The sequence below is a fragment of the Lissotriton vulgaris genome, chromosome 10, assembly GCF_964263255.1.
Source record: "Lissotriton vulgaris chromosome 10, aLisVul1.2, whole genome shotgun sequence".
In the NCBI taxonomy this organism is placed as follows: Eukaryota; Metazoa; Chordata; class Amphibia; order Caudata; family Salamandridae; genus Lissotriton; species Lissotriton vulgaris.
The window spans coordinates 79,051,504-79,195,682 of NC_141698.1; the positions used below are offsets into that span (position 1 = coordinate 79,051,504).

Here is a 144,179-nt window from a genome sequence, read left to right on the forward strand (position 1 = left end):
GTTCCACATTAAAGTGCTATTTTGAGCATTTGCCTGTAATCTTTGGAGGTGAATGGGTGTTCAGAATAAGTTTCTCCTCCACGGTTTCTTCATGTGCTTCAATTCTGGTATGAAATCACCAACAAAAGGAGGGATGTGGTGTGTGCAGAATATTTGGAGAAGCTTGTAACCCAGTCTTGCCTCTTCTTTATCTCACCCTTCTTAACATTATCAAGTCAAGTAAAATGTAATTGTTTTAGTTAATTAAAGCATCACAATGTTTACAAAGGTAAAATACATTATATTTACTGACAGCTTCTAAAATGAATCTAAAATATTTCCCATCGTGCAGTCATTTCATTGATAATTTCTGTGCATCTGATTCCTTACAGTATATATTCAATGGTGCACGTACGAGTACTTAAGAGAAAGAAACATTCCCACTCCCACAATACCGACAATAAAACAATTCTTTAAAATTTAAGGTAGCCAACCAGCTATAGTGTTATTAACTTTGTTGTATAATAGGATGTGTTGTGATACTAGTGAATATTACATGATCTGCTTGATGCTTGTGACTGAGCACGAAGGTGCCCATACGCTTCTCCCAGTGCACATCACCTGCGTGTCTTCTGTAATCAATGTCTCCTCCAAAGTATATACCTGCCTATCTTCTAACATCAATGGTCATCCGGCCTTGATCATTACAGCCAACTTGAAGTGCTTGCATTTGTCAGTCTCAGTCCCCACGCTCATGCACTAGAAAAAAAAGTTTGCATTCTTCTAAGTGATACAATTATTAAGGCAACTATGGAATTGTCACTCTACTGTAGACTATCAAGAAAATACTAGTACATTACTAGGTGCATCAGTGTAAACTATTTCCTTGTGCGTAATTCAATTAACTGTGTGATATGTGTAGGGAATGAGTTCTATTAAGTAAGGTAATAATGTTTGGGACACCTATAATCACTACAGTTTGTAAAGTGTTGTACATGTATTTATTATTGATCATAAAGATGATGCGCAGCAATTTTAGCACAGCTTGGTGCAAACATGTGCCTTTTGGTTGCCTCATCCTGACATGAGACAGCAGGATGACAAAGTTCTCCAGCATTTTAAGGATCCGCACTAGGCTGTCAGCATTCCTTGCTTACTTGAAATAAACATGAATCCTGTGTTGTTTTGTGAAGAGTGGGCAAAGTGGCTTTCAATGTTTCCTGATTTGAAATTAACGTTATCCTGTTCTTAAAGAAGAACAGCTAAACCTTAGAGGAGATATGCCAGCACAGATTATGATGGGGGTGTATCTTTGAGGGTGTAAATTTAAATATCTTTCATGCAGTCAAAGGAACATTTCAGAGAATAAAGGTATTATGGCCCACATGCATCAAGCATTTTTGGAGTCGCAAACGGTGCGATTCCTTAAAATCGGCCGTTTGCGATTCCAAAAATGCTTTTTGGAATGCATCAAGCATTTTTAGAAATCGCAACATTTTTGCGATTTCTACAAATGCGATTGCTTTTAAGAAATCGCAAATTTGCGATTTCTTAAAAGCAATGCATGAATACTTTTTAAATTGCGAATTCGCAATTAGAGGGATAAATTTACCGAGTAGTTGAACTACTCGGTAAATTTGCAAAAAAAGAAAATAACGCTGAAAATGCTTTTTTTAAACATTCATGTTACGGACACACATGTCCTTAGGACATGTGTGTGTGCAACATGATGCGAAAACAGCATTTCATGGGTGCAGGGGGGGTTCATTTGAACCCCCCTCACCACCCTTGAAATGCAATCAGGATTTGCGATTTTTAAATTGCGAATTCGCAATTCCCATTCATTCCTATGGGCCTTTTGGCCCATAGGAATGAATGGGAATTGCGAATTCGCAATTTGAAAATCGCATTTTTTATGCGATTCGGTAAAAATAGCGATTTCTACCGAATTGCATAAAAATTAAAAAAATAATCATGCATAGCCTTTTGCGATTTCTAAATTGCGAATCGCTATTTATCGCAATTTAGAAATCGCAAAAGACGACATTGATGCATGTGGGCCTATCTGTGTTAGGCAGTCTTAAAAAGTGTCTGACAGACAGTATATTTTCCTCCATAAGCTGCCCTTCATCAACCAATAATTGTGGTTACAATTTCAATTGTCAGCTCAGCTGCTGCTTGGGAAGATAATGACCTTTAGTTTGATTTCTATTTCACAGCTGCACTGAAAACTAAAGTAAACCACTGTGTTAAGTAAAATATTGTATTAAGTAACCATTGTGTTATGAAAGGAGGTGAGCTGAGACCATCTCAGCTATTTTCCTGGCCTCAGAGACAATGAGGCATATATAATATCCATTATCTTTTTGATTGTCAGTTTTTCAAAAAGGAGAAAGGAACCATTAGGTTACATGTAAACACATCAAGATTGAAAACATCCATCTGCAAGGCACTGTCTTATCTGGAGATTGGGTGGTCAGATTTAACCTATAGGATTCTTATTTTCTGATCCCATTTTAGCAGGATTGCCAACCCTTTTAAAAGTTTCAATGGAAGCACCATCCGCTGCAGTTTGATGCCTTCATTTTGGCCTGTCTACCACCCTTTTGTGTTTCATCAACGTTCCCCACATGGTGGTTGCACAGCTGGAAATCATGCAAGTTCATCTCATAATTTATTTGGAGAAATCCTTTTAATGTATGAGTCATAAAAGTCTCACAGCATCTCGACTGAATGCACACTCTCCTCCATTACCTGGGTTTCCCTGTCAATTTCAAGAACCCCCTCCATACACGTACCGAGATTAATGGACTTCCTGGGGTTCATATTAAGCCTATTAAAGCTACCCCTGACGGGACACTCCCATCGGGGGTAGCCGTGCGCTCTATAAGATGCATAATAATAATAATAATAATAATAATAAAGCTACAAACCTACCTATCAACAAGGTGTCTCTTCTCAGGTGGGAACTAAACTTTGTCAGTGCACCCCGTATCCTCCCACAGACCCCATCAGACTACTGGCAACCTCCAGTCAAAGTACATTTGTCTGGCTAAAACTTCTCTCTTGAACCCTTCAACATTGGACGATTTATGTCCTTTGTCAGGGTTTCTCATATTCAGACCATATCTCCCTAGCAACCGATTCCTATGCAAAGCTGCATTGGTGGCTTCTCAGCATGGAAGATTGTAATGGCAAATCTAGCTTTGGGTCATGCCCAGATATGGGTATCAATTCAGATGCCAGCATGTCTGGACGGGGTGCCATTGTTGAGGCTCTGTCCACTGAGTCCTATGGTCTTTATGCAAGAGAAAGCTGCACATCAATGCCTTAAAGCTCCTCATGGGTAGTTTCTCCATCAAATGGCTTGCCAAGCAAAACTCTAACTGTTGTACTCACCTGCAAATGGACAATCTGTCTGCAGTGAGATACATTACAAATCTCTGGGACGAGCAGTCAAAATCTCTTGCGGATCTTTGCTCTGGAAACACTGTTTCTGAATCAATTCCTCAGTAATAGCGAAGTATCTCCAAGGACTCTCCATCTTCATTTAGGATTGGTTTTCCAGTTTTATTCTAGACTCCATGCTGAAGGTGACTGGATGCTAGACCTTAGTATCTTTCACTGTCTCAAGCTCCTATAGGGACATAACTCTGTTTCCCGGCTGAACCATCAGTTTCCTATTTTTGTGAACTGGCACTAAGACCCAGAAGCATGGAAGAAGGAAGCGTTTCTTCAGAGCTAAACTAATTTCCGTCCTCATCGTTCTTCACCCCATGCGCTCCACTTCACGATACACTCGTGGTTATGATCACCCGCCATTGGCCCTGTCACACTTGCTATCCTTTCCTTCTGGATTTGGTCATAGGTTTTTCCTTTCTTCTAACACTTTTCAACACTCTTCTATTAGACCCAGAAGGTCTTCCACACAACTTCATTGAGCACTGTCAGCAATACCTCTAAGCCTGGAGAATCTTTGGAGCTTCTCACTCTGCCAGAGTTCAATGCAGATTTGGTTGTTGAGTGCTTTTCTCTAGGATGTGCCTATAATGTAGCCTGGAACACATTGTTCCATTGATTCTTAGGACAAAATATGGATCTCCTTACTTCCCGTCCTTCTTTCCTTGCTTTCTCTCAGCTCTTTTAGATAAATATCTATATTACAGGACTCTTAACATCTATTGTTCAGCTAGCATTGCATGCATCCTTCTTGTCAACTCTATCTCCCTACATAGAGACACCTCGTCTTTTGCCTCCTGAAGTGCATCGTTCTCAAGAGGACTCCCGTACCTGGATACTTTTCCATCTGAGATGTTTCTTTGTCCTCTCCCTCTTATGTTCTAAATTTCCAAACGTATCACTCTTTCTAAGGGAGTTCTCCTACACACGTGTGCCCTTATCGTGCCTTACCTCTTAGATGAAAGTATTTTTAGGGACCTTTCTCGCTCTGGTCTCCCTTTTTTTACCTGATGGAATAATGTATTGTATTTCAGCCTGTACTAAAACAATCTCTAGCTCTGTCCGCTGCAAATATTCCCCATATTTTCTTGCACTGTGCGTGGAATCTTAGATTCAGGGTTACATTTACTGTTCCTTTTACTAGCTTTTTCTCTCTTTTAGGAGCCCTCCTCATATTATTCTGCCGTACTACTTTGGCCCGTTGGGTCAAGCTAACTAGATCTACCACAGGCATAGATAATTACACCTTTGGCGCCCATTCAGCTCATTAAGTTATGGCATCAGAAGCTTTCTTAGCTGCTTCCATACTGGAGGACATTTTTAATCCTGTGTTTAAGTCTCAGGCAGTGGCCGTTGTGACCTTGGGGCATATTATCAAGGGGGTTTATCTCCGCTTTTTGGCTTTAAAAGCCAAGAAAGCGGAGATAAAATTATCTCCCTATTACCTAGCTGTTGCTAACACCAGTTAGCGACAGCTAGTAGGAGATAGCGACCATCTTGGGCCCCACTTTGCATGTCAGTGAAATTTATCACTAATGACATGCAAAGTGGGTGTGCCAAGATGTTAGCGACTGGAAACAGTCGCTAACATCGCTATCTCCTATTACCAACTTTTGGAGATATTCGCGCTAAGCGCGAATATCTCCAAAAGCTAACACCTGCCCTGAGCAGTTCTTAGCCATGTTATCCAATGTTAGGTGGATAACATGGCTAAGAGCATTAGCTCGGTAATGCATGAATATTGCCGACTTTTCAGCGATATTCATGCATTGCGGCCGATTTTTATCGCATTTGCAATAAACCTTGGTAATACCAAGGTTTATCTGCGATAAAAATCGCCGCAGCTCAGCAATAAATTTTTGTCTCTAACCAAGCAATAGCGATAATTATCGCTATTGCTTGGTAATATGCCCCCTTGTACCTTAAGCCAGCTGAACATTTTACTTATCAAGTCCTGTCCATTATTTAAACTTGCATAATTACCCACATCATCATCCTGGGATAAAGTGGACATTTTTCTACTTTCACTGTAGAAGAATTAAAGATTTTATAAACAATGATGCATATATAATATACTCCGCACCCTTCCCTGAGATGTGTCTCTTTTCTTTGGTAATGCACTATAAGCCTTGTGCTTGAAAGTTGCTTTGGCTTCTTAAACTTGATTATTAGCAATGAATGCTTAATTGTTTCTAAGTAAGGGAATATAGATTTACTATTCCTAACTCCACACATACGTACTTTGAATATTTATGTACCATGTAGGAACATATATGTGTAGTTAAGTGTAGAAAATCTAGACTTACTTACTTAGCAGTATTTTTGTTTATCTTCCATCTTCTGTCCTGCTGATATTGTGGGTTCGATATTCAGGAGGCATACCGGATCCACCCATGTCTTGTTTCCCCTTCCTTTACTAGAACAGGATTTAAATGAGGCTGAACAAAAACAAACAAAACTATGAAAAATATGATAACAGATAACAACTTGATACCAGCTTTCATAGATATGATATATGACATTGCATCTACAGCTACCATGCTCCTGGTCGGAGGAAAGATTAGTAGACTTTCAAATAAGCCAAAGACACACTAGCCTGTTAGTTCTAGCAGCTCTCCTCACTCCTTAACTCAGACACTTAGATCTTCTAAAGAAAATGTGCCAAATGCCTATCCCGTGCAGTATCTTTTCTTGTTTCTACTATTCATCTGTGCTTTGTCCCATGCATAAACACCACTGTGGTATTGTAAATTGTTTTATACTATAATTGTCATCTTTCAATGTATTACCTATTGTAGCATTGTTGATTTGATCTACTTGGGTTGATGATGTTATGGCTTGAAGAGAAGCATTGAATACAGATGATCGGAGACCTTCTGGCACTGCACAGCTGTGGGTGCAATTTCTTTTGATGTTAATAAAGAACACATTTCTATTTTGATCTTCTCCTGGATTTATCAGCGTCTCTACTTGGATTTCACAGCCACCTTATGCATGAACCATGAGAATTACTAGTCAGGATTAAACGCTAATCCGTGTTTTTTGTTGTAATTGTAGTGAAATGTTACAACTGGGTGTTGTGCCACTTTATCTGGGAAGTGATGGTCAATCAATCGGTCTTGTATAGCATGACTTGTCACCCCTGAGGGTCTCAAGGTGCTGGGGTTCTGAGAGCCTTGGTTGGAAAGCCATGTCTTGAGCTTCTTCTGGAATTCTTTCAGTAAAGGGGCGGCTAGCAGGTTCAGTGGGAGGTTGTTCCAGGACCTGGCGGCTAGGTAGAAGGAATGACCTCCGCAGCAGCACAGACGGATGCGGGGAACATGAGCCAAGGCAGGGGAGGTAGAGATGGTATGTATGCAGATTTACCCCTTCTTTATTAACAAGTCACTCAAACTCCTAGCTCCCACTTTGATTAACAGATAGAAGCACTTCCCCATTCATATAAGGCATGCACCAAACAAGAATGCTACACATCACTTTATATTTTGGGTCACTCCTCAGGCATTTAGTTAACAATCCGAGAACTCTGTCCAATGCCTGCTCAGGATGTACTCTCTACTCTACAGCACGTTGTTTATCCGCATCGCTGCGGCGGCTTTTTCCGCTGTGTGTAGCAATTTTTAAAAAGCCGCGTTACATGACAAGCTCAGCTCGTCATCCGCACATGACCACCGTGGCTGATGACGAGCTCAGCTCGTCATCAGCAGTGAAGGGGTTATTTAAATGTAATCATGTTTCACTGGCAATTAGCGCCGGGAAACCCTTACGGGTAGCTGTCGCGCTCTATAAGATTAATAATAAAATAAAATAAATAAAATAATAGCAGTTTAGATAAAACAGTTGTGGCTGTTGGACTAGAAACTGCTAATTTCAGGGCATTGTCTGGATTCAAAACTCAATCAAGATCCAATGTATTCTCAATGACGACCTGACTTCTACCAAATTCCTGGTTGTTACATCGCTTGATATCTCAGAGTCTTGCCCTTCACAGACATGCCTGGGAACTTCAAACATAATTAAGAGTTTACTTTCACACAGTGTCTGAAGATGTTTTAGAAAAGAGGACATTCCACACTTTCTGCTACATGTCCCCACTAACCTCATTCATATGATTATTTTGTCAACATTTGTACACCTTCTGTCGGACGTTGTCCTTTTATGTCCCACTCCCAAACAACCTAACACAGCCATTTCACCTTGATCTGGGATAAGAAAAGACCTAAGAGGGCACATCGATACGTGCTGCTACCCGTGGCTTGTAGAATTGGGAGCATTACCTGCCAGGAAGGTATATACTGCCTTGTTGCCTTGGTTAAACAAAGCTAGCGATCCAATGTGGACTTGTGAAAGTCATCTTTCTTCGATAATTATCTGCAACCAGATTGCAAAGATGTTCTGTTAAAATGTAACAGTCCATTTTTTCATTAAATATGTTAGGCCTCATTTGTGAGAAGTGTTGCATCGCTGCGTGGAAGCAGCAATGCAACACTTCTCAGCACGCCCTCCTTGCGATATGATGGATGCATTTTATTTTACTGTATGACTCATCATGTCGCAATGAATAACAGATATGTCAGTACGATTGATGCACCTGTCAGCGCAAAAGTGGCGCATTGCTGCGGTGTGGCTGAAAACAGATGCAACTCCAGGAACGTGTCCTTTCACATGGGGCAAGCCCCATGTGAAAGGTCCTGCTTCACCCCAATACCAAGGTTTATCTGCGATAAAAATCGCCGCAGCTCGGCGATAATTTTTTCACGCTAACCAAGCAATAGCGATAATATGCCCCGTCATTTCCATTAGCTGGGGAAGACAGTTACTAGGAGGCGAAGAGGACTCATACGTTTAATCACTTATGGGGGAAATTCTCATGCAGGACAATTAAAACTGGATGCCTTCCAAATCTATGTTTGACTGATAATAGCACTTTTTGAGTCAGACTTTTTGTTTTTTAATTCATATCCGTTATCAAGTTATCAAGACTTTTTTGGATATTAACATAAGGTCATAATCTGATTTGAAATGGTGCAAACCTGCTGATCATATGTATTTTGCGGGGAAAATAAGCATTCAGATGTCAATGCAAGCAGGAAGGTCTTCTGTTCATCTAAAGATCAGGGCAGTTTCTCTTCTGCAGTTGTCAAACAGAGTATTCTAGAGGTGGAACACCTGTTTATCCTGTATTGTGATTCCTAATACAATCTTAACAAAATGACTGGATCTCACTCTCCATTTACTGGAAAAGCAAGGCACATCCCACTCAAGGGCTTTGCCTTGCATCCTCCAACTCTTCCCAGGGATGCAACCTCCATGCATAAAGAATTGACTTCAGAACATATTTTGGTCACTGTCACGTCCATTGCTCCCATCTTAATGCTGGTGGCTGAGATTGTGTTCATTGTTATGTCCACCATAACCTCATACACTTTGGAGTTTGGTTCATATAGGTGATCGAGGCCTCGGAAAACTGTTATTGTGTGCCACAGATAAATAATTTGGAAAAAAGGGGGACCCCTACTTCTAATGCCTTCACTACTAGTAGGGAATAAATTGAACTATTTTTGGAAGAGCAAACAGTAGTGAGCTTAATAGTTAAGCCAAAAAACCCAAGGAAACCAGTCAACTAATTAAATGAATATTGTGACATGTAAACAGAATTGATAGAAACAAAACTTGCTGTTTGTATTCAAAATAGTTTTTGTGATTTATTTAAATATTTTCTTCATTTTTGTTGAGATTTTCTTTTATAAAAATACATATAATCAATTAAAAAGTCAATGACATACATTTTGTGATTCCAGAAAGATATATAAACATACTAAAAAAGAAGGAGAAAGGGGGGGAAACAGAAACAACACAAATGACTATGATGATAAGTCGGGCTAGTGGAGTAAGCAAAGCGGTGGATGGAGACAGATAAATGACATGAGATTCCAGGAATTTGGAAGTTAGTGATGTAGGTGGATCGTCAGGCCTGTGCATAGTTATTTCACCCAGGGTGTGTGGTGTAGAGGTGCCTCTGCAGTGGTAACAAAAGGCTGAGAGGAAGGAAGGATATGTAGCAGGGTAGTAAGTGACCAAGCCCCCATCTGCACAACCTCCCAGCAAATAAACAGTCACTGGTTGACTGCAGCAATCCTTGCCCTCTGTGTACATTGGAAACTTCAGAATGTTAGAACCCTCATGTGGAGTACAGACTAAGAAAAATGGAGGAACCAGCCAAGCCAGAAGTTGTCAGTAGCTCACACTTGTGCCTGTGGGATTGGAGCACCGCGGAGTAGCATACCGCAAGGCCAATTGTCCCATCTGACAAGAGAACAGAGGAAAGGTGAACCAGGAGTGGATCATGTCCTACACAGGTATGATCCTGCCATAATAAGCCCCACATGTACAAATTCACCTTTGCAGTAAATTCTAAGGGACCAGGACCAGGCACTGCATCTTGCCAAGCTGACTCCCAGAGCCCAGGGCACCGCCGCTCAGCAGGGCGCCATTGAGGTCAGTTGTACCAGTCTTGAGGTGCAGCTTCTGTGATAAGAAGTAGTAAGTGAGATTAGACATCTGGGTAGGGATCTGCATTACTTGTAGAAACAGCAAAAACAAGGAGTAATTAATCATTTCTCCTCATTGCAACAGTTTAAGGCCACGTTTTTTCTGGTCATATTTTTGACACTGCCCTTCAAAATGCAATGGGTGTTGGGTGCAGAACGCCAACTGCAGCACACATTGCTCGCCCCTTTCACACTAAGTGCTGCATGAATAGAGGCATTATTTACAAGGAGAAGGGGTTATGGGCACCAGAATGTAAAAATAAAATGTGACGATCTGGTGGCTATAATCCCTTGTGAATATGCCCCTTGGTTCGCAACACATACTAAAGGAGATTGAGTCAAATAACTGGAGGTGAAAGATGCCTGAATATGTGGTCTTAGATAACATGAAAAAAGACAAAATGAGCAGAATACAAATGAAAAGAATATTTATATCACACAAGTATCACCAGAGCCACTGAACACATTTTGACACTGTCCAGGATTAAAGATTCTGAGCAAGGGGATTGTCTTGTGCTTTGAGGTGTGTTGGTGGGTCGAAAAGGTAGCTCAGTGGGCTGTGTCTACAGGCAGCTTTGGAGGGATATAAAATGATGGGTGATAATAACATGCTGTAATTTGACCTGCCATTTCCAAATGGTTAACATGTCTTTACATCGCAGAAGAATTTGCAAAGCAGATATATGCAAAAGCAGACATGTAATAGATCCAGTTTACCAGAAACCAGGGCATACTGCAGTGAAAGAAACACATCCAAGAGACACGCTGACGCTAAATGGAGAGGGGCAAGAATCCACCTGCAGGGCAAGAGATATGGTGAGTCAACGACTGACAAAGGTTGGAAGGTTTTAGGAATAGAAATCTAACATATAAAGGCATATGTACAAGGGAATATCGCCACCAGATCGCCACTTCTACCGACGTTCCTGTGGCACAATGCCCTGCTCCAGATTTGCAAAGTGGCGTTAAGCCACTTTTTGTGGCTTAACGCCTCCTTGTAAGTACGCCCCGTTTAGGGGCGTGTGGGCGTTCCACCGCAACACCCATTGCTATTGACAATGCTTCACATTTGTAAGGATTTATAAATCTAAGGCAGCGCCAAAAACTAACGCAATGCAAGAGCAGGCGTTAGAATGGTGATGCGAGGAGAAATACTTTCATTTCTCCTCGTTTTTGCTTTTTCTTAGTGTGCTGCATTGTGCAGCACACATAGAAAGAGCAAGACGCCATTACTGATTGTTTGAGTGCACATAAACAATCATTCCCTGCAACGCAGGCACCCTTGCACTATGGGGCAGCTAAATTTAACACCAGCACTAGGGAAAACACAGGGGTGCATTGTATTGTTGTAAATAAAGTGCATCTTTGCGTTTTCTAAATGTTGGAGCGCGGAGCTGCCAAATTTGGTGCGGCTCCGTGCTCCAATATTTCCTTGTACATATGCCCCAATGTTTATGTATTTATTTCAGTTAATGCTCCATCTATGAACGTTGAACCAACTCAGTGTGCTCCCTCCACTTCCTAATGGCCACAGGTAGCAACCTGAAATACTTTTCAATTTGTATCCTGCATATATTGCATTTTGTTAGAATTGGGGGTCTATAGTTGGCAGAGGTAGCTCCAAGTAGGGACCCTTACTTCTAGTCAAGGTAAGGGGACACACACTGTTGATAACCCCTGCTCACCCCCTTGGTAGCTTGGCACGAGCAGATAGGCTTATCCCCAAGGCAATGCATAAAGTACTTGCGCCAACACCCACAATGGTACTGTGAAACACCACAAATGGACACCACAGAGATGATTATCAAAAATAGATCCTTTATATAAAAATTAGGCAAGACCAAATATCAAATGCAAGGCTAACATATACACGGATCTCTTGTAGCTAAACAAAACGATGTCTTGTAGTGCTTTCTTAATTCATAGTTCAATTGTCATCCAAAAAGCACAATCCCAGCAAGGGGGTCCTCAATTAAAAATAATCCAGGCACTCTTGGTATCCCTGTACTGCAGTGAGTATGGCAATGCTGCGTGTGATTCAAAACGGGACTCCAACCTTTACATAAGCCCCCACTGCCCCCTCGCGCTTCAAATCACCTGCTACTGCCGCCAACCTCAGCAAGGCAACCAGCGTCCTACACAGCCCACCGGCAGTGCCCTCCGTCAGCACTGTGGTAGGCACTAACACTCGCAATGGACCGGAGCCAGTTACCTGCGAGGCGAGTGCTCGGCAGTCCAGGAGTTCAGCGAGGCTTCCCGGTGAGGCAGACTCCTTCTTCTTTCCGCTCCCCGGCCTCCGGCGCAGTTCTCCGCTCTTTGGGGAAGCCCACGAGCCAGGACCAATGTCAGCGAGGCACCACAATGACGCTGCGGGAGTCCAGGGTGGCTGGAACCAACTCCAGCGTGGCCCTTCGATGACGAGGAGGGAATCCCTGATAGCTGGGGCCAATCCCAGCGCGGCACAGCGGTGTAGCTTAACGGCAGCTCTTCTCTCCACGGCGAACCCGGCCTAGAGCAGTTTAGCTCGAGATGCGGCGGTGAAGAAAGAAAAGGGGGATTGTACAGCACGCTTGGCAAACGGGGGCCAGTGGTAAAAAGATACCGGCCCTCAGTGCATACTTCTCCTCACAGGTGATTTCCTTGTGTGCCGACTGCACACTGAAAAATAGACCACCCACGGGCACCGACTGTGCACCCCAACACGCACTCAGCTCACCAGTAAAAGTTGTTTCTGGGAATATTGGTATCCCTGTGTTCCCAACAGGAGGCCAGCTCTTCTCAGACCCTTAGAGACTCTAGTCAGACACTACACACAGCAAAGTCTTGGTTTCAAGCAGGTGGGGGGAATCACAGCACACAGCAAAGTCCCCTTCTCCTCTCCTCAGTTGAATCAGCAAAACAGCAGGCCAGCCCCAGAGCATACAGCAAGAGCAATCTTTCTTCTTAGTTTCTCCAGCTGTTCTTCTTCCAGTAGAGGTTCCTCTTGATTGTCGAAGTCTGATTTTCAAGGGGTCTCAGTCCTGCTTTTATTCCCCTAAAGTCTTTATTATTCATGTGTTGGGGGTTCTAGATCCAGTTCAAACCAGTCCTGGGGGCACTCTGCCAGTGCAAAACGTATTCCTTTGAGAAAGGGGGCCAGGGTCCTCAGACGTCCAGCAGGAGGTGGAGCCAGTCCTTTGTGGAGGCAGGCACAGCCCTACTCAGCTACAGGGATCTCCCCACTCACCTCTCTAAATGCAGATGGGCCTATTCAGCCTAGGGCTGACGCACCCAGACTCCTGGAGCCAAGACACTTCAACGGCCCCTGTCACTCCCCACAGCCAGACAGTCAATCCACAACCAGGCAGAGGCACACAGGAAGGTTTGAACAGAAAAATAGCAACTTTCTAAAAGTGCCATTCCCAAACGCAGGATTTAAAAACTATCTTCACTAAAAGATGTGTTATTAAATTCTGTATTCAAGGGTACCAGACTCCATGTCTCCATCTTGTTCCCATGGGAAGATAGGCTGGTAAAACACAGCCTTCCCCATTTTGTCCTACGGGCAAGCTGGCCTTTCAATAGTGAAAAACGAATTTGGCTGTATTTCACTATTAGGACATGTTACACACATCGGTACATGTCCTATCTTTCACATACACTGCACCCTACCCAGGGGGGTACCTTGGGCCTACTATAGGGGTGTCCTATGTGCACAGAAAGGGATGGGTAGGGCCTGGCAAGTGTGGGCACTTGCCAGCGCAACATGGCAGTTTAACAAACTGCGTGCAGGCACTGCAATAAAAGGGCTGAGACTTATTTTAGGGCTACTCATGTGGTTGGCACAATCAGTGCTGCAGGTCCACTAGTAGCGTTTGGATCACCAGCCCTGGCACACTCAGTGCACTCTAGTAGGGACCTTACAGGTAAAACAAATATGCCAATCATGGATAACCAATCTGTAGTATCTTAGGTTGTATTTAGCTATGCTTGTTCTCCTCTCTGTCTTAGAGTCCTAGGTTGCCAGTGTTCTATGTGGTTCAGCTGCGCTGAGTACTCCACTGGGGACAGTTGGTGATCTCTGTCTCTACCTGACTACGGATGGTTCTGTTCTCCGCTTGAGTTGTCAGCTTCTACAATAAACCTTCAGTTAAACCCTCCAAGTCTGTTGCGGTTTACTACACAATCACAGTAATAATTTACAGGGAGAGCATATGCACTTTAGCACTGATCAGCAGTGATAAAGTGCTCAGAGTCCCATTGCCAACAACCACAGGTCAGGAAAAGCAAGGGAGGAAGAAGCACAAAGTTTGGTTGATAACCCTGGAAAAAGGGCCATTTCCAACACATTTGCTATTTCATTCTAGCACAGTTTTTTGACTGATACATTGATGGATTGTTTCTCAGGGAGTACACTCTTGAGTGGCCACAGGTCTCCAATATTCTAGAAATTTTAAGAAGGAAGCAGATCGCTCTCCTAGTGCCCTGTCATGACTTTAAAGCATAAGCGGAACCTTATGCCTTACTGCATGAAGGAAGTTAAGGAGGTTCTGTGTTGATCTCCCAAGGTGGGGGTCTCTGTGTTCTACAGATTATTTATGGCTAGACAGGGATGACCACGTTTGGGCAGGAGCGGCCTGTGCAGGCTAGAGCTGTGGGGTCGGGTGGGGAGAGATTCGACAGACGATGACAAGTGAAAAATAAATAATTAATTTTCCCTCGTCTGCGTCTGTTGAAATCCCCCCGCCACCCAGCCCTACCGCTCTTACCTGCAGGGGCTGTGTAGCTAATAAAACTCCAGGGAATACGGAAGAGGCTCCTGTGTGTCGAGTCATTGCACGAGAAGGATACGGCTACTAGAGTTGATTTCCTTTATTTCTTTTGGTACTCCTAGAGCATGTCCTTCCTCTTGTCCGGCGGACCTCTACTGCCCTTGCCTCCCTCCCCGTGAGTCCTGCTCCTGGCTCCACCTCCTCAGGGATGACCATATGGCTACTGGTCATCTCATTCTCAGAGTCCTAATGCCCTACCCTACTCTATATGTCGATCTTAGTGACTTCATAACATGTTCCATTTTTAGATCACATTATGATTGACATACAGTATATATTGGCAATGTTCATTCTAGAAAGGTGCTAACATCGTGGGTATTCATGAAGTCAAACCAAGCAATGATTGGCAGGTTTATTGGTTACCTGTAGCAGTGGTATACAAGAGTGTCAAGAAGCCATGCCAGCAGGGGGTAGCATCAGAGGGGGGGGGGGGTGTTTGGAGTGTCACCCCCCCCTAATAAAGGTATTTTCTGATGCATAGTTGGGTACAGATGCGTTCAGTCGGGTATTGTGAGCTGCCAGCCTGATCTCACCAGGGATGTTTACAGACACAGACATAAATGCACACACTGTTTTGGAAGTCCTCAAAATATCAGTTACTTAAAAAATATTGGGGCATATTACCAACAACTAGCGATAATTATCGCTATGTTGGTTTAGCAGCGATATTTTTATCGCAGAGCTGCGGCGATTTTTATCGCTTAGGAACCTTGCTATTATCAAGGTTTATCTCCTAAGCGATAAAAATCGGCCGCAATGCATGAATATCGCTGAAAAGTCCGCGATATTCATGCACTACTGAGCTAATGCTCTTACCCATGTTATCCACCTACCATTGGATAACATGGCTAAGAACTGCTCAGGGGCAGGTGTTAGCTTTTGGAGATATTCGCGCTTAGCGCGAATATCTCCAAAAGTTGGTAATAGGAGATAGCGATGTTAGCGACTGTTTTCAGTCGCTAACATCTTGGCACGCCCACTTTGCATGTCATTAGTGATAAATATCACTGACATGCAAAGTGGGGCCCAAGATGGTCGCTATCTCCTACTAGCTGTCGCTAACTGGTGTTAGCGACAGCTAGGTGATAGGGAGATAATTTTATCTCTGCTTTCTTGGCTTTTAAAGCCAAAAAAGCGGAGATAAACCCCCTTGATAATATGCCCCGGAGTGTTTTCTCTCTTAGTTCTCCTACCAATCCGCATTCCTCTCCCTTTCCACTTCCTCTTAGTCCCCTCTGATGCACCATGTATGGAAACATTAAATGCCAGCCTGGCTGCCCGAAAATCTGAATCTCAAACTCTCATCCGTATTGACCAAGCTACGCCCCTGCATGCCAGCGGCGGTGGGTACTTTACAAAGCCCATATACCAGCACAACTAGAGGCGCCCCCTCCTTCCATCATAGGCCTAGAGACAATGGAGAGGCAGGAAGGATGGAGGCCAGACTGGGACAAAAAGCAGCTTCCGATGCTCGCAGATATCTTCGGAGAACAGAGAGGGTGTTGTGAAAAACCAGGCGAGCATTCCAAGAGCGTCAACTAATGGCGAGGGAGGGTCCGCACCGCAGTAATGCAAACCAGATTACAAAAACAAGGGCTCTTTGAGCGGGTCCCTTCCCCTCTGACCCTTCCTTCAGGCGTGGCACTCACACAGGGGGAAGTGTGGACTGAGGACACACAACTGCTCGCTGAGCCGGGAGCCGACGGTTTGTCTCCCACAGTGCTGGAGACCGGAGCGAGCCGCAGCAGGTAAGTTATTCTCACTCCTCTGTGGACAGCTTGAATTTTGCAGTTTGAGCTTTTTCTCTTTCTGCCACTTCCCGTTCTTATCTAAACTCTGCTAGTGGCCTGGGCTCCCTCCTTCATGGCAACGACCAGTTCTAGTGGGTTTTATTTGTATTTATTTATTTTATTTATGCGTTTTTATATAGCGCGGACTTTGCCCAAAGGCGTCAGTGCGCTTCACAATAGGCACAGTAATGATGCATGAGGAGAAAATTACAAGTGAGCAAATTACAAAAGCGAACGTTAAGTTACATAAGGCAAAAGTGACAATTGTGAGCAAACAAAATACATCAGGTAGCAAACGGTGCAATACGGGAGGAAAAAGTGACATGTGTGCAGGTTACAAGAGAAAACAAAGTACAATTAGAGGTATATTAGCAAAGAACAAGATGTTTTCAAACAATTGGAAAAGGTAAGGGAATGGCACTTTATTAGTGCAACAAATGTCTAGCGCCTTCTGCAGAGTTGGCACTTTGCAGCAGGTTTGCATTCTGATCCCTCCAATCCCCCCCTTCTCTCGGGAGCAGCGCTACAGACACACTATGTGCCGGTGTCTCACGTGAAGCGTGAACTGTTTCTCGCCTGGGTGTAAGGTTTTACTATTGTTATAGCGCTTCCTGCAAACGGATTCAGTTCTGAGCGCTTGACACATATGATTTCAGGGAGTGGACTTATTGATTTCTTACAGGAAAGGTCGGCTATAAAGGACGGACCACAGCCTCTACCAGAGCATTTTGGACCCTGTTGGAAATTCCATATGGCCAATTGGAAATGATTTTTAACGGTTCGGGTTACTGCGGATAACATCTTATTTGAATGCAGTTGCATCTTGGAATAGATTATTGGTGTGCCATGGTGCCTGTTTGTCTCGGTTGGCATCTTTCCCCCTGTTTTTTTTCTACTAACATACCTATAGAGCCTAAACATGAACCTATCTGCAGCAACTGGATCTAGTGCAGGGCCACTGGCATTGTGCGGCAGGAGAGGTCTAAATTAGGGGTTGAATAAATTATGCAGCAAGAAAAGGCAAATTATAATGAGGCACATTTTTAATAGTATTACTTCATAATTTTGCACTTTTTCACTTTTTAACAGTGTCTGGGCATTGGGCGCACCTCATTAGTACCTGTTTATGACCCAAATGTAGCAATAAACAACAGAGCTATGGCCAGTCAACCTTTGCAAAAGGCCTTCCACTGTGCGGCAAAGCATGCTGCTGTGATTTTAATAACTTTTGAACCCCTTGGACTGGAAACTATTTTTGTTGTTGTTAAACTCTGCAGATTATGCAGCAGATGATGAATTATGTGGCAAATCTATAATTATGTGGAAATCGTCATTGTCGCAAAATCGCATAATTCCAGTGGCCCTTGATCTAGTAGTAACGATTTGTACCTAGTCAGTTGGGTTTGCCCACACTGCCAGAGACCAACATGAATCCACACCTCTTTATATTATTGCAAGGGGCGTTTGCACTGGGCATATCAGCATTGTCGCACATTAACTGTTTGATTCCTTTGCTTTGTATGTATAAAAGTGTTTATATCAGTGGCAGCTCCAATGCTAAGGCGGGGAGCGTTGCCCACCAGTGCAAAGGAAAAAATAAAATGATAATAACGGAGCATTATCATCATTTTATTTTTTGTATCGGTGTTGCTGCCAGGTTAGGGCGTGAAGGGGCGGGGCTCCCCACTCGACAGGGAGAAGGAGTGGCTGATACTGCACTAAAGTGCAGATGATTGTTTGGCCGGCCATCTTGGTCCGGCCAAACAGTCATGCGCACTTTGCATGTACACAACCCAGGCCTCATTACAGCCTGCATGGAGAGCATGCCCAGGCTTCCACTCCCTCTCCGATTGCCTAACCATGGCGCTCAGACCAATCACGGCGCTCCAATCAGCAGTGTGGTCATTGGCTAGGAAAGTCTGGAAGCATGGGGGCTTCCTGTTCCTGCTGCAACGGCTACGGCGACCAGAAGGTACATTCTATTTTTTATTTATATCCTATCCCCCCACCTTCCCCTACCCGCCGTCACCATCACCTACCAGCTGCTACTGGTTCAAATTACAGTGCTTAAGCCTTATATGCTTCTGTACACATGTTAAAGTGTAATCAATAACTTCACAATGTGTCCATTTATCCCCCATTGGATTTAGCCACATTATCTCTGAAACAGAAATCGACAAAACCAATATGTGTGCTTATAGCTGAAAATGCAAGCCATACGTATTAAATTTGCCAATGCTTGTTACAATAATGACTCTTTGCACTTTAAAAATGAAGTCGGCCAAGAGACTTCCATGCAGCTCTGGACTTTGAGGTCCCTGAAAGGGTAAATGATCTTTGATGATTACAAGCGCCAACTTTGAATGTTTCAATTTGTTTGTTCCTGTCCCCTGGTAAAGTATTTATTGCACATTTGGTAGAAAGAACAGCAGCAGCTTGTACACCAGAAAAGGTTTGCATTTAACTAAGGTTCGGGCGGTGAGCATGGTCTTGTGATTAAAAATTCTTAAATTGTGAGAATTTTGTCTAAACTTGTAAACTTGTAAACTTGCAGATTTATAGAGCGCGATTTTTTGCCCGGAGGCGTCCAAGAGCTAGGACGACCAGTAACACCAGGCTGCCATTCTTGGGCTCTGTCATAGACCCATTTAAAGGGGAAAGGTGGTCTCAACATATTTGTGACGAACAAGGGGCGTCAGCCATCAAAGCTGCAGCACCGAATTTTGAGGCTGATCACCACATGTAATGTGACCTCAGCATCAACGTCATGATGCGGCAGCCATCTTACATGAGGGGGTTTCATTGACAAACTCATATTATTCAACAGCAACAGTAGCGTGGGACCTCTAGGTTCAGCAGAAACAGTCTGTTCTTCTCTTGGTGGTGGGGCCATGCCTGCCATCCATCCTTACCCTGCGGCCAAGGGAGTAATAGTATCAGTGCAGGTGGGGCAGAGGAGGGCCTCCAGCCGGCAGAGAGGACCCAGCCAGCAAACTGTGTTGTATTTTGAGGAGTATCCCTTCATGTAAGATGCCAGCAGGGTCAATATTTTTTAATTTTACTGCACTTATGTAGTGCATGGCTACCCAAATGCCTCCCAGCTCTGTCAGTTCGAAACATCTCTTCCAATACCGCAGGAAGGGCTATTCTATATTAGCCAAGTCTGACGTAGTTTGCGGAATGAGAGTTCCTGCGTGGATGATGCCAGGGGGAGGGAGTTCCACAGCTTAGCAACATTAAACTGAAAATATCATCCCCCCATGTCAATCTTCTGATAGAAGGGCATTTGGCAAGGAAGGCATTAGAGGAGCGAAGAGTTCACTCAGAAACATAGGGAGAAATCAGGGAAGGGGTATTCAGCAGCCGGTGTTAAGAAAGGCCTTGCAGGCAATGCACAGTGATTTAAACGTACGTTCCGCCAGGGCCAGCTTTAGCGCTGGTTGCGCCCAGTGCCACAATCAATTTTGGTGCCCCCAAATCCCATGACTGCCCCCTCAGATTCTCTCACTACCCTTGGTCAAAATTGCCCTTCATCTCCCCAATCATAAGTTATTGGAAAACACAGTGCCCCCCCTGAGGTCAGCGCCCCCTTCACAGGTCAGCGGCCAGTGCCGCTACACCAGTGGCATTGCCCTAAGGCCGGCACTGCGTTCGGCTACCGGGAGCCAATGCAGAGATTTCAAACTATGGCAGGTGGAGGGATGTTGAGCGACATTGTAACAAGTGCGAGCTGCTGCATACTATACATCTTGCAGTGTCCTTAGGGTCCTAAGAGAACCCCAAATAGAGGGATTCTCCATAGTCCAGGAGAGAGGGTATGACGGCCTAGACCACTAGCCTCCTGGGGAGTGGTGGAAGCAAAGAAAGGATTTTCTGAGCATCCTAAGGATGCCAAAGTACAATTCTGCACGCTTTGGTGCATGAGCCTCCAAATTTAAGGAAGAATCCAGCATATACTGAGGCTTTTTATGGCAGTTTTAGGAACAGGTGCGGGTCCTAGGCAGTTTGGCCAGCCCAGCTCCATCCAAGGGTTAGAGTTATTACCAAGAATCAGGAGCTCAGTTTTGTTTCCATTGAACTTTAAATAGGAGTTATTCATCCAGGAGGTGACCTTCTCCAGGCAGGGGCCTATTGTGGCAGAGGGAGATTTGTGGTTCTGTGTGAGAGGAAAGACCAATTGGGTGTCATCTGCATAGGTCACGATTGAAATCCTAAGGATTGCACGACAGCAGCCATTGGTCTCATATATAAGCTAACAAATGTAGGGCTCAATGAGGAACCCTAAGGAACACCATATTTTAGTGGGAAAGAGGTGGAAGTACAGCCACTCCCAAAAATCTGGAAGGATCTATTCTCCAAAAAGGATTTGAGCCATGCGAGGGCCAGGCCCGGAATTCCCACATTATTGGTTTGGTCAATGAGGACATGACGATTAATAGTATTGAATGCTGCGCTGAGAACGAGAAGTATGATAGCTACCATCACTCCTCGATACAGCCAATCTTTAGCATCCCCCCTCCATTGCCAGGAGGGCAGTCTCCGTGCCATGGTATGGGAGAAAACTGGTTTGGGTGTGATGAAGAACTCCATGGATTTCTAGGAAATCAACTAAAATGAGATTGACAGGCTTGTCCAGGAACTTACTCATAACTGGGAGAAAATAAATAGGTGTATAGTTTCCCAAATCCAGGGGGTCACAGTTGTTTTTTTCAGCAGAGCCTTCAATGTGGCCTGATTTCAGGTTGGAGGAACAATACCTGTACTTAGCAAAAGGTTTAGTAAGTCTAACAAGGTGGGAATATTTTCCTCAGCTGCCTCACCTAAAATGTGGGGAGGGATCCGCAGATGAGCCAGATTTAAATGTGGCTAAGATGTCCCAGGGTACACTAGACAAGGGCGAAATTTAATTTATAGCAATGTAATTCGTGTTATTCCAAGAATTTAGAGTTATCCTTGTTACATGAAATTCCCAAAATGATGCAGTTTTACCACTTTGTGTAATTATGCTCCGTCGTTGCACAATTTTGCAGCAGTAACACAAATGGCCAGAATACCTGTTGCTCATGAAACTATTTTGTTACCCCCAAAATGTTTGCGCCAAATTATGAATTTGCATTTTATCTAATTACTTGTAATTTGACATATTTTTCCAGAACCTTCACAATATTAATCAAAAGCAAATTACACACATTTTACACACCCCTATTCAGCCTCATTATGTAGTAGCAGTCTCAAATGCAGGGATTCCTCTCACAAAGTAATGTGATTCACTAAACTACACTATCATGTTAAGCGGTAGGCAGACAAAATATCGATATTTTAATATCGACCTACAATAATGTCGATGTTTTAATATCGAAGGGACAGAATATAGAAGGTAAGTAATATTGATTTTTTTAATATCGAAGGGACAAAATTTCGAAGGTAAGAAATATTGATTTTGTTAATATCGATGTAAGTAATATCGATGTTACTAATATCGATGTTAGTAATATCGATGTTACTGATATCGATTTTTATTTATAGTATTATGTATTTAATATGTTTTTTTTTAATGTAAGTCAAGTAAATTTTGTATTTTAGTACCGTAGCAGGGTTGTGGGTTTATAGGGGAATAGGGTGGGAAGTAATTTAATTATACTCAATAATTATTAATTTTTAGGAATTATAAATTAATTGCAATTAATTGGTAATTAATTTGTATTAATTGGTAAATAATTTGTATTAATTGATAATTATGTTCTGTAGCGGGTTATGGGTTTATAGGGGAATAGGGTGGGAAGTAATTTAAATGTAATTAAGTAATCATTTATTTTCATTAATTGTTTTTGCTAATTATATTATTGATAATCAATTATTGATTGGTAATTAATTATTATTAATTGGTATTTATTATTAAATTATTGTTACTTAATTCTTCATTGGTAATTATGTTTTAAATAATTATGTATTGGTATATGTAAATAGCTTAGATTTATTTTTGAAATAATTTAAAATATTTATTTATTTATAAGTATGTTAATTTTTTACTTCTACGCTATCCAACATTTCCTGTCTGTTTTTTAATTTGTTTTACATTTTTATTTAATTTTAATTTTTATTTTTATTTTATGCATATAGATTTATTTGTAATTTAAAATATTTTTAATTATTTATAAATTAATAAAATAATTATTAAAAGTTATTATTAAGTTAGTATATATTATGTATTATATGTATATGTTTAATTCATTTTTTATTAAATTATGTATATCAATTATTATTTTAAAATATTATAGCATATTTTTAACTATTTTTATTACATTTATAAGTATTATTTAATTTATTTTACATATTTTTTTCATTTAAAAAAATGAAATGTTTTAATTACAATATATTTGACATCGATATTTTTTTCCGAAATTTTGTACTTACCTCGTGGGAGATAGGATGTCGATATTGTTGACATCGATATTTTTGTTGCAATATTTTTGTATGTCGATATTTTGTATATCGACATTTTGTCAGGCATTCATGTTAAACGGATGGGACTGTGCTGCTGAGAAAGGTCTTTAGAGACTTCAACTCTTTGATGAAATTTGCCAACATTTACCTTTTGGTTACTATTGTTAGATTTTAACAAGGTGAGAATCACTCCAGTTGCATGCATGTCAGCAAAGCATTTACCAAAGTGCAGAAAAGAATCATTTCTTTCTGACATGGCTCTTCACTCAACCTCGCTAACTCTCTTACTTCTCGCTTCCAGGTCAATTGTGTTCTCCTAGCGCCGGGACACCTCCTAGCGAGGTAGCTGTTCGCGCTTTATAAAATGCTGTATTGTTATTATTATTATTATTATTTCTTAATAAAATAAAAGGCATAGTGTGTGTAGGGGAATTATGTGTGACGTTTTTACGATACAATTATGTACAATTGTTTCTAAGGCAGGGCCGTCTTTACTGCTGGTGGCGCCTGGTGCGAAAATCTTTTTTGGCGCCCCCACAACCTATGACCACCTCCTCAAATTCTCTCACTACCACCGGGCAAAAGTGCTCCTCATATCTCCAATTATAAGTTGTTGCTAAAATTAGCTACCCCCTCCCCCCCTGAGGTCAGCGCTACCCTCTGCAGGTTAGCACCCAGTGGTCGCCTTGCCTTACCCCGGCTGTGTTCTAAGGTCTAATGTTACAGTTGTAAAGTCCTTTTTAGTGAGACATTTTCAAAATTAACATCTAATCAAAAGTGCATCACACTGGTGAATTAGGTTCAAGTGTTATCCTTCTCTTAGCTTACCACCTCCACAATCCCTGGTTTCAATTCGCTTTATACATTTATGGTTGAGGGTTGTAGAAGCAAATATATTCAGACCTCCCAGAATGCATTATATTGTCCCAGTTTGATTTGAGATCACCCCAATGCCTTTTGGCCACTATGCAATGACTAACAACGATGTGGAGAATAATTGTAACTCACTGTGGCGGCTGGAGTCAGGACAGAGTTGGGGGGCGACAACGGACTACGGCAAAAAGAAAATTACAAATAGGAATTTACCTTCAGCCAGCCGCATCGCGCTCTTCTGCTCCTCTGCTGACAGGCTTCCAGAATCCACTGCGACCAATCCTAATGCTGCTTTCATGCAGCATGAGAGCAGCAGCAGGATAGGCCTGGGCACCTTGGATTTGCACTCCCAGTGAGACTGGGAGCCTGTGCCTGATGTCTTGAACCCGGCAACACAGCTCGGGCTGGAGACAGCTTCAGTGCGCATGTCGCTTTGGCCATCCTGAGACGGCCAGCCAAACACACACTGAAGGCAGTGCATACCACTCCCTCTCAGTGCCTGTCGCCCCCTGGCCCCACCCCAAGACTCAGCACACTTAGTTAGAAGAAAACTAAAATGATAATAAAACAGATTTAAACCCCATTTTATTATTGTTTTATTTTTCAAGGTTTTGCAGGTGCTGGTCTGGGGGCGATGCTCCTTCGCCATATTGGAGGAGCCGCCACTGCTAGCTGATGAGCAGGATGACTGAGGAGAAACATGAGTGCAGAAAAAACAACTAAGAGGATAGCGTTTGAGTATTAAGGCTGTAAACAGACATTGTTGATCTTGCACTAGTAAACAAAATAAATAAGTGTAAAATGAGGGCACAAATACATGACAAAATCAGTTCGCATAGCACATGCATATCAAGTGATCTGTGTCATATCTAAGTAACCGATACTTTTACAGGATACCTTTGCAAGCAACTACACCCGTCTGTGCTTTTCTGGTTCAATGGTACAATACCTGAATAACACAAGGGAGCTGTGTATTGTGTGATGGGCTACTGTGTAGCAGATCAGAGCCAGCCCCCTACAGAAAATTGGAGACAATGGCACGTGCCCATGATGTAGTAATGGAGGAATACTTTTTGATCTGCCTTCAAAAAAGAGAAATATGCTCAGTCGAAAATTGGCCCCATTTGTTGATTCCCATTGCTCTCTCTAGTGGGCGAAAACCATGAATGTTAGGGTTTTCAGTATTTCTCGTTCCCAGAAAAAAAGTTAAACCAAACCTCAGGTTGGGTGTCCTGTGTTTGATGTAAACCCCAAAGCCATCCTAAAATATGCAAAATCATTTATTTTAAATATCTTCACATTTTAAGGAATCTATCAGAAGAAATAGATACCTTAATTCTTTCGTTTTTTTCTTTCATTCATTCTTTCTTACATTCGTTTTTCTTTCTGTCTTTCGTTCATTTTTTCTTCTTTCTTTTTTCTTACATTCTTTCATTCCTTCTTTGTTTCTCTTTTTCATTCATTCCAACTTTCTTGCTTTCCTTTTTTCTACAATTCCTTCTTTCTAGCTTTCATTTTTTCTACCAATCCTTCTTTATTTCTTCCTTGGCTTCCATTTTTCTGACATTCATTCATGACTGTTTCCTTCTTTCTTGCCTTCTTTTTTCTTTCATTCTTTCTTTCCTTCATTCTCCGTTTCTTTCTCTTTTGCCTTCTTTCTTTCCCTCTTTCCTTCTTTGTTGCTTTCTGTGAGAAATGTGGGTGTTGGTTGACTAGTGTGTGAGTTCTGGTCCTGCAGCGTCAACAGTTCCTGTCAGGGTGAGGCCCAAGTCAAACCTATATTAAGCTGTGCTTACCCCTCCGGCAGCTTAGCATACGGCAGGCAGGCTTAATTCAGAGGCAACTGCACATCAGATTTGAAAATTTTAGTTTTTTTAATCAGTAAAACAATATTAAAACTTAAAAAATAAAATCAGTAGAAAAGGAGAAATGCAATTTGAAAGATTTTAGTGAAAATAGCGCTAAAAAGCACAAAGCGCCAACTGTGGATATCTGGTCATACTGAACCATGACAAAGTCACAAGTTCCGGTCAATTGTGATGTAGCACGGGCTGGCTTCAGAGACCTAGTTGGGTCCGCTGATCAAATTGGATCCGCTTCGAAGACAGTGGCAGCTGCTGACATTTTAAAGTGGTGAGACATGGATGTTCGTGATGAGTGCCCGGTGGTGAGCGACTGCAGCGAGTGATCCCGAATATCATAAGGGGTCTCCGGGGCTTTTCCCCTGGTACATTTAAAAAAAAGAGTGGGAAAATGGTGTATGTAATTTGCAACCCCATTGTGAATCGCAAACAGTGTCTCAGACACTGTTGTACTTTCGAAATTGCGACTCGCAAATTGCGACTCGAAATTTGCCAAAATTTGCGAGACGCATTTTCCAATGGTCGTACATCTGGCCCCAAGTCTCGAAGGGTAGACTGCCAATCATAATGTTGATTTGTAAGATAGGCACCAACTCAGTATAATTAACTTTGTATATATATAAAAAATTATATATGAGGAACAGAAATTACAGGAACATGACTAAGTGCCCAGCGATTTCTGAATCCAACCACTTACAATACACTGCGAGAGAAAAGGGATGGCTTATGTTAGTGTACTGCACTTTGAGGGCTTCATTTATGGAAAGTGTTGCATGGCTGTGGAAAAACTGCAATGCAACACTTTCATTGTGCCCTTCTTGCAACACCATGGATGCACCGTATTTACCCTAGGGCGCTCCATGATACAACGATTGACCAGACACTTCAGGAATCCTGACCTCTCTGGTGGCGCAGTAATGACGCATCACTGGAGTGTGTCGGTAACCTAATACAACCCCAGCAATGTGTCATTAAAGGCCCTGTGTCACTCCTTACACCTGCTTGAAGCAGGCGTAAGGTTTTGACGCAGTCAAGTCGTAGAAGTGGCGCAGTGAAATCTAATAAATTACACGGCACCATTTCTATGAAGCTTTTTTATAGGGAAGCACCCACCCTGCATACATTATACTGACGCAGGTATAATGTAGGGCAGGCATTTACAAAGTGACGCATCTGCCTAGATGTGTCGATTTGTAAATAGGGCGCATTGATTACGCCATTGCAGCGTCACTGAAAAGTGACGCAGCGTAAGGCCTTCATAAATAAGGCCCTGACTGTTTTTGTGTGAGCACGCATACGCAAATGAGTGTGGACACAAGCCTCCTTTGAGAAAAGGGAGACCTGTGTGTTAGGCCTTTGTAGCACACTTATATATAATAAAACGTGAATTTTACACCCCCGCCCACCGCTGCAGCTAAGGAACGCCTTTAGGCTGCATTTGATCCACACTGCGCATTTTGTAAATCCTATATGTTGCTTAGCTTTTTAGGGGCTAAAACTATTTAATGCGTGATTTTCTGCTAGGTGAGACTTAAAAACATTCTATCTTTTCGCTATGGGTGCATTTGTGAAATGTCTTCACACGCACACCTGCTTGAGAAATTGAAAATAATCCTACAGCAGTCAGCTAGAAATGTTCTTCAGAAAACGCAGAGGGCAGAGTGCTACACGTTGAGGCCTGCAGCGATTCGACTGCAGAGTAAGGCGCATATGCCCCTGTTAAGTCAAGACACACAATTTCACATGTGTATTTGAGTGCTTTTCCGATCCTGTAAAAACAGCAATTACCCAAAATGAAAGGACAGACTCCGCAGAGTTTGCCAGAGTAGTTTATGCATTAGGTGACAAAAAATTGCAATGGCCTGGGAGATCTTGGCCTGGTGGCCTCCGACTCCAACCCCTGTCACAGCTCATCACTTCCATTTGCGGTGATACGTGGCGGCAAAAGGGTCAGAGTTGATGATGGGAAGGGCAGCAGGAAAAACGGAGGATATCTTACCGAGGAAGCTTAGCATTAACTATTAGATGCCATGTGTGCAGCGTGGCTAGTGTAGGAAGAAAGGGAAGGCAAGGTGAACCAGAGATAACTTCAGACAAAACCAGGCCCGGACTGGCCGTAGCGGGCACTGGGCAATCCCCCGGTGGGCCGCACGGGTGGGGGCCGGTTTTGGGCCCCTGGGGGCCGATTTTATTACAGGGCCGTTTTTGCAGCATAACTTAGAGGCCGATTAGGATTGCGGTGATTCCGCATCCTCCGGGCCGGCGGAAGCCATCGCCAGCCCGGAGGATGCGGAATCACCGCAGCAGTGCCTCCAAACACCCCCCGCAGATTAGGATGGCTGGGGGGTCATCGGTGGACGCGAAAACCGTCTGCCGCTTTTCCGCCGAGGTCGCCTTCCCACCGTGGCGGAAAAGCTATAATATGGTGGCGGTGTCTATCAGACACCGCCAGCCAAATTAGGATGGGGCAAGAAACATGCTTTTCCACGGCGGATTTTCCGCCGCGGAAAAGCATGTGGTCTTTTGAGTTTGGGGGCCCGTTACGGGCCCCCAGGGTGTCAGGGGGTAGGGGGTGCACATGGGGGGTACCTATGGTACCCCCCTGCATTTACATGAACAAAGCAGCAGGCACCGCGTGGTGCCTGCTGCTTTGTGCATGTAAATGCAATACATGCATTTTTAACCTTGCGGCAAGTGCTGCTTCAAGCAGCACCCGCCACAAGGTTAAAGATACAGGATGTGACCGCCAGGGTGGCGGTCACATCCTAATTGCACCGGAGGGACCGCCGCTGCCCCTGCGGACGGTCCCTCCACCTCGGGGGTGGCGGACGGACGCAGGTCCGTCCACCATCCTAAAAGGCCCCAAAATCGGCCTAAAACCGGCCCGGCAAAGAGCTCGGCGGCCCCGCAGGAGGGGGAGGGGGGTCCGGCCCTGGACAAAACCCACCTATGTAACCTCTCCTTGGGCCTCGTGGCTGGACTGCAGTGACACAAACTAACCCAAGAACCTGGAAGAAAGCTGTTGGACTCCTTCCCTGAATCCCAGCCCACCTATCATTGGAAAATTGCTGGTTCTCTGTGGAAGAGGCAGAGGCCACTGACACACCCGCTCCTACATTGTTTTAGGCACCCTGCCCTGTCCCCAGCTATTGAGAATAGGGAGATTCCTCCCTTGGCCATGTTAATAACACCCAAAGTAAAACTCTATTCTTGTCAGTAATGCACATAGCGCACTCATCAGTGTGTTGTCACTGCCCTGATTTATGCCTCCAGGTTAAAGAAATCTTCGCTCAGCCAACGCATGCGGGTGAGACAAAGGCCATCCTCCCCAGCCCCCCCAAAAAACAAAACAGATTCACACATGTTTGTTCATTGAGCATCCAGAGTCAGCACAATTTATTGTGAGCTGCTCGTTGTTCTTTCTCACACTTTTGTTACCCCCCCAGTGTGACAGGGCAATGCCCATCTCGCCCCTTAACCCCACCCGTCCCTGGTCCAAGATGCATTACAAAGCCAAAGTTCCATCAATGAGGGCTTGTGATGCGAAGTCCCAGTGTTTCTATCATCTACAGCTCAGTCAAGCCCGCTTATGGCCCGGGTGCTGATGGAAAGGAGGGATCTCACAAATATACAAGACCCTGGTTACACACTCATCAGTCCAACTGGATGTCCTAAAGGGGCACTGGGAGGAGTGTGTGGATCCACTGGATGAGGCAGACTGACACGACGCCTGCATGGCCCCTTGCACCTTGGCATTGCAGCAAGACTACACCTCATCAATTTTAAATATTTGCACCAAGTTTATCTCTACAGCATGCTTATGCTGCCCGGAGTCCAGAGGGGACTTATATCATGTGGTATGTGCTTGCCCAGTTATACAGCAATACTGAACATGATTCCTCTCCACACTGTCTAGGTTGGTGGGGCAGCACATTGAGATTAACCCCAGGCTGGCACTACTCAGCATCCTTGAGTAACTTGGAGGACCCCATGGGACCAGGATATTGGGAGGGTGGGGACAATGTTGGCTAAAAGAGACATTGCTTAATGCTGAAGATCCTTTACCACACGCTACCATCGGCATGGAGGAAGTATTTCGACTGGTGCTCAAAGTTTGAGAAGACGATTTACACTGCACATGGTTACACCCGCAAATATGACAGAGGTTGGGGCAGACGGTGGGCCTATTGCTGTCTGGGAGGACATGGCTGAGTAGAGCTAATGTAACCACACCAGGTGTGGCACCTGGGGGTCTAATTTGGGAGGTGGGCCCATTGGGATTGCTTTGGGAAAGCTTTGCAATCTTTGTGATGGTTTGATGGGAGAAATGTTTGTGGTGTTGAACATCAATAAAAATGTTCTTTGAAAAAAAAGAAGGTTTGGACCTGTAAAAGTCTTATTATGCCTGGCAGTCATTAGAGTTTTAAAACTGCACACGTGGGCTGCACTGGCAGCCAGGGACTTGTTTAAAGTGCTAATTAAGGGGGAGTCACAACCAGTGATGCAGGCCCACTATAACCAATTTAATCTAAGGTCATGGGAACAGGTTTACTAGGGAATTAGAAGTAAATTAAATGTGCCAATTGGGTATAAGCCAATTCTACAATGTTTAAAGGAGAGAGGTTAGAAGTAAATTAAATGTGCCAATTGGGTATACGCCAATTCTACAATGTTTAAAGGAGAAAGCACAAGTACTTTAGTACTGGTTAGCAATGGTCAAGTATAAAGAGTCCTAAAGCCAGCAAAAACAAAGTCAGCAAACTGGAGGGTTTAAAGCAAACTTTTAAGGGAAAATCACACCAAGGGTACCAGGTATAATACTTTTATTCCTTCTTTCTTGCTTACATTTCTTCTTTCTTGCTTTCATTCCTTCTTCCCTTCCTTCTTTCTAGCTTTCTGTCTTGCTTTCCTTCTTTCTTGCTATCTTTCTCTCTTTCTTTTTCTTTCTCCCTTTCCTTACTTAATAATGTTGTTCCTAATTTCTTGCTTTCATTCCTTCTTTCTGTCTTTCTATCCTTCATTATTTCTTTATTCACTTATTTCTTTTGTTCTTTCTTGCCTTCCATTCTTTATTCCTTCTTTCGTTCTTGCATTCCTTCTTTCTTTCCTTCTTGCCTTCCTTCTTAGCTTCTTTCCTTCCTTTCTTCATTTCTTCCAAATGTATTTCTTTCTCAAAGGCAAGAGGATAGCAGCCAATGGAATAAAAACTGTTTGTTTTTTATAGATCTGTGTTAGCCAAGACCTTTTTAAGTTTACTAAAATGATGTGTATGACATAGTTAATTATATGGATTTCAGCCACACTTCATCCATTTGTCTGTGGGGCTGCCATTCACATTTTTCTCCCTCCCACTCGAGCATGCATCACGGGGCAACTTGTCACTACACTTCAGCCAATGGCTGACATCACAATGAGTTGATGCAAAAACCACAGTTGATGGACAGAATGCAGAACAATGTCATACATTAACCCCTGTACAGAGATCTGGGCCAAAATCCATCGTTTTTTGCACTCCACACCACCCCAGTTCAGACATGGCCATATGCAAATCAGTCTGACCCTGTGCCTCATGGGAACAGTCCAGCCCGAACTGCCAAGCCATGCCTTCCCTGGACCGGAAACAAGCTTCCGAGGACCGGTTTCTGACATTCCAGCCGTCTTCAGCCCGGCTTGCTTGAAACCAGTGGTGTGGAGAGCATGGGACTCACGTCTGAGCATACCCATCCCACTCGGGATGACAAATGCAAAAACCACAGTTGATGGGCAGAATGCAGAACAATGTCATACATTCACCCCAGTACAGAGATCTGGGCCTAAATCCATCGTTTTTTTGCACTCCACACCACCCCAGTTCAGACATGGCCATATGCAAATCAGTCTGACCCTGTGCCTCATGGGAACAGTCCAGCCCGAACTGCCAAGCCATGCCTTCCCTGGACCGGAAACAAGCTTCCAAGGACTGGTTTCTGGCATTCCAGCCGTTTTTCAGCCCGGCTTGCTTGAATCCAGTGGCGTGGAGAGCATGGGACTCACGTCTGAGCATACCCATCCCACTCGGGGTGACAAATGCAAAAACCACAGTTGATGGACAGAATGCAGAACAATGTCATACATTCACCCCAGTACAGAGATCTGGGCCTAAATCCATCGTTTTTTTTAACTGTGGTTTGTGCATTTATCACGTGGCTCACTGGTTAGGTGGAGAAGTGTGGCTCACTGGTTAGAGCAGGCAGACCCTGAAGCAGAGGTCAGACCCGGGACCAGGGTTCGATTCCCGACGCGGCAGGGTGTTGAGCTCAAATGTCCACGGACTCGATAATTCTCGCTTCGGTGCCTGACCTAATCATGGGTTCACACTCTGCAACTCTGGGCATTAAGCTTGCTTAATCTCCACAACGGCCCCCGCGGCGGGATGCCTGCCTTTCACCTTGGGGATGCCCTGTAGGGGCTATCTCACAGGGAAAAACCAGGACGGGTTCCCAAGGCAAGCGCGGAGATACCCCTTTGGGGGTCGATTCTGGCGCTATATAAGAAATGTAATAATAATAATAATAATCACTATGAGTTGAGGCATGCAGCTTTTTCATAAGCATCACCTCCACTTACAAGTAGTTTGTTTCAGTGCTAGAGAGTACTATGGTAATGTGTGCATTTTTTAGACTAAAAACATTTTTGCCAGTGGTTAATGTTTCTTTAAGATTGACAAATGCCAGTCAGCTTCCCAAAAATAAAGATTTCAAAAGCTGTAAAAAGCAAAACAAAAATTACCAAAAGTCTTGCGAACGGCTCCAGACCTATTGGCTTTGCCAATGCTTGTTTTGGATTGGAAAGGGCCCAGCAGCTCCCAGAACAATGAAGTTGGTAATGATGGCAACAAGCATTGAGAAAGCTAGAAGGCTGGCAGGCAACAACCGGCCTCTTTGGATTTGCCAGTGCTTGTTTCTAAAATATGGTACTACCCTTCAGCTTCCCTCATGCAATATTAATAGTGGTAAAGGTCTCAAGGGTGTTGTGTACCAGGCATTTGTAGTTTTTAAGTGGTTTGAGGTACACAATGACACTACATCAGATGTTATACTGGTGAAGTGCAACTCCCAAGCCCCCTCCTTACTGCCGAAGTCCATAGACCAGAACATCAACATCAGAATTGTTGATACTTTTGTGTAAGCAAGGTACAGGAAGTGACTTGGAGTCTTCTTCCTATGCCCCTTCCACCCTTCAATGGAACCAAATATTGGTATACACCAGGATAACAGGAAACAGTGAATATTCTCATTGCAACTCCTGTAATCTTGATGTCCGTTTCATTATTGTGTTCAGATAAAGGCTGAGAAGAGGACAACCTCCCTCCCAACTCATCTTGGCCTACAATGAAACTGATGAGCTTTTGTTAGGGCTTCCTTCTTGAAGCATCTTCAATTCATACTCCTTATTGGTGAGATAAACTAGGCAGAGGTAAAACAGAGTGAAGCTGGCAACCGGGCGTATCTCCCCTCCACCCACTTGCCAACAAGGATGTAAAGCAGGAGGTAGGGATTGGAAGAAGACAGAGCAGAGCTCTTCCACTGAGCTCCTTCTAATCTTCTGTTTTTGTTTCCTTTCTTGGATGGTGGGTTTGAATGAGGAGGTAGAGGGGAGGCTCAGTTCAGCTGAAAGCCTTCCACCCTCTATTATACTCCACAACCCTTCCTACATCAAAGGACATGATTGGGGTTTACTAAATGCTGTTTTGTCAGACCCTGCTGTGCTGCCCTGCTGTGCTGCCATCCGACCCCACAGCTGAATGTGAGAAGGGCTAATTAGCCCACCCAGAGTCCTACAGGTATGCGGATGATGCCATGACGACAACACATAAATATTTATTTACCCATAATATGCATCATACTCTGCACACAGGCACTGCAAGGGATCAAAGGTACCATATTTTGGTATGTATGAGAGATCAGGGGTGCTAGGACTCTTCTCCAGTCCCCTCATACCTGGAGGAAACTGTCCTCTATTGGGGAAGGAAAATATAATTTCTATTATTCTAATATTGACCACATTATTATTTGTTCTTACCCTTTTGCCGTTCACGCTGTGTATTTCACCCCTGTGTCACTGTGCCGTTCACTGTCACTAGCACGTTCAGTGCACACTTGTACTGTAGTGCTGTTACATCTACCTACAAATAATATTTTTCACCTTACTAATTCTGTTGTGGTCTTCCTTCTTTCGTTCCCGTCTTTTGTGATGTATACTATTATTCTAATTGCCCCGTTCGAACGACTTCAAGTTGAGACATTTGTTGTTTTGTTACAGACTTCACCCGGTCTCACCTGGGTTAACAGGTTTACTCCTGAAATTGTTTCTTAGCTTACAGATTGAGCCAAAGTAAGAGCGCACTTCAGATATGGGGGCCAATTAGGATGTCGTTTGGAAACTCTTCAGACCGAATTGGTTGCGGATTAGTTTCCGAACGACCAGGGATCTGCAAGTTCAACCAACCGATTATGATGCCTCCTAACATTGTACGGTCGGACTCGCGATTACTTCAGTGGGAGCCTATGATCCGAACGAGAACACAGGTTCCCATTGAGAAAATGGGTGGTTGGGGAAAACCATGCACCCTCTGACGGACACACCATAGTGCCTGCCACACTGTGCATGGTTTAACAGGGCGTCCCTTGCGTACTCCCACGGACCACAACCTGGGGACTCAGGGTGAAGGGGGCCTGCTATGGCCCTCCGAAGTCAGATTCTGAAAGCACTTTCATCTCTGGATGACCGAATCGGAATGACTGTCCGAATCGGTCATCGTAATCGCTTGTTCAGAAACAGTGTCCATAGTGCTGTACAAATTGGCTCTGAATGACTTGGGCTGTCCGAATGCCATTCCGAACCATTTCGGACAGCCCGAACGGTTTTTCTTGCATCGTAATTGGTCATCCAGAAAGGTGTCCGATTAGGTCAGAAACAACGGTTCCAGATTGAATTAGTCGGATCCGAATCCCATTCTGAGCCTTTCCAGACTGCATCGTAATCGACCCCTATGGTCTCTATTGCCCTGTGAGTGACAGGATTTCACCTGAAAACATGTGCACATCTGCCTGAAAATGAGTGTGCTTCGATACCAAGGCAGGTGTGCCAATCCTTTAGTTTTCCATGTTCTCCTTTTGTAGTACTCCTTCATTTCATTCCTTTCTCGTTTTCATTTCTTTGTTAATGTGCTGCAGCACACCCTGTAGTGCTACTGGGCTGCTTGCTTGATGTTTGCTTCATCTGCAATTCACGGCATTCTGGGCCCGATGTAGGTAAACTCCAATTTACCACTTCTTAAATACCGATTCATACCGATTCGGTATTTAAGAAGTGGTAAATTGGAGGGGGGGAGATGTGGGTATTTCAGAATCGGTAAATACCGAATCTGTAAGATTCGGTATTTACCGATTCTGTAAATACCGAATCGGTATCCCCCATTGATTCCTATGGGCCTTGAAGCCCATAGGAATCAATGTGCATTACCGAATCGGTATTTACCGATTCGGTAATTACCGATTTCTGCAAGGGTGCAGGGGGTGTCACTTTGACACCCTCTAGCACCCCCAATACTGGCTTGTGTGCCATGTGCCACACAGACATGCCCTAAGGGCATGTCTGTCTGTCACATGGCATAGGTGTGCATGCACACATGTGCATGCACACCTGGATTCGGTATTTTAACACCCAATTGGATTGGGTGTTAAAATACCGAATCTGAAGGGCCTGTGGGACTGAAAGTAGTCCCACCTACATCCCGATTTTTTTAAATCGGTAAACTTACCGATTCGGTATTTTTCCGATTCGGTAATTTTACCGAATCAGTAAAATACCGAATCGGAGAAAAAAAGGTCCCCTACATCTCAAAAGGCCAAATACCGGTCGGAAACGGCCGAATTCGGCCGTTTCCGACCGGAATTGGCCACCTACATCGGGCCCTAGATGTGGACTCTGTTTCTAAACCGACCAGCCACATTAGAATGCTGAATTTCCATAGTGTATTATTGTTTTCTAAATTACCAAACACATTGTTTCAGAACATGTGTCCTTGTTGGAACTTTAAAACAGGGATACACTAAGCATTTTAAAATTGCACGGTGGTCAGCCACCGCTATGCTTAATTTTATTTTTTGTTGCAAACCTACACTGGCCATGTTTAGTTGGCTAGTTAGCTTTCTTTCTACTTCTATTCTTTTAATTTATCTTGCGTATGCTTGTTGAGTTCCTTTATGTGTGCTCATGTGGATAGACGCGTAGGTGAAGGCGGGATTGAGTCAGTGGTTGGACGCATGGATACATGACTGTAAATGTGAGTAACTGAGTGCATGTATGACGATTTGAGTGCCTAAATTCACTAGTCACTGAAGAGTCGACCTATTGGCCTTCCAATGCTTGATAGGGAGATTGCAGTGAAAAATGCACCATGTTAATACCATTTACTGAAAATAGTTTTAAGGCGGGCAAACCTACAACACTTACCAGGCATTTCAGGATTAGTTGGCACACAATAAAATGACTGGAATATTTTATGAGTGCCCTTTAACAGTCTTTGGCTTTTTAGCAAATTAAAAAATATATATATATAATTTAAAAACATTGTTTGACTCCATTTTTTAACACAATATTATTGGCGAAGCTTCCTGAACCCTTCTTGCAACGAGGAGACTGGCTAAGTTTGCTTGCTTCAATTTAGAACAGATAATACTCTCCGAAAACATCAGCCACTAAATGTGAATGCTGTCATTATGGGCCATAGTACCATCAGTGATGTACATTGAATGATTAAACTAGGTCCTTAACCTAGCTCCTATAAGCAAGGGAACAAACGCTAGACTGTTTTCCTTAAATTCCTTCATAGCAATAAAGGTTGGTTGGTGTGAAAGAGACATTATTTTTCCATCCTCACGCAAGGAATTTTACATGGTCTTAGGTACCCATCTTATGTATTGGCTACACATTCCTGACTCCTCTCAGGCGGGGAGGGGGGTGGAGGGGGAGTGGTTGGGTGCGGGGTCTGAATCAACGCATAGTTGGCATGGCTACTTCACTATGGCTCCACCTCATGGTTGGATTGGTAAGGCGGGCTCTTGGACAATGGGCTGGTATCCATGATCTTGTTGTGGGACACTTTTTGGGCCAGTGGGGTGGCCGATATGGGATGTGTCTGTGCAGTTCAGGTGCCGCCACCAGCCCAGTGGGGGCTTGAGCGGCCTTTCATGGAGGCAAATGGGCCTCCAGTGCCTCCCTTTTACCAGAGGTGGCATTCCCAGTCTCTCACTGGGCTGGTCCATTAATGGAAGCAGATTGAGCAGACTGGGGCAGGGGTCTGAGCAGAAGTGGCCTCACTATTCAACTATGGTTCACCATTGTGAACTAATTCATAAACAAAGAGAACTGGCTACATTTGTATTTTCTATTTCATCTTAATGAAGTTAAGAATGTCCCTCCTCCTTCTTTTTATTACACTTATAACACTGAAGCAGTGTTTTGAAAAAGATGCAATCCGCAAAGGTGGGCTTCTTTTTTTTAAAGTGCCCAGGCCATTTGTTTATCCCAATCCAACCCTGCCCCACCTGCTTAGGACAGGTGATAGCACCACCACCTCTCTCTTGAGAGGCCGAACTAAGGGGAATATTAGCAAGAGTGTTATCGATGCTTTAGCTGCACTTTTTGCCGATTAGGTGGCGATTTTTTTGTCGCCCAATCACCAAGCTGTCGCTAACAGCAGTTAGCGACAGCTTCCAGGCGATAGCGACCGGTTTGGGGCCAGCTTTGCATGTCAGCAATATTTATCACTAATGAAGTGCAAAGTGGGTGTACCCAAACTGGTAGCGACTGAAAGCAGTCGCTAACACAGCTATCACCTATTAGCAATACCCACAACGCAATATAAAAACGCACGCTAAACCCGATTAGCGCCAGGATTTTACACCTGGTAAAAATCTGACTTAGCTATAATAGTCAATGGGAGGTGGATCCTATGGCTAAGTCCCCACTTGCCTATCAGCAAGATTTTCCTTAGCGATAGGATTTTTATCGCTGTAAATCTTGCGTTAAGCATGGGTTTCGCTGCTATTGCTGGATTTCTTATCGCCGTGGAGATAAACGTTGATAATACTGCATTATCTCCACAATAAAAACCAGCAATAGGAGGCGATAAAAAAAATCACGGTTTGCGATAATTTTTGCATGTTTTTGCTAATATGCCCCTAACTTTCGAATTCATGATGATGTTAGCTCCAAGAAACCCTTTGTGACACCAGTAGTGCTCTGCATGTGAATAAACTCAATTCACTGCCATACTGCCGTAAGATGTTGCGTTTGTCAGCGACCGCAGTACCTAACCTTCTAAGCAGAGTACTGTTACGGTACATTGCCACCCATTCATCACCGCAGCATGGTGTGCGAACAATACATTAAATATGCACTACTGTGTTTTGACCGCTGTATATTTGAGATAGTGGTCGCTCCGTTGGTCTTCAAAGCTTTAAATACCACGCACTGCTTTAAACGCCTTGTCTTCAATGCGACCACACACTGTGGTTCTTTGTCGGCTTCTTGGCTGCTTCCAGACTGTCATCTCTTCATGGCCATTGACAGTTCACAGACACAAAAGAAGCCTTGTGAGCCCAGTCTGATGGCGCCTAGCCCCAGCACAGAGGAGAATGTCAGGGTGCATGCACTCCGGGTCCAGGGATGGGGAGCACCATGGGGGGCAGCCAGTGGTGTCTGGGACAGCCTGTTCTGTTGTGATGAGGCTGCACTATGGAATGCAGGTCCATCCTGCATCCTTTGGGAAGGACTCACCCTAACAGAGCCCCCAGTGTCCCCTGCAAGGCAACCAGCTGGAACTTCTGGTGGTGACATGTTGAGTTAACTTGACATATTTTGCAGTTGCTCTGAAAGATTAATGGCGATGTCTAATGCATTATGGGTCGTGATCTCGGATAAAGGGCAGAGCACTTCAAGAGGTGTCAGCAGAGGCTGTGAGTAGAGTTGGCGGACAGTTCTATACATTCATATTTGAGAGCTGTTGCATACTTGTATTGGTTTTCGTCAATGTCACAGCTGGTGGATAGCACTAAGAAATTTAAATTGACGTTTTTGACAAGAATATAGAAATTATTTAGCACAGTTATCGAGCAGAAACAGGAAAAAACAAGGGTCAATGACGTGTTTGGAACAGATGAGGCAAAGACCGTGAAGATAATCTTTCTGTCCATAAGGTGTATAAAAATGTTTTGTTCAAAAGTTGCAAATTATGGGCATATTACCAAGCAATAGCGATAATTATCGCTATTGCTTGGTTAGAGACAAACATTTACCGCTGAGCTGCGGCGATTTTTACCGCAAATAAACCTTGGTATTACCAAGGTTTAACGCAAATGCGATAAAAATCACCGCAAAGCATGAATATCACTGAAAAGTCAGCGATATTCATGCATTACCGAGCTAATGCTCTTAGCCATGTTATCCACCTCCCATTGGATAACATGGCTAAGAACTGCTCAGGGCAGGTGTTAGCTTTTGGAGATATTTGCGCTTAGCGCGAATATCTCCAAAAGTTGGTAATAGGAGATAGCGATGTTAGCGACGGTTTCCAGTCGCTAACATCTTGGCACGCCCACTTTGCATGTCATTAGTGATAAATATCACTGACATGCAAAGTGGGGCCCAAGATGGTCGCTATCTCTTACTAGCTGTCGCTAACTGGTGTTAGCGACAGCTCGGTAATAGGGAGATAATTTTATCTCCGCTTTCTTGGCTTTTAAAGCCAAAAAAGCAGAGATAAACCCCCTTGATAATATGCCCCCACATTACACATTCAAAGGCAAATATAACTTCCTATTCCCAAACATCAGAATCGGAAAGTCACCTGTGTCCGTTTTCCAATAATGTATTCCTCAATCATAGTACCTGCAAGTGTGATGTCTAAGTATTCTCCCTTCCTTTCTGCGACCCTCCATACCCTCTACTTGAGCTTGCTTTTTGCACCCCCATTTTGACAGTTTCAGAGAACTAGAGCCTGTATCTCATTTACAACTCACACTGGTAAACAGGGTGAGTCCGACAAGATGCCAGGGGGCATATTTACAAGCCCCCATAGCCACAGGGGCATCACTTTTTGCGATGTTGTTGCGGCGATAAACCCTTTGCCTATTTACAAGACGGCGTTAACGTTAAGCCACTTAACTTGGACTAACGCTGCCTTGTATATAGGGCCCCCTTTTACGCTACACTTAGTGTGAAAGAGGCGTGCAATGGATGCTGTGGTGGATGTTCCACTTCAAAACATATTGATTTTGACACTGCCCCCTATTTACAAGGGTGACAAAATTAAGACCCGGGGAAACCTGGTCATAAAATGACGAAACGAGGAAAAATGCTTTATTTCTCCTCGTTTTTGCTGTTTCTATGTGTGCTGCATTGTGCAGCACACATAGGAACAGCAAATTGCCATTAATGATTATTTATGTGCCGTAAGCTGAAGCTTCCTGCTCATAAACAATTGTTTGCAAAATGACGATTTGCAAAAAATGACGATTCGCAACTTCTAGATGTGCTGCTTTAAGCAGCACACATATAAGTTGCAAATCGTCATTTAAGATTGTTTATGTGCAGGAAGGGACATGTTCCGGCACGTAAACAATCATTCTCTCAACACAGGCAATCTTGCACTATGGAGTTCCCTCTTCCTCCGTTTTAAATTTGCATTATATTCTAATCTTAATTTGTGAATGAGCACCTTGTCCCTAGGTCTGCTAGAAAGTGCTCGTTTCAGCTGGTATCAATGAATTAGTACAACAATGATTGAACCAGCCCCTGTTCGGCAAAAATGTCCTATGTGGAGGTGCAGTAAATATTTTATTAATAGTGTCATTGATTTTACAAAAATCACTTAATATCTTAACAGGTTCAACGCTATTTCCTAAACTATCGTTAATTTCATTGCCACATTCTAAAATAATATGTTCAAGTATTTTAGCTGAGTTTTCACCATTCCACCTCATTCTTGTCCCATTTGGTCTGCATGGGATGATATTATTAATAACTGTTTGTTCCGTTGATGTTTTATTTCCCCACACAAATAATGGCACGACAATGCAGGTATGATCACTCAATACCAACTCATTAATCCATGGGGTGGAACATAAGTGCACAATGTTAGCAGAGACTATTACGTGGTCGATAATACTGGATGTATTTCTTCCTATAAAAGTTGGTATATTTTCCCACATCCGTCCTGCGCGCATAACATGACCTCAAGATCAAATTTAACAGGGCAGTATTTAGGGAATCTCCATAGCTATTATGCGGAAAATGAATGCAAATATCTCCATTGTTACTACTGAACCCACAGACTTTGGTCTTTGCAAGGGTACAGGTTGGGGTGTTAAAATCTCCGACCCAAATGATAGCAACATTTTTGTTATCTACCATGGTCAAATTATCTACCTCTTTCTCTAGTTCGTTGACTATTTTATAACAAGTTAAATCAAATACGTTGTTATAAAAATTAATCAATAAAACATCCCGACCGTCTTTGTGGTATAACCACAATATCTGAGAATGATGCCCTACGTTAATGACCTTTTTAATTTTTTAGAGGCAGGGTATTTTTCAGAAGGGTTAGTAACCCACCCTTTGCTCGTCTGGACGTGGAGGGGACTGCGGGTATATTATAAGAGGCAAATCCTTCGATAAATACACAATCGATAATCCACGTTTCCTATAGGCAGATTATATCATGTTTGTTGACAAAGTCCATCCAACCCAGTGCATCCTTTTTATTTGCCAATCCCGCTATATTCCAGGTGGCAATGGAATACCCACAGGGTGGGGTTGATCTTATAGTTTCAGTAAGTTGGTTAATGGTAGGATTACTGTCCACTCCCGTTCCCTGGCTGGGGCTCTTTATCAGTGGTTCAATAACCTCGGACGGTGTCCCCCTATATGGGCATCTATCTTCTTGCTCGAGATGTTTAGTGCAGGCAGATTCGTGACAGTAAATGAGTCCTCAGGACTAGTGTAATTGGGCACAGACCTTTCCGAATTACATTAATAATCTACAGATGGTTCAACGGCTGTCAACCCGTTTCCTACAGATTTCCCAACGGGTAGACGGACGGTGCCCTGTCAGTCGTTGGTATCAAGTGAACTGAGAGCTAAAAATCTATTAGTCTTGGGTAACGCGAAATGGGGCTGGGGCTGGGACTGGGGCATCACAACTGGATTACTTCTGCACCCCTCCCATTCTCCCTCCTTATTGGGTGCGGGCCTTAAGTGTCTATAAAAGAACCCTAAAGGCAGGAGTGATACATTGGGATCACTATGTAAAAAGGGAGTCGCTCTACACAAAGAGGACCTGGCCCAGTTAGAACTCCTAAAATTAATGATAACACAGTCCCCCCGCAATGATTTCCTTAAAGGAACAATCCAATTGACTCTTCTCGTCAAGAGTATCTGTTCGACATGAGTCGCAGGAAACCCGCAGTTTTGTTCAAGCCACTACACTACTTTCTTTTTTTGAAGAATCATATGGTTCCATTTTACCAGGCTCTAGTTGGGGTACATTGACCAGAACTGCCACATAAGAGCTGCATTCAGGTGGAGGATTAACCAACATCTTGGTACTTTCATCCATTTCCGTACTCTCCCTTAACATGTTAGGAGTTCTAACTACCTCTTTTCGTGCATTCACTGCGGAATGTCTGGGGCCCATTGAAATATTATTTGCACCAGATTTCGAGACTGGGGGATTAGGACCTTCATCCTCAGATTCCTTATTATTCATACTGATGCTATTTAAGGTATTAGTTGAGGTTGCAGCAATATTTATACCTTGCTTAGAGGACTTATATTGACCCATCTGGGTCCCCTTTACAATTTTCTGCGGGTTTTTAATAATATGTCTGATCAGATTACTCAATTTATCAACCTCTCTGTTGAGTATATCAAGTTTATCGTATAGAGTCTTAATATTAAAAAGACTGCAAAACGAACGGTGGAGGTGCGGTGGCAGTACGGCAATGCCGCACCAGTGGTCCAGCTGCCATATTACGAGTACAGCAGTCGGAGCGCTTTGGGACCGCTGCAACTGATCCCGGGTGGTAGTGCAGAGGGCTGGGGAAGCAATATGCATGGCGGTGCTGCTGCAGTTCATCAGCATATTATCAGTTTCCCCACAGCCAGCCTTTTCATGGAGGTGAGCCTGCCATGAAAAGCCTGGCAGTGGGGAAACAAACGGGGCCCTACAGGAAACAAAGGGTGCCCCCTGCGAGCATGCACCCCTGTTCCTGCACTGCATGGACTGCTCAGTCCAGGTCATGCAGGAACGTGAATTGGCGATGCAGTTCCAGGGCTCACTTATGAGCCTTTAAACTGCACTACCGTGGGATCGCCATGCTGCCCACCCGCCAGACCACGGAATTACTCGTAATCTGGCAAGCGAGCAGCGGTCGACTTTGGCGGTCCTGGAGCAGGACGCTAGCATGGTGGCCTGCTCCAGGACTGCCAAAGATGTAATCAGGCCCTAAGTGTTGAATTGTGTCAGTAGAGTGTGGATGTCGTGGCTAACACATTTCACAATATACAAAGGCTACCTGTTCCACACACCCACCTGAACTAGTGCACCCACTCGTCTTTTTCTTCAATTATGATACAATTTTTCGGTTTCGCCTTCACATAGTGATTTTATCAACGACATTGTCTGCAAAGCACACATGCAATCAGTCTCTCATATTTGCAAAGCACATATATAGCTTGTCTTTATTAATTCAAAGCTGCCCTGATATATGAATGTGTGCCCCATTTTTCATCTTTGTGATTCGAAAATGGGGGACACTTTTATTTCTGTTTTTTGGTCTACTAGGCTGTTGATTTCTGTGACTTTACCAACAACATGTTGCATAGCTGTTCAACTGCTGTGCAAAACGTAAAAAAACATTGACACAGCCAATAGATTTCGCATAGGAGAAACCTATTGACTTTTGCAATGCTTGTTTCGAATTGCCATGATTTTGGTGGTCTGTGATATGAGGCAAAGAGTGACTATGGGGCTCTAATTGAGTCTGTTTTTTTTGTTGTGCCTAGAAACTATTATGCTTTGTAGTTTTCCTCTCCGAAATTAGATTCATCTTCACCACGGTTTTAAGAAAACCAGGTGTGGCCCGTCCTTAAGTCTGGCGGTGTCCTTCCCCCACCTTTTTGCAGGCATGAAGACTGTCTGTCAGGCTGAGCTTTGTTCATGTCAGGCAGCCAGATTCTGTACATGCACTACATGATCAGGTGCCTAGTTGCCTGAGCTGATTTTTTCTGTGCAGAGAATTTTACATCCCTGGTGATGTGACCTCATCAGACTGGCAAAATCAATTGGAGGTCCTGATAGACTTGGACCTGGGCACTTTAGTCTTAAGCCCTGTAGTGCCAGGGCAGAGTGTCCATCAGAGATGCATTACACAGAGTGGGGTGGGGTCAGCAACTCTCACTGACCCCATCCCACTCTTTGATGAGTACGAGACTGGCTGACCGAAGAGGCGGCAGTCAAAACCTTGGGGGGATTCCCTCCACCACCTGAGACTAACACTGCACCCGGTAAGTATTATTTTGTTTAATGTTTGGTGCATGTGTGTATGTATGAATGAATGTGTATTAGTGTATCTGTGTTATGAATGGGTGTGTATATGTGAATGGGCTTGTGTTTGTGTACGTGCTTGTGAATGTACGGGTGTGAGCGACTGTGCATGTAGGTGAGTGAGTGTAGATATGTGTGTGTGCTTGTGTGGCCCACTTGCCCGCGCCTGCTCAAATTACTGGCTGCGCCTGCCACAGAATAAAACGGGGGAGTCATAAAGAATGCATCGATAGCAATGTGGGAGCACAAATGTGTGTTGTTTCGATTGCTTTGTACATTATCTGGTGTTCACACGATTCTTGTTTCAAAGGAACTTGTCTCTGCTCCTTAAAGTCATACCAGTTTGTGAGATGAAACCTGTAGACCATTTCTTCATTTACAAACTGATTTGCATATAGCCATGTCTGAACTGGGGTGGCAGAGTGGACTAAAGAATGGTGATGGCTTAAACCCATATCTTTCGACTGGTTGTGAGTGTTTGATTAATTCAGATGCTCCGTCCATCACCACCCCCTTTTGTACCGCTTTTGGCCGCCATAAGTGTGGCAGGGTATGCTAAGACGTGAGTCCCTTGCTCACTTTGCCACTGGATTCAAGCAAGCCGGGCTGAAGACGGCTGGAATGCCAGAAACCGGTCCTCGGAAGCTTGTTTCCGGTCCAGGGAAGACATGGCTTGGCAGTTCGGGCTGGACTGTTCCCATGCGGCACAGGGTCAGACTGATTTGCATATAGCCATCTCTGAACTGGGGTGGCAGAGTGGGCTAAAGAACGGTGATTGATTAAACCCAGATCTTTTGACTGGGTGTGAGTGTTTGATTGATTCAGATACTCCGTCCATCACCACCCCCTTTTGTACTGCTTTTGGCCGCCATAAGTGTGGCACGGTATGCTCAGACGTGAGTCCCTTGCTCACTTTGCCACTGGATTCAAGCAAGCCGGGCTGAAGACGGCTGGAATGCCAGAAATCGGTCCTCGGAAGCTTGTTTCCGGTCCAGGGAGGACATGGCTTGGCAGTTCGGGCTGGACTATTCCCATGAGGCACAGGGTCAGACTGATTTGCATATAGCCATGTCTGAACTGGGGTGGCAGAGTGGGCTAAAGAACGGTGATGGATTAAACCCAGATCTTTTGACTGGGTGTGAGTGTTTGATTGATTCAGATGCTCCGTCCATCACCACCCCCTTTTGTACCGCTTTTGGCCGCCATAAGTGTGGCAGGGTATGCTCAGACGTGAGTCCCTTGCTCACTTTGCCACTGGATTCAAACAAGCCGGGCTAAAGACGGCTGGAATGCCAGAAAGCGGTCCTCGGAAGCTTGTTTCCGGTCCAGGGAAGGGGTCCCAGTTGAGAAGAGGTGTATCAAATTACAAACAATTAAATCCGATAGACAAAAATACATCTATAATGTTTTATTCACATTATAGGGTAAACCAATAGTTATCGTATCAAAAGTTACGGTTGTATTAGTGCCCCAGAGGGTAGGGAGGATGTGAAAATGTGAGGGTAGTGTAGGTAAGAAGTAGTGACAATAAAAACACGTATGTATCAACCGTTAGCACAAGTTCAATAGTAAATATAGAGCAAAAACGATCATAGTTCAGAACATTACTTCATAGCTGGGGGTCGCGTAACTAGTTAATTCCGATAACGAACGAGACTCCTCCATGCTAACTAGTTACGCGACCCCCAGCTATGAAGTAATGTTCTGAACTATGATCGTTTTTGCTCTATATTTACTATTGAACTTGTGCTAACGGTTGATACATACGTGTTTTTATTGTCACTACTTCCTACCTACACTACCCTCACGTTTTCACATCCTCCCTACCCTCTGGGGCACTAATACAACCGTAACTTTTGATACGATAACTATTGGTTTACCCTATATTGTGAATAAAACATTATAGATGTATTTTTGTCTATCGGATTTAATTGTTTGTAATTTGATACACCTCTTCTCAACTGGGACCCCTTTCCTCTTAGTGCTGATACTACCCAGGTCCCAGTGACTTATTTGGGTTAACCCTTCTTTTTGATATCCGGTCCAGGGAAGACATGGCTTGGCAGTTCGGGCTGGACTGTTCCCATGAGGCACAGGGTCAGACTGATTTGCATATAGCCATGTCTGAGCTGGGGTGGCAGAGTGGGCTAAAGACCGGTGATGGATTAAACCCAGATCTTTTGACTGGGTGTGAGTGTTTGATTGATTCAGATGCTCCGTCCATCACCACCCCCTTTTGTACCGCTTTTGGCCGCCATAAGTGTGGCAGGGTATGCTCAGACGTGAGTCCCTTGCTCACTTTGCCACTGGATTCAAGCAAGCCGGGCTGAAGACGGCTGGAATGCCAGAAACTGGTCCTCGGAAGCTTGTTTCCGGTCCAGGGAAGACATGGCTTGGCAGTTCGGGCTGGACTGTTCCCATGAGGCGCAGGGTCAGACTGATTTGCATATAGCCATGTCTGAACTGGGGTGGCAGAGTGGGCTAAAGAACGGTGATGGATTAAACCCAGACCTTTTGACTGGGTGTGAGTGTTTGATTGATTCAGATGCTCCGTCCATCACCACCCCCTTTTGTACCGGTACTGTCATTGCAGCACTGTCAAGGGCAACAGGTGGTGCAAGCTGCAGTGACCTTCCAAAGATGGCCCTGGCACACGTTGTTTTAAAAATCAAGCACTGTTGGTGTGTGGGTGTCCACACATATCCAAGGCTAATCATGCCATGGAATGTCCATTTCCCACCCCTTGGGTGGAATTTACGGGTGTGGATTTCTCTGCACCTTTAGAAGAGGAACCCAAACTTGTAAAAGCATTTGCCCGTTTCACAAATCCCCCTGAGAATTCCTGGCAGGAGTATTAATAATAAATTTGGTCCTAAACGTATATTCAAAATGAAATTTACCTTTGTGAATAGGGCCCAATGTGTTAACAATTAATGTTCATGAAGATGAGGCCTTTCTGCTATGTGTTTTAAGACTGAATCTGAACGTGCCCCTAAAGCATATATGTGATGCTTTGGTCCACCGCACAATTTTAGCAGCTATTCCTTGCAAGTGTGGTTTGGCAGTCAGGTGGGGATACTCTGGGTACTTCCCTATAAGGTAAGAAAAGGGCAGAAAGAGGGGATGTGCTTGTTCCTGGGGTGGCCAAAGTGATGATATGTGAATTTCTTTAGGTGCATCTCCTGGTGATAGAGATTGAATATTTTGATAAGTAATCCTCTAATATGTAACGACTACTTATTTTATTGTCTCCCCAAGGATGACTGAATTTGCATTTCCCATGGCTGCAGGAAATCAAGGAAAAAGGAGGAAAGTCAAAATTGTACAGAGCAAAGCTGGAACTGTTAAAAACTGCCCATTTAGCCCATTTAAAAAAGAGCCGGTAGTGTCACAGAGCTGCAATAAAACCATATTTATTCTGTGAAGGAAGTAACTTGACATAGTGCTTACCTGGAGCATCAAGCAACAGGAAAAGGGTATCTTCTTGTTGGCAGTATAGTGGTTGATGTAGTTTTCAGAAATAAAATACAGTCAAATAAAAAAGAAATTGAACAATTCCTATGGGGTAAACGTCCTGGAGAAGGGGACAAATTTGGGTCTATGGGGAAAACATCTCTGTAATTCCACATGCTAGGAAATTCATTACCAGCCTACAGAGTCTCTATAATCCTACAGGCCTTCTTGAAGCCTATATTATTTTCATATTCCTTGAAATCAGGTCTAGTCCTGAGAAATGACACCTATCATAAACTGACGGACAGGAATGACCTACTTAGGTCTGACAGTTTTTAAACATCCTCACTTTGCGACAAATTACCATAAGAAGAGGTTCTCAGATCTCTTCAAAACTGCATGAATATTTTAGACTTTACCAATCAAGCAGATGCGCAGACCTTAATGCAAGGACAATGCAATACACAGACTCCATTATAGGGAGAAAAAAAGGGCATGGGACAATAGTGATGCACTCCTAGAAATCCATAGAAAAAAGGCAAACAATTTTCAAGCCCCTTGCGCCACCAGTGAGCCACTTTTAATATGGGAAAAAGTGACATACCGGTGGCGCAAGTGTCTTGTAAATATGCCCCTTCATCTGCAGCATACTGCATCTTGTGCATTCACTAATTCAAAACAGGGCATAATCTTGGAGTGGTGTTGTTCATAGAGGATCATTGTTTTACCATTCCAAGATGGCCACCAAGTTTAACATCACTATACTGGTTAGCCTGAATTACTACAACAATGATATAATTCCCGGAATCCTACTTCAAGATGGCCGCAATGAGTGGCCATGTTGGCATGGTATTGGCATTGTGTATCATTGTTATACTGCTCATAGACATCCAATACCTTGCTTCTAAACATAGCAACCCAATTAGAACTTTAACACTACACTGTATTATGTACAATACCATTGCAAGATGGCCACACACTGCTAATGTTTAATTTTATTTTTTAATCGTAAGGAAATAACTGCAATGTTTAGGCAACAACATCTTTTTCCTACTTTCATTTGTTCAGTATATCTTCCATATTCTTACTGAGTTATGTCTTTATTTTATCACAGATGGGTATCTGGGTGAATGTCAGAATGAGACAATGGATGTATGAATGAATGCATGATTGCTCAAATGAGTGACAGTGCACGTATGATTATTTATTTAGTGCCTAATCTCACATGAGATCGAAGCACTTTAGATCCTACTCCAGAACTATTGGCTTTACCAACTCCTTGTTGATGAAGTTAAGTTTCTTTTCACAAGGAATGCAAAGTACTCCCACTATGGCCCATTTTTAGGTATTGTTACAGACAACGCTAGCTACATAAGACCTATTGTTTCCAATACTTTAAAAATGTACATGTAAGAGGTACAGAGGAAGTTAGAATTTGGTCAGTTCCCTTCATTCATAGGGTGACACGTGTTTTGAGGGGCATACAGTTCTTGGATGAGCTGTCCATCAAGCCTGTGGCATTTCACGGGTGGTTACTGTTCTAGATAAGAAATCCAAGTTGTAGACCAGGTGGTAAGTTCTAAGTAGTTCCTTTATTAGTTTCAGTTGTAGATGTAGAAAGATGATGGTAATATGGTAAATAAGATTGAAGTATAGCCCCACCAGGAGACTTTTCTCTCTGCTCAGCCTCTCATCCTCCAACTGACGCTCTCCACCAGTCCACACACCAACATTCCATGACATCATACATCATTCTCCAACCATGCAGACTGAACAGAAGAGAGAGCATTGATGTAAAGAAAGAAGAGAGGAATTAACCATTACAACATATCCTCTTTCTTCACAACAAAGAACAATATGAGAATAAGAATTAGCAAGATAGAAGAAAGAAGTAATATCAGAACGAATAATGCAATACAATAAGATTAGATTAAATACAATAAGATGCAATACGTTGCAAAGCAATAACAAAGAAAATGCAATAATGCAATGCAATAAAGCGATAACACAAAATAGCAATACAGTACAATAATGCAATAATGTAATACAATAATATAACATCATTGCAACATAGCACAATAATGGAATAATGCAATACAATAATATAACGTCAAGTAATGCAAAAGAAAGAAAATTAATGGCACGAACACCATTCCCATTTCTCACAAAGGAAGGCCAAACACAACCTGTGCCAAGAAAATGCACACACCCGAAGACACTAGAAGTGACAAGCAAAGGGTCATAGTTATATTACGTTTTCCATTAGGTTTTGGTGATGGGTCATCAAGAAGCAGTCTGACACACATCTGCATTCCTGTCCTCCGGGAGCTCTCAGTTTACATCTACTATTCCCTCTTTTCCTCTACTCCCTGTCTTCTTCTCTCCCCTGCTCAGCACTTTCCCTCTGCTCTCCTTACTTCACTTCCCCCCTCCTTGCTTTCCCTCAATTCCCAGCCTTCTTTATTTTCCCTCCCCATCTTCTCATTTTCCATCCAGGTCTTCTTCCCTACCGTCTCATGATTTTCGAAGGCTAGCTCTTGAGTATCTCGATGCACGGCATTAGTAGTTTCACTGTAGCATGAGGTGTTTTCACTAAGTGTTCCATCTAAATGCCTGTTCTTTCACTTTCACCCTGGGCTGCTCCATCTCAATAAGTGGCTTCAGTAGCTTTCACTTAGTGGGTTGGGGGACTTTTGCCAAGGCTGTACTGCATGTTTGGGTCATTATATGTGACATCAGTAGCTTAACTTCACTTTACCTCAAGACTGGCAAAAAGCTAAATTAGTGTTCATTGTTAGCTGACCTTTGATATAAACAGCTATTTAAAGCTGTTTGTCTCAAACTAAACATGTAATACACAAATACAAAATGAGTAATATGTATAATAGGGTTCTATATTGCCATTTAAGGATCTAGGTTCAACACAGCGAAATCGCTGGGAATATCCCTGGACAATAAGCTAAACATGCAGAAACACATCAACACCTCTACAAAAGGAGCACATTTTCATATGAACACTTTGAGAAGACTGAAACCTTTCCTTCCCGCAAGTGACTTTAAACAGGCAGTTCAAGCTCTAGTAATTCCTAGACTGGAGTATGGTAGTGTGGCTCTCTGCCGCCTACCCAAATCGACGTTGGCCCCTCTAAGAGCCTCTATCAATGCAGCAACTAGAATCATCACAGGTAAAAGAAACTGTCACATCTCCCCTGCCCTGTGAGCCCTTAACTGGCTTCCTTTTGAGGGTAGAATTCACTTGAAAATCGCCTGAATGATGCACAAGGCATTACATCACAAAACACCGATATACCTGGTGAGAAATTGGTGCTGTCATGTGGTAACAGAACCACCAGGAGCTCCTACAATCTGTTACTGAAACAATAACGATTTAAAAAGAAGAAAACATACAACTGGTCCTTCTCAGGAGTGGATCCCAAGATTTGGAATGCCTTACCCCCAGAAACAAGACAGAACCCTTCCACGTCATCTTTCAAAAAAGAAGTGAAATCTATTCTCTTGGCCAAATTCACTTGAACTACTCATACATCTGTGTAAATATTTGCTGTATTTGCTAATCTAAAATATTCCACTAAATTCTTCTATTGTAACCTACAATATTTTTATTTGTCTTGATGTCACCTATATTTGCCCTGTAAAGCGCTCTGATACCCGTAAGGGTCTTGTTCGCGCTATAGAAAACCATTAAAATAAATAAATAAATAGTGACGTTTGCGCATTACTCAGCCTTTGGCCTTGTGGTTTAGAATGTCACCAGAAGCCCTCAATAGCAATACTTGACTATATTGCACAGTTATCTGCATGGGAGCCGGACATGTTTTCTTTTTTTCTTTTTTTAAAATTATTATTGGGGTATCCCAGCCCCACCTTGGGCACCCAACAAGTATTGTAAAGTTGGTGTCTGAGATGGGAGACCCATGGCCCCTGAGCCCCCGTCGGCGCCAGGGCCAGCACCTTGTTGGTGTGCCGGCTCAGGAGCAGGCTGCACTTCTTTAACACTTTTAAATGGGGGCTAACCTGGTCCCACAACTTATTTATCTTCATGCGGGGTTGAGGGGTAAGGACCATGGTCCTGGAGGTCCCGCGGGCTTCTGTGCTAGCACTTATTATGGGTGGCGGTGGGAGCAGCTTTATTAGCTGTTTTTGTTTGAGGTTCTGCCAAGTTGGACACAGTCCTCTGTTCCGTGCCAGCCAAATGGTGGGCAGGGAGATACATTTCTTCTCCCGCCGGTGGGAACTTTCTTCTCCCGTCGGATGGGAGCAACAAATTCTTCCCTCTCCTTGCTCTGGGAGCAGTTAACACTTTTGGCCCAGGGATGGTGTCCCAGGGATGGGGTCCCAGGGATGGGGTCCCAGGGATGGGGTCCCAGGACACTGGTATGCGTTGGACCCCCATGGATAGCCTTTGCTCCTGTGAGGGAGGTATTACTGTGTTGTATTTATGTTTGGTAAAAAAAACAAAAAATCGATACAGCAGTGTCTATAATAATCAGCAGTCATTAGAGGGGAACAACTGATGTCTAGGTGTGAGAGGCCCAGGGACGGGACAGCAGTGTTAGGAATTTGTGGAGAGATGAAAGGTGGTGCCAGGATGTGTCTTCTTAGCGATATGAGTTTCCAACAATACTCCTTTATGCCTAAGGAGGTGCAGCGGCTACTGAATAACTAAACAAAGGTGACAGAAAATAGCTTTTCCCGTGAGGATGTCAAGAAACATCTGCAATGAATATGCAGACCTTTTAAGTCACTATGCAGGCTGGACAAGGAAGTGAAGGCTAGCTTTACTTTACACTGATTCGAGAAGCCTGGCAGATGGCTGCTCTGCAAACTGCGAAAACAACGGTTGATGGACAGAATGCAGAACAATTTCATACATTCACCCCTGTACAGATATATGGGCCAAAATCCATCATTTTTTTGAACTCCACACCTCCCCAGTTCAGACATGGTCATATGCAAATCAGCCTTGAACCTGTGCCTCATGGGAACAGTACAGCCCTAACTGCCAAGCCATGTCTTCCCTGGACCGGAATCAAGCATTCTAGGACTGGTTTCTGGCTATCAGCCGTCTTCAGCCAGGATAGCTTGACTCCAGTGGTGTGGAGAGCATGGGACTCACGTCTGAGCATACCCATCCCACTCTGGGTGACAAATGCAAAAACAACAGTTGATGGACAGAATGCAGAACAATGTCATACATTCACCCCAGTACAGAGATCTGGGCCTAAATCCATCGTGTTTTTGCACTCCACACCACCCCAGTTCAGACATGGCCATATGCAAATCAGTCTGACCCTGTGCCTCATGGGAACAGTCCATCCCGAACTGCCAAGCCATGTCTTCCCTGGACCGAAACAAGCATCCTGCGACCGGTTTCTGGCTAATCAGCCGTCATCAGCCAGGTTAGCTTGAATCCAGTGGCAAAGTGAGCAAGGGACCCACGTCTGGGCATACCCTGCCTGTGAGAAGTTGGCCTGATATATAGTGCTCACTATTCTAGTGATCACTTTGTATCATACCAAACAACCCTTATTGATGATTGGTTGTAAGTCGACCTTATAGACCAGCTATCCTAGTAGCATGGACAAGAGCAGTCTTTAGGCTAAACTCTAGAGGGCGTGTTAAGCCAGCTGTTATACCATCACATATACCCCTTGAACACCAAGTGAAAGGACACCACACAAGTTGTTATGAAAATAAAAGGATATTTATTTATAACAAGTCTACCCTGAACTCTTTATGAGTCAGGGAGCTAAGCACACAACAAAACTCTTATGAAAATACTTTAAGTTGCACAATTTACACAAATGCCCGAGGGGCACGAAAAACCATATACACTAAAAGTGGAATGCAAAATACTAGCAGGTAAGTAACAAGATCCAGAGGCTTTAGGATCGCTAGGACTACACTACTGAACCTTCAGGTTAGGAGCAGGAGGCCTAGGGGGATCGGGTGCAGAGTGTGCACTCTCACGCGGGATGCGGGACAAAGTCTATGGATGCTAGATTTCGTAAAGTTACAGTTATCGGACGAATCCGACTAGATAGGCTGAAAACGAAAAAGAATCTGGACACTTAGATAGTGAAGCTATGCTGGACCACCGAAATGCTCAGGTTACCTAGCCCAGGGGCCGCGGCTGCATAGGGTTCAAAAGACGTCGGGAATCCTCGTTGCAGTCTATGGAGCCTGAAAGAAGAAGTTGCTGGCAGGCGACCAGTGAAGAAGTTCGATGAGATCCAAGCCTGGATCGATGATGGTGAGGACCTGAAAGCAGAGGGGACTCCGTTCTTAATCACTAGCCAGTGATTAGGTGGGCACCAGGATGGCACCGGATGAAGTCACCTCGACCAGGTGAGTGGGCGACGCCGGGCTCTGCAGTCTCTCGGACCAGGAGGCGTTGTCGGTGACCAGGATGGAGGTGCGAGCTGTCCCACGAAGGTATCTGCTGTCGGCGATGCTGGACCCAGGATTGGGGCAACAACTCTTGGCAAATGCAAGCCCACGCGGTGGACTCAAAATGGCGTCTGGAGTGGACCAGGAGGGTCCGGGGTGCTCCTCTGTTGGAGGGGAGCAAGGGTAAGTCTGGAGCAACCAGACCAGCGATGTAGTCGTCGTAGTTCGTCGCTAGGAGGGCCACTAGCCAACGGGCAAGTGACCGGACAACGCGGTGAGCAGCAAAGAGCAGAAGGGCCCCACGCAGATCTCGTGGATGCTGGGGGGCTGGACTTCGGTGCTGGAGCTGCTCAGGGTTAGGGCTTCTCAAACCCCAAAGCACTCACTCGAGGATCCCTCAGCGGTTGTGCTGGATAAGCGTTGTGCTGGTCTTGAAGATGGCCGGTCCCTCGGGTCTCGTCGCACCCACGGATCTCAGCTGGGCTAATGATGTAGGTAGAGGTCAGAGATGGCAGGGAATCTGGGTCTCGTCGAGCTGGGCAGTCTTGATCCGGAGGATGGACTCACAGCAAACCGCATGCGCTTAGATGGTGCCCGCTGGTGCAGGGTGGCTACTCCTTAGCCACAAGGGAGAGTCTTCAGAAATGTTCAAGAGTTCTTTCGTGGAAAGTAGTCAAGATTCAGAATTATCTAATTTGGGAAGGGGGCCTGCTCCTACCTTTATCCTAAGAAAAGGGGCTGGCACGCGACTAGATCCTGCCCATGGGTGGGACCAGGAGGGGGGTGGTTACACCCCTCTCCTTTGTCCAGTCTCTCCCCAGCTCAGGGGCTGGTGTGCCCCTGGAACTGGTTTGAGCCGGCATATGCACAGTGAGCACCGGGGTGCCACTTGCAGTCACCTTCCTCTCAGCCCTGCCTACCTGGGATACACAAAACCCTGGCCGGAATGGTGCTAGCACCGCCCCTGACAGGAAACCCTTTGTCCAAGCTCTCCTCGCAGGAAGGACTCCCAGCAGCAGGAGGTCAGACTTGTGTCTGTGGTGGCAGCCTCCATTTTGTGGAGCTGAGGCTGTGTTAATCTTTAACCGGGGTTCACAGTTACATACATGTCGTGTCCCTTTAGAAGGGTGGAATGCTAACCCCGTCGCCAGAATTGGCGAGGGGTTAGTATTCCAATTCCTATGACACCTTACTTGACATCTTTTGATAAAGCGATACCAAAGTTGGCAAATAACCGCGAGGATTATAATGCACTTAAGAGTATATGGTACGCGTTATCATGGAACAGCTATTAGGACTTGGTTTCGCAAGCTGCAAACGGGCTCAGCTCATGCCAGAGCACCATCTCACATAATTCCAAGCACTCTGCCTTCAGGATTGATAAGGCCTGCCATAGGAGTGACTGATAGGAATACATGTGTCCATTTTAGGGTTAGATATAGGAATACTATACCTAAAGCAAAGGGTGATTACACCACCTTGCCCCAGCTGTCATGCAGCCAGTTGTGTCAGATGTGGATGGCCAGCCAGGGGTGGCATAATACATGCTGCAGCCCCTGGTAGGCCCTGGGTACACCTATGCCCTGGGAACCTAAGGTACACTGTACAGGGACTGATAAGGTGACTCAGTATCCAATTAGATATGTACCTAAGGTACATGGAATCCATTTTACAGAGAGAGCAGTGGGCCTGGGGTCCTGAATAGCAGGGCCCCAGGTCAACTAAGTCGGAAAACCAGCAAAACACCAGGCAAAAAGTTGGGGGTAACCATAGTCAGATATCTACCTTCCTACATAGCCTCCCCCCAAACGAAAGGAGATAAGGCTATCCTTGACCAGGTAAGCCTATATAGCCTGAGTGGCCATATGAGGTGGTATATGCACTGGCATGGTTACCTCCTATCTCATGGTCCACTAAGCAATCCCTCACCCTAAGGGTGTCTGAGGGTCTCCACCATAGGGAATCTCTACCTGTGGTGTGTTTTGGCAAAGTAAAAGGCTGGTGTGGGAATGGAGTACTGAAGTGAGACTCCACTAATGTTGGGCTCAACTTCCTCCAATCACTATCCACCATATGTGCCTTTCTTTCCAGGACTGAGTTGCTGTGAGCTCTCAGGGTCAACCTCTGGCTACCTAAAGCTGGAGGCTGAGTCCCTCTGTTTGGCTTACTGGAGAGACAGGTCAGGTTTGGGGGTTTTAGGCCCCAGGTTTGGCTGTGCCCAACAGTGTCCATCTGTGGGAGGTCCCTAGCTAATTTTAAGGGGGATCCCTCAGGAGTTTGTTTTATTTTCTCTTGGCTAGGTCTACTAGCTTCAGTGATCCTAATCTGCTGATTGGGAAGTTCTTTTGGACAGGGGGCCCTTTGGGGTCCACCACTGGCCTCCCTGACCTCTACAGCCCTGGGCTGACTGAGGCAGGGTAGAGAGGGGCAGGTTACCTGCTCCAGACTGGGTCCCACCTTGGAAGGGTCCACTGACATCAGAGGCTCTGCCAGGCTAGGCTTGTCTACCTCTGGGGCAGTTCCTTCACAAGGGGTCAGATCAGTTCCCTGAGGAGGCTGATTCTTTCCTAAAGTCTGGTGGGAGAGAGATTTCTCTTCCTCCTCACTGCTCTCTGTCTGAGTGGAGTGATCCATAGTTTCAGGCTTCACAACACTATTATCTGTCTGAGTTTGAGCTGTGGCCATCACAACTCCACCAACCTTTTCTGGAAGGGACTCAGTTTGGGTATGGGCTGTTACTAATACAGCCTTGCCAACCTGCTCAGGGAAGGAATCTGTCTGAGATTGGGCTGTGACTGGCACAGCCCTCCTGACCTGTTCAGGGAGGACATCTTGGACTGGGGCTGTGGCTATCACTGCCCCACTAACCTTACCATGGAGGTTTACCATTTCAAAATGGGTTTCTTGCTCTACCTCAGCCCAGGCTGAGATCTCTAAATCATTCCCCAGTAAGCAATCTACAGGCAAGTTTGGTGACACTGCCACTCTCTTGTGGCCAGTGACACCTCCCCAGCTGAGATTGACCACTGCTATGGGATGACCTCTCTGCACTCCATCAATGTTGGTTACCTGGTATGTGGCTCCAGGTATATGTTGCCTTGAGGGGACTAGGCTCTCAGTCACCATGGTGATGCTAGCCCCTGTGTCTCTGTAGACCTCAACTTTTGTACCATTGATGAGGGGCTCCTGTCTGTACTTGCCCAAAGTGTTGGGACAAGCTGTAAAGTTGGCAAACCCCATGCCAGTCTCACAGAGGTTTGGGGACCTGGTTAGGCCAGAGTCCACAGGAACTCCCAAAGTAAAAGCACCCAAATTCTTGGGGGCACTCTCACCACCTGGGGGATTACTACTAGTAGTAACAGGAGGCTTGGAAGTGTTACTTGGGGGTATGTTCTCCTTATTGTCGTTGGCCTTTGGGCAACTGCTGTCACTTTTGTAATGGCCTACCTGTTTGCAGGTATGACAATAAGGTTTCTTTTGGGAATTGGAAGGATTTTGGGACCCACCCTTTTCAGGAGATTTTTGGGGCCCTGGGGTTTGATCAGAAGATTTATTCCCACCCTTCTCTTGAGGCTTGGTTGATTCCTTCTTTTGGTCACCACCCTGGTTCTTAGGCCTAACCCTGGTTCTGACCCATTTGTCTGCCCTCTTACCCAATTCTTGTGGACGGTCAGATCAGAGTCTACCAGGTGCTGGTGTAATAACTGGTTCTGACAATTATTTAAGACTTGCTCTCTCATAATTAGATTGTACAATCCTTTGAAATCAGTAACCTTACTTCCCAGTAGTCAGCCTTCAAAAGCCTTAGTGGCACAATCAACAAAGTCAGCCCAATCCTGAGACTGAGTTTTCTGGGTGTCTTTGAACATCAACCTGTACTGTTCAGTTGTTAAGCCAAACCCATCAACCAGTGTATTCTTCAGGACTTGGTAATTGTTAGCATCCTCAGCTCTAGTAGTGAGGAGCTTATCTCTACCTTTGCCTTTAAAGGAGAGCCACAAGATAGCTGCCCACTGACTCTGGGGGACGCACTGGACAGTGCAGGCCCTCTCCAAAGCAGTCATACATTTGTGGATGCCATCCCCTTGTTTAAAGGGGGGCACTATCTTACTCAGGTGTCTAGTGGCTAAACTCCTGTCCTTTTCTCTAGGTAAAATGCTGCCACCAGTGGGGTCTGCCCCACTCAATTTCTGCTCTCTAGCAAAGGCAAGCCTTTCTTTGGCCAGGGCAAGTTCTTCCCTTTCAATCCTCAGATTGACTTCCCTCATCTTTGCTTCATGCTCTCTCCTCTGAGGGGATGTCATCCCTCTGTGAGAAGAGGCCTGAGAGCCATTGGTTCGAATGGATCTGTTAGAGCCTCTGGATAGAGACCTAACTCGTCCACTCCCAATGTTAAGCCTGCCTGAGAGTGGGCCTGGGGGTCCCCCAAGTCCATTTTCATGCCTGCTTAAGTTGGTCCTGGTGAGTCTACTGACTTCTACCTGACCCTTGTCTGCCTCATCCCCTGACAACTCCTGATCCTCCTCCTCTCCTTCACTAACTGTTCCATTGAGGTGGAGGTCAGGGTCACCAGTGGTTCCCTCTAAGGGTGGCATGTTCCCATCTGGATTAGAAGGGCCTGTGTTAGAAGCCCTCCTAGCATCATAAGTCTCTAAGAGACCAATCAGAAATGGGATGGTAGGGTTAGAACCCTGTTTTAGCTTCCTGGAGGTACACACTTGTCTCATCTCCTGGAAGCTAAGAGCTGCATATCTTGATATGACCTGTGGAGGGTCAACTGACTCAAGGGGAGCTCCTGTGTTCTCTCCTTTGTCAGACATGCTTTTCTAGTGTGGTGTAAGTGATGCACCTACCTACACTATTTGTTTGCCTACTGATCCCTTGCTAAGAGTTGTAGTCAGGGTGTGCTAAGCCCTGTTACACTACAACAGCTGATTCAGTAGAACTCAGAGTATTCTAAGCTAAGTTATATGTACCTTTGTACTTATGTGATCTTTCAAATGATATTCTTAGGATACGTGTGGTAAAACAACAGCAAGCTCAAATCCCAACCGCTGCTCACCAATGTGAGAAGTTGGCCTGATATATAGTGCTCACTATTCTAGTGATCACTTTGTATCATACCAAACAACCCTTATTGATGATTGGTTGTAAGTCAACCTTATAGACCAGCTATCCTAGTAGCATGGACAAGAGCAGTCTTTAGGCTAAACTCTAGAGGGCGTGTTAAGCCAGCTGTTATACCATCACATATACCCCTTGAACACCAAGTGAAAGGACACCACACAAGTTGTTATGAAAATAAAAGGATATTTATTTATAACAAGTCTACCCTGAACTCTTTATGAGTCAGGGAGCTAAGCACACAACAAAACTCTTATGAAAATACTTTAAGTTGCACAATTTACACAAATGCCCGAGGGGCACGAAAAACCATATACACTAAAAGTGGAATGCAAAATACTAGCAGGTAAGTAACAAGATCCAGAGGCTTTAGGATCGCTAGGACTACACTACTGAACCTTCAGGTTAGGAGCAGGAGGCCTAGGGGATCGGGTGCAGAGTGTGCACTCTCACGCGGGATGCGGGACAAAGTCTATGGATGCTAGATTTCGTAAAGTTACAGTTATCGGACGAATCCGACTAGATAGGCTGAAAACGAAAAAGGATCTGGACACTTAGATAGTGAAGCTATGCTGGAGCACCGAAATGCTCAGGTTACCTAGCCCAGGGGCCGCGGCTGCATAGGGTTCAAAAGACGTCGGGAATCCTCGTTGCAGTCTATGGAGCCTGAAAGAAGAAGTTGCTGGCAAGCAACCAGTGAAGAAGTTCGATGGGATCCAAGCCTGGATCGATGATGGTGAGGACCTGAAAGCAGAGGGGACTCAGTTCTTAATCACTAGCCAGTGATTAGGTGGGCACCAGGATGGCACCGGATGAAGTCACCTCGACCAGGTGAGTGGGCGACGCCGGGCTCTGCAGTCTCTCGGACCAGGAGGCGTTGTCGGCGACCAGGATGGAGGTGCGAGCTGTCCCACGAAGGTATCTTCTGTCGGCGATGCTGGACCCAGGATTGGGGCAACAACTCTTGGCAAATGCAAGCCCACGCGGTGGACTCAAAATGGCGTCTGGAGTGGACCAGGAGGGTCCGGGGTGCTCATCTGTTGGAGGGGAGCAAGGGCCAGTCTGGAGCAACCAGACCAGCGATGTAGTCGTCGTAGTTCGTCGTCAGGAGGGCCACTAGCCAACGGGCAAGTGACCGGACAACGCGGTGAGCAGCAAAGAGCAGAAGGGCCCCACGCAGATCTCGTGGATGCTGGGGGGCTGGACTTCGGTGCTGGAGCTGCTCAGGGTTAGGGCTTCTCAAACCCCAAAGCACTCACTCGAGGATCCCTCGGCGGTCGTGCTGGATAAGCGTTGTGCTACCACCGTACAAGTCAGAGGCCACCGAAGTCATCTGCGGCGTCCCTCAAGGATCCTCGCTGAGCCCCACCCTCTTCAACGTCTACATGAGCCCCCTCGTGGCCATCGCACGCCAACACAACCTCAACATCATCTCCTTCGCTGACGACACCCAGCTGATCCTCTCCCTGACCAACGACCCCGCCGCCGCCAGAGCCAACCTTCACGAAGGGATGAAAGACGTAGCCGAGTGGATGACGACCAGCCGCCTGAAACTGAACTCAAACAAGACGGAAGTCCTCATCCTGGGCTCCTCGCCCTCCGCCTGGGATGACTCCTGGTGGCCCCCCGCCCTGGGCACCGCAACCAAACCGACAGACCATGCACGCAACCTGGGCTTCATCCTGGACTCCTCCCTCTCCATGACCAGATAAGTCAACGCCGTCTCCTCGTCGTGCTTCAACATCCTGCGCATGCTACGGAAGATCTTCCGGTGGATCCCCACCGAGACCAGGAAGACGGTCACCCAGGCCCTCGTCACCAGCCGACTGGACTACGGCAACGCCCTCTACGCCGGAACCACCGCCAAGCTCCAGAAGAGACTCCAGCGGATCCAGAACACCTCAGCCAGACTCATCCTCGACATCCCACGACACAGCCACATCTCCGGACATCTGAGAGACCTGCATTGGCTCCCCGTCAACAAGAGAATCACCTTCCGTCTCCTCACCCACGCACACAAAGCCCTACACGATCAAGGCCCGAGCTACCTCAACAACCGCATCAACTTCTACGCTCCCAAACGCCATCTCCGATCAACCAGTCACGCCCTCGCCGCCGTCCCCCGCATCCGAAGAACGACAACAGGAGGAAAGTCCTTCTCCTACCTGGCCGCCAAGACCTGGAACTCCCTCCCGTCCGACCTGCGCCTGACCCAAGACCACCTCTCCTTCAGGAAGAAGCTCAAGACCTGGCTGTTCGAGCAGTAGCAGCACCCCCCCCCCCCCCCCCAAGCACCTTGAGACCCTCCGGGTAAGAAGTGCGCTCTATAAATGTCTTTGATTGATTGATTGATTGATTGCTGGTCTTGAAGATGGCCGGTCCCTCAGGTCTCGTCGCACCCACGGATCTCAGCTGGGCTGATGATGTAGGTAGAGGTCAGAGATGGCAGGGAATCTGGGTCTCGTCGAGCTGGGCAGTCTTGATCCAGAGGATGGACTCACAGCAAACCGCATGCGCTTAGATGGTGCCCGCTAGTGCAGGGTGGCTACTCCTTAGCCACAAGGGAGAGTCTTCAGAAATGTTCAAGAGTTCTTTCATGGAAAGTAGTCAAGATTCAGAATTATCTAATTTGGGAAGGGGGCCTGCTCCTACCTTTATCCTAAGAAAAGGGGCTGGCACGCGACTAGGTCCTGCCCATGGGTGGGACCAGGAGGGGGGTGGTTACACCCCTCTCCTTTGTCCAGTCTCTCCCCAGCTCAGGGGCTGGTGTGCTCTGGAACTGGTTTGAGCCGGCATATGCACAGTGAGCACCGGGGTGCCACTTGCAGTCACCTTCCTCTCAGCCCTGCCTACCTGGGATACACAAAACCCTGTGTGGGATGGTGCTAGCAGCATCCCTGACAGGAAACTCTTTGTCCAAGCTCTCCTCGCTGGAAGGACTCCCAGCAGCAGGAGGTCAGACTTGTGTCTGTGGTGGCAGCATCCATTTTGTGGAGCTGAGGCTGTGTTAAGCTTTAACCGGGGTTCACAGTTACATACATGTCGTGTGCCTCTAGAAGGGTGGAATGCTAACCCCGTCGCCAGAATTGGCGATGGGTTAGTATTCCAATTCGTATGACACCTTACTCGACATGTTTTGATAAAGCGATACCAAAGTTGGCAAATAACCGCGAGGATTATAATGCACTTAAGAGTATATGGTACGCGTTATCATGGAACAGCTATTAGGACTTGGTTCCGCAAGCTTTAAATGGGCTCAGCTCATGCCAGAGCACCATCTCACATAATTCCAAGCACTCTGCCTTCAGGATTGATAAGGCCTGCCATAGGAGTGACTGATAGGAATACATGTGTCCATTTTAGGGTTAGATATAGGAATACTATACCTAAAGCAAAGGGTGATTACACCACCTTGCCCCAGCTGTCATGCAGCCAGTTGTGTCAGATTTGGATGGCCAGCCAGGGGTGGCATAATACATGCTGCAGCCCCTGGTAGGCCCTGGGTACACCTATGCCCTGGGTACCTAAGGTACACTGTACAGGGACTGATAAGGTGACTCAGTATCCAATTGGAAATGTACCTAAGGTACATGGAATCCATTTTACAGAGAGAGCAGTGGGCCTGGGGTCCTGAATAGCAGGGCCCCAGGTCAACTAAGTCGGAAAACCAGGAAAACCCCAGGCAAAAGGTTGGGGGTAACCATAGTCAGATATCCACCTTCCTACACTGCCAACTTAAGGCAAGCAAAGCAAAACCAAGGAGGATGATGGACAGAGTGTTGAACATTGCAAACACTCACCCCCCAGTCAAAAGTCTGGGTTTAATCCATCACATTTTACCATGTGGCACCTATACCTCCCCCCATATCCCAGCCCTATACCTGTGGTCAGTATGTCACTGGTATATATCAGTGTGCACATGTACTATTTTCCCTTGGGGCCTGATGCACAATCCCCGCTCACAAACTAGGAATGTGCAAATTTCACATCGATTTATATGCAAACGAGAATGGAATTTGCGATGTGACCTATGTACTAGTAGTTTACACGCACATGGTCCATATGCTGGAGGTCGTAAAATGACCTGCATAATGTATATTAGTAATACAGGTCACAATTTGCGACCCCCCAGGATTGGCTCCAAATGTAGGGATACAATTCTGCTTGGGTCAGTAGACCTCCGACCCTGCAGATGCATTCCCAAACAACCGGAAACATGTTTTTTAGAAACAGCCATGTCCATAAAAAGGGCAGGTGATGTTTTTAGGAAAAACATATTTAACGTTTGGGAAGACATTAGGAGGATCATGTGAGGTCTTCAGAACCACTGCTTACCCTTCCCGAGGCTGATCAACATGAGCCTCAAAGAGAACACTGCCTGAAATGAACAGCTTCCCCTTCGTTGATCGGTGGCCACTCCAACTCAGAGGTTGGTCACTGTTCAGTGGTCACAGACCATTGACAGATAGGTCAGTGACTTGTAAATAGGAGGGTACTTCACTTTCAATTTTTAAAGAACATTTTTACATTCTTGAAAGTGATTTGTACATCAGGTGCTTGAAGGATTAGTGTATATAGACATCTATAGAGACATCCGCCTCCTGGATGCGTTCCTACTGTGGTGAGACTATCACAGACACTCACACAGTCACTTTCTCTAGGGCAGGGCCCCACTCATTAGCTTGGGTTCCCTGAAAGGATAAATCTGTCCTGTGCACCAGTGCTTGTCTTGAAAGGGGCACAGCCCTGTAGTGCTACCCCATCTTATTTTGGACCCACAAACCCAAACCTGTCTCTTCTGAGAGTGTCTCAATTCTCACTGTGCCCTTCTCTCTTTCTCTCTTCTCTCTCCTTTTCTCTCTTCCTCCCACCCCACATCTCTCTCAATATATCTTTTTCTTGCGCTCTGGTAAGTTCCAGCTTCTTCTTAGATGCATGCAGCTCCAATGTATATCATCAGACCTGAACTGTAACATAAATACATCTAGAATCATAATTGCTTGCATCTCCCTCCTTCCTTCCTCCTCTGACAGTCTCCATTTCTTGACCTAAGTCCTGAAAAAGCTTTTATCTGTTGCAGTCTCACATCACTCTGCAATCACATTTAGAGCAGTAGTAACCACCCCCATAAAGGAATCCCGTAAGCTGAGCAAATCGCCCTTACCCTTTCCGCACTATTCATATTTTATTGAATGATCCTATCTTGCATTTTGTGAGAATGAATCGAGTTACCTTTCCAGCCCCAACCGTTGCAGAGAAAAACATTATTAATTGCACAAAAGGCAACAGAAGACACAGAGGAGTGCACCATAGAAGGGACATTTAACCCTTTGCTTGACTGGCTTCCTCAAGTGGTGAAACTAAAGAAGAGCCAATGAACCAGCACATGTTTTCAAGACGGGTATATTTTGTATTCTTTTGCAAACAGGCATTCATGATGTGGTCATTGATACCAGAAAAGTAAGGATTCCCTAAAAATAAATCCCAACCACAAAAGGAAAACACTTTAAGAGTGTTCAATTGCATTCTACGTTTGGTAAGTAGTATGCACAAGAACACGGCCACCTGGGTTTGTGGCTTTTTAATTGCTAAATAGACCTTTTGTGATCAGATATTGGCTAGCAATAACAATTCAGCCCCACACTGATAAAGAGTAAATATTGTCATGAATATTACACTGGGAACTGTGATGACTGTACTGTGTACAACACTGTGTTATTTTAGCCAGAGTGGAGAAGGAATATTGCCTGAGTCAGATCACAAGGAGAACTTCCTTGGACTATTGCCACGTGACAAAGTCAAGCTAAACACAGAAAACATCAACATAAAACTATTACATTCAACATAACAGATCAACTTGGATGCATCAAAGCTGCTGGGAAGGGGCTACTGGCCATGAGGTCCATAGGAGAACCCACACTGGGCTGAGGGCAGATGGCTGAATGATGGAACGCAAAGTAGTCCCAATTGGAAAGTCCTCTTCAACCGGAATCAGTTTTCGTTCATAGGCAAACATTACATATGCAGAATCTACAAAAACACAGACACAGTCCAGCTCTGTAAGGGCAGCATCGACTCCCTGTAGAAATGGAGATCAAGTTCAAAGTTCTTGATCTATTTCACCTTAAATCTTTGGGGCTTTTTTACAAGCCCTTTGCGCCGCCGGGACGTCACTTTTTTCCAATTAAAAGTGATGCACTAGCGGCCCAAGGAGCTTGCAAATAAGCCTCTATGTCTCTAAGAACTACTGGGTCAAATGGTCAGGATACCTTCAAATCAGTTTTCCCCTATGCTTCTAACAGAAATCAAACCCAATGAATGGCGCGTTTCATTGGGTAAAGATCCTTTGAAAGAGTAAAACATGAGGGGGTTCAAGTGGAGCCCAGGGTCCCGGGCTGTGGAGCATTCTGGAGCGAAAGGTGAGCTTATGGCCAAAATTTCACAGATGTCAGAAGAGAGCAAAAACTGAACTCCACTGGATCACCTATAAGAGAGCTCCACATTGAAAGGGGGATGACTGAAGAATCTAGGGGCATATTATAAAGGGGGGCGATAGGGAATTATCGCCGCTTTGGCGGCCGTTTTAGACTGCTAAGCGGCGATAATTCTATCACCCTATTAGCAAGCGGGTAGCTGCTGTTAGCGACAGCTTGTAGGCGATAACGATCGGTTTGGGGCCCGCTTTGCATGTCAGCGATATTTATCACTAATGACATGCAAAGTGGGCGTACCCAACCTGTTAGCGACTGAAATCAGTTGCTAACACAGCTATCGCCTATTACCAACACAGGCGTAGCGATGGAAATATTCACGCTAAGCGCGAATATCTCTAAAAACATACGGCTGCTCAGACCAGTTCTGAGCCATTATATCCAATGGGAGGTGGATATAATGGCTAAGACCCTGTTAGCGATAATGCGTGAATATCGCTGTATTCTCAGCGATATTCACTGATTTTGCCGCTATAGCTGGGAAATTTATCGCTTTTGAGATAAACGTTGCTAATAGCACGTTATCTCAGCGATAAAATCCTGTGATGCGCGGCGATAAAAAAAATTGCCACTAAGCCTACTTAGCGATAAATATCGCTATTTGTTGATAATATGCCCCCTAGAACTGGAGCCAACATGGCACTGACTGGAGTCTAACTCACCCATCATCAAGCATGGATGGTCCTGTTAACCTTAAAAGCTGGCAGGTGCTGCACAGCACTATATGAAAATCCTAAATAAATAAATATGGTTTGCTCCTGCTGAGAAACATTCCTCGATTACAAGTTTGCCTTAGTGGGAAAACGGCAGGCCCTGGTAAATTTTGCATGTACTTTGCCATCCTGCCTGATAACGAGTAGGAAATAGCATGAAATATTTAGCACATGTATGCAATACGGGCTGTCGATTGCCCGCATAAACTAAATATCTCAAGTAGAAAAGGTTAATAGTAATAGTTAAAGTAGGTGATAAATATTGCATGTGAAAATAAAACACAATTACATGAATGAGAGACTAGTGGAAAGGTAACACCTGAAAATATTCCTAGGCAGTAAATGATCTAAAAAGTGTAGCTTTTTTTTTATTTTTTTGCAACAAAAAAATACAACTCACATGAACAAAGTAGATGCACTGTTTGTTCTTTCACCATAACTCACACATACCTGTACCTAGGGAAACCCCTTACAATAAAATCATGCATGGATGGATAACAACAGTTCATGCCTTCCAAATCAACAGGATACCACCATGAATACAGTACTGGTAGGTCGCGACATCATCGTTCGCCAGATTGCTGTTTTGCTGCCGCAGTCCAAGCAGTAGCAAAATGATAACTAGGCAGCCCATTCAAAACCACCAAGGGTGCAGACATGCAGACTGAGCCAACGTCCCACAGGATACCTTAAATCTCAGTTGGCCAAGGATGCTGATGACATACAGGTTGGATATGAAAATAATATGCTTGCATCACATGCCACAGTACAGAGATCTGCGCTATTCTCATTCCTGAAAATGCACAACCAGCACCACACAGTGGACAACATTGGTTCACCAACCTTCAGCAACATACAGAATGCTTTGTGGACTGGGAGTGGCAAGCAAAAATATTTCCCATGGGTCGCCGCGCAACCAATACCATTAAGGTGAACTTCTATGTCATACTGGTTTGTCCCAATGCACTGGGATCTGCTGACTGTACACATGTAGCGGTGGTGGTCCCACCTACACATAAAAGAAGTCTACCATGGCCATAAGTGCTGCACAAACATTTGGTGATGCACCCCTCTGTGCACTGAACTGTTGTCCCAGGTTTCCCTCAACCCATGACACAATGATCTTGCAGAGGAGCAACATTGGTCACACCATGCAGGCACTTCACAATCAAAGTGCATGGTTATTGGTAAACATCTGACAATCCAGGGGCATATTATCAAGGGGGTTTATCTCCGCTTTTTTGGCTTTAAAAGCCAAGAAAGCGGAGATAAAATTATCTCCCTATTACCTAGCTGTCGCTAACACCAGTTAGCGACAGCTAGTAGGAGATAGCGACCATCTTGGGCCCCGCTTTGCATGTCAGTGATATTTATCACTAATGACATGCAAAGTGCGCGTGCCAAGATGTGAGCGACTGGAAACAGTCGCTAACATCGCTATCTCCTATTACCAACTTTTGGAGATATTCGCGCTAAACGCGAACATCTCCAAAAGCTAACACCTGCCCTGAGCAGTTCTTAGCCATGTTATCCAATGGGAGGTGGATAACATGGCTAAGAGCATTAGCTCGGTAATGCATGAATATCGCTGACTTTTCAGCGATATTCATGCATTGCGGCGATTTTTATCGCATTTGCGATAAACCTTGGTAATACCAAGGTTTATTTGCGGTAAAAATCGCCGCAGCTCAGCGGTAAATTTTTGTCTCTAACCAAGCAATAGCGATAATTATCGCTGTTGCTTGGTAATATGCCCCCCAGTTCTTTAGTAGTTACAACAGAATGATTTATGATTGTTGCAGTTCAAAGTAGCTACCTTGACAAGTACTGTCAGACAGGGCTTGACTGAAGTGAAGCAGCTGGGCTGTGAAGAAAGCTGTGTTGCCACTCTAAAGCTTGTTTCAAGAGCTGTTGAAATGAAATACACTTCTTTGACTTTTTTATGGGGCATGAAATGTACACACAGCTGCTCTAGAGGTGCATAATGCTTGCAAAGTCAAAGTTCACAGAGGACTTGCATCTTATGGATCATTAAACTGTCATTTGCTGCCAGGACTACTGAAGGATGGTGCAGGCATAACACAAGCCCAATGTAAAACTAAAACTGAACAACCTGGATAAGCCATCTTTCCTAAAATGTGGTTATGTTTGCATGACTCTGATGCAGCGCTACTCAGGAAATATTTTCTAAAACCATATCACTTTTCCCTGAAGTATATTTTCTAACATATTCTCAATCAGTGGGCCCATAACACTGTCAATCATCCAATATCTACTTACACTCTACTTCATGGATCAGTGAAATTCAAAGAAGAGCGGCTGTATCATAGTGGAGTATCTAAAACTAATTTGCATATTCTTTATACTGTTTACACCTGCAGTTTAGATGTGTTTACCATGGTTTTCATGAATACAACATTTATTTAGACACACCTCCAATGGATCTGCTAGTAAAAATTAGGCGTAGGAAAAACTCAAGACCAGCTTGATTCTCTACTTATCTGATTTTTATTAATAGCAATTTCAGCATGTCTAAGATTTATTCATCTCAATTTATTCATTCCAGGAAAATCGACATTTAAACGTAAGGATTTAAATTCAGTACAACTGACATCAGTTATTTAAGAAAAACTCCATGATAGATATTTCATAATTTTATATATCAAATATTAGCAAAAGACAGATAGTTCCCGAACTAATTATCTATTTCCCTAACATCCCTAACTAGACTCTCAGATAAAGTGCATTTCCCTGTAAAAAGAAACAGAGTTAGACAGGTTCTTACATATCAGGAAAATCAGCATTCCAGCAGCATCCCCGTAGGAAACCGAAGAGAAGTTTTTTCTTCAGTAAAATCAGCACTTTTATACCTTTTTCAGTAGCTCTATCTATCTAAAAATGTAACTCTTAACCTAAATACGAGCTCTGATTGGAACATTTTTGGGGTGGATGAGCATCATTTCTTCACCACATTATTACTTTTTCTTCCGTCAGCTAGATTTTAAAAGGGTCTTTGTTTTGGGTCATGTTCGGCCTAGTCCTGTTCTCAATTAGCAACTTCATGAGATCTTCTCACGTTCAGAACCATTGTGCTCATCCTTTTTTGGCAGCTATCTATACTTCCAGGCCATTCTTAAATCATTTAACCCAGAGGTCTCCAAACTGGTGGGCAGGCCCCCCTAGGGGGGCCTCAAGTGATCCCAGGGGGGGCGCAAGGCTCCGGCCAGAAGAAACATTATGCTTTGTTTTTAGCCTAAAAAAAGGAGCAGCAGTAAGCACGTCTGTAATGGGCCATCATTAACATCCTCTGTCATTTAAATCCTGGATGGGAGAAGGTGTCAAAAGGGAAGGGACTTCAAATTTTCTCCAAGACCCACACTGCCATTTCGAATAACCACACTGTGGATCATTTGCACATTAGTAAGGCCTGCCTCACCGGAATAGTATTCATGGACTCATGTATTTGTTTGCATTTCTAAAACAGTGACAGAACTTAGCAGCAATAGACATATTTAAACATTGCCAGTTAAATAGAATAATTGGGAAAATTTTTGAGGGGGGGCCTGACGAATTGTTTTTCTACACTGGGGGGGGCGCAGAATTAGAAGGTTTGAAGACCACTGATTTAACCCCTCTGTTTACCTCCCCCTTCACTAAGGTTTTCCCTGTTAATAGTTACCTAGCAAATAGCCACACTTAAACACGATATACTTACTTTAACTTCGCGTTCTGACACAAAAACACATAAACAAAAGCACATTTATGCCGCATTCCATTATCTTAAAACTGCTCATTAGTTTTGAACATGACAAAGTCACATAATTTGTTGATTATAGTTGCAACATAAGCAAGATTAATTTCCCCCGTGTATTTGTGTAGGTGCATTTCTTATTCTATGTTGGTTAGTCATGCTTGGCATTCCATTAGAGCGAGTTATTATTATTGAAGTATGATTTCACAAGGGGTACACAAAATTTTGTTTTTCCACCTTGCTCCATCAATCCACTTGAGTCTAACATCTTCTCTCTCTATCCCACATCTGGCCTTTACAGCTCTCACATTAGAGTCAATGTAACATTTGTCCGCCAAACCCTCAGTCCATCAGTCTGTTTTCCGACAGCGGTGCCCCCCTGGCTCCGCCATCAGAAATATAACTCCAATGGCCCATGATTAAGGGCTGTTAGAGTAAAGACTTCAGACTGCCCACCCTACTGAGAGTGGATGGTCATATGCCCTTTTTTTTGCTTTTGACCACCATGTCACTGAACTAAAGAAAATGTCCCCATGTATGGAGGTCATTAGTTTTTTTTGTCTAGTTTTTTGAGTTTGTTTCTGAAAAATAAATACGTTTGTGGCTCGGCTGCCAAAATGGATAGTGCCAAGCAGTATACTTCATAGGAGCCATCATAGCAGCCTTCTGTCCATGAGGGTGGCAGACATAATGTCATCTGCCACCCGGGCAATCAGAATAAAGACCTTGAAGAGTTAAATCTGCTAATGAATATGAATTAGGTAGGTTGGTATTGGAACCAGCTATAAAAGCTGACATTGTGCTGCAATCAAACGAGGCCTATAATACGAAATACCTGTGCCTCCTCTCAGACAGAAGAAACTAACTGCAGATCTACAGAATCAAATCAGAACTGCTGTACAAGAGGGAATCTCCAGCAATTGGATTTCCAAAAATGAAGGAGCGTTTCTATGCAATGAAAAACCTGTTGCAACTTATTTCTATACACTAACTAAAATTCACAGACCCACAAAAGCGACTCCAGAATGACCTAAAGATTTAGGCTTCGGTTCGACTCTGGAACCCCTATCACAATTCTGTGATTTTTTTCTAAAGAACCCTAGTGGAGAAAATGCCGTCAAACTTGAAGGACATTAAAGAGGCCCTTAAACTCATGAATAATTTACCTTTGACCATTGGACTTAAATATTGATGGGTTTGGATATAGAATCACTATACACCAACAATCCTTGAGGTGAGACCTTGAGAGTGGTTGAAGAAATACTTTACCATCTGGTTTGGGAATTCAGGATCCCATGAGCATTTATCTTGGACCTAGCGAGACTGTCACTTACAAACAATTTGTTTTAGTTCAGCAGCACCCAGTACCTTCAGAAACACAGGACCCCCATAGGGAGCACTTTTGCACTGTGGCTGGCATGTCTTAAATGTACACCAATTTGAAAAAGAATTCATTTATCCAACGGAGAACCTATATTACGACGGGATATCTGACTCTGGTACATTGATGATGTTCATTTGGTTTGGAAAGGATTTAAGAAAACATAGGTTGCATTTGTGAACTGGATTAATTCAATTAACCCCCTGTTGCATTTGTGGACCTGAACATCATTGAACAATATGCCAAATTAATAACTAAAGTTTATAGCAAATGCACTGATAAAAACAGTCTGCTTTCTTATAAAGGTTTTCACCGTGAGGCACTGTGACAGAATCTGCCCTATGGACAATTTTTACATCTGTACTGGAACTGCACATTTACAGAGGATTTTGATCAAGAAGCAGAATTACCGAGAATGAAACTGCAGGGCAGAGAACACTACAATTAGGTAGTGCAACATGGGCCCAAGAGAGCAAGAAACAACAAAGAGAAAGCACTATTAGACACTGTCAATAGACCAAACATTTACAGACTGATAAGTGTAACCACTTACAGCACAGCTTCAAACACTGTCAAGAAAATCATTAATAAGTAATGGCCTATTCTCAACTCCAATGAACTAGAATTACCTAAATTGTAGTTCTCGTTCAAGAAGAGTGAAAGTATAAGAGACTTACTGGCACATACCAGACCACGAGTCAAACACAGTTTGACAGATTCTACATTATGGAATTTACCACCAATCACCGGCCATTATGCATTTGGTTCATTTAACTTGTGCCACTTGACAAAAACTACAAAATCTTATAACCTGGGTCTAAAAACTCCTTGGATTCTGACCAATCATACTACATACAGCTCTCAATGTGTAGTGTATTTGAGCAGGTGTCAATGCCACCTACTGTATGTAGGAATGACTACCAAGAAGGTAAAACCAAGGATAATGGAAAACAGAAGTAATGGGAAATGTTTAAAAAAAACATTAACTAAACTAACCACTCAATTCCTGGAACACAATCACACTGTTAACGACCTAGCATTGGTGTGTTTGGACAAGCATGAGATACCACTCTATTTAAGAGATGCAAAACATTTTCTTTTCAAGACAAGAACAGAGTTGTTCAGACAATGTGAGGGGTTTGAACGATGATATCTCATGGCATCACCAGAACAGCCAATAAATAGAGTTTCTATTGTATTTTCTTTTTATGTCCACCGTATAGAAACAGGAAACTACACTGAATATTCATATGGGCAACACTCATCAAAAGGAAACGTCTAAAGAATTGCCCCTTGTGCCTTTCATGAGAGAGATAAAATAAATGTTCCCTTCTAACAAGATGTTGGGGGAAAAGAGGCCTACATGAGCTAGAGGTTGGGAAAATATAGGATGACAATAAGTTGGCCCAATTGTCCTGGAAATAACATATATACAGTGTCAAGAATCATGGACCATATGGAAGACAGAATATCCAGTATCCTTATAAGGGATGGAATTTCACATACTTGGTCTTTGAGTGAAAGCATACATTTAATCTTTTATAGTTCCAGAAACACAATCAGTCTTATGTATGTTTGATGAGGTTAACTGGTTTTAATGAAACAGGGTTTATCACATCTAATCATTACTGTTCCAGAAATACCCGACTTTTCTGGACTATACAATTAACCGGGCTAGGGTTACTGTACTAGTCATTTGATGGTAAAAATAGCGTCATCCCACCTCACTACATGGGAAGATCTGGATTACCATCCTAGCCTTTCCTTCTGATGCATCTGTGTCGCGATGCCAGCCACAGGACGTGCCTCATTGAATATGTATTTAATCCCAAACCCTTGACTTTGTGGTCATTGACAGAGGGTCTGGAGCGGCAATGCAGGTGGCGAAGTACATCTGGAGACATAAATTGAGCCTCCCTTCTCCATGGGAGCACTATTTAACATAAACAGCTAATATGGAGGATATTTTTGCTATTGATAGGGTCCAACAAGGAACAGCGCTTATGATAAAAGAATAATAGGAACTTAGGGCCAGATGTAGGACCATACTAAATTGCGACTCGCAATTTGCGCTCGTTTGCGAGTCACAAATTGCGAGTCACAATTTAGTAGGTACCACAGTGTCAGAGACACTAAATGGGATTCCCAATGGGATCGCAAAATAGGAGGCTCATGGATATTAATGAGCCACTCGCATTTTGTGACCTCATTTGAAATGGCTGGCCCTCCCAGGGATGGTGGCCTGCTGGGCTCAGCAGACCACCTTGTCTGGGACTGCTTTTAAATAAAGCAGCTTTTTTTGAAAATGCAGCTCGTTTTCCTTAACAGGAAACGGGATGCATTAAAAAAAATGTAATTGAAACTTTTTAGTTTCATTTTTTTAGGATGGGCAGTGGTCCCTGGGACCACTGCCTGCCCTTAAAAAATAATTGTGCATGTATTTGCAGAGGCGAGGGGTCCCCTTCCCATTTGCGAATGCATTACCACCTACTTAAAGTAGGTGGTAATTGCGAGTGTTTCGCGACCGCAATTGCGGTTGCAAAACATTAGTACATGGGTAAGAGACTCGTTATATCGAAGTGAACGCCCCTTCCAAATAGCGAGACTCTAAACACTTTTTTGCGAGTCGCAATTTATTTGTGACTCTCAAAATTGTGTTAGTACATGGCCATACCAATTGTAGCATGCGCAAACGTATCACTAACCTGTTTGTGTGCATGCTAAAATTGGTCGCACATCTGACCCATATAGACTAATTGACCAAAGAAGCAAATATATTTAAATAAAAAGGGTCATACAAAAGTTTGGAAATGACCAATAGAATACCCTAGTGCACATATTAATCTGCTTTTCTTTTTTCACACATAGGGCCTCATTATGATGTCGGTCGGAAACCAAACCGCCTGACTACTTGTCGGATTCGGTTCTGTCCGACTTGCGGTAGACGGTTCTGCCAGACCGATTATGATGCTTCCGAACCCCGTTCAGAAGGACTCCAAATGACTTCAATGGGAGCCTGTGTTCTGACCGACAACACAGGCTCCTATGGGGAAAATGAGTGTCTCTCAGGATAAAGGGGGGCCTGCTGGGGACCCCCAAAGTCAGTTTCAGACAGGCTTTTTGTGTCTGACAGACCTAGTCAGAAGGGCTGTCATAATCTGAGGTCAGACCCGGGACCAGGGTTCAATTCCCGACGTGGCAGGGTCTGAGCCCAAGTGTCCATGGACTCGATAATTCTCACTTCGGTGCCTACTCGAATCAAGGATTCACACTCTGCAACTCTGGGCAATAGCTTGCTTAATCTCCACTACGGCCCCCGCGGCGGGATGCCTGGCTTGCACCTTGGGAAAAGCCAGGACGGGTTCCCAATGCAAGCGCCGAGACACCCCGTTGGGGTAGCCGTGCGCTATATAAGATACACTAAAAAATAAAGAAAAAAAAATAAAAAATAAATAAATAATCCGACATAGTAATCGGTCGGTTAGATACACTGTCCGTAGAACTGTACGCATTGCCTCTAACCGACTCGGGTTCTCGGGTTGCCAGTCAGAACCGATTTGGAATGACCAACCGGTTCCCCTTCTGACCGCAAGCATCGTAATCAGTCAATCGGAATTGTTTCCTACTGAGTCAGCAGGTAGGTTCCGACACAGTCTAGGGGAATCGGACTGTCAGTCGAAGGCTTTCTGACCGACGTCATGATCAGTGCCTTACTGTGTGACTACAGGGCAATGCTCCCACCCAGGATTAGGAGTTACTAACCAAATTAATTGGTAAGAATACCTGTGAAGTCGACTTCAGGTTTTTTGTGTGACTTCACAATGTGCTTCACCGATTGTGTGCTGTGCCTCATAGTTTGCAGTGTCTCAACTCTCATTTGTTGTTGCACCACAATAACAAGTAAGTATCAATAAAGTGACTTTTTATTGCCGGGCGAGTCACTCAATGTGATCTAAGAATCAGCATGTGACAATTATAATTTCTGTTATTACAGAGAACAGCTCTTACATCATAGTGTGCATACCATGAGTAAGGAATTTGCATGATGTATTTTTAACCCTTTACAGTTCTAACTAAAAAAATACGACTGACTAATCAAAAGGATCTGTGATTATAAAGGGGATCATAAGTTCCCGATGGAGGCCACCAACACTTATTGGTGTATAAATAGTGTCTGAAACATGTTGACAACATTTAGAGTGATGGTTAGGCAAAACTTAAGCCCATAGTCCATGGACTGAAGCAATTTTTTATCCAGTCTGGGGAAAACCAGGAATAAAATATTAAAATTGAATATACACCCTTAAGGCAATTTTAACCCATAAAGACTCTCACAATCTTGACCCCTCATGATTGTGATTAAAAAGCAATCAGAATCCATCCCTGTTGATGGGCAACAGGGGGTGTAGCAGTAGCTTGATGATGAAGAATGCTACGATTAGAGATTAAGGGCATTTTTTTACCCAAGAAAAGGGTTTCCTTAGACAGTGACTTGGTTTGTTTTTCATCAACCTTATGTGTATGGTATAGGATGAAGGGAGGGTGGTTGTGTGACATATAGGTTGCTACTTGTGACTTGCTGTGATTGGCTACAAACAGCAAGGAACAGCAGACTGCCCTAGCTATATTTGCCTTTCCAAATTGAAAAATATGTTTTTAGAGCAACGTATGCAGAAAAAAAATAAAAACTTCTGGACCTCTGCCACCTTCTCACATGGTCCCCTAATAGAATTCCTAAAGTGAAGCTGCCCAACAAGGACAGCTTTCTCTTTTGAATCGGATCTGCCCTCCTTTGAGTAGTCAGTAACTTTAAAATAGATTGTGACTGCAATTGAAGCAGCAAACCATTGATACGTAGCATTCTAAACTGCAATTAGGAGGGAACACCCCTTTCATGCATCTGTACTTGTGATTTGGAATCAGTCGCTGAACCCATTTTGCAAATTTGAAATGCTTTTCCAACTCACAAAATGGATTTGGTAGATAGCAAAAAGCAATTTTGCCATCACAAATCCAGTGGATTTTTTCACAAACCCAGTAGTTTTCTGAAAAGTAGGGTCTGCAAGCGTAAAGTGGCTTTGTATACCAGGCCTTAATCTAAAAGTACTCAGCTGCAGAATTACTGCGAACACTGATCCAAATTTCTAGGAACTATCAGAAAATTACTAGGGGTGGGCGGAACTTACTGAGTTTCACTCTATGGAATTCTGTGGACTTAGTTAAAAACTCTGCGAGATTCCGCAGATTTCGAAGCGGGAGGAAATCAGTACATCACACTGCTTGTGCTGATTTTTAGAGCTGGAAGCTTGTTTCGTGCTGCAGAATCAGTGCGAACTACACAATGCAGTGCACCAGAGGGAGCTGCTTCTCGGCTGCTGCTTGAGTAGATTTTCTATTCGAGCAGCAGCTTTCTCACCACGAACAGTCGCGACCGCTTGCGATGAGAAAATCTTGATGGATGCCATTTTAGCACCCGTAAATGTCTATTGGCTTTCCATTGTGTACATGTTTGTTGGTGTATTTATTTTCCTCTTTGAATTCAGAGTGTTTTAAATTTATAACTTAATGTTTTCATTGCACTTTGTTGAAGTTTGCCTTCTTCAAAATTTGTAACCAGTTCTTATTATTGTTTAAATATTTTCAATAGATCTGCTTTGTTGATCCTTTGCAGTCATTTGGTCATTTTCAGATTTTGTGTGCTGGTTGCATGATGTTTTTGGCTCCAGAGTTGGTAGGTGGAATAGATACCACATATTATTATCTTGTGTCCTCTGCAAGTATTGTCCAAGATGTAAGTGTTCTGGAAAGAGAAAATCTAGTCTTGAATGCAATGTTACCCATTTACATCTCTTTGGTTTTCAATGGTGCTGGCTCAGAGGGTGCTATAAATTGCTTCCAAAACAGCAATAGGATAGGGGTTTTCCACACTGTTACTATTTGTGGCATCACTGTTTGTGGATTTGGTGGTGGTGGGTTTGATGGTGCGTGACTTGGTGACCTTGATGATGATCTTTGTGGCAGTTGTTGCCATTCTTGCTGATGGACAAAATTCCTTAGCTGTCACTTCTCAATAGCCTCACTGTCAACCAATGTTATTTGCACGTGTATACTAGGGTCAGAACTACATCTTAACTGCCTGTGGTCGAACTCCTGAAGTGGCGTCTGCAAACTACCTGGATATATCCCTCAGGAGGACCGGACTACTACAGACAAGCACACTAGTGGCGGTGCTGGCCACTCACACCCGTGAATCTGAGACGCACACAAGGATGTGTCTCTCGACAGGAAGCGGAAGAGGGAGTCGGAGGGAGAAGTACCGAGGATATGGGAGAAGGAATGCTGAGAGGCGGTGTGGAGACGCCGGGAGCAGGACAGGCAGATCCGGAAACCTGAGATGTTCCTACGACCAACGAGAAAACCCCAAGGCAGGAGGAGAATCTACAGGGCCGACAGGAGATGAGAGACCAATGACAGCCAGAGGACCCCAGGGAAAGGCTAGGCGGATGAAACTGTCATGACTCAAGGACAGATTCAGGGCCTCAGGCAAGTACTGCAGTGGGGTTTGCTGCGGGTGGTCTGGTGGGCTCGCGCATTGGGTTATTTTATAGGACTTTAATTCTAGAGTGTGGCTAACACGGCATAGTATGTCTGATGGTACTCATCCTAAGCGAGCTGCTGATTTGCAGGGTGTTGGAAATATCCCTTTTTGCAGGGTTATCCCCAAACTTTCTGCTTCTTCCTCCCTTGTTTTTCCCGACGTGTGGTTGTGGACAATAGGACTCTGGGTACTTTACCACTGCTGATCAGTGCTAAAGTGAATATGCTCTCTGTGTAAATTGTTATTGTAATTGGTTATCCATGATTAGCATATTTGTATTACCAAGAAGTCCCTAGTAAAGTGCACTGAGTGTGCCAGGGCTGGTGATTCAAATGCTACTAGTGGGCCTGCAGCACTGATTGTGCCACCCGCATGAGTAGCCCTAAAATGGTGTCTCAGGCCTGCCACCGCAGTGCCTGTGTGCAGTCTGTGAACTGCCATGTCCTCCTGGTCAGTGTCCCCACTGACCAGGCCTAACCCTTCCCTTTCTGTACACATTGGTCACCCCTATGGAAGGCCCAAGGTACCTTCTTTGGCAGGGTCCAGTGTATGTGAAAGGTAGAGCATGTACTAGTGCAGGTGACATGCTCTGGTAGTGAGTTACAGCCATTTTCGATTTTCACTATTGTAAGGCTATCTTGCCCATAGGCTATCAAGGGGGATGCTGGCTACAGTGGTTACCAGCATATCTTCCCATAGGAGCAAGATAGGACATAAAAGTCTGGTATCCCCGAACTCAGAATTTAAGATGGCATCTTTTAGGAAAGGTGGTTTTTAAATCCTGTGTTTGAGAACAGCACTTTTAGAAAGAGGTTGCTTTCTTGTCTGACCTTTCTGTGTGCCTTTGGCTGTTTGTGAATTGACTGTCTGGTTTGTGAGTGACAGGGCTGAGGGATTCCAGGAGACAGAATGATCGGCCCAGTGGTGAATAGAGAGATCTGCATCTAGATGGAAGGGAGGAGTTGCACCTGGGACCTGAATAGGACTGTGTCTGCCCCCCACAGTACTGGCTCCACCCCCTGTGGTGGGTCTGATGTCTCTGCCCTGTACTGTGAATGGAGAGAAGGAATAATGTCAACAAAGTGCTCCAGGGCTTTGCTTTCCCTCCACAATGCTGGCTCCACCTCCTGTGGGGCGTCTGATGTTTCTGCTCTGCACTGTGAAAGGAAAGAAGGAATCATGTAAACAGAGTGCTCCAGAACTGGTTTGGACAGGGCTCAGAGCCCTCCTGCACAAAGGGAACAAAGACTTTTTGGGGTATAAGTACAGGTCCCCAGACCACTGAACTTTGGATCATCCTGGAATCTAGAAGGAACCTCTGCCAAGGAGAAAGCTGAAACTGAAGAAGGAAGACTGTCCTGCTGTTGCTCTGCTGGACTTGCCCACTGTTGCTTTGCTGCCAAGGAGAGGAGAAGGACTTTGCTTTGTGCTGTGTCCCCTTGCTTGAAGGAATCTCCAAGGGCCTGAGAAGAGCTGACTCCCTGTTAAGAAGTCCCAGAAACAAAAGGACTTCACCCCCAGTTTCCATGAGCTCTGCTGAGAGAGTTCTGTCCTTCCTAGAGTGCTTGGACCAGTTGTGGTGCCTCTGGAAGTAGTACCTGTGTTGGGAAGCTGGAAACCAAGATTTTAAAAACTTTCTGCAAGTTTTAACACATAGCTTGCTTGAGGAGCGCATCCCTGTCAGTGCGAGGAAATTCCCGCCGCTAAGAAGGCCGAGATCATTGCAGCGCCTGTTGCCGCTGCCAGAGTCGTCGCATCCTTCGTTTGCGGGACGCACCAGTCCGGTGCGGGAAGAATAGCATCACTGCGAGTATCGTCGCAGAGCCTGTCGTTACTGGGTGAGATCGCCGCACCGCTTACATGTGGACTGCATCACGTCGCTGCGAACATCGTCGCAGAGCCATCGCATCGAGGAGCTGCGAGAGGAAGATCGCTGCTGTACCGCGCATCGTCGCCCCGGAGATCGTCGCAGCCCCAAAGATCATCGCATCTTGCCTTTGCAAGCTTTTTCACTACAGAACCACCACACCGGAATCCATACAAGGTATTGCCTCCCTCCCCATACAGACCAGAGTCACCGCAACACGCCAGCTACACCCAGTGGGGTTGTCGCATCGTCTCCTCAGGGTCTCAGGAGTGACGCATTGCTTGTTTTCCACTACACCAGCTTCTGTTTTGGAACTTTGTCGCATTTAAAGGTACTGTTGGCTAAACGTGACGCAACTGTGAACTTTTCACGCACCTGTGGATTATTTTATTGCAACTTTAAGAACTCTTTTGAAACCATATTCTTGAACTGGGTATGTTGGATTTTTGTCACTTTGGTCTTGTGTAGTTTAGATTAAAATACTTTTATTATTCTAAACTGTTGTGGAGTCTGTTTGTGGTGTTTTCACTGTATTACTGTGAGTGTTGGTGCGAATACTTTACACATTGCCTTTAATAAGCCTTGACCGCTCATGCCAAGCTAACCAGAGGGTGAGCATAGGTTATTTAAGAGTCTTTCCTCCTTACCCTGACTAGAAACAAGGGTCCCTATTTGGACAGTGGTACCTACCTCTTCCAACTAGAGACCCCCAGTTCTAACACACGGGAAGGAATGGTAGAAGAGGGGGCACTGTGAATCTCTATCTACTGTGTGAGGCCCGACTTTGTCTTTTATTCTAGTTTTTCCTCCCTTAGATAAAACTTGTGACTTATAAAGCATCCCTCTTCGTCCCATTTCCTATCTGACACACATTGAGTACGGAAGAGATGCACACAATACTGGATCTGTATTCCCTCCGTAATTGTAAAAACACTGCTGTTGTCTGGAGGTTAGCATACAGTTCGACAAATTCTAGTTTATGAGGTCTCTCCATATTTGTGTTTACCTTGATGGTCTGGTCTGTTGACAAAGGAACCCTGAAGACAAAAACCAGGTGGCCCTAAACAGAGAAGGAAGACTTGAGGAACCAATCCCCTACTAATGTCATCTGAAGCCCACGGAAGGCTGCTTTATACTTACATGGCAATGTTTATAAAAAAATAAACAAACTCTGAATTAGACCCTGGTCGGGGTCAATCCATGAGCCCTGTGGCACTGCCCATGCATAAATAAATTAGCAAAGGCTGAGGATTTAAGTGTGATTGAGACAGCGCCACTCACACAAGTGAGAACCTCAGTTAAATCTAGATTCAAGAACTGTTGACTGTTGTAGGAGTCGTAAAAGTCAATGATCATTAGGGGTGGGTGGAATTTGCGTAATCGCGTTATGCAAATCTCTGCGAAACGGTAAAAAATCTCTGCGAACACGCAGAAATTCCGCAAACACGCGGAATTGCTTGTTCGCGATGTTTTTTTCATGTCCGCAATTGCTGTTTGCGTGCTCGGGGGGGAAATACCTCACAAACACGCATTTTGAGAACGTGAACAAGCAAAATATTTTGTGACGTCACGGAACGCAGTATTTTAGGGCAATTTCGCGTTTTCCAAGGAACGCAAAATTACCCAAATTCGGAACGGAATTTACCGCCCAGGCCTAATGATCAAGGTGAGATCTCATAAAAAGTCTACTTTAGAAATTGCTGTCACTAAAATCAAGAGGACTGATATTATGTTCTGGGGCCTCAAGTAGGTCATCTGCTCAATATGCTCTCTTGTTACTGCAGTTGCATTAAGCTACAAGAGTTGGTAACCAGAAGGCTGTAGGTCCTCATTACGCAGCTGATGGTTAATGTTCTTTGGAAATTGCTTCTGATGCTGATAGCAAGAGCACTGTTGTCACTTCTTTTCCCATGGTCCAGCTGGCCTCTGACAACACTGGGGAGACACTCATCATTCTGGCGACTATTTTGCTATGATGGTTGGACCACTATATCTTGAAATCCCCTCGGTCTCCGTAAGGCCTTTCGTTCACAGCAATAGCTGTGAACAAACATTGAAATGTTGGAGCTTCGGGCTTCTACCATCCATCAGAAGCCTGAGCACTCCATTGTTTTAAATGGAGCTCCCAGCACTCCACTGTTCTAATAGTAGTTTGCCCAGGGTTAGGTTTTTATACTACTTCCTGAAAATGTCTCTCACTGTAAAATTTTTAGCTCTACAACAGCCTTGGTGGTGGATTCCGGCTGACACGTGTGGCAAAAACATGTTATAAGATTGGGAGTGTGTTTGGAGTCACATGATTTCAGGCTAAGCGGAAATTCCAGTAAAGTGTGAAAGACTAAATCCTGTGAAAATAAACATCTGCAGTGCATAACAACAATCAGCACACGCTTCCTTTGTCTGCTAGTTCTCCATCTTTTCAGGTTAATCATTTATGATGTTTATGATGTTTTACTACTGAATTGTTCTCTTTTCTTTTATTAAATATTAGAGAGTGTATCCTATTGATGCCAGAATGATGTTTCAGGAGCTTCTGTAGGGACCTATATATAATTGTATGTTTAAAAAACCAATAAATATTTTAAAAAACTATTAAATATATTCATTCTCTTTTTACATGGAAACCAGGTATTCTCTGAAAAACACTTAAACTTGAAATAAATCAAGCCAGAAGAGACATGGATCCCGTTTACGAAGAAATCTTTGGAAATGGATCACTGGTTCATAACCTGACTTTGACTGACTACTTCTCTCCGGAAGACCTCACCTTATACCCGAATCTTCCTCTTACCGTCAGTTACTTTCTGCTGTCTGTGATTGGGCTTCTGGGCAATGCCTTGGTGATGTACATGTTTTTGAGATATGCCAAGATCAGAACTGTCTCCAATATTTACATTTTCAATTTGGCCATTGGTGATACCCTCCTCATGCTGGCTTTGCTTTTTCTTGCCACTCAAGAAGCCATGATTAGGTGGCCCTTCGGCATCTTCTGGTGTAAAATTGTTCTGGCAGTGGAGACCATTAATCCGATTGCCTGCATCTTCTTTGTAATGGTGATGAGCATTGACCGTTGTGTGGTCCTCTACCGTCCCACCCTGGCCAGTCGGTGGCGTAAACCAAAGGTGGCCTGTCTTCTCAGCATAGCAGTTTGGGTAACCTCCGTGTTGTCCTCAGTTCCCGTGATTGTGCATGGAACAGTCCTTGAACATCCTTCCACTTGTCAATTTATCTGGCATGACGAAAATAATCATTATATTTACACTGTTTTTCTGTATTGTCTAGGATTTTTCCAACCTGTGGTATTGATTGTTATGTGCATACTGATGATTGCAGTCAAAGCACAACCGTCTGTCGATCCACTCGTCCCAAAACACAAAGGATCTGATAGGACAAGAATGGTTGTCACACTTTTTGTTGTCTATGTGGTGTTTTGGATTCCAATGCACATTTTCTTCATGCTCTACGTTGAGTTGGGCTATATCACGGGGTACCATGCGTTGGTGCATATTGGTTCAGTTGTTGCTCTTCTGCCCTATATTAAGGGCTGCATCTACCCAATAATGTATTGCTTTGTGTCGGATGATTTCAGGCAATGTTTTCAGAGTGTGGTGTGCCGCAAGAAAATAGAACAGCTGCAGTAAAGCTGTTGGTTATAAGTTAGAGTCCCAGTTACACCAAAACGATGTTACACTCAGCAATTGAACAAGTGTATAGGATACATCAATTGATTCGGGCGAACGCTGTGGAAAACCTCCGAATGTTGGGAGCTCCATTGAAGACAATGAAGTTGCTTGGAGCTAATAATTGTTACTATGCACCTTCTGCTTCAATGTTTCAATGTTTGTCTTTTTGTTTCTCTGCATTTACACCAGAACATGGGCTTCTATTGGAATCCTCAGGGTTATATTATCAAGCTCATTATCACCACTTTAGTAGCCGTTTCCTGCTGCTAAAGTGGCGATTATTTTAACATCGTTCTTGATATTATGCCCCCCAACCTTTTGTGGGTGAAATGGTTTAATATACTTATAGCACTTCCACTTCATGCTATACTAGTGTTTAAAGGCCCTCTTGCTCCCTAAAGGCCCTTACTTATAACTCAGGCAGTGGGTTCAGGGCCTATAACAACTGGTTTAGCCCTCAGCAATAGGCTCTAAGCATAGAACTGAACATCAGCAGTACAGGCAAGAGGACATTCAGGCTCGGATTCATTACAACAAAGTTAAACTTTGGTGTCAGTTTTTAATCGTTTGCTAGCCATAAAGTTATTTTATTAGTAATATCTTTACAACTGCGAAGTCTCTGCAAATAAAAAGACCCGGCTGTGCTATCTTTTTATGCGACGAGACTCCACAGTCAAAAAGATACTACTTGTAAAATGCCTCTGTGAATAGCAAACAATTGTAAACTTATACAAAAGTGCAAGTTTCTTTTGTGAATAAGGCCTAATATGTTCTCTCGTTAAAAGTAAGACAGTGGTCACAGAGAAGGGAGCACAGTTCAAGGGTCACAAATGGGCAGCTTAATCTGTAGAACAGAGGGGCATATTACCAAGCAATAGCGATAATTAACGCTATTGCTTGGTTAGAGACAAAAATTTACCGCTGAGCTGCGGCGATTTTTATCGCAGATAAACATTGGTATTACCAAGGTTTATCGCAAATGCGATAAAAATCGGCCGCAATGCATTAAGATCGCTGAAAAGTCAGCGATATTCATGCATTACCGAGCTAATGCTCTTAGCCATGTTATCCACCTACCATTGGATAACATGGCTAAGAACTGCTCAGCGTAGGTGTTAGCTTTTGGAGATATTCGCGCTTAGCGCAAATATCTCCAAAAGTTGGTAATAGGAGATAGCTATGTTAGCGACTGTTTCCCGTCGCTAACATCTTGGCACCCCCACTTTGCATGTCATTAGTGATAAATATCACTGACATGCAAAGTGGGGCCCAAGATGGTCGCTATCTCCTACTAGCTGTCGCTAACTGGTGTTAGCGACAGCTAGGTAATAGGGAGATAATTTTATCTCCGCTTTCTTGGCTTTTAAAGCCAAAAAAGCGGAGATAAACCCCCTTGATAATATGCCCCAAAGTTCTCCTGTCATGCGAACCCCATCTAGTCCCCTTCTTCATTATAGGCTACTTACTTTATTACAACATGCATGTTAACGTGATGAATTTGAACTTTTCTGCCAGGCAAACAGTATTTGAGAATATGTTATTGACACCCTGATGGTGAGCAGTGGTCTGCTTACCTAGTGTGACTGATAGCAAATGAAGGGCAAGTGAAAGAAAGGACAAAATGTAGGGGTATCTTTAACCAAAAATAAACTTTCTTTCAAATGCCTCCGTTTTGGCAGTCCTAAGAAATAAAAGTGATTTGCTGGTTTAGGTCTGTAACTGTTTTTAAGTGCTGATATGCCTAAAATCGACCCACGAGCTCTGCTAAACTGGCATTATGTAAAAATCACTACTTCATAACTGAGAAACCTGTAACCTGTAACAACGATTTTCCAGGAAGAAAACATACAACTGGACCTTCTCAGGAATGCCCCCCAGGATATGGAACGCCTTGCCTCCTGACACGTGACTGATCCCCTCCACGACATTTTTCAAAAAAGAAGTGAAAGCGATCCTTTTGGTCAAAGTCACTTGAACTATTTTTACATCCATGTACATATGTGCTTTTCTATATTAGCTGCCATTTCTGTATTTAGGTCTACCACCTTAGGTCTACCACCTTTATCTGCCCTGAAAAGCGTTCTGATACCCGTTCTGTTCGCGCTATACAAAACACTCAAAATAAATAAATAAAAATAAAATAAATAAATAAATAAATCTCGAAAAAGTAGCCAAACATACCATGAATACAAATCCATGTGAGTGGGTTAAGTGGAAGCAGTGGTAAAGGAGGGGCTGGTTAAAAATAAATTTCGCCCTAAAATGTAAGAGAAGTTTCAAAAAACACAATAAAGAAATAACAGTAAAGATTCTATAGTTATAGACCTTAGGTAGGGATTTTTTGTTAAAGCTGTTCCCTGTTTTCACACTGATTCGCCCATCCGATTCCTTCTCTTGGACGCTGTCATTTCTTATTAAGCTTTGCATTTTAGTGAATTTTTATTCTTTGACGTAATAATTCTCATTTCAACTACTTAACATTTTTAGTCGGTATACTGCCCATTTGCATTCCTACTGATTCTCTGACCCCAATTCAGACTTTTAGATACCCTCCATCTGAGAATTTAGGCATTGAATGATGGGAAAAGACCCAAATGAACCCTCCTACTACTTCATGCTCTGACTGTCCTCGATCCTACCATATTTTTCCTCTCTTCTTGTTTTCTCTCTTGAGACTGTCATCACGAGTACCAAAGTTATGATAATATTTTCAGCACAAAATAGCCAGAATGTAAATTTCCAGTGACTCACAATTTGGAGTAAAAGTGTATTTTCTGTCTTTGAACCGCATGCACTCTCTTGTGGAAGTGTGAACTCGGTTCACAGAAGGGGTCTCCAGTGTAACCCTTAGAAAGGGGGGGCATCATTTTTTTCCCTTGGTTATTGACATCTCAGCTGGAAGTCCGTCATGGTCTAAAAAGGAGCCGCTGGGAGCCCTTGGCAACCTTGGAGCAGATTTTTGCAGATTTTGCTTGGGGGTGGGAGCGCGCACTCATGATCATCCAGTGTAGAGTGAGTCGTCAAAAGTGGCGCTCAACCATCCCCCATAGACTGAGGAGACAGAATTAGGGTGAGGGTCTTGGTGTGCATACACTAGAAATATTGGGCTGTAATGCCAACCAAGCATGGTTCATAAAAAACACTGAGCAAGGGACACTGTGGAAACAAACAGGTAGAGTGCAGTGAGGTTAGAAGCTTGGGACCTAGGGACTCACTTTGAAAATAGGAGATGAGTCAGCAGCTTTAGACCTCCACCGTTAGACTGTGCCAAATAATGAGAGGCCAGAAGACTGCTTTTGTAGGTCTCGACAGCGCATGCTGTGTATGTGCTCTTGCTTGTGAGACATATTGTATCAAACAAGGGGCTTAGAGCCAGCCCACTGCTTACTATTCGTTGGCTTCACTGTTACTCTTATTTTCGGCCTCCTAATTGGGCAGCGCATGAAGGCTTCACTTCCTCTTCTTTCCTCAGGAGCATGGACCAAGTACAGAATGCAGTACTATTTTTAATGCTTATTATTATTCAGCCCTGCTGATGAACCACACAGCAGGATTACTCCAGCTTGAATCCACTGCTCTGCACAGTGGGCTCCGGACATTCACCCACAGCTCTGAATCACTGCACCTCCCTTTCACACCGAGCTGCTCTCGAGAGGAAGGAAAGTGATGTCACTCCAGCTCTGCCTGAATCTTGTCTGCTTTTTTTCTTTCACAATCTGCAACTTATTTGTGTGTGTTTTTCAAGGTGATGTAATAAGAGTAGACTGCAAAGCCAACAGTGTCCGGAGTCGCGGGCCCCAGGTCACATCCCTCTGTGACCTGGGGTTTGGTTAACTTGTACTTCCAGATTCCAAGCCCGCTTCCCCGACATCTGAGCTCCCTCTAGCGCTTCAGCTGTAAACAACATCCTTCCCCTGCATTACCGTGTTAACTCTAGAAGATGGACCTCCACATTGGTAAACATAACCAAATGAATGTAAGGAAAGGGCACTCAGATTCATCCCACCCTTAAAAGAATGCATTAAAGAAAAAGAAAAACAATGCATGCAAAGTGGAGAAAAATGCCACCCAGCTTTCTCTGATTAACAGAGAGCAGAATACTACTGTGAAATACATTTGATTTAACCTCCATTGCTCTTTGTTTAAGTAAGTTATGAGAGATGAAACTCATAACTACTATTATAAAAGCAGGTTTGAATAACATTTATGCTCACATCCTAACAGGACTTGTGTCCTTTCTACACAGTGAGGCAAAATATGATGAATTGCTTTAATAAAACTAATTTGTTGCCTGCTTTGCGATTGATATTGGCATTTTTTACGTTTTGCTCTCACTGTCACCACCTGCTAAACGTCACCTTAGCACATAAGGTGGAAAAAGCATGTGAAGAATGTGAGCACGCACTGTTTGCAGACAGTTTTAGCGGAGTGCTAGAACTAAACAAGCATTGGCACAGGCAACAGATCCTGCATGTGCAAGATCTATTGGCTTTGCCAAGGTTGTTTTGCCATGTTGTACAGCATCCCATGATTTATAAATAAAGTGGTATGCCGCAGCCAGCGGTGACCGCATCATTGCACTTTCTCTACATTCAGCTATGCTGATGTACAACATGGCTATCTTGTTCTTAAAGGATGCAAGTAAACACTTACACGTATTGAATAAACAAGTTGGATGACCAGGTGGGTAGGTTTGAAGCAAATTACAGAATTAACAACTTTCTATAGCCTTTCAAATGACGTTTATTAACTTAACTAATAGTGTTTTGGCAGTAGTGTCTTCAAAGCGAATTGCAAGGGCATTCCTGCCATGTCAATAATGTAAATTCATTTGTTACGTTACTAGTACTTTTGAGTGTACTTTCTTTATTTTACAATGTTTAATAATTGTTCAAAAAGGTAAATGTTAAATGTTTTTATAATAGACCTCATAAACTTTTAATATTACAATGCTCTTATATTCTTAAAGAAGGGATCTCTTTGCAGTTAGGTGCGCAATAAATAAGGATTTGGCGGAAGGATACAAGCGTAGTCTACATGATTTACCAAAACGCTGGAATAATTTCCTGTTCACCACATCACCCCCTGTGAGGTGTATAATAGCCTCCCTGTAAACTTAACTAATGAAAATATTGTTAATGTACATTTATTGAACTCCAGAGAGTTACATACGTACCCGGAATTACCCGAAGCTGTCACAGTAACTCCGCCCACCTCCTGTTACTTTACTAGTATCAATGGCAACTTTTGTTGCCGGAAGAAAAAAAAGCATTGATCTGTGGAAACAATGTTTCTGATGGTTATTCCCCAATTAATCAGGACCGTATCAGCTATCTGCGCCATTTTATTATCAAGATGTTCTTAATCTGGCCTCAAGTCTGTTGCACGTTGAAGATGCTTGCTGGATTAAATTCTATGCAAACCATATCCGGTTAGGGCTGCAGGCATATGTGGAATCACAAACCTCACTGGGTCCAGATCAGAGACTTGCTCTGCACCAAATCAGGTGGTGCCAGGAGCTATTCCGATTTACAAGCGCCCTATGCCCGTTCTTACTATTCCGCGAGATCCAGACTACAACCGTATTGACAAAAAATGAAAACTCAGATGAATCTTTAAGTTACTCTCATGTGAGTAGAATTAGAATGATTGGGTAAAAAGTATCTTCAAGAGGATCTGGGAATCTCCAGACATCTTCTGATGTGATCCAGCAGACATCTTTTTAAATTCTCTATAGGATAGCTGGTGTAAATCTGAGATGGCCCTAGCATCGCCCAATGTCCTCAGAGGAAATCTTTGCAAATCAGGGTAGAGTTGGCCGTAAGCTTCTCAGGATCCTTATGATGCAATACTATGTGCCCTGGAGCAACTATACATGTTAATACTTTTAATAATACTTTCCATTTCAATGGCCATTAATATACATATGCAAATGTAATAAGAGATTTAAAAAAAACCTTCAAATGCCATTATTCACAGCAATATGTCAGTTAACATTAAATGCAAGTAACAAACCTAATAATTGGTGAAGATAGTAATGAATCAATTCTTCACAACAACAACAACATTAAAGAAAATCTATATTGGTATAGGGAAATTACCATAGGATAAATAACTGATTTGAAATGTATTACAGACATACACAAAATCATGGCAGCATGCATGCACTTTAGGGCCCAGTTACTATGTTTTACAAATGGCCACTGCCCAAAGACGTATTTGAATTGTCATTCGTGTGTGCAGGATGCAATCTCAAAATAAAGTGTTTCTTAAATCAGAAAACAATGCATCGGAACATGTTGGTCTTGAATTTTTTGACTCCACCAAAATGGTGTCAAACCTTCTTTTGTTTGTAAACATGAAAGAGTTTCACTGGCAATACAAAGCAGTAAAAATGTGTTTTATTGTAGTATTTGAGTCTTATCCCTTCACAACTCATGCTAACATAGTAATTATATATGGATACTATAAAGTCATGGTAGCATTTTTAAATACAAAATAATTTACATTCAAATGTATTGTGGTCCTTGATACTGTTTACCTCATTAAAGTCAAATAGTAATTGGCCAATTTCTGTTTATACATTGCATACAGTTGAGCTCAGGATGGTCACTGGCTCCTAAAATAGTCAATGCACATGATAATGGGGGATTACCATGTGAACGTTTTGAAAATATGGGAAAATTGTCTCGTTAGGATTACAGTGCGAAAGCTGAATACATTGTTGCAGGGGATTTATTCAATCTTACATCATTTGTACAATTACATTGAGATTTTAGTTCATGTGACAGCGCGAAGGAATCATAGTGCATGTGGTAAAGTAGTGATTTGCAGAAAAACCTGAAAACGAGTGTGAGTATTAAGAAAACAACAGACAACACCCAAAACGAACCTGCCGTTGATCCAGGACCCCTGAGACCACGAAGGGGACAGAAAGGACTGATAAAGTTTTAAACACTAAGCAGCATGGTCACACCACTTAAACCGATAACACGCATAGAATTTGTATGCAACTATAAAGACATTTGCACATGAAGAGGTATAGGTGCTGGCTGGGAAGGCTCTTGAGGAGACTGAAGACTCAGACTAGCAAGAGAACCAGGAGCAGGCTGTGGGAAGCCATCAATGACAAGATGATGACACTTTTCAAGTGATGTAGAAGATATGAAGAGCATGAAGTATTGATTGCTGTGTCGATACGGTGACCTGTGGGTCTTGCCATTAGAGATGGCTTGACCCCTAGCTGATCTAAGGGCCATGGAAGAGAGCCCTGGTGATTCAGAGCATGGTAGGAATTACAGAAATACCTAGAAGACTGGAGGCTGGATGAACATATTAGCTAACGATAAGTTTATAAAGTGCAAGATACCCAAGTGGCACATAGTAAGTAAGTTCTTTTTGCGCAATTAATTAAAATTATTGCAATATACACACACTAGGATAACCGTTACGTATTGAGGGTGAAAAAATACACTGAACAATTAAAAACAGAAACATTGTTAATCAATGAAAAAGACGTGCAATAATGTCAGCGGGGGATGAAAAAACTCAAGCTGGGTCAGAAAACGAATTAAGGGAATTCATTTCTAGAATAAACTTAACAAAACGAACCGCCAACTGTGGAAAGTCTCCCCTCATGCAAGCGTCTAGTGGCACATACATGAGGTTTCCAGGCACAAACACAAACTACTAGCAGAGTAATCGCTAAAGGTGTCACACAGGAGAATCCCCTAAAGAATGTAACCCTGAGATGGTCCTCGGCCACTCTCAGGCAGACCACCAGCACATGACACTAGCACAGACAGCATGCAGTCCTCACACACCTCTACAACTCAAAACAGAGATCTGTGGCCATTAAGGTTTTGATTGACATTATGCAGAATACCCAACATGGTGATGACTTGCAAGTTGTAACAGAGAAGAATGCTGGAGACTACAAGAAACAAAAGAACCAACAGAGCCACACAGATTCTTCTACGAAGACAGATGGCAACACAGAGGAGGATGCAGAGGTAGATACAATACCTGCTGGTCCCTCTGCAAGCACAGACACAGCCTTCCTAAATATGTTAGAGAAAGGGAAGCAGGCCTTGATGAACACTTGTTAAGAGTAGGTGAACACTATGTGTGCTCATGACGGCTCCCGGCCGTCATGAGTCGTAGTAGGCATGTGCTCATTAATTCCCCGCCTGTGCGAGGGAATTCATAAGTGGGCGGATGTCGGACAGCTCCCGGGCGTCATGGGCACACACCCACCGCGATTTATGGCGGCCCGAGCCGTCCTCAGTAAGGGGACGCCACGCCCAGCCCTGCCCCCTTTCACACCGTGGTGCAATTTTCCACGCAGCGAAGGGGTTAAGGTAACATCTCTAATGGCATGGGTCTTTCATAGATGAGGCCAATTTTTTAGCCAATGGCAGTCGAGTAGTGGCAGGCTGTCTGCAAGTCCTTAAAGCAGTGGATAGGCACGATCCTGTCCATCTCTATCCACATGCTTTTGTGTACCATCACAAGGTACTTTTGTAGCACCCATGAATCTATTAGGTAAAAAGGCTCCTAGGTACATTCTTACGTCATAAAGGACACATGTGGGACAACTTATTTACGCATTAAAATTTTAATTTTAGAAATAATTTCTTAAACGGGTATTAATGATGTGTTATGAATTATTTTTGTATTGTATAAAGTGATGCCCCGAACACAGCCTTATCTGTATTTAAAATATACATTTCACACTACTCATCACCAGGCTGTCCATTAAGTAGCACTTTCAAGGAGACTGGGGAGGATTTAGAGTTTGTCGGACATAGAAGTGTCTGTCAGGCTGGCAGAGGATATTACCTTTCCCATCCCAAGGGTACTCCACCCAACAAATTTAGAGTTGTCCACCAGCCGAGTGGACAACTCTGTACACTGAAAGGAGCTGCCCACAGGGTGGATCCTTTCAATGTACAAAAATGTTGATGTACGTCCGCAATCGGTTTAGACAGATGTACACCAAACTTTACAAAACTCCTAACGTGAATGTTTGTCATTTAAAAACAAAAAAATGAATAAGCACCACAACCTGGGAGTTTTCATCCTAAGTGTGAAGGTCATCATTATTTTTCCCTGTCCCTCACCATCAGGTTTTGCCTTGTGCTATTGGAAAGGACAAAAAGACATAACATTATTCACTCTAGATAGGGTGTATGGTGTTATGACCTTCCTCTTAAGGCTCCTATTCCATTGGACCGTTGGAGGAAGATTTTTGTTGATGCAGCTGATGAGGGCTCAGTTGACAGGAATCTGGCTTTTCGCCAGACTCAAAATGAGGTAGGATGACTGATGGTTTGGCTACAGGGTACACAGATGCATTTTTTGATGGAGAACCTTGTCGGCCAAACCATAAATCAGGCCCTGAATTGCATTGATTTACCGGCCCACATGTCATCTTTCCATATTACCTGTGGATATATTTTCTAAGTTCTAACCCTCAAGCACTCAGGGGCCCATTACAGGGGGTGTACCACACTAATTGTAACTTGGTGAGAAAGTGCCCCCAATACAAGCAAGGGGCATATTCACTGAATGGGAGAGATCTGAATGATGCAACATCGACTAAGATATGGCGCTCTTCCGCTCTCTACCTGTGCTGCCATATTTGAGGCTGCCATGGTGCAAGAGTGCCTGTGTTATGGGCAGATTCCTGAACACAAAAATCCTGAGAGGCAATTGCTTCTTTCTGTGTGTGATGGGGAGAAAATAAACGTATTTCTCCTCATTACTCCATGGTTGGGGCTGATTTCTGCAAATCTGACCTTGTGTCAAAATCCATAGGTGGATGTATGGGATTGCTCATGCTCCACACATGGAATGCCTACAACTATGAAATGTAATGCAAATCACTGTCCTGCATTACATTTCTTTACAAATTGCCCCGTGTGTGGCTGTAAACCTTACTTAAGCCTAAGAGATGCCTTGCAGCTCATAATGGGGAACTTACTGAGCAACACCACAGGTGAGTGTAGCAAGCAGTTGGAAGAAACTCAATGACACATATGAAACATAAACAGACAAATGGCATGTTAAAGAGTTGATACATGTATGTTTAAGAGCATCCCCTGAGTTTACAGGAGGCCAGGTGAATTTAATAATGCTTGCAAAATTCAAGAAATTTGTGGCTTTCACATAATGCGTAATGTGTGCACTACACCGTAACGCATATATGGATGAGTACTCTCTTTCAGATGGCATTACAATACACAGGCAGCATCTCTTTTGAAGATTAGAACTCAGAATATAAGCGGAGAGAACATTACCGTCCGAAGATGAAACGGAGGGACTACTATTATTATTCGTACATTTGAGAGATTACTGATGACGACAGCCCTGATGAAGTCACAGGTTATTATATCCCTTTCGATGTGCCCGTCGGTCAACGGCCATCGCGAGCACTATCTCCGTAGTGCTGCGCACGTAAGTTGGCCGACGCGGGCCGCCCACTCAATAAAAACACTGCATCGAGCGGAATAGCCACTGGGGTTGAGCGGATATACCTTACTTACAAAACACTTGTCGGCTACTGAAGCTGTTTAAGTGACTATGCAGTGTAACTAAGAAACCAATTGAATTGTGAAGAAGAAAGGAAAGTAAAGGCACAAGGAACAAAGGGGCATATTATCAAGAACGGCGTTAAAATTATCGCCGTTTTAGCGGCAGGAAAACTGCCGCTAAAGCAGAGATAATGGGCTTGAAAATATGCCCTTGTGAATTCCCATAGAAGCCCATGTACACACCAGAACACGGGCTTCTATGGGAATTCTCAAGGGTATATTATCAAACCCATTATCGTCGCAGTTTCCTGCCGCTAAAGCGGTGATAATTTTAACTCTGTTCCTGATAATATGTCCCAAAAAGACTTTTTCTACACATATATTGTACTCTTGTAACGGTGGATGCTCAGGGTATTGCATTCATAAAATTCATGAGTATGCAATTTTGCTTAATTTATTTCCAGGCGACTGGTTTGAATAGAAAATATGTGTAATTTCATGTCATTTTCACAAACCTTTTAGGTAAATAGTGAGTGATTTCATATTCCACTGCTTAAAACATTTCTCCCAGTTGGTGAATTCAATTAGACCTGCTCTCACTCATTGAAAAAGCATTTGCTGCATTAACGAAAAACTTTCAAGAGGTCATACTTTCCTTCACGGGGATGATGATTGTATTTACATTGTACCACCATCTGCTAGAAAGTGCCCATGAACAATGTGCAATGGATTCTCAAGTGTTTTAGAATGAGAATGTTGTGGCACGTTTTTCCCTCTATAGGAAAAAGGTCTGATTTAGAGCTCAGTGGATGGGTTACCCCATCCCATATGTGACGGGTATCCCGTCCACAGTATATTGGATATAATGCACTTGAAATACAGCGGATGGTATATCCATCATCTTTGCGACAAAGTAACCCATCTGCTGAAACCTAAACCAAGCCCAAAATGTAATAGACCTTGGGGCATATTTACAAGCCCCTTGCGCCGCCGATGCCTCATTTTTACCCGTCTTAAAAGTGACGCACCGGCGGCGCAAGGATCTTGCAAATAAGCCCCTTTGTGTCTGGATTATTTGGTCTGTCTGTACCTCATCGTGAGTAGCAGATGAACATAGAATTCTGAAATGAGGAGCCCACCCTGTGAGAAGTTGGCCTGATATGTAGTGTTTCCAATTCTGGAACCACTGGGTATCAGTCCAAACAAACCCCAAAGATGTCAGGTTGTAAGTCAACCTTGTTAGACAAGCTATCCTAGTGGTAGCATGGACTAAGCAGCCTTAAAGGCTTAACTTAAGAGGTCGTGTTAAGCGAGCTGTTTTACCACATACAATCCTGTAATCAAATGAAAGGACACCACACAAGTATATATTATAAAAATATATGTATTTATTTCTAAATTACTCCCCAGTACTCTTTATGAGGAAAGGGGCACAAGCGTTAAATCAAAAAGCACTGTTACACATATAAAGTTGCACAATTATGGATGAGGGCGGGTGGCCACTCAGACCTTATACTAAAAAAATGGTATAAGTAACACTTATCGAACAATGGTTAGGCCTAGGGCCTAGAGATTCGCTGGGAGCAGTCAGGACTAGCAATGATGAAGTCGGGAGTAGCCCACAGGAGACGGGTGCAGCACGGAAAGTGCGGCGCGCACCAATGCACTGTCAATGGTGCGTAAAAGTTAGTTAAAGTGAATTAAATGATACTTCCGCTGAACCTAGGAACACAAAACTTTAGACACAGACCCTAGAGGTGTGTACCAGTGTATAGACACCGGCGTTGCAATGTTACCTCACCCACAGGCCGTGGGTGCACAGGGTCGAAGTGGCGTCGGGTTCTGACACGCAGGTTCTTGGTGCTTGAAGCTGTTGCAGCTGCAGGCGCTGTGAAGCAGAAGTGTCCGGTGCGATCCAAGGGTGGATCGAAGTAGAAAAGTACCTGAAAGCAGAGGGGACAGAGTCTGGGTCACTCAGCAGTGACCAGGGTGGAACCAGGACGGAACCAGGCAATGTCGGGCGCAATCAGGCGGTTGTCGATAGGCTTCTCTCCGCTGTCACGTGGGCTCTGGGGCATCTGCGACGTCCAGGAGCAGGTCACGATCTGTCCCACGTAGGCTCTCGCCGTCAGCACCGTCGGCTTCAAGATTGCAGCAAACAGCACTTGGCAAAAGCAATCCACGCGGAACCGGGAGATTGCTTATCACTCGAACCAGGAGGGTCAGAGTGGGGGCTCCTTTTCACAGGAGCTGGTGCAGATCTGGAGCAACCAGAAAAGCGAGTCGTATTTCAAGTTTCGTCGGCACAGGGGCCACAAGCCAGCTGGCAAGTGACCGGGCCAATGCGTCGAGCGCACACAAGCAGAAGGGTCCCACGCAGCACTCGTCGAGTGTGGAGGGGTGAGCTTTGGTGCAAGTGGGGCTCGGGGCTGGGGCTTCTCAAACCCTGGTGTACAGCTTCGAGGATCACTCGTGGGCTGCACGGTCAGCGTCTCGTGGCCTTTTCAAGATGGCGTGCCCCACGCTTCCGGTCGCCTCCATGGGTCTCAGCTCTGCAGGGACTGTGGATCGGGCAGGTAGAAGGCAGGCAAGCTTGATCTCGTCAATCTCTGTCGCTCGAGTTCCGGCGGGAACTGCAACAAAGCAAGGGTCGAGGGCTGGATGGTACCTGTTTGCACAGGGTGGTCACTCCTTGACCACAAGGGAGATTCTTCAGTCTTCTCACGTCGTGTAGAAAGTCGAAGGGTCCAGAATTCGTTTCTTATGTTTCTTCAGGATGATCTGAGTTCCATTGGGACTGCTCCCCCTCTTATTCGAATCTGGGGGGTTGGACATCCTGCTAGGTCCCCTCCTATGGGTGGGACCCAGGAAGGGGGTGGTTACACCCCTCTCCTTTGATCCTGGCCGCGCTGGGACAGGGGCTGGGAGGCCCCAGAACCGGTTTGGCCGGATCCTGCAAGGGGCAGCCTTGTGCTCCCCAGGCAGTGTCTGGTTTCTTTGAAACCTCCCTACTCCAATCCACTATCTCCTGTCTGGGGTGGTTTGACACCGCCCTGTGACAGGAAACTCTTTGTCCAGGCCTCCTCTGCCGGGTTTCGGTCAGCAGCAGGAGGCCAGACCCGTGTCTGTGGCAGGGGCATCCATTTTGTGGATCTGAGGCTCATTTTAAATCAACCGTGTTTCAGTAAAGTAACATGTCTTCTCCCTCTAGAAGGGTGGAATGCTACCCCCGTCGCCAGAACTGGCGAGGGGGTAGTATTCCAATTCGTATGACACCTTACACGACATGTTTTGATAAAGCCAAACCAAAGTTGCTATATAACCGCGAGGATTATAAGGCGCTTAAGAGTATATGGTATGGCATTATCCCGGATCAGCTTAGGGAGTTGTTCCCGACAGCTGCAGACAGGCTCAGCTCATGCCAGAGCACCATCTCACATAAAACCACGCACTCTGCCTCCAGGATTGATGAGGCCTTCCATAGGAGTGGCTTACAGGCTATATATGTGTCCAGATATAGGTTTAGATATAGGTATACTATATCTAAGCAAGGGGTGATTACACCCACTTGCCCCAGCTGAGTGATCAGCCAGTTGTGTCAATTTAAGAACCAGCCAGGGGTGGCAAAAGCTATGCTTCAGCCCCTGGTAGGCCTTGGTGGCACCTATGCCCTGAGCACCTATAGTGCATGGTACAGGGGCTGACAAGGAGTCCATTTCCAATTGTGGTATGTACCTATAGCACATGTATTATAAATTTAGAGAGAGAACAGCAGGCTGGGGGTCTGATTAGCAGGCCCACAGCCTCAGTAAGTCGAAAACCAGTGAAGCAAAAAGCAAAAATTGGGGTGACCATAGGATAGCAGACCCTACTCTCCTACACACCCTCAAGCTGAATGACTCAGAAGATGCTAACTAACTGATAGCCATCCAACAGTCTGAGCTCTTGGAGTAGGTAAATAATGGAAAAAATGTCAACCCTAGGGTATCATGTATGGCGCTGTGTACAAATTCCCAAAGTGTGAACTAGCACAAAAATACTGTACAAGTATCTCATGTGTCAAGCCAAACAAAACAAGATGTCCTTCATTGGTTTGGCTGGCTACCTCTAGCAGGTATCTTCCAAGCAGGGGCGGTTTCTCTTTTAGGGCATTGGGGTTCTGCCCCCGTTACATGCACCAAAGTGCCCATATTTTATTTAATAAAAAACTTTAGTGCAGTCTTCTACTCCATTTCTACTGCTAGAACATGTGGCACTGTTTGCCCCACTCACCGATACCGCTGCCGTTGTCCAGTGGCCATTGTGGAGTCTGGATGTCACGTGACTGACTGTCTCTTTGCTTGGTCCCCGGGCGGGCTGACAACATCACAGCCCTGAAGCCTGTGAGGTCATCAGCTCGGCAAAGACCTAGCTGCAAGGTGCAGTCTCCACCACCTAATGGCCTGGAGGTAAAGTTATCCCCAGGTGTTTAAAAATAAGTCTGGTTTCGCTAACCCTCCACGTCAATCAGAGAATAGAGAGCTTGTCACCCCACCCTTTCCCAACTCGTTACAGGGCGTGGTGGGACCCACCCTGTGGCGAGTTGGGAAAGGGTGTGGCAGGCGGTAAGCAGGAATCGACTCTGTACAGACTCTGCTTCAGACTGCTTCCTGCGCGTGAGTCTGCACTCTCCAATGTCTGCAGTAACAATCGGAGTGATGGTGGAACTGAAAGCCATTTTAGTGCGTCATTCGACTCTAGCGACACGCACTGCGTTTTAGAGCCGAGGCAGTCCATCATTACTACAGGCTGCTGTCTGGAGTAGGAGTGGACTTAATGTGAACTAAGGAGTCGGCAGCTCACCAGGTAAGGCCCAGGCTGGCATTTTTTTTTTTACTTATATAGGCCCGTTTACAAGGGCCTTGTTATCGCATGGATGGATGTCGCAGATAACTAAGAGAGGCCTTGATATTTAATAGTTGCTAAATACATGTTTCCTAAACAAGTAAAAGCCATATGTATGCCAAAACGAAACATTTGAATGATTTTTAACAAATATATGTCTACTCTGTGCCATCTTCACTTAAGACCAGCAGAGCTGAAATAAGTTAATATTTGATTTATGAATTCTTTCTAGCATCCCCGCTCAAGGCCAGTAATAAGGATGCTTTTTGAGTGCGCGTGCAATGACTCATGGTTTCCGATTCGCCTCATCTTTTTTCAGACAGGGTTTTCATTGCGCTCTACAGTGGGTAGTGAAGTAGTGGTCGGGACAGGGTGGTATAGTTCGAGAGAACGGGTACAGAAAGGTGTTTTGAGAGAGAGTGGAATTAGATCTAGCTGAGCGAGAGGGGGCACCTAACACATGTAGCAATAGGTTGAGAGAGAGAGAGTGAACAATGTAAAGAGAGAGGGTGAGAAGAGAGGACCTGAAGTAAAGGCAGAAACCTCAGACAGAAAGAAAAAAATGTGAATGTCATTTTAGTCATCTGCCACATAATAACGCAAAAGTTACATTTGGACCGGGGTCAGCGGACTCGACAATTCTTGCCTCGGTGCCTACTCTAACCTGGGGTCCCACTCGGCAACTCTGGGCATTAGCTTGCCTAATCTCCACAACGGCCCCATCAATGCCGAGGATGCCTGGCTCCACCTTGGGTATTCCCTGTGGGATGTTCCCTACTGGGAATACCCAAGGTATTCCCAGTAGGGACCATCCCACAGGGAAAGCCAGGACGGGTTCCCCAGCGGTATACAGCGCCGGGACGCCCCTTTGCTGGGGCAGCTGTGCGCTTCACAAGTATACGACATTTAACATTTAACATTTGAGCTCGCAGGGTCAACATGTTAGGATTCAGTTACTTCTGTGTGACCATCTGCGATCTGTCACACTTAAAAGAATCTTTTTTATGGACTCCATTGTCATAGCAGGCCAGTCCTCATCACGCACATGGGCCACTTAGAAGGTGGAGGCCCATGATATTTCTTCATTTTGCAGATGTGCTAAAGCAGATCTGATCAAAGTGCCCTTCTTCCGCTGTCCCTGCAGCTCACGTGCCCTGAATGTGCCCCTCCCATTCTGCACTTACTGTGCCCTGCCCTCACACTGCCACATCCGGCGTCTCACTTATGCATTATTTGCTAGGTCATGGAGTCCATTTTTTTTAGTGCTCTGAGGCCACCCTTAGGTGGTCAGCAGCGCGTCACAGAAAACCCAAATAAACTACAGAAAGTGCTTCAAGCAGGCACAGGGTTATTACGCTGCGTGGACATAAAAGTGACTCCGTGAAATCTTGTATATTTCACGGAGTCACTTTTACAAGGCGTTCCTGCGACGGAAGGCCCACCCTGCGCTGGAACGCCCACATGAAACCTAATGCATGTTTCATGTGGCGCAGGGCTTTACAACGTGACGCATCTTCCTAGATGCGTCACGTTGTAAATAAGGCGCAATATGGCGCATGGTTTACGCCGCCGCTGCAACACAGAAGTGACGCAACGGCAGCGTAAAGGTGGTACATGGGGCTTGTAAATCTGCCCCACAACTTTTATGTCAATACGCAAACTGCTGTGTGTTAAAAAGGTATAACTGACTGAAGGAGTCTTGTGACAAGGTGAGAAAGAGATGCAAAAGAAAGAGACACCTTTTAGGAAGCACTCATGGCAGCTCCTAAACCTCCCCGGGTTGAATGTGCCCATTGTGCGCTGCTGGTCAGGACTGCAAACAACGATTATTGAGAGATGCTCCCAGGTACGGCTGCATTGTTACTAGACAACCGCAGAGAGACAAGATTCCAGCTCGTTCCGTGTGTCCAGTGCGGTACTTTCTTTTAGCAAAACAATGCATTGTGGGATTCATAGTTTTCGTTCGGTACAATCACACCAAAAGGAGCAACTGGCCCGATATTAATTTAAAAAAAGTAACAAGCATTAGCATATCCAATAGGTCTCGCCTTTGGGACCTTATACATGTTTAGCCATACAGCACATAATCCATTACATTGCATTAGCCAATACAAAATATCAACGTGTGTACGTTCATTGAGGACTTCTACGTAGCATGTTAAAAGCAATCCCAAGCAGTGATGTAATGAGCAGGTAGGTCCTCTTTGCTTCCGAATACCAGTAATTCTTTTACTAGAAGCACTTCTCCACAGTGCTGTGAGCTGTGGCATTTCTCAGGAGCAAGCATGGGGTCTAAAGTGAGTCCCTGCACTTCCATATTTCACTAACATCCCTAATTACAGGAAAAAAGGCCACGTGGTCTGCCTCAGCATGCATGCCCAAGGGAGTGTGCTCCATTGTCAGAGTTCAGAACTGAAGCCTCCTTTGGAACTTTCGCCTGTTCTCAGCACGTGGAAAGGCCCCCAGTGACCTAAAGCAGTCTAAAGTCATGAAGACTTGTAAATACCTAGAGCCAGGTATCAGCTTGTACTGCCTGCTGGATCGGGGAGCTCACTTTCAAAGGCGAACCGTGCTGAAATTATTGTTCTACATCAACAGTGCGTCTGGGCATGTGATCAATTAATCAATAACTTAAGAAAATAGAGAAAAGCTTATGGGGTTTTAACGCTTCTAAAGCTTGCGCTATGTCACTGCCAAGGTAAACAGAGTCAGACTGTCCCTAAAATCACAGTGAGGAGGAAAATAACTTCACGAGGAGCTTCCCAGCAGAATGCCGCACATTCCTCGAGCACCAACAGTAAAAGCAGATGGATGATTACAAAACCCCGGAGGCCTGCCAGGAGGCGCCCGGCTCTGGAACAGACTCTGATGCAATGTACTTACCACTGAAGACTCGTACTAACATGGCGCAGCCTACATGAGCACCGATGCGCCGGCGAATGGATTATACAACAGCACTATTTACAGGAGCACTGTCTGGTGCTCAAGTAAAGAGCTCTGATACATTCGAGTCAAGTTGGCGCTATATAAAACTCCGAAGCAAGAGCTGTAAGAGATGTTTAACACGCTCCAGCTATTTGGAACTGTTTGTTTATGCCTCATGTATAAGCTCGAATCTGCTGCAGTCTATTCACTGAAGCCTTTACTAACATGGTTAGAGCACTCCTTGGATAGCGACAGTAAAAAAACACAAGCGCACACCTCACGCTGAAAGGTTAAAAAAAAGCATGCAGGCTGCAGCGGGAGAGAGAGGCGGAGGGGTGCATCCGCAAGTGGTGCGCGCGCGCTGGGCAGGGCAGTCTTCTCTTTTTCAAAGCATGTACTCGTTCTTGGGGCGCGCCGCTGCGCACTCCCACAAGGCGTATGCCGCCACAAGCACCAGTATGTGTTTTGAAAAAGAGCAGCACGACGACTAAAGGTCTCCTATGCAGCGCATGCGCGCTGCGTAGGTGAGACCTAAAAAACAGGACATGATACACGAGGCGCTGCCGACAAGATGCTGTATTCACTCCTGGTATGTGAATTACTGTTGTCTCGACCCTGCCGAATTTTGAAACGAAGGCTAATGGCTTTGCAATTAATTAACATGAGTTTGTTAGTCGAGATATGATCTTTCAAATATCTGCATTTTTTTATTAATTCACCATGCATTGTGTTGGGTCTGGTGACTGGGTGGACGAAAGTATCAGTTTCAAGCATCTCTGTTTAACCACTCAGCCACAGGTTCAAATTCTAGCAGACCACTCAGCTTCTCATCCTTTCGAGGTCAATAAATTGAGTATTCTGCTTAATAAGATTTGCACAGGAAATGGCGACTAACTTCCCGAAAAAAATGACATCCCCAACCCCCTCCCCCACACCCCCTTTCCGGGCCCAAGCCCAGCATCACCACTCTCAAACTTCACCAGCCGCCACTGCTTCTATAGGATGATCACCCAAATGTAATAGGGTTAGTAAAATAGTTGGTCCTTCTGTCTTGAGTTACTGCAGGGTGCCTTTCAATGTCCTATTCAGATATGATACAGGGAAAGCCAAAAGCTGCAGAGGAGGTGAGTTGAGGTTTCCGAAAGTCTCCAAATGTATTGGATACCCCTTGTTGCATACCCACGCATTTTGGAGGAAGAATGTCAAAACTTACACAACATTATATGGTTTGAACTTGTGCACTGCATAAGCCTATAAAGGAGCTAATCAGTGCCTCACCCAACCCTGGCCTGGACTTGGAAACTTGGGAAGGGAGTGAGGGAGGTAATTCGCCAATGGTGGCCTAAAACTTCCAGATATAACCTGAAACATTGAAACTGAGGAGAATAAAGCTCTGGCTGCAGTGACCAAGTAGCGATACATGTACTTCCATTCCATGACAAAGGCTATACACAATCAAAACATGCAGTGCTGCTGAAAAATCGACAATAACAACCTACCTAAAGCATACAACTACTAACATGTCTTCAGGTGTGCGAGTATTCTGGAGATATCCTTCCAGAAAGGATGATGCCACCTGTTTCCCTTGCTGGAGAAGAGGAATGCTCTCATTTTGTTGAAAAGTGCAAATATCACAAAATTGCTTGTTGTGACTACCAACCGGGTTTTGGGCTTGCCATGGTCCTGAAGGTTCAATCTGATCACTCATTGGTGACACTCTATGTATCTCAGACTAAGGAGTTGCTGCCTGCTGATTTTACTGGATGTCTCAGCGTCCTTTGACGCTGCGAATCACGACATTCTTATCCAAACATTAAGGATTGCAAGGACTTTGAACCTGAGTTTCCAACTGGTTCACTTCCTTTCTAGCTAATTGATCCTATGTTATCAACATAGGCCATCGTTTTCAGTGCTGCTCCAGTGCACCACGTTGTCTCTTAGGGATCAGTATTATTTGAATATCAAATTACTTTATTTCGGCCTCCAGTGCCATAAAAGTGCAAGTGCAAGTAAAGCAGAATATGGCAAATAAATGAATAAAATAGAGCAATGCAGTACAATCTGACATGTGCCAATCATAGTTCTTGTACGTAGATGCCAAAATGGTGAAATAGCAAATTAAAATGTTGGGTTGCATGTACAAAAGGGGGTGGTGATGGACGGAGAATCTGAACCAATCAACACCCAGTCAACAGATCTGGATTTAATCCATCACCGTTCTTTAGCCCACTCTGCCACCCCAGTTCAGACATGGCCATATGCAAATCAGTCTGACTCTGTGCCTCAAGGGAACAGTCCAGCCCGAACTGCCAAGCCATGGCTTCCCTGGACCGGAAACAAGCTTCCTAGGACCAGTTTCTGGCATTACAGCCGTCTTCAGCCATGCTTGCTTGAATCCAGTGGCAAAGTGAGCAAGGGACTCACGTCTGAGCATACCCTGCCAACTTATGGCGAACAAAGCGTTACAAAAGGGGGTGGTGATGGACGGAGCATCTGAACCAATCAAACACTCACCCCCAGTCAACAGATCTGGGTTTAATCCATCACCGTTCTTTAGCCCACTGTGCCACCCCAGTTCAGATATGGCCATATGCAAATCCTTCTGACCCTGTGCCTCATGGGAATACTCCAGCCCAAACTGCCAAGCCATGCCTTCCGTGGACCGGAAACAAGCTTCCTAGGACCGGTTTCTGGCATTACAGCCGTCTTCAGCCAGGCTTGCTTGAGTCCAGTGGAGAAGTGAGCAAGTACGGCATAAAATGCAAAAAAGTATTAGTAAACATTGTTGCAGCACAACATAAAAGAAACAAGGATTTAATTGCAATAAGCCTTAGGAAATTAAGACGGGGTGGACTGCCTTCCTGTAAAGTACCACATAGACCCCAGAAACTTACCAAGTGGTATGGCAAGGGTTAAACTGCAGTCTGATCTTGAGATACGATGAGCGTTGACACCACCAATGTTGAAATCGGCACTCAGTTGACATCACAAGCGTTGAAATCAGCACTCAATTGACATCACCAGCGTTGAAATCGGCACTCAATTGATATTACCAGCGTTGAAATCGGCACTCGGAATAATGTTAAATGCGAAGTGCTCGTTGCTAGGATACTGTAAATAAATTCAAGATGGCCGCCACGTTGTGTTGTGATGCGTGATGACGATGCTGCGTGATGACGATGCTGCGAAGTCCATTAAAAGACGCAGTTGTAGTAGTAGAAATCAAATCCAATTCGAGGATGGTAATTCTTAAATAATGAAGGAAAAAAAAAATTCAAAAAAAAAAATTCAATGAATCTGTGTTCAATGCTGCTGCGAAATCCCGCTCATCGCCATGTATTGTAAGAGAGACTCGTAGACTCTTGATGGTTCTTTGTTTCTTCTTTATTTCATAAAGTAAAAAGTAACAGAGCGGCACGAACACAACAGCATCCTCACCCTCTCCTTCAGCAACTGTCTCTCCACCCACTACATTCTTCCAAGCATACATTCCACGCATTCCACACGTGCACACACATACACGCGCCAACACACACACAAGACATACACGCGCACAACACTACATATGTAACCAATACCACAGCGGTCAAGTATCTATGCTGGTATAGGCGCCTGGGAGGTGGGAGTTAGCCAGATTCTACTTGTTCGGGTATAGGCTGGGCAGCAAAGAAAACATGTGCAACACTATGCACTGGGGAAGTCCATACAGGTTCCATGTCAGGGGGCCAGATGGTCCAGCTCTGATTGAAATGTCTCAGTGGGAGAGCAGATGGTCCACCGCTGGGTGTAATTTCTCAGTGGGAGGGCAGATGGGAGAGCAGATGGTCCACCTCTGGGTGAAATTTCTCAGTGGGAAAGTGCCCACTCTGAAATGAAACTATAACTTCCTGTCGATCAAGACAGCCACCTGATTCCAGTATGACTCATACCTTCCCAGAGGCTTGAAATCAAGGAATTTTCTAACAAATTTTAGGGAATTAGCCCATCTAAGGGCCTAGGCCCCGGTGGCTGCCCAGTAAAGGTGAGTTTTTTGATGGGGAACAGGTAGTGGCGGCATAGTCCCAAAGGTCAGATATCCAAAGGGTGTAAAGGGACTCTTTAATGTTGAGGAGCAAGGACACTTTATTGAATTGATCTGCATTCATTACGCCTTGAAGGGCTGTGGTACAGTGAGCAAGGTCTGGGGTTGTCCATAGCCGTCTACAGTATAACAAGGGGCGCAACCTGACTTTACCAGAAAGACTTCTTACACCCATGTCCAGAAAGAGTGGTGTCATAGGCGTTCTAGGGGAAGAGATGCAATATTGTATAAGGATTTGTTTTCAGTACTGATAAGCGTTTCAGTGGTGGAGAAGCCTCACACTCTGCCCCGTATAAAGCTGAACCCAGAGTCGTAGCCTCGTAAAGATGGAACTCGGGCGGGATAGGTTTAGTGTGCGAGGCCCTGTGTCCCTTTAAGAATTGCCCCAGTGACTTGCTTAAGTTTTAAGACCGCTTTGGTGACATGTGGTTTCCAAGACATGCACTCACTAAAGGTAATATCCAAATAAGTGATCCTGCATTGTTCAACCTCTACCTAGACCCTCTTCTCAACATTATTAGAGATCCAGCCTTATCAAGCCTACGGTATGTGGATGATACAAGGCTGTACTTGAAGGTCATAACTCCCAAGGGCAGCACTCTGAAAACAACTATCAAAAACCTTCATACCTGGATGACCACCCATCATCTTAAATTCAGTAGCAGCAGAACAGAATTCTTTAAGTTGTCTGATCCCTCCCACTCCGAGAATTTGATCCTCTTTGTAGGCATCCTAAGTTATAATCGGTCTAATAATGACAACGCCAAATTACTAGGTTTCATCATTGACTCCCAAATAAACCTTTAGTAAAACATGAATGCCTTGGCCAGCAGAGCCAATCACCATGTTCATTTCATGTGTGGATTCAAGCCCTCCTCAGAGAATAGGATCTTAAGGTGAAGCGCCAAGCACTTGTTCGTTCGAGAATTGGCTACAGTCACTCCATTCCCATCTCACCTTCTTCACTAAGAGCCACTCTTCAAACTGCTGTGCTGCATGCCTAATCTTTGGGATTGGTCAATCTGATGACATCATCCCTGTGCTTCATTCAATCTACTGGTTCCCTGTCGTGTGCAGATTGACGTTCACACTAATGTGCTTTGTGCACAAAGACAACTCTCACTTCTTGCCAAGCAAGCTGTAGGTGTCTGGGGATCCCACCAACTATGAAGCTCAGATACTCTTTTGCTGTAAACCCCAGTGTTCAACAAAAAACCCACCATCAATCAGTCGTCCTCTGGATGCGCGTACTGGATTGGCACCATCGCCTCTTCCTCGAGCTTCAATCAAAGAGAACTCGAATTATTTCTCCTTGATCAGTTTTTTTTCCCTCGTTCTCCACCTAATTCCTGCCTTCCTCTTTCAGTTTTCACTGGTTTCGATGGAACCTTGAAGAATTTCAGCTTTTTGATTACTCATCTTTTTATGTTGTTAACTACGGCTTCATCCATTTCTTACCTACTCCTGTTTCTTTCACTTTTGATGCTTCATTGCTTCATTGATTGTCTTGTTGTATATGCACTTTGTATACCAGTCATAGGATTTTCTTGTTATAACCCATGTCTGTTTACTTTTTGCCTCTGTGTAGCCCTGTAATGCTCAAGGGCCTTGTACATGCAATTAAAAACATAAATAAATAAATACACAAATAAATAAATAAATAAATAAATAAATAAATAAATGAATGAATGAATAAATAAATATTTGTTAAGATAAATATTTCATACTCTCCAAGAGAGACCACAGAAGCAAGTGCACAGCAGTAATGTCCACCACTCACAGTTTTTATAACAGAAATATAATATTGAGGATTGCATCTAACTTTTCATTGTGTGCTAAGTGATTAGTAACCCAACCCTGTGTTTATTACCATTTTAATGATGTTTGCTATACAGCCAGCTGGAGAGCTCAGGATGTAACACAGAGAAGGTTTTAAGAGTGCTTAAAACACATGCACTGCATTTGAAAAATAAATAGTGAAACTGTATCTAGTGAAGCTTACAGCTCATGTTTATGGCATTGGTAATTACCTACTCCCACAGCACCGAGCTTTAATGCTTTGCAACGTACTCTTCCTACTCCTATAAAAAAAGCAGAAAAGTGTTTTAATGGAAAAACTGCAACGCTGTCCAAAAAGGACAGCTAATCATGGACACAAATAGAGGGAGTGCTTTAAAGCCTTTGATTTAGGGGAAGCTGCCAGCCTGCCACTGGTGTAATGTGATAGTTCCTCCTAGGAAGGGAAACATCTGCAGACAATATTGGATATTAATAACACTTACTGCAATCCTCACTGCTGGACTGGAACCTAATAGCTTCCTTTGGAAAAGTATTAATACCAGCCTCATATTGCATGAAGTGGGACAGAGAGCCAGCAAACCGTACACTATCCAGAGGATGTGATGGGGTAGCTCAGCATAGGTCAACTATCAAGAAGTTTGTATTTAAAATTGGGTCAAAGTATTCATTTCCCAGATCTGTCTTGAATGCACTTTGTCTAAAGAGCTTTCCCAGGCCTCTTCGAAGAGAAACAATTGATATCTACTCGGACTCTGCGACCCGGCATCGAAGATCCGTATCCTCGACAGCGCAGCAGCATTTAAGCCCCTTGCTCAGCGCTGCTAGCGAGGTGTGATACACAGTTGATCCATTTTGGCTTTTCTTGCCTTGAAAGCCTGCTACTGTTCACCAAATTGGGGCCTGATTCACAAAGGACCTCCACACACTCGTGGCGAAGGCCCATGGTCGTGGCAGAGAGCCCCCCACTCGTGGTGGGACCTCTGCACTGAGGAACTGCAGTGCGGGGGAAACATCCTTTACAACGCAACTTTTACCACGCAGTGCTTTTATATCGCAACTTTTACAACGCAAACCATTACAGCGCATTGCGCTGGTGGCGCTCTAGGATAGGGAATAGATTTAATTTACTATCCAACACCTTCCCTACTATCCACGGGGACTGGAGTTGGAATAGTAAATTAAACTATTCACTATCCAGCACCCCTCAACACTATGCGTTGTAAACGCATGCGTTGTAAAACATGCGATGTAAAAGCATGCGTTGTGATGCCATACATCCCGCCACATGTGCAGGACCCGCGCTACCTCTGCCACAGGTGCAGAAGCCCTTTGTGAATCGGACCACAGTGTTTCCTGATGTCCCTAATGGCCAGGCCAGCCTGTCCAAAAATGGCCTTTATAAATGGTAAAGATGTAGGGATGCGTTAACGTTTACCCATTTGAGCGTCTAGTAGACTCAGTCCTTACTCTATGTTCCCCCCTATGATCTCATTTGGTCGATTAGGCATGGAGCGTGGCCACAGACCTCAAATATATGTTGCCAAGAGTTTGACTTAGTTTATCGGGCCGAGGCTGCTGATGCTGGGGGCTTAGCAGGCTAGCCTTCGAGTATAAAACACTTGACTGCCCACCGCATACGTCCAGAGTCCTGCTGCATGGTTTGTGAGGTGACTACAGCAAAGAGAAGTGTTCCCTTTTTAAGTCAAAGCAGGGGGTCCTCTGGGAATCTCCGTCAAATCCACCCCTCCCCTGTCCTTTTTCTAATCCAGTGACCTTCCTTGCTAAAAGATGGCTGCCTTCAAGGTCAGAATGGTCAAGGTCAAATACAAATATACTCAAATTTAGACATTTCTTTATTTTTGGGAAAATGAATAGTGGTAGGCTTGGGAACTCACGTTGGCGAGCCTCCTTGCACCTCTTGAGGTCCTGCAAATATCAATCACGTGCATAAAGATATATACGTCGGCTCACTGAGGAAACTCTGGGGCATATTTACAATAAAATGTGGGAGCGCGGAGCTGCACCAAATTTGTCATGCTCCAATATTTTCAAAACTCAGGGAAGCACCATATACTCAAGAATATGGCACACCCCTGTGTTGACCCTAGCACTGGTGCAAAAAAAGCTCTCTAACGCCATCACAAGCACCCTCTCACCATGTAGCAGGGTACCTTCGCTGCAGGGAGGATTGTCTATGTGCAGGAAGGGGCACCTTCCTGCACATTAACAATCATTAATGGTGATTTCCACCTTCCATGTCTCATGGAAAGTGCAAAAAACGGGGAGAAATTAATAATTCATTCTAGTTGCACCATTCTAAGACCTGGTATTTCATTGCATTCGTTTTTGGCACTGCCCCAGCCTTGTAAATCTGGGGCAGCATCAAAAAGCAATGGATGTTGTGGTGGAACGCCCACAGCAACACCATTGCATGCTCCGTCGCCGCAGAGGACGGCGGCGGGAAGGAGCAGATATACAGGTGACGTTAAGTCACGCAAAATGTACATATGGAAAATGGCACTACGCCACCGGAGCGTAAAAATAAATGACCCTCCAGTGGCGGCGAGGGCTTGTAAATATGACCCTCTATACACAGAATTTCAAGTAAACTGTTGGGGGCAAGGATTACAAAGCACAGGTGGAGAAATGGTGAGCAATTCAGTGAGTGTGTAAACGAGTGAGTTTCAGTGAGTCAAGCAGGGTGAATGAATACATTTTATTACATAGACAATGTGAGAATTGGATTATAGAAGCATCTGGAAGAATTAAGGTGTCGCACTGGTGTTCGTGAAAGGCTATCTGGCGTCACATGGGAGCCACAAAGAGTAGGAATGCAAGTGTCAGAGTCCAGTGGGCCAGTCTGCCACAAATGGGACGACTTTGATGTTGGGCAGTACACCTGGGCACATCTGAAATACAACTGGAGAAAAAGGGACTTGGAAGTTTAAAAAAAAAAAATTACATTTTAATTTCCATCTAGAGATTGAAAGTTTTCTTTTTACAGTAAATATTTAGGTGTATTTTTTCTGCCACTTGTGCTCTTTTTTTAGCTGTGTGAGGCACCTCGATGATGTGACCTGCCTTACAAGATGAAGCCAAGATTTAAGTGAATTGCACTATCAGTCATTGTAATCTTGTTTCACATATGTAGGTTTACATATTTTAGCATTTTTTACGAATCTAATATATTTAGTGTATGAAATGTAAAACTGTAAAAGACTGATTGATTGACACGGGGGCCTCATTTATGAGAAGTGACGCATCGATGCGTGAAAGCAGCGATGCGTCACTTCTAAGTGCGCCCTCCTTGCGACATGATTGATGCGTCATATTTACTGTATGATGCATCATGGTGCAAGGAGTTACAGATACGTCAGTATTTCTGACGTATCTGTATGGTGCAAAAGTGACGCATTGCTTGAGTGTGTCACAAAAGTGATGCAACACCAGCAATGTGTCCTTTCACATGGGACAAGCCCCATGTGAAAGGGCTTGCTTTTACTAAACAGAATACTACTTTAAAACAATGCCAGCAAAACAATAAGAATCAACCTCCTAACACCCATTTTATGCAATCGCACGGAAACCACTTGTGAAGCCACAACCATGCCCAGAGTCCATTCCAAGCCTCTCTGGCAGGCTTCTATTGTCCATCAAATCTGCTCCCATTGTTTTCGCATTGGGCCTCTCAATTCAGGCATTCCATGAAAATGGTGCTACTCAGTATCCGTTGGAGTGCCCTCCTGGCAAACACTCACAGCTCACTTAAAAGTCTCAATGTCTCAATGCAGTGCACCAGTGTCTCTCCTCTGCGGCAGACACTACAGATATTGTGCTCTTCACTGATCATGGGCACAGATCATCTCGTGCAGACCCGGGACCATTCTCAGGCTCCAACACTAATCATTTAGTGTCAGAGGACGCTCAGGCTGCTTTTTCATGGGCACCAGAATGTAGTGACTTTTGCCAATCTTGGATCCTCCGGTGCACTGCACTTCCATTGGAGCAAAGGAAAAGGGGGGTGTGTGTGTGGCCAAAACTCAGGCCAAGGTGCTCAAGGGACTGCACACTGTCAGAGGTTACCAGCACATGACAGGTTGACAACAGAAGCCTCAAAACAACCGGAATCCTTCTCTTTCGCTCTTTTGCACTGAAATTCTGGTTCTGTGATGTCCAATGCCGTCTGATGGAGCAAGTGCGATGCTTTAAACAGTTCATTGTATAACAAGGGGACTGCAAGCAGGTGGCCTGCAATCTTCAAAGGAGTGGCTATACGCCATGGGACAATTCTGGTCTAGAATACACTGTCATTTCCAAAGGCAATAGAAAGACAAAGGCAGTAGGCAAAACAGTGCCTCTAGGCTCTTCACTTGGGTTTACGTGTGAGAGCATATCCTCCACCATATAAGGGTAGATAGCGACATGATTAAGTCTAGGTATTCCTAAATTCCTTATCAAGAACATCTTAATACAGATTATCAGGGACATGTAGATACCTTCCTTTTAATAACTGTGCATCAGGTGCACTATGCAACACACAAGCTAATGATCAAATGTGGAAACAAAAGACAAGAACTAGAGAGTCCTGGTATTTCCATGATTTAGAAAACATCTGATCTCACCAAAAATTAAAGAAGCAGGAACAAAAGGGTAAAAAAACTAATTAAAATAGTCATTGAAAATGTGTCATGTTCAAAAAAATAAATGTAAGGTATCTCCTATTGAGGTGGAAAACTTGTCTTACTATAGTATTGAGTCAGTTAACTAGTCCATCACTACCCTGACAGTCAGACTGGAAAACCTCGAAGTAGGCCTAAAGAAAATTCTTAAAAACCAGTCTGGTCATACAAAAAGGAATTATACATAATATAGGGGTTCCTGGTACATTACTGCAGTCTGGAAGTGTGCTAATGTTCCAGTTCCTTCTTCAGGGAAAAATTAAACCTGGTTTCCTTTATGGTACAAAGCCATACACTACTTAGGAAGCAGAACAAAACTGACTAATGTAATATAGAAATTAGGTCACCATGTACAAGAGTCACAGATCTATAATATTATCCTTACGTCCAATCAGAATACATAAATCTAGGGCTGCATTTTCCTCAAGGGAAGTGGGCAGTAACATGTCTAACAGCAGGTGACACACTTTGATCCTGTATATCTCTTTTATTTTTCTTGAATACTATTATAGCCAAATTGACATACACTGGTGAAGTGTTGTCTGTGTCTTGCCCAATATGAAAATATCATATCTGTGAAATTTAGCAAATCAACCCAACTGTTGTGCAGCGATACGCATCGTCATGTATATCCCTTCACAACACAGGTAAACTTGTAATAGTATCAAAAGCAACAACATAAAACAAAAACATGCATAAAATAAAAAACGCACAAAACGCACATGTTGTCAGAAGATTCAAGTAACACTGGAGTCGACCTGGTTCCTATGCCCACCACCTCTGAAAAATAACTTATGAAACACTCTGGACAATTGCTGTGAATTACTTGGAAAATAACAGGCGAAGTCTCTTACCCTCAGTATGATCTGGACTAGCCTCAGGATGATAGATGTCGGGTAATTCTCTGTTCCTCACAAGTAGCCAAGGCGTAGAATCAAATGGAGAATGGCTATGCGAGACTCTTGGGGAATTGGAATGGAGAAAGTTCTGACTCAAGGGATGAACGCTGTAGTTGACACTGAAATGACTAAAACCTTGCTATAAGTAAGCTAATATAGTCCTATTGAACTGACTGAACTAAGGTGGGGGTAAACCCTCTACTCTGGTACTAGAAATATCTAACTGAATTCCATGAAGTGGCACCAACTAAATACATACTACGAAATTCTTCAAATAAAGTCACTTGCCAGAATCCCTCGTTGCGCATGCGATAAGAACAACCAAAACAAGAAGCGCTGACAGGAATTTCCTCAGAACAAGAACTTCACTCAGAGCCGCGCTATGACTCCGGTGAAGAGGTCAGTTGAAGTGCGCAGATTCCAGAGCAGCCGTGCGCTTCATTTCCACAGCTGCTCGCGCGCTCTCGAAGACTAGAACGCTCACTCCTCACTGTTCGTAATCCCCCTCGGCGGCCATGTTGGGATACTCGCTTCCTCAGGTTCTGTACACAGCGCTGCAGGAACAACGTGGTCACTCTATGCTGCCTTCTCCAACGTGGATATTTGGAGACCTGCTTTAATGACCGTTGAGTTTTTGCTGACACTGATCTAATGCTGGCTATGGTTCTGGAAGTCTTGACAGTACCCCCTTTCAAGAATGGTCCTTCCAAAGCGGGCTTGTTGGGGTGTGCCTTATGAAAGGCTTCAACTAGTCGTGGGGCATTTACATGGACTGATGGTTCCCATGACCGCTCTTCAGGTCCGTACCCCTTCCACTCTATCAAGTAATACAGTTTGTTCCTCGTGACCTTGGAATCTAAGATTCTGCTGACTTCGTATTCTTCGCTAGATTCTACCACTATAGCGGGTGGAGAGTTTTTTAACCTGACCTTGTCTGGACTTTTCTTCAGAAGGGAAACGTGGAAGGTTGGATGAATTTTCAATGACTTGGGTAATTGTAACTTCGCCACTACAGGGTTAATGATCTTCTGAATTTTAAATGGCCCTATGAATCTAGGCTGAAACTTCCGATTACCCTTTAATCTCAAATGTCTTGTGGATAGCCACACCTGATCACCTTTTCCAAACTGAGGACCTTGTCTTCTGTTTTTGTCTGCCTGCTTCTTATAGGATTGTTTGGCCCTGATTAAGTTTCTCAATGCTCTTTTGTAAGAGCTCTGTAGCTCTTCCATTACTCTAGCCACGGCAGGGACCTCCCCAATCTGTTTTCCCAGTGTGATAGTCGGATGTCTGCCTGTGTTCAAGTAAAATGGAGTAAACCCTGTGGAATCATGAGTTGCGTTATTGTATGCGAATTCTGCAGTCCACAGTAATTCGGACCATTCAACATCCTGCTCTAACAGATAGAGGCGTAAATACTGCTCTAGATCCTGGTTCAACCTCTCGGTCTGACCGTCTGTCTCAGGGTGATAACTAGTTGAATAACGTGTATCTATACCTAAGCTGTGCATAAAGGTCTTCCAAAATTTCGACATGAACTGTGACCCCCTATCTGAAATGATTACTTGTGGAATTCCGTGTGTCCGAATTATGTGTTGGTTAAAGGTCTGCACTAATTGTGAAGCTGTGGGTACAGTCTTGAAGGGAATGAAGTGTCCCATTTTGGAAAATGAGTCCACCACCACCAAAATCACTGTTACCTTGGCTAGAGGGCAGATCCACTATTAAATCTAAAGTCACGGTGTGCCATGGGTAGGGTGCGTTTGGTAAGGGTTGCAATAAACCTTGCGGGGCCTGACGACTGGGCTTCCCCTTGATGCAGATTTCACAGGTCGAAACATATTGTCTTACTTGGGCTGCCAAATCTGGCCACCAAAAATGCCGCCGGACCAGTTCTTCAGTCTTCTTAACTCCTTTGTGGCCCGCCATCCGATCATCGTGGCAACCTCTCAAAGCCTCTTCTTGAAGTTTTCTGGTTGGAAGATATAGCTTGCCTTCATGATATGGGAGTCCTTCAACAAGAGTTCTTTTACCATCTGACTCGGCCCACTTACGGAGATCCTCTTCTGAGCAGACTTGCTGAATTTGTTCGTCGAATTCTTTCATTTGCATGGCCCCGATTATTTGTTTCAATGGAACTATGGGTTCTTCGACTGAAGGTTTCTCTTCGGCTGTTGGATTCATGCGTGAAAGAGCATCGGCCTTCCCGTTTTTCGCACCTGGTTTGTACGTGATCACGAAGTCAAATTCTGAGAAGTACAAGGACCATCTCAATTGACGTGGCGAAAGTGTTTTTGCAGACTTGAGGAATTGGAGGTTACGATGGTCTGTGAACACAGTGACAGTATGCTTGGCCCCCAGTAAGTAGTGTCGCCAATCTTGGAATGCTTCTCGAACAGCCAACAATTCCTTGTCGGCGATGGAGTAATTGCGCTCCGTGTCAGACAGCTTCCTGGACCGGTAGGCCACCGGATGCAGTTGTCCCGTCGTTTTGTTCCTCTGCGACAAAATTCCTCCGGTTGCGAAGTCTGATGCATCAGTTTCAACGAAAAAGGCTTGTTCCGGATCGGGGTGCATTAGAATGGGGGCGCTAACGAAGGCCGTCTTCAAGTCCTGGAAGGCTTGTTCTGCCGTTGCGGTCCACACAAATTTTTGCCCCTTCTTTAGCAGGTGAGTGATGGGAGTGACTTTAGATGAGAAATTAGGAATGAACCTCCGGTAAAAATTGGCAAAACCAATAAAACTTTGGATTTCCTTCACACTCCCTGGTGATGACCACTCCTGAATGGTACGGACCTTTGAATTATCCATCTCGACCCCAGCTGCGGACAACATGAATCCCAAGAATTCCACCTTCTCAGCATGAAAAGAACACTTCTCCAATTTCACGTACAAGTGGTTATCCAAAAGCTTCTGGAGTATGGCTCGCACATGCTTGACGTGATCTTCCATTTTGTCGGAAAAAATCAATATGTCATCAATATACACTACAGCCACTCGGTCCAAGAATTCTCTCAGAACATCATTTACGAAGTTTTGAAATGCTGCTGGGGCATTGCTCAACCCATAAGGCATCACTTGATACTCAAACAACCCATACTTGGTCCGAAAGGCTGTTTTCCATTCATCACCCTCGGCCACTCTCACCAAATGGTAAGCTCCACGCAGGTCAAGCTTGGTGTAAATCTTTGCTCCTTTGACTTGGTCCAATAGTTGGTTGATTAGTGGTAATGGGTAGCGATTTTTCACTGTGACTTGATTCAAGGCTCTGTAATCAATACACGTACGGAGAGTCCCATCCTTCTTTGGCCGGAAGAAAAGCGGAGACGAAACTGGAGATTGTGATGGCCTTATGAATCCCATTTTAGTATACTCTTCCAAATACTCTTTGAGATAGATGTTTTCCTTTTCTGTGAGCGCGTAAACTCGACTGCAGGGCAGGTTGGCACCGGCTTCCAATTCGATCTTGCAATCATAGCTCCTGTGTGGTGGTAGTTTCTCAGCATTCCTTTTGTCGAACACACTTGTCAAATCTTGGTATTCTTTAGGTATTTCTTCTGCGCTAACAGTGCAGATGTGGAGCGACAACTTGGCCAACTCCGTAGCCGGCGATCCCTCGCACTCTTCTGGATTCTTAGTAAAACAATTCCTCTGACAAAATTCCGAGTTCATCTTGACCGCTCTCCTCTCCCAATCAATAATCGGGTTATGCGTAGTCAACCATGGCAACCCCAAAATTAGCTGGAACTGGGGTGCGTCTATGAGGTTAAATCTGACAAATTCTCGATGACCCTGCAACCCCTCCAATTCTAAGGTCTCCCTCTCTTCTACTATGGGTCCTGAAGTCAAATTGGAGCCGTCGACCGCTTTTACTACTTCGAGGTTCTTCTTCTTGATCGCCTTTATGCCCATCTCTTGCGCATATTTCAGGTCGCAGAAGTTCCCAGTGGCCCCCGAATCAATCATGACTGAAACTTCTTCCAACTTCTGGGTTCCGAATTTGACTGTAAAAAACACGGTAAGATGAGGGGCCGCTGACTGTAATGTGTTAATCAGTTGCTGAGGTTCATGAGTTGACTGTTCGGAACATCCCACCAGGGCAACTCCCTTTACTGGTGGGATCGATCTTTTAACCCCTGGTTACTCTTGTTTCTCTTTGGACACTCCCTCACAAAATGTCCCGAGGTACCACAATACAAACACAACTGGTTTGCTCGCCTCTTGTCTTTTTCTTCTTGGGAGAGAGGGCCCCTGATGGAACCTATTTGCATTGGTTCCTCTCCGGTACCCGTATCAGGTTTTGAGGGTTCGGGTCTCATACGGTCTAGGCGTGGCACAAACGACTTGTAATCTCTCTTCTTTTCTGACCTTCTTTCAAACAATCGATGCTCAATTTGAAGAACTAAATCTATAAGTTCTGATATTTCCTGAGGACGTTTCGGGATCTGTGCCAATGCATCTTTTATTTCATCTTTGAGACCACGATAGAATATCGCCGCACGTTTACTGTCGGGCCAATCTGTTTCGACGATTAGTTTGTTGAACTGGGCTATATATGCTACCAATTCTCGATTGCCTTGCTTAAGATCTAGGAGTTCGTTGTCTGTGGCTTGATTGGCCGTTCTTCTATCGAATATTCGTAGAAATTCTTTCTTGAAACGATTGAAATCGTACAAGGCTGCGTCATTTCGAGAGACCAACGGCATAGACCAGGCTGCGGCGTCGCTGCTCAAGTAAGACAACATGAATGCGACCTTGGCTTGATCCTCTTTGAACACTACTGATCTGCACAAGAAATGTAGGGAACATTGTGTCAGGAAAATCTGGGCCTTATGGAGGTCCCCGCTAAAGCGTTCTGGGTTGGCTAAGGGGACAATAGGTGCCACTGAATGAATCACTTGCGTGGCCACTTCTGCACCAGAGTTATGAGAGGAGTTGAAACTAGGTAAAGGAGTTGTTCCCGCTATGAGTTCCTCTAATTTCTGTTGAACGTGACGAGTTTCTTGTTGGGACCTTTTTACCTCATCCCTAAGGACTCTATTCTCTTCTGTGGAACGCGTAAGCTGGGCCTGTAACCCTTCTAGGATTCCCGCCAAGGAGTTCATATCAAATCCCTCAGCCATGTCGACTCGAGTGAAAGGTTGGCACTTCAATCTGTCAGAAGATTCAAGTAACACTGGAGTCGACCTGGTTCCTATGCCCACCACCTCTGAAAAATAACTTATGAAACACTCTGGACAATTGCTGTGAATTACTTGGAAAATAACAGGCGAAGTCTCTTACCCTCAGTATGATCTGGACTAGCCTCAGGATGATAGATGTCGGGTAATTCTCTGTTCCTCACAAGTAGCCAAGGCGTAGAATCAAATGGAGAATGGCTATGCGAGACTCTTGGGGAATTGGAATGGAGAAAGTTCTGACTCAAGGGATGAACGCTGTAGTTGACACTGAAATGACTAAAACCTTGCTATAAGTAAGCTAATATAGTCCTATTGAACTGACTGAACTAAGGTGGGGGTAAACCCTCTACTCTGGTACTAGAAATATCTAACTGAATTCCATGAAGTGGCACCAATTAAATACATACTACGAAATTCTTCAAATAAAGTCACTTGCCAGAATCCCTCGTTGCGCATGCGATAAGAACAACCAAAACAAGAAGCGCTGACAGGAATTTCCTCAGAACAAGAACTTCACTCAGAGCCGCGCTATGACTCCGGTGAAGAGGTCAGTTGAAGTGCGCAGATTCCAGAGCAGCCGTGCGCTTCATTTCCACAGCTGCTCGCGCGCTCTCGAAGACTAGAACGCTCACTCCTCACTGTTCGTAATCCCCCTCGGCGGCCATGTTGGGATACTCGCTTCCTCAGGTTCTGTACACAGAGCTGCAGGAACAACGTGGTCACTCTATGCTGCCTTCTCCAACGTGGATATTTGGAGACCTGCTTTAATGACCGTTGAGTTTTTGCTGACACTGATCTAATGCTGGCTATGGTTCTGGAAGTCTTGACACATGTCAAGCCATCAGATATACTTGCTGTATATCAAGCACAAAAAACATAGACAAAACAATAGCATATGTGAATGAGCGGTGACACACAACACCATGTCATGTACTTTATGCACTGTGAACCTGCAGCCCAAAACCCAATATTCTAGCCTGCTTAATTTGTCAGGTTTAAAATCCTTACCCTCCTTTTGACAGTAGATCACCAGTTAGTGGATATCTGCTGTCAAATACAACTTACTGTGTCGCTTCTGACACACAGAACCGGCAAGAACAATTCATGATAGGACCAAATACACAAACATAAAAAACACATGAACATTTCTTTCCAAAGGAGTTACGCAAAAACTCATCTCAATTCAACCAACCAAACTCACGTGTCTTGTCAGCCTTAAAATCACCCAGAACAATCCATGAATGATCTGTGGGCAGAAGCAAAAAAAAAAAAAATACACAACACACAAAAGAGAGACATTTCTCATAACAAACACATATCAATTATAACTTTTAATCAGAAGACAAAACATGATACACATTAACAAACACAAAAATAAATTTCCATTACTTAACTGTTACCATCTTGTCAGTCAGCTTGCAACATTAAGCCACCTTAGTTTTAACTTTCTAAAAGTAGAATTGTTTCACTGACAGCCCCATATTAATTTGGCCCCTATAATTTCCACTGTGAAAAAGAATTCTTTATTGGCAAATCGTTCTCACTTAGGCATGTAGCCTTCAAAATTTTAGTAAAGGGCTTCGTCTTATTTTCTGTCTAAGACTTAATGCAATACTTCGTTTTCTGTCAAATAAAAGCAACTAGCAGACATTATTTTTTCAGAGCAGAGACACAAATGTATCAGTTCTGCAGAGCATTTAGCATGATGTAGGGACTTTCAAAGAAACCCGTTTTTCATATTTTCCCTTTGGAATTAAGTTCTTTAATTGTATTGATGTTCTTATGGAGAAACCAGAAACCCCCCCTTTTAGAGGCCCTTTAGCAAGGTCATTCTGCACTTCACAGAGACAAGGCCCTAATTTAAAAGGTCACAAATGTCAACATGACAGCCTCCTTCCATTGTTTACAGGGAAACTAAAGATAGCACCTCAGCGCGACTTGAGCCAGCCTTTGCGGCTCTCCTAGCTCCCAGCTTCTGCTCATTCGGAGGCTGTCAAAGACAAAAGGCCTTCCTAATTCCTCCTAACCTGCAATAATTCACTCTATTTTGAAAAATAAGTTTTCCTTTTTAGGCGCTAAAAAAATTATCTCTATTCCCAGATTATTAAACAACATTTACTGTGAATAATTCACAGAACCTAATAACACACATACCAGTTTTTAGAACAAATGCTTGTTGCAATGGTACTCATTTCATCAACCTTAAATGGATCTCACTGGGCCATTTAAAAGCAAACCCCAATGGGGACAACCTGCAAATGTGTATTGTACCTACATTTATGCATTTACTGAAGCCTAAAGCACTTTAAAGCTATTATAAATGGCAAGAATACTGTTTGAATGGTCTATTTTACCCAAATTTGACTTTGATATTAGGGGCACTTAAAAGTAAATATCCTATAATTGTGTTACATATTAATCATCCTCAGAATGTTCTTTACAAATTGCAGAGATTGGACATTAGACATATCCCATGTAAATCCTTAGAAAAATGAGTTGTTTATGCCTGCGCTAAGTAAAATTCCATATGCTAATGTCCTCATTATGCAGGACAGCACAACTTAAATTAAATTATAATGCTAGGAGGTCATAGTATGAGCATTAAGCTTCATGGATAGTAAAAAACGAATTTTGTAGCACTTATTTTTAATAATTATTTTTCATAATTAATAATTATTTTTAATAAACCAAATGATTTTTGATAATTCCACATATGAAAGCAAGCTGCATCTCTTGCCTATCATTTTTAGACGCATTAATTTATAAGCCTAAGCACAGAAGCCTAACTTGAAACATGACAAAATTTGGCGCCACATTTTTTCTTTTTTTTTTTTAAAAAGGACAATTTTTATTTAGCAACAGACCCAAGAATATGCTTACAAAAATGCTTAAAGAGAGGAAACCCTTAATTGAAATGCCTTCCTGTAATACAAAATAATGAACATTAGTTTTGGAACCTTTTGAAAACAACATTCTGAAATGCAAAGATTCACCCGTGTTTAACTGAAGGCAAAGTCCTGGCTGAGTAAATACTTCTGTTTATTTAGCTTGTCTCTCAGCATTGTAACATGAGCACAGTGGCGGTCTTTTTCAAACGAAGACACATCAATGCATGTTCTATAATATGCGTCTGAGTTCAGCAAAAATTTACTTCAGCTGCAGTGTTTGCCTGAAAATTTCTAATACAATGTATGTAAGTAAAAAATGCTATAAGTTTGTTTTTCTACAAAACACACCATTCGTTTTTGGGGGCCTTTTTATTCCTAGTGAATGTGAATGTTTAATATTTTTTTTTTAAGCATTTAGACATTTTGCTTAATAGACTGAAACCATGAAAAAAACCACAAATACACTTTTGAGCTCATTTCAGACATAAACAGAAAAGGGTCAAACACTCAGGACACACAATACGGCGCGCCATGCATTTCGTGAATAGCGCCATCGCTATTCACTTAAAGAAGTTGCACTAATGAGAAAACCACATAGACATTTAAACACACATTTAACCCACAAATCAATACTCAGGACAGAAACAAAGGACAGCCCACAGACTGTACTTGAACCAAACCATTTGCAAATACTAGTTGTAAGTCATATTTACAAGAAACACTTCTCAATAGTGTTCCAAAAGACTGCAAAACAGCCCAACAGACTGATGTATGTCCAAGAAGTGAAAATATACTCAATTCACTAGCTTTGGCTAGCAGAACACCAAAAAAAAATCGTTCTGCATATCTTCATTCATAAAATTGCGCAGAACAAAGGATCCTTGTTTTGTATTATGTCATATTTTAATTCCCTAGGGATACAAAATCACCAAGGAAAAATATTTTTTTAAATCTAAACATATTTAGATATTCCCTCTAGGGGAGCCGGCTAATTTACTTCACATCACACTATGGTACCTTTCAAAAAAAACAACACATTCTTCGATGTGAGCTTCAAAACAGGCATGCCAAAAATATTTGCAGAATATGCAAATATTATAATCAAAGTAGTGCTTAAGGTACTTTTCGTACGTGCACCGTTCAACAAAACCAAATAGAGAAAAATCTCCTCGTTACCTGCCTATACAAATTGCAACTTGCATATCCAAAATCCAAACATATTCAAAGTTGGCCAACACAAATTCCAAAATTCCAAAGCTACAGTCCTAAATTTGCTAAGACCAGGCATCTTATAGCTCACTAATCTAGCTTCAAACTTCAAGGGGTTATCAAAAACCATATACTCGCAAATATACGAGAACCTTGGCTTTGGTAATTGCAATAACCAAATCAAAACCAAGAAACCAACCCCTCGGCTTTGGTAATTGCAATAACCAAATCAAAACCAAGAAACCAAACAAAGTCGTGGGAGCGACCCACTTGTACTTCTTACTCTTACTAATCAAAAGGTTACCCAAATTCTAACTGTCAAGTTCTACTTGACCTAACGGTATTTTTTAGAATACTCACGCCAAAAAAGGTTCTCAGTCAGGAGTGACATCATGTGGAGGATCAAAATCAGGAAGATCAGAAATATACTGGGCTGCAGAGACAAAGAATCTCCAGACTCCCTGTGCACAGAGTACCTTCTTAGTAGAATCCTGTTCTGCCCTCCTAGTAGATTTCAGTCTTCTGACAAGATCACTCCCACAGATAGTCACTTCTCTGATGAAGCCCACGTTGGAGAACCTGAAATCTTCATTCTCAGGGGTCTCACTAATAGAAAGAAGAACTTGACACAGAAGCTGGAATATAAAGAGAACATTTTTATTAAACTCAAATGAGTGAGGCTACGTCACACAGAAGCCTTAGCAACTGAATGAGGCAGTCTGAGGAGTACAGAAAACAGAGGCCTTATATATGTTTAGGGTTACAAACTCAGCATAAAAGTAAGGGGCAGTCCTAGCTTTTGCAAGCAGGCAAAATGCCTAACATGGACATGCAAGATCTGCCAAATATTAGCCAATAGGAAAACATTCAAAATAAGGCATCATGTAACCAGAACATCCCCCTTGAGTCGTGTCTTTGCCCGATCCCACAAGTCAATCAATGACAGCACCTATAGGTCAATCATAAGCATCTCACAAATGAGCCACTTTGACATAAATTCACTAGTGGGCCTTTTACAGGCCACATTCAGTTTAAGGTCCATGACTTGATATTAGCTATGGGAGTCTCAGGGTCATCACAACACCTTCTTCAGGGTGGCCCCATCATTTTGTATTACCCCACTGTAGATGGGTGCACAGGAAGTTCACTTGCAGACATTTCACCATGAAGAACATGCACACATTTCACTCTCCCAGCACTTTTCAATACACCTACCACTTCCCTAATTTGCATTTACAGGTATTGTCCAGCTGATTGTCTTCATCCAGCATTGCTTATCCATTTGTACAAAATTTGTGCACAAAATATATACTTACCACTTTAATTTCAACCCAGACAATGCCAGGATTTTCTTTTGTTTGGGATCCAATAATCAGCGCATTGTGGAGTTCCTTATTTGGCAATGCATATGCAGATGGAGCGTGTCGCAAGCAAGTGCATGAAAGTCCTGGGATTTCAAGTATTTTGATGTCTTCGAAAAGGTAAGTAGCAATGTTGGAAAATGATAACATAATCATAAACTAAGAGGAAAAATATGCAAACCAAAATAGGTTATTTCCCAAAAATTAGGAAGTGTTTGTGAATAATCCAAAATCTGATGATCGCTGCCGCAAAATTTTAGATGATGAAATAAAATTATGAGCAGGTCGTAATAATTGTATGACTTAACTAAACCTCAATAAGAAGCTAAGATATACCCAGCTCTGGTTGGCACAACAATGAACTCTGTGATTTTCACATTAAAAAACAAGCATTGTTAAATGCATTGTTTCGCCCATGTGATACTTAATTTTTGTTGTTGTTGTAATTTGTAGCAAATAATAGCAATAATTGAATCCGTTGTTGCCTCAACGCGTGATGATCAAAGCCAGTGCAATTCTTCACGCTGTGATATTAGTATTTGAGCATGGCCCTCTGTAGCAGCAAGCTTGCTAAATAAGCAAGCAATAATGGGCAGTGGCGGCGGGAGAAATTAATGACCAGGGCAGGGGATGGCAGCTGGAGATGGATGTCAGCAATGTTGGGGGTCGCAATGGGGAGAGAACAGCCTGAAAACAGCCTAAAAAGCATGCACTCGTTTGGAGTGCAAATGATTAAATGAAGAAAATATATAGTAAATAAATGGGCAAGACAGAGGATGTGGTCTAACGGCCAGAACTGCTGACATTGGAGCTGGGCAGCCAAGTTCAAGTCTCGGCATGGGTTCACAAGCACTCTTAAAATGTGTGCCCAAAAGTTTAAATAAAATACGGGACAAATGCAGGCATCTAGGAAAAGGAAAGGGCGTAAAGTAAAAGGGGCTCATTACCATGGCGGAGGGACCGCCGCCGCCATGCCAGCAGTGGCAGTTCCTCCACCATCGAGCTCCCATATCGCCCGCCACATTAGGATGGCGGGGGGACTCGTTCCACAAGTGTGGCGAGCGCAAAGAGTGCCTGCTGCGCTTCCGCCACAGGCAATCGTTGCTATTGCGTAGCGGAGAAGTTCAGACCGGGGATGTGGTGGCGGAGCCTAGCAGGCACCGCCCACCTGATCACAATGCTGGTGTCAGCCAGCCTTAACAATGCGGTAGAACCGCCATGGAAATGCTGGCGGAGGCTGGCTTCGGGGGGTGGGGGGGTGTTACGGGCCCCTTCTGTGGTGGGGGAGCAAGTTATGCACTGGAGGGGTACCCATGGTACCCCCCTACATTTCCATGCTCAAGGTGGCAGGCATCGCGCAGTGCCTGCCATGTTGTGCATGGAAATGCACATTGTTGCATTTTAACATTGCACGAACAGCACCGTCCGCAATGCTAAAAGGCCAGGATGCACCCGCCATACTGGCAGGCACATCCTAATTGGGCTGGTGGGACCGTCGCACGTCAGGTGGGCGGTTCAAGCACCGGTATGATGGCGGGCAGACTGTTGTCCACCTGCCATCATAATGAGCCCCAAATTGAGCATTAAAATAAAGTGTCCCAACAGCAGAAGGAAACAGTTTTTTTGGGAAGGGAAACTCAAAAGAGAAACAGGGAGGAACAAGCATTGGTAAATGTAGCAAACTATGCTACAGCCAATAGAAATGGAGGGAAAGTAAGTAACAAGCACAGGAACCAATAAAAAGCAATGGGCTTGCTTTTAATATTATATTGAATGCAATAGATTTCTGTAGAACAGCGCAAGTGCTTTGCAGGCGAAACCTAATGAAAAGAATTGATTCCCTTGGGGACTATTCTTTGTAATTATTATCAACTATTGTAGCAGGCAACTGGAATTTAATCAAGCCAACAGGGAGCAATGTGATGTGGTTGTCTGACCTGTGCTCCTTTGGAGAGATATAGTCTCAGACTGCTGATTTCTCCATTCTTAATGCCATCAAATCAATACTTTTAATCAAATTGCCTCTGCTTTGAGTGAACAAGTGCTGAGACGGGATAGTTACAGGGTTTTAACGAAGAAGTATTGTGACTGCGGTGCAAGATAACTTGATCTCTTGTGAAGGGCATGTAAATTCATGACCCCTCATCTACTGGGTCCCTGCAGGTTCAACCTGCATTGATTGGTGAGTTTACAGCTAATAATGTGTCTGCACGAGCACGCCAATTAAGCCCTGTTTTACCCACCACTTATGTGTCACGTGATCCCCAGGAAAATAAAGGGAGAGGCTTGAGGGGCTAAACATAGAGGGAATCGTGAATTTAAAAAAGCAGACCAATGATAACAACCCGGGCATAAGTGCAACAATTTAAGGTGGCATGCGATTGAGCAAAGTTCTACAATTCCTTTGTATATCTGTTGGGAAGGCTTCATAGTAAATGATGCCGAAATTTGGCTCTGTAACATAATGGATAAAAATGGCATTGCGGCCTTTGAAAGATGTGACTTTTTCTACACTAATCCACAAAAACCAGCGAAGTGGTTCTAGACAAGGTTAAGTATCCATTTAGAGTTGTGTGAAAGAACTTGATTGACGTGCACTCTTACATATGAAGGTAGGACAGACACAATATCTGCACAAAATTAGAAACTAACAGCTATCACATTTACAAAGTAGTGAATGCAACTGAGAGTTTGATAGGAACAAACAGCCAGATTCATGAAGCTTAATTGCGCTCGCAAAGGGCCAGATTCTGAGAATCTGGCCCTTTGCGAGCGCAATTTTTGCTTTTGGGATTCATCATCCCAAATGCAAAAATCGGTAAATGCGATTTCGCTAAATTGCGAGGAATTACATTTAAGGAATCTCTATTTGAGATTCCTTAAATGCAATTCATTAACCATTTATAAATTGCGAATTCGCAATTTCGGGCCGCTATTTACAGCGAGGTCAAACCTCGTGGTAAATAGTGAAAACTTAGAAAAATGCTTTTAAATGCATTTTTCTAAGTTGCATGTTGCACACACACATGTCCTTTGGACATGTGTGTGCGCAACACCAATGTAGATTACATTTCAGGGGTGCTACAGGGTGTCCTTTGGACACCCCTGGCACCCTTGAAATCGCATCCTTATTTGCGATTAGCAAATTGCTAATCGCAAAAAAGGAATAACTCCCCATTCATTTCTATGGGCTAGGCCCATAGAAATGAAAGGGGAGTTATTCCTTTTTTGCGATTAGCAATTTGCTAATCGCAAATAAGGAATGTGTAGGAATCGCATTTTATTTTGCGATTCCTACATGAATCCCGTTTTGCGAGTCTGTAATAGCGATTCCTTATGAATCGCTATTAAAGACTCGCTAAACGGGTCTTTGATGAATCTGGCAGAAAGTTGTGTCCTATATGTTTCCTTTCTACAGAGATCTTGTGTTAAATATGTGGTTATATTGTTTTAAACTTTTGAAACTATTTTAAAAACATATGCACGTGCATATTTAGTGTGAGGTAACCATAATGAAGCATAAGTGAACTGAGCAGTATCATTTCTAGATGTGAAAAATGAAGCCTAGCCTCGACTTTTTTTAACAAATTTTATTTTTGCTAACTTTACAAATTTCGAACGTAAGTTTTACTGATACAAGGCGGGGTGCTGTTGTGACTCTGTTTTAGATACGAATGCGACTGGAGTGCTTTATGCTCTTGTCCAATTTATTGACTTGAAAAGGTATTGATTATTTTAAATAAGGTGATTTCTTAGCCCATTTTTACACCAAGCATTCATACATCATATCCTAGTTTTACCTTCATACCCTGGGGCACAGGGACCTTTTCCGACTTGCAGAGTTTCATTTTGTTTCTGACACACACTTCATATTCCTGCTTATCCTCTTCATTATGGTACCAAAATTAAAAGAAATTAGCTGTGTTGGCTGTCTGTTTTTATGGTTTTACTAATAGCCTGTCTTGTTATTTCGAAGGTGTTTTCAGTGCATTCATTAGAGGTTTGGTTTTAGACTAGAAATTGCAAATGCATTTTGCATAATTAAGTGTTGGAAATGGAAATGAGAAAAAAAAGAGCAGGCAGTCTCACGCATGAAGCAAAGGAGCGACATATTTGGCAGAGGCTGAAATAAATGCCCACCTTGCAGCATCCAGACGCTCTGCTTCCACAACATGCCACCCCAGAGTGGGCATCTATTAATGCTCCTTGGGCATTCATTAGTGCCTTGATTTCATCACAGGGTAGCAAAGTGACATCACATGGCTTTTGGACTCCTATGATATCTGGGGATCTGACATCACAGTGTGTTTCACCCCATCTTTTGATCTCAGGTCACGCGGGGCACACAACCAAAAGGAAGATGGCCCTAATGGCATCACAGGAAGTGACGTCACATAAGCTGTAGTCGTGATGAATGACATCACATGGAATTACCCCATAGAAATGTGTAAATCACCTCCATGATGTGTATGTTTCATAACAACCTTCAATATCTTCCAATGCAAGTGCCCAAAATGTGTAGCAGTACCTACATTCTACTGAAAACTTCCCTACATGAAGTGTCCTCCAGACACTGTCCAAAGGTAAGTATGGATCTCAAGATTGAAAGCCAAATATCATATCTAGCACATCGCCACTAACTGGCATGTTGTACCTGGCTTGCATTGGAGGCCATTAGCATCACCTGAAAGTAAGTTATTGACTCATCTAACATACGAGCAGAGAAAAACAAGACTTGGTTTTTCACTGCCCTTACATCAGAGCACTGAAAAAACTGTATTTTGTGTTTTTTTAGCGGATGCTTGCATGTAACTGAACCACCTCACCCCCCAGGCTTCCGTAAAACCAAAGGTATCAATAGAATGATGGTTCATGGTCTAGCATCTTTTCCACCTCCCCTCGTCTCCTCTGGTCTCCTTGACACATGGTGGGTGGCAAATTCCTGTGATACTCTGTTGTCACCAATTAGACCTCTTCCAGGGGTGGCTCCTCAATCTGGGCGAAGGAGCTTTGCCCCACTGCTTTCTCACCATCCGCCCTCGCCATCTGTAATTGGGTAAGTGACTCTCCGCCTCCCCGGTGTAGGTCCATTGACCATTTAGGCCTTATACTGATTAAACCAATTGGTTAGAACAGTCTTTATCTTACTTAGACACTTTGCACCTGATATCCTAGCAGCTAGAAGAGTATATGTAGGATTATTCCATCCAAAGTACGGCTGTTAGTCAGATAGGTTTGTGACTCATGATTTCACACTCAGATAGTACATGTAGGAATTTTCCATCTAATTCCCGGTTGTCAGATAGATAGGTTTGTGATAAACGATTCTATACTTTCCTATCTACCTACTTACGCCGAATGGGTGAGTCATATCTTCCCACCTATTATTAAGTAATCAGGGTTCCCAAGGCCTACATGCTCCGTAGATAACCCACTTACACTCAAGAACTGTTGGCACGGAAACTGTAAAAGTCAAAGAACAAGTTTATTAAGACCCCATGGGGTGGTGGTACACTCATACAGCACCCTTCGGTAATGCAAGAGGTATCACACCGAACACCGGTGTGACCCCGTCTTTTATACAGTTTTAAGGTAATAAAAGATAGGCGGCACAAGTTACAACACATTATGTACATATATGGTCATGTTTTGGAACACAGCCAGCTCATTGGAGGGGGCACAACTCCGCTGGTCAGTTTGGCGCACATTCCTGAAGGGTAACTGGTCAGTGGGGACTGCGCATGTGCGAGCTTGACCAGTACTAAAAATAGCCTGTTGCTGGGCAAACTGAAGTGGCCAGTGGTACGGACAACGGACTAAAGGGCACGCTAGCCACGAGGCCGCTTATGGTCTAAGATGGCCGCCGCAACATTCAAAATGGCGTTTCGGTATATAGCCAAGTTAAGGAGGAAAAACGTGTAGTTTCAGCTAATCGCTAACACGGCCATGCCAATTACGACAGACGACCCTTTTAGCGTTTAGCTGAATCTACCTCATAGTGAACATAATCAGGATGTTCGTCCTCGATGTCTATTAACATTATTTGTGTCACTTCTTTATGAAGCATCATTTTGTCATGGGCAAGAGCTCGTCTTGATGGTATACAAGCTGATAGACACATAGAACATAGGGCTGGGCCACATTGGATACATAAGCATACAAAAAACAATACCCCCACAATTATACATAGAATCGTTAACAGTTTCCAGCCCCAGGCAGTAAGCATTGACCAGAACCATCCTGAAAGTGTCCAAGTTCCATTGTCCGGGTGTATCTCAGCGGCTATTTTATGGAGCTTTGATATGGCATCATAAACAGATGGAGAATTGTCAGGTATGTATACACAGCAGCTACTTCCGATAATTCTGCATGCCCCCCCACGGTCAGCTAGAACTACATCCAACACCATCCTATTTTGGAGCATAACTATTCTAGAAATCTGGAGTTCCTCAGTAATATTTCCTAGAGCAATGGCAGTATCATTCGCTACAGCCTCGACAACACGTGTCAATCGTCTTATTTTCCGACTGTTCAATGCGGCCACCACGAAGGAAAACAGTCCCAAATTGAAGTCCACATACTGTTGTAAAGCAGTATCAGTCTGGTCTATGTCATCCAGAACAACAGTCCGCTTGACTTTATTCAGGACAAAATCGTGATACAAGACGTAGTCATTGTGATACATTGGTGGGGCAATGAATACAGGAGGTAGCACAAACGATACATAACACGTGCCCAACCATCCCAATGGAAGCTGATGATAACCCTTCGTTCCACAAATGAAATACGTGTTTCGAGATGCTACAAACGAGATGCCATTCGGGCTATCAAAAGTAAGTGTGGTGTTGCATTCACTTTTCCCTACCGCAATCGAACCTTTATTTCTTATACACAAATCGGCTTTAGTAGCAATGACATTAATGACATGTGAGCTAGATACATTGATATTTCGTTGATTGCTGTACACACGTGGGGCAGATACATTGTCGGGCCTGTACTCTTCCCATTCGAATCGAGTACCCTCAGCCCGTGGAAACCCATCCTTGTCATGAGAACATATTTTATTCAGACGGAAAAGCACCCCCCCTTTTGTTGGCCATCTCAGAGTAAAGAGGAGGGTGTACCAGGCATTGCAAGATCCATTATGCGAGAACGGGAGTGGAATGAGTGGGGTGCCCCCTCTCTTCTGGTGCCCCGGTAACATCCCACACACCCAACAATTGGAAGTATTGGTCATATTATGCGTGTGATGAAGAATCTGAATAAAACTGTTATTCAGATAAGTTTGCCGATGTCGTTCTTCATGATAGGGTAATGTAAAGTGAAAATGTTCAGATGGAGCCGGGGTAGTCGGCAGCAAATGTTCACGTGCAGGTACCACAAGTTCAACTACCCAGGCTATTACAGCTATCACCACAATAGTCAAGACAAAGAGAATGGCACCTAATATTCGCTTATCTCGTGATGCTGATGATGCCATAGTTCAGAAAAAGTTCTTACAAAGTCTCAATAGTTCGAATGGGTCACAAAAGTCTCAAATACACATACGTGTACACCTAAAAAAAAGAAAAATACGGTGCTGAACTCCGAGGTAGCCGTTGTTTTCTTCTCCGGGCCAAGACGGGTGTCGCTACACTGGCAGAACTGATCCCCCCCCCTTGGAATGCCCGGTCTCCGTTTCACAAACCTGGAGCGGTAGCCAACCAGTCACGTACAAAAAACCAAAAAAAATCTTCTTATCGAGGACGCAGGTTGTAGTGCTCTCGTCCAGCAACGGCGTGGTCCGGGAAGGCTCCCTCTACTTCGGCCGACGTCACAGCTGGGCTCTTTTCTTTCTCCAGAATCTCTTTGTAGTCAGTCAACACAGCAGGATTCACCAGATTAGGAGAGACACGACGGCAGTGTGTCGAGTGCACCCACCGCTTCCTGTTGGTCACTCGTACAGCGGTCCGGGTCACCAGGAGGACCTGTTCGGGGCCCTTCCACCTTGGCTCCAAACTGCTCGCTCTCTCAAACGACCGGATCATCACATGGTCGCCGGGGGGAAGATCATGGCCCTCTCCAGTAGAGTTGTCAGGGAGCGCTTCTCGAACCTGTTGATGAATGGAAAGCAAATCATTTGTTAATCGGGCCAAATAGTCGTTCATCATAACACAGGGCACATCATGTATTAATCGCGGCTTGGGCACCCCCCAGATATTCATGGGGCGCCCAAACACCACCTCATATGGTGTAAGGCCAGTTCGTGAATGGGGTACTGATCTAAGAGAGAGCAACGCTAGCGCCAAGAAACCGCCGGTGTATGAGCGCTTTACAAGTATTTTAAAACTCAAAACTCAAACTCAAACTCAACGCTAGTGGCAAAGCGTCAGGCCACTTCAACGACGTGGATGCCACAATCTTGGCCAATTTGAGTTTTAACGTAGCATTGTACCGCTCAACCAGACCTGCCGACTGAGGGTGGAAGACAGCGTGGAACTTCTGCTGAATCCCTAACCCCTTCAGTACATACTCCACAATCTTCCCAACAAAATGAGGCCCATTATCGCTCCACAAAAATTTGCAAACTCTAAAGCGAGGAAAGAATTCCTTAAGCAACACCTTAGCCGTTGTTAGGGCTGTATTGTCTTTCGTGGGGAAGGCCTCAACCCATTTGCTAAAGGCACATACCACCACTAGGACGTACTTCAGGTTGTTGCAGCGCTCGAGTTGGATATAATCCATTTGGAGTACCTCAAATGGTGCAGAGGGTGGAACGAACCCTCCTTTCGGAGTATGGGTCCCTTTCCCGGGATTGTGTTGTAAACACACCAGGCAGGTCTGCACTACTCTCTTAGCAGTATTAGCAATCTCGGGATGTTCCCAAACTCGTGTTAACAGTCGAGTGATTGCAAGGCCTCCGACATGTGCCAATCCATGTGTCATCAGAACCATCGCCTGCAAGTAAGCGGCAGGCAATTTCCATTTTTCCATGTCCTTACTTCTCCAACAACCCTCATCATCTAGTACCCCATCTGCTGCCCATGCCGCAAGTTCTGATTCAGTGGCTGATTTCTGAATATCCAAAATTTCTGCTCTAGCATCGCTCCATCGCTCGGCCTGTGATTGTGTCACGTACATGGGGGAGTCAGTCCGAGACATAGCCGTTTGTCTCGCTATACTGTCTGCGAAGGCATTTCCTTGGCCCACTTTATCAGTGATCTTTTTATGGGCGCTACATTTTATTATCGCTACTTTCTTTGGGCAAAGCAACGCGTTTAAGAGATCACACACCAGTTCTCCATGCATGATATGTACTCCGTGAGAAGTCAAAAACCCACGCTCTCTCCAGAGTAGCCCGAAGTCATGTGCTACTCCGAAGGCGTACCGGCTGTCTGTGTATATGTTCACACATAGGCCAGCACTCAATTCGCAGGCTCTTGTTAAAGCTATCAGCTCTGCTGCCTGAGCCGATTTCTGTGGTATTCGTGCTGTTTCTACCACTGTCTTAAGTGTCGTGATCGCATAGGCTGCGGAAGTCTACCATCTGGCAGCCTCAAACACGATCCATCAACCCACAGTTCCCCATCCACATCTGGAAGTGGCATATCCTGTAAGTTGACACGACCCTTTGTCTGTTCCTCGGTCAGGAAAACACAGTCATGATGTTTTTCTTCCTGACCCTCCTCGACCGGATAGGGCAATAAAGTGGCAGGGTTCAGGGTAGCGCATCTTTTCAGTGTGATATGTGGCGCCAAAAGTGTAAGCTCATATCCTGTTAGCCGTGCACTCGTAAGATATTGGGTCTTTGTTTGATTTAACAGAGCATCCACTGCATGGGGAACTAACACCAACAGTTTGTGTGATAACACAATTCCCTCACTCTGTCGTATGGCTACTGCTGTTGCTGCCACTGCTCAAAAACACCCAGGCAACCCTCGTGCTACAGGATCAAGAATGGCAGAGAAATACGCACATGGTCTCTGCTTATCCCCGTGTGCTTGCACTAACACTGACAACGCACACCCATCGTTCTCGTGCACGTATAATGTAAAAAGTTTTGTATAATCTGGTGTACCTAACACAGGTGCAGAACAAAGAGCCTGTCTCAATTGTTCAAAAGCATTCTGACATTCATCTGTCCATTGAAGGGGCATTGGTGTAGCTTTGGACAGTAACGCTAACAAAGGTGTTATAATGTGTGAAAACCCCATGATCCACTGCCTACAAAAGGACGTTAATCCTATGAAGGCACGTACATCTCTCTGTGTGCGGGGGACTGGTGTGTCTAAAATTGCTTGAATTCGATCAGATGTTAATGCACGCCTCTCCTTAGACAAAAGATGACCGAGGTAGGTCACCTTGGGTCTACAGTATTGGAGCTTTTTCTTCGAAACCTTATGATTGTTCTGTGCCAAAAAGGAAAGCAACGCAATTGTACTTTCTTCACATTGTGCATAAGAGTCTGCAGCAAGCAGAAGGTCATCCACGTACTGGATGAGGACAACACCAGTCTGTAACTCAAAGGAATCAAGCTGTCTTTTCAAAGCCTGGCTGTATATACTCGGGCTCTCAGTGTAACCTTGGGGAACACGACAAAATCTATACGATTTATTATTTAACGTGAAGCCAAACAAATATCTGCTATCAGGATGGACAGGGATGGAAAAGAACGCGTTTTTCAAATCAATTACACTAAAGGTCGTGGCCGTTGGTGGCACCAATGTAAGCAGGGTCGTAATGTCGGACACCACCGGGTATTGGGGAATGACAATTTTGTTAATCTCTCTCAAGTCAATAATAAACCGATAGACTTTGTCGTCAGTATCTCTCTTAAGGATCGGAAGAATAGGGCTGTTACAAACATTATAAGGAACCTCTTCCACCACTCCTGCAGTGATCAAATCCTGAACAATGGGTGTCAAGGCAATTTCACCTTCTCTCGAAATCTTATACTGTGGTACACGTGGTAGAGAGACCCCCTCCTTAACAGTAATGTGAATAGGTGGAATACGCATCTCTCCCACATCCGTATCTGAGGTCGCCCATAACGTGTGCGGTAGAGAGGCCAAGGCTGGAATGTCTAATATAGTGCAAAACCTATCCGAGTCAGGATAATTGTCATTCAGGATAACCCGCACTCCCTCAGGAGCGCACAGTATCGTTGCTCGAAAATATTTAAGCAAGTCAATGCCCAGGATATTATCTGGTGTATGGGGTGATAACAAAAATTGACCAAAACTGAAAAATTTGTCAAGACAAAGTGCGAGGGGTTTTGACAATGGGCTAGGGGAGGGTGTGCCATCGAACCCTACACATGTTATCATTTCGCCAGACAGGGGAGCCCTCGGAACCAAGTGTTTTGACAAAGCGCTACGAGTAGCTCCTGTGTCGACTAGAAATTGATCAGTAGAACCCAGAATACCCGCTGTTACATATGGCCCCTTCTGATCTACCGGCACTTCAATTGATTCCGTACCCCATCCTACGCAGTCCTATGCATGCGCATAATCCTGGTGTTCCACATTCTCACCCTCCGATATCTGATACTGATTTTGTCTATCAAACGTGTTTCGTTCGTCCTGGCCACGGCCCCTTTCCTCAACCCTTCCACGATCACCACCGCCACCTCTCGCCCCCGTATAGCTGCCTCTCGACCTACCACCTCCTCGACCACGCTGGCTACGCTGTTCACGGAGTACCGGACAATCGTCAGCCCAATGCCCAAACTCCTTACAATAGGCACATTGATCCTCCGCTATATCCGTACGACCATACGACGCATTTTCTCCGCCACGTCTACCTCTATCATACCCTCTACCCAGTGTTCCCCGAACCTGTGCCAACATCACCTTCGTTTTCAATTCTTTTGCCTTCTTATCAACACTTTCTTTAGCCTCCAACTCCTGCCGCTCATAATACTGAGCCATAGTTAACAAAGACGCAGGGGTCGCCGTGGCCCAGGAACTTTCACTCGATTTCAATCGCTTTGCAATCTCCGGTAGGAGATTAGCCACATACTTATCTACAAACAAATGCCTACCCGTATCATCTGTTAAAGATTGACCACTATAATCATGAAACGCCTCCTCAAAGCGTGTAAAGAAGTCAGAAACCGTCTCATCGGGCTTTTGTTTGCACAAAGCTAACATGGTCCAATCAATCTTTTTAGAAGGAACAAGCGTTTTTAGTTTAGTCAGAATAGCCGCTGGGAGGTCTAGAATCAAATCACATGGCTTACATGCAGGTTCCCTATCTAAATCTGCTTGGTTTATTTCTTTCCATGTCCCCCCCAGTATTGTTTCATCATTATTTTTACGAATCTGTCTCCACATATCAGGTGGAAGAATTAACCCAAAGAACAGATCTATATCGACAAGAGTCATCACACAAGACGAAATGGCCCCTTCCACCCCTTCATAAAATGCCGCAGGATTTTTCCGTAGGTCAGGTAAAGAGTTTTTCAATGCCATAACATCTGCCCTATTCCAGGGAGTATACACCCAGTTATATATAAAATATCCCTTCGCATCCTTAGACAATTTATCATCATCTGTACCTTGCCCTTTAGGAGGGACATACAAAGGTGCGGCTTCACGCATAGGCATAACATGCAACGCAGAACTCTTATCTGAACCCCGGAGAGAACACTCCTTAGTCTGCACGTTAGACTCCGACCCGGACTCCTTTTGCCTCCTTCTCCGCTCCTCCCGCAATCTGGTGGTCTCATCTCGCAGCTGGACCAGTTGCTTGAAAAGGTCATCAACATCTGTAAGAGCAAATAAACCTTTATCCAAATTCTCACGATGAACTGACACAGCTTTAGATTCTAACGTATCTGAAAGTTGACGATACGCGGCAACAACTTCATCCGCCAAAGTAGACAGAAAATACAACAATTCCTGATCCGTCCAAGTACCCCTTTCCGCAATCACCTCAGACTGAGAAACACAGTTCTTATTCACTTTACGAGCCCAATTACGTAAATGTGCAGACCTCTCCGCAGTAAACCTGAGAGCAGATACACCCTTCTTTTCCAGCTTATCCTGTCCATCATCTTCCGAATCTACGTCTGGAGCCGTAGGCGAAACATACGGAGGCAGTGACCGATCTAGTAATGAAAAATCATCAATTTCATTATTAAGGACAGGATAAAGCGGTCGACGGATAGGAAATTGACCAGTCGTTTGCAATTTATGTTCCCGTTCCTCCCTCTCTTTCTTCTCCTGAGCCTCCTTTTCCTCAAGCTGTAAAGCCTTATCCCGAGCAGCCTTGCGCTGCTCTTTGTCCGCCAAGGCAACTTCACGCTTCATTCGTTCACGCACCGCTTTCTCCCACATTCACACACAATCAAACATATTTTGTCTAGACCTGCGCTGAAACAAACATTGTTCCACAAACTGTACTTTACGTAAATCGAACGACCCATGTAGAGGCCATTGCAATTCAGGATCCGATTTAGTATATTTATGCCATAGTTTGCTGTACATTATAGGGGGAAGGCCAAATTTGATGTACATATCCCTGTTCGGTGTACCTTCTGGGGGAGCCGGCTGTGCTTCTGCTAACCTAATTGTGGTACCATTTCCAAGACAGCACATCCCTCGGAGTGTGCTTAAAACAGGCATGTTCAAAAAGTATCACGAAAGCGTGACACCGTAAAAAATGGCACTTACAGTACTTCACACAAATGTGCCGCTCAGAGGAAAAAACAAGATTAGAGAAACATCTCTACATGCCTGCCTATGTGAAGTGCACTACACATATAAATTCAAAGTTCACAAATTCACAAACGTTAGCTAACTCAAATCAAAATCATAGGTCATAGGACTCCGGCAAGCGTCCGAAGACTACCTTACCGATCACAAATCATAGAACTTCAGTAAGCGTCCGAAGACTACCTTACCGAACACAAATCATAGAACTTCAGCAAGCGTCCGAAGACTACCTTGCCGAACACAAATCTTACCCAAAATCTCAAATGTCCAGATTCCAACTGCCAAGGTCTTGTAATCAAATCAGCCAAACGGCACTTTCCCAGCAACGCAGACGATCGAAAACTCAGTCGGAGACCGGCGCCACCTGGAAGGTCAGATCAGAAGGAAAGGAAGAAACACTGTGGGTGCCAAGACTCGGGTCACTCAGTGGCAGCGCGCGTCCATGGCGAGTTTCCAAGCCTTCGTCACGACCTCTCCTTCGGGCATCCGAGTCGCCGATGAGTCCCTTCGTGGTCGCCAATTTGAAGTAATCAGGGTTCCCAAGGCCTACATGCTCCGTAGATAACCCACTTACACTCAAGAACTGTTGGCACGGAAACTGTAAAAGTCAAAGAACAAGTTTATTAAGACCCCATGGGGTGGTGGTACACTCATACAGCACCCTTCGGTAATGCAAGAGGTATCACACCGAACACCGGTGTGACCCCGTCTTTTATACAGTTTTAAGGTAATAAAAGATAGGCGGCACAAGTTACAACACATTATGTACATATATGGTCATGTTTTGGAACACAGCCAGCTCATTGGAGGGGGCACAACTCCGCTGGTCAGTTTGGCGGACGTTCCTGAAGGGTAACTGGTCAGTGGGGACTGCGCATGTGCGAGCTTGACCAGTACTAAAAATAGCCTGTTTCTGGGCAAACTGAAGTGGCCAGTGGTACGGACAATGGACTAAAGGGCACGCTAGCCACGAGGCCGCTTATAGTCTAAGATGGCCGCCGCAACATTCAAAATGGCGTTTCCGTATATAGCCAAGTTAAGGAGGAAAAACGTGTAGTTTCAGCTAATCGCTAACACGGCCATGCCAATTACGGCAATTATGGTAACATATTTCCTCCTACAGTTAGATCTCACCTATTAGTTTGGCTCATTGCTATTAGATCTTCCCCATGGTTCTTACCATTGGCTTGCCTTATAGGAACTATCCCTTCCCATAATTACTACTGCTCAAATACTAGGAATGCTAGTCTGTACCTTGTTTAGCTGCATTCTACCAGCTATACAAGTAGGGAGTTATTGTCATTTAGGTACTGTTTTGTTCTCTGTTGCTATTGGTCTCTATATTTCGGTGTAATTTAGAATGTAACCTTTGAATGTAACCTTTGAATAAAATTGCAATATACGTACTTTTGATTAATTATGAATTAACTATGTTTTTCAGATATTATTTGTGGCTCCTGAAGAAGGCGTTTCCCATAACGCCGAAACGCGCGTCGAACAATATAGATTGCCACTGTTATAGGATTTTTTATATGTATGTTTTATGTACTATATGAATACTGGTTATTTTGTTTTTTGTATTATTGATTTAAATTTATGTTTTTTATTAACTGTTTTTAATATGAATATTTATATACTTATTAAATGAAAATCTGTTTTTTATAATCATTGAGTTCTGTTTCCTTTGTGCAATTTCTCCCTCCCATTGTGTTGACACTATGCCAAAAAGTTTTTTACACTGTGCATCCCTGCTGATATGCAGGGATGCGCCAGTTATTGTAAATATGCCCCAAAGTGCCTTATAAATTGAAAGGAAATATTTAACGGGGCAATTTTTTTAACCGCAAATGTTACTAACCTTCAAGATCCCAATTCGTTTATCATCTTTTAGAGGAAACTTTTTACTGTTTCGTTGTGCAAGCTCTACGTAAAACAGATGTAAAATGTGTTTGTGGCAATCGCTACAAGGTAAAGTTTGCACTGATGCAAACCATAATGAAAATGTTTTTGTACCATTGTTATACTTGCCTAATAGAGAAAAGAGGTGGTTTCTCTTCAGTTCATTTTACATAAAAGATTTTTCCCCAGCCAAAGAATAGAGCAAATTTAAAGATCTGGCTTGTTGTATTGATGTTGATATAATAAGGAGTAGATAGATACCTTATGGAACTGGCACCAGTGCTGGAGCACTTTGCACCAGCTCTGGGTAATTTTTCACCAGTGCATGAAACTTTGTACTGGCATTTGCCTGGTCGATCAGTGCACAAACGTTTTTCTACAGCCCTAACTCTTCAGAAATGACATTTTCCACCTAATGACCACTGAAAATAAGGCAGTTATTGACTTTCCACATACACCACCCTTTATCTGCTAGAACACAACCATATTCCGAGAAAGCATTATACCTTAGAATGCTGAGTGAACTACTTGTGTTTGGTGCTTCTCTGCTCAGTGCAGGTGATATTTAATTCTGCATCAAAGGATGGAAGTAGAACATGGATTCCAGCATGTGAAACATATTTTCTGTTTCCCTGAAGTTTGTATGACTGTTCTGAGTGTTGACTGTCATGGCTGCAAATTCACATGATCTCCCTCAGCCCAGGGCTAGCTCAACAATTGTATTCTTGGATTTCCAGCCAGTGGAAAGGTCACCAGGTCAATTGTCAACTCACCATCCCCAAATGGAAGCCATAAATCTGACAAGAACACAGAATCAGCTGAAACACATACTCCTTCCTGAGAGGACAGAACAATTATGGAACACTAAGAATAAAACTCAGCGGGCCTCATTTATGAGGCCGTGCTTCACTTTTACGCCACCGGTGCGTCACTTTTTGTGACGCACCAGCAGCGTAAACAAATGTGCCTTGTTGCACCATATTTACAAAGTGACGCATCTAGGTAGATGCGTCACTTTGTAAACCCGTAGCCAGGTATAATGTATGCAGGGGGGAGTTCCGGCTCAACAAAGGGTCGTAGAAGTGACGCAGTGAGATCTATAGGATTTAACTGCGCTACTTCTAGGACACAAATGCGTCAATATCTTACGCCTGCCTCACAGCAGGCGTAAGACTGACGCAGGCCCTTTCAGCCCCATGTGAAAGGACACATTGCTGGAGTTGCATCACTTTTGTGACACACTCCAGCAATGCGTCACTTTTGCGCCATACAGATACGTCAGAAATACTGATATATCTGTAACCCCTTGCGACATGATGCGTCATACAGTAAATATGATGCATCAATCATGTCGCAAAGAGGGCGAAATGAAAAGTGATACATCGCTGCTTTCATAGAGCGATGCGTCACTTCTCATAAATGAGGCCCAGTATGTTTTGCAAATTTGTTATATTCCCTAATCGGTTTGCTGTTCCTGTTCCAAATAGCCAGGAAATAGATACAGACTTATAAGGAGGTTGTGGAGTGCCAAGTGGTTGTCCTTCACATGTATATGAAGTTGGTGCTTCTGGATTATAGCTTTAAAGCTTGCGCTTTGTAGCAGCGATGCTCAAATTTAACCTGATCTTGATGGATTGAACCTCTGAGAGTGTTTGACTTCATGCGGGAAACTGTGTCTACTCTGCTTCACATTATATTAAGGCGATGACTTATAGTCCAGACAGACATCCAGGACAGTTGACCTCATGCCAAGGTCAACCTCTTGGAATCAGATTTTGAGCAATCTCCACGCGAGGAGTCCAGACGAAGTTTCAAGATTGATACAGCAGAAATACAGATATCCAACACAAAACATTTCAACAGATGATTCACCCCACTGTAACTTTTCTAGAATGGAACACCTACATCTCTGCACCTGTTAATATTTTGTGCAAACCTAATAGATCTGGTGTTGGTTGCTGACCTTATGACTTTGTCAATGATTATTTTGTTTGTGAATGCTTTTCAGACTGTATGAAAACAAGCATTGTGTAGAAGCCAAAAATACATATTTTATGGAAACCCACACATTGCACTTGTAATGCCTGGCACTTAAGGGAACTCTTTTTGCTTGGATGTGCACACTGTGCAAGAGCAGACTGCAGCCACTCAAAGTCAGGCAAGTCAACAACTGATGTATGATGTAGTGGGCAGATGCAAAATGTGAATTGCACTAGAGTAGATCAATGGGTGAAGAGGGCTGACTGAAAGTCCCCATAAGTGTGTATATCATAAGTATTTTTTTTATTAATAACAAAAGGGCTCGGCTAATGCTAGATCTAAAAAGCATTCCTTTAAGAGACATTATGAGTGACGAATTACATGCGTCTTTCATTGTCAGCACTGAGATTATTTGTGAATCATAAGGAAAGTGGCATGTTGTTTTCTCCTTCCTTTAAATTATCAAGATATAGTATCATGGTTTTTGAACAACCTCTGCATTCCAGTGCATTAAATGTTTACTGACGGTCCTTGTCAGTCAATATTCATTTTATAAAGTAGAGGATGTCTTGATGATGTCGAGACTTTGGGAGAATCCCCCAAGGGTTAGAATGCATTTCCTAGCACTCCCCTCAATCTGAGGCCTTCGTAAAGGTTCACTCAATAGGCTGATAGGGCTGAATATATGTAAAAGGTAAAAAGTTACGCAATATGCATAGTCTAATTGTGAGTGAACCAAGGCATATGCAGCCAGATTCATGAAGCTTAATTGCGCTCGCAAAGGGCCAGATTCTCAGAATCTGGCCCTTTGCAAGCGCAATTTTTGCATTTGGGATTTATCATCCCAAAAGCAAAAATCGGTAAATGCGATTTCGCTAAATTGCGAGGAATTACATTTAAGGAATCTCTATTTGAGATTCCTTAAATGCAATTCATTAACCATTTATAAATTGCGAATTCGCAATTTCTGGCCGCTATTTACCGTGAGGTCAAACCTCGTGGCAAATAGCGAAAACTTAGAAAAATGCTTTTAAATGCATTTCTCTAAGTTGCATGTTGCACACACAAATGTCCTTTGGACATGTGTGTGCGCAACACCAATGTAGATTACATTTCAGGGGTGCTACAGGGTGTCCTTTGGACACCCCTAGCACCCTTGAAATCGCATCCTTATTTGCGATTAGCAAATTGCTAATCGCAAATCGCAAATAAGGAATGTGTAGGAATCGCATTTTATTTTGCGATTCCTACATGAATCCCGTTTTGCGAATCTGTAATAGCGATTCCTTATGAATCGCTATTAAAGACTCGCAAAACAGGTCTTTGATGAATCTGGCAGTTACTTCTGTAAACTCATGTGGGAAAGAAATGTAGAAGAAATATTTTTAAAGTTCTCCAATGGGATTTTCTTTATTTATGCCCTATTCACGTATAGTCAAATCTGTGTGTCAAGTGCAGAGTTCTAAATGGTTTAACCACATTATCAATATTCTTGGCAAGTGAATAGAGATGCACAATAAAGGCAAGCATTGGTAATCCTAATAGGTTGGGGATTATGGTGCTAACATACGCAAACTCATGTTTGCACAAGTGCACATCTGGGCTTGATTCTGGTTCGCATGCGTGTTTGCATGTATTAGCTCCTTAAAGTCATACCTACTGGTATACATACTGAATAATCCATTAAAGTAATGGGGTGACCCAAAAGGTACTGGACCTGGGTTTCTTGCGATATAGAAAAATGGTCCAAGAACTCTATATTTTATAATGACTCAATTAATCAGTAACTTTTTGGAATCAACAAAGTTAAGAGCATGTCACTCAAGATCCGCTCTATTCAAGTAAATGTTTCTCCTTTTTCATACACTGAAAAATGAGAAACATTTACTTGAATAGAACGGATCTTGAGTGACATGCTCTTAACTTTGTTGATTCCAAAAAGTTACTGATTAATTGAGTCATTATAAAATATAGAGGTCTTGGACCATTTTTCTATATCGGTATACATACTGAAGCCCATATTTATCAATATTTCATGCAACTCAGCAAGCCATCTTACTGTGCTGTGTGAAAGGGAGAGGGCAGGTATGCACCATATTTAGCATGACATGCTGCATTCTTGGTCTTAGCCTACACTGGCACTCCAACTGCTGCCTAGTGCCAACACAGGCACCCTTGCATCATGGCACAAGGGTGCTTGCATTGTAAGCAGGATTGTTATGTGCAGGAAGGGGCAACTTTCTGCACAAATACAATCCTCAGAGTCATT

At 44.0% G+C, this 144,179-nt stretch overlaps 1 protein-coding gene across 1 annotated transcript; it reads left to right on the plus strand.

Moving 5' to 3' along the window:
- The first annotated feature begins 16,442 nt into the window (after positions 1-16,442).
- Positions 16,443-90,342, plus strand: LOC147684703 (somatostatin receptor type 2-like). The gene is made up of 2 exons (XM_086940541.1): positions 16,443-16,548; positions 82,839-90,342. Exon 2 carries the CDS (start codon positions 82,889-82,891, stop codon positions 83,849-83,851), a length of 963 nt encoding a protein of 320 aa, XP_086796667.1. The 5' UTR covers positions 16,443-16,548; positions 82,839-82,888; the 3' UTR covers positions 83,852-90,342.
- Positions 90,343-144,179: the final 53,837 nt, after the last annotated feature.

Coding starts and splice junctions, on each gene's coding strand:
- LOC147684703 (XM_086940541.1), top strand. CDS start 82,889: ATGGATCCCGTTTACGAAGAAATCTTTGGAAATGGATCACTGGTTCAT.